Below are 113,910 nucleotides of genomic sequence, written 5' to 3'. Positions count from 1 at the left end.
TGTGTCACAATGAAGGGATTAATTCAAACCTGACTTAAGTCCAGGTTGCTAAACTCTATAACCGTTGTCATGAGAGAGGCCCTAATACTGAAAATACTGATCTGAGAGATTCTCTGTAGGAAAAAAAATAATAATAATAAATGTGAGCAGGGTAAAAAGACCCCCACTACCCCGGGACTTCCCCGATGATCCAGTGGTTAGGACTCTGCCCTCCAGCATGGCTTCAATCCCTTGTTGGGAAACAGGTTCTGCATGCTGTGGGGTGTGGCCAAAAATTTTTCAAAACAGACCCTCCCCTGTCAAGCATATCCAGTGACAAAAAAAAAAAAAAAAAGAATGAATGAAAGAAACCTAGATACAGGGGGAGGTACCAAAAGATTCAATTAAACAAAAATTCACCATTTGACCCAAATGGAAAACCAAAATTTACTAAAAATACCTTTTATGGCAAAAACATAAAGGGAGCTGATTGGCTTTTGTGCATCTGCAATATATAGCTTTGGGACTAATTTTAACATCTGCCAAAAATGCAACAGTTGGCAAACTTTCACAGACTTTATACTAAAGCATCAAATTACAGTTATACCTAGTATAATAATCATGCTTTCTAGTTCCTGTATTTAATGCTTTGACATCTGAGGCCTTGCTCCTTTTGGAGAAACTGCCCTGCCAGGGTTAGCTAATCCCTAGAGATAGCAAACAACTCACCTGTGAGTGTACCTTTCACATATAAACTGGCCAATGGGAGCCCACACGCACAACCACCTCCTCTATGGGGCTCTTATAATCTAGACCACTATCCGTCTGCTCTAATTACCCCAGAGACGGGCACCAGACAACTAGGGACACCACTGTGTCCCAGAGCCCACTGAGATTATTCAAACTAGCCAATCCTAAACCTACTTGCCCTGCCTCACCTTCTCCTTCCCATGGAAACCATGAGAAAGACTCTTGCCCTCGTCTGCTCCTTGCTCCCTCTGCCTCCTGATGGACCCTTGTGCTTCCCCGAGTGGCCCTCCATGGTGAGCCTGGCCTCCTGTTTATCAGGATCTGTAGGCATAAAAAGCTTTTTTCATTTCTATATCTCTGTGTCTTACCATACCTGATTAAAATGAATCTCAGATACCCTTAAAACACCTGCTGCTGCTAAGTCACTTCAGTTGTGTCTTACTCTTTGTGACACTATGGACTGTAGCCTGCCAGGCCCCTCTGTCCACGGGATTCTCCAAGGAAGAATACTGGAGTGAATTGCCATGCCCTCCCCCAGGGAATCTTCCCAACCCAGGGATTGAACCAGCATCACTTATGTCTTCTGCATTAGGAGGTAGGTTCTTTACCACTAGCACCACCTGGGAAGCCCTAAAACACCTAAATTTAAATGTACTAGATATTTTGCTAATTATAGATGTGGCTGCTAGGTTTCATTCAATGCCGATTTCAACATCCTTTCAGCCAGTTTGTCGTCATCTCCAAAGGAGCACAGTACATTTTCACCCTGTTACCCACAGGGTCCCGAAACAGCTCTGCTAAGACTCACAGTCTTTGCAGACAGTCTTAATGCACCCACCTTTCTCCAGGAGTACAGGTGTGATATTGCCTGTATTTTATTTTATTAGTTTTTATTGCAGTATAGTTACTTTACAATATTGTGTTAGTTTCTACTGTGCAGCAAAATGAACCAGCCATCCACATACATAATCCCTTTAGGATTTCCCTCCCATTCAGGTCCCCACAGTACCTGAAGTATGTCCCCATCAGTTGTCTATTTTATACACAGTATCAATAGTGTGGGCTTCTTAGGTGGCACTTGTGGTTTAAAAAAAAAAAAAACCACCACCAGCCAGTGCAGAAGACAAGAGAATTGGGTTCAGTCCTTGAATCTGGAAGATCCCCTGGGGGAGGAAATGGCAACTCACTCAGGTATTCTTGCCTGGAGAATTCCACGGACAGAGGAGCCTGGTGGGCTACAGTCCATAGGGTCACAGCACACACGCATGTCAATAGTGTATATGTGAGGGATGACATTACCTTTATGACGTCCTCCTTTGCACACATTTGTTTGACACACTTGTTAAGGACACACGAGTCCATCTTTTAGTCCTTTTTGGATTCTTGGGAAAACATATCTCTTGTTTACAAATTTTACTTAAGCCTGTTTATGCTGTTACTTTTAAATGAGCCCACCTTGAGTGGAGACCCCTCCAACAACAGGCTCTAGAACCTAAAGTCAACAGGCACTCCCCTTAGTGCCCTCAGAGACTCCTTCAGTGAAGAGGCTTTAGCAACTTCCCCTCCTGCCTCATGGAGTCTCTGGACTGCCCATGTTGTCTATAAGTCATCCTTGGGCTTCTGATGCAAGAAATTGCCCTCTTTGGCCCTATGTCACATACCATCAGAGCAGGAATCACTGGCCACACATTGAAAACTGTGTCTCCCCCAGACCCCGAGTTTCCATACCCAGCTGCCCATGATTCCTTGACATAGGAGCAAAGGTATGGGTCCCCAAGCTCAACATGGGTAGCAGGCCTCCTTGCTACAGGATGGAGCCAGACCTGGGCCGTCTGGCACATCTTACTTGTAGGTGGGCGTGGCCTCCAGTCATCAGTCCATTGCCAGATGCCACGGAGCTGGAAGATGTCACCTCTCCCTCAGGCCCTTTGGGATCAACTGAGTGAATATCAGTGAGTTCAGACACTTTATGTTGTAGAGGACCATCTCTTCCTCTTGATCAAGCACCAACTTCGCTCCCTGGGAAAGGGCTTCACCTACTACCTAAAAGTTTCATCGTCAGCAAGGTTTAGACTGACATCAAGGGACTTCCCTAGTGGTCCAGCGGTTAAGACTTCACCTTCTAATGCAGGGAGTATGGGGTCAATGCCTGGCTGGGAAACTAAGATCCCACATGACTCACGGCCAAAACACCAAACAAACCGAAGCGATATTCCAACAAATTCAATAAGAACTTTAAAAACAGTCTATATTAAAAAAAAAAATCTTGAAAAAGCAAACAAACTGATGCCAAGGTATCAAACCGTCAATTGTGGTATGAAGCCATGAAATCAAGTGTTAAGGGTTTTGCCCTGACATCTGATCAAATCAGAGGTCTTCAAACGACCTGACTTCAAACTCCCCTTCCTTTCTGCTCCCACAGGTAAGGTCCCCTAGCCAAGCCACTCTCCTTATCACAGGGACTAGGCACAGTTTATCCCCAAGAGCAGCCTCCAGGTCCCTGCCAGCCTGTGAAGTCATTCGAACAACCCTCCAGAGGGGGAATTAAAGATATCTCCAATCTCTTGTTCCCCCAAAGTCCTCCCTCTAAAGCCCCTGCTTGTTCACTCTTTTCCCAAGTGCAGACTCTCTGGCCATACACGGTGTTGGAATGTCCTTCCCTGGGCTACAAGTATAAGTATAGTAAAGTGCTGGAGGGCTTATCTGTTCAGTGTTGGGCCCTCGCCATAACTCTAGAGTGGGAATGCCCTTCCCCACAATGGGTGGAAAGGAAGTAAATGAGACACTTCTTTGATCTGCACTCTTTGGGAAGCGTTATCCTGCTATGATCAAGCTCGTGGGCTTGAAGTTATCCGGGTAATAGTCTGTCTGGGTTTGCAAGAAGTCACATATAGCTGGAGGGTGGCCTGTGGGTGGTTGAGGAGTAGGAAGTAAGGTTACTTTGGTAACCTTTGCTTTGGTTACTTTGTTAAAGTTTGGCTCCAGGCAGTGGGGACACCTAAGGTAATTTAAAGCTGGGAAGTATCATCAGATCTTTATGTTAGAAAGTTCAGCTTTACCGATGTCTGCAAAATGGACTCAAGGAGACCCAGGAGTGGCACCAGCAAGACCTGTGAGGAGCCTACTGTACTAGTTCATGGAAGAGACAGGAAAGGAAGGAATTGAGGGCCATTTGGTAGTTGGTTGGATATGGAGCAGGGGAGACAAAAAGCTCAATCATGACTCTGATGCTTCTTGCTTGGGTGACAAGATGGACACGGGTTTTAGGAGATGATAAAGGAACGGAGGAGGATTCTGAAGGAAGATCCTGAGTTCCCCTTTGGACACGTTGATTTTGAGAAGCCCACGGACATCCTGACAGAGGTGTCCAGCAGACAATCAGATAAGTCAGTATGGAGTCAGGAGAAAGGGGAGGTCAAATATAGGCATTCAGAAGTCATCATCAGCGTCCAGGTGAAAGTAGAGGGGATGAGCTTGCCCTGAGACCATAGGGAGGTGCAATTAGCTGAAGGTGGTACCTTAGAGAACAAATCTATCAAGAAGTTGTCCAAAGAACCTGCTGTAGAGCACGGGGAACTCTGCTCACTGTTAGGTGGCAGCCTGGATGGGAGGAGAGTTTGCGGAAGACTGAATACGTGTATGTGTATGGCTGAGTCCCTTTGCTCTTCACCTGAAACTATAACATTGTTAATCAGCTATACCCCAATACAATATAAAAAGTTCAAAAAAAAAAAAAAAGGTGATCCAAAGAAGAAGTCACAGAGAAGAAGCAGAGAAAGAAGAGTCTGATGTTAGGAAAGGAACTTAAGGAGAGTAGCATCTCCAAAAGAAAGAAGGTGGAGAGAACTTTTAAGAATGAAGATGGGGCTAACATTTACCAGATACCACCGAGAGTTTAGGGAAATAAGAAGACTGCTTTCTAATGCATTAGAAGGAAATGGCAAACCACTCCAGTATTCTTGCCTGGAAAATCCCATGGCCAGAGGAGCCTGGCCGGCTATATAGTCCATGTGATCATGAGAGTCGGACAAAACTTAGTGACTAAATCACCACCACCACTGAGAGTTTAGGGAAATAAGAAGACTACTTTCTAATGCATTAGAAAATACCTGGGACATTGAGACAAGATTTTGTGGTGCTTTCAAAAAGAAGTCCGTGAGGACTTCCCTGGCAGCAGAGTGAATAAGAATCCACCGGCCAACGCAAGGGCCGCAGGTTCGATCCCTGGTCTGGGAAGATGCTTCATGCTGCAGAGCAACTAAACCCATGTGCTGCAACTACTGAAACCCGCATGTCCTGGAGCCCTGCTCTGCAACAAGAGAAGCCACCACAGTGAGAAGCTGGAGCACCGCAACTAGAGAAAGCCTGCACAGCCACAAAGACCAAGCACGGCCACAAATAAAATAATTTTTTAAAAAGTCAGTGAGAAATGAGATGGTGGGGAGGAGCAGATAATTTTTTTCAGAACCTTTGTTGTGAAAGATAAAGAGAGATGGTGGTAGCTGAAAGAGCAGAAAGGTAAGGATTGCTTGCTGGAGTGACTTGGACAGGCGCTGAAGCTTAGGGGAAAGAGACAGGCACAAGATAAGGCCAGAAGGAAAATCAACGGAGTGAAGTCTTTGAAAAAGTCTGAGTGGATAGTTTCTGGGGCACAATGGAGCGATTAGACTTTAACTGCAAAGCTGGATCCCTTGTCTTCTACAAGAAAAGTGGGGAAGTAGAAGTGGAGGGAAGTGAGTAATGGTTAAATATAGGAAGGGGGTGTGGGAAATTGGGAGTTCCTGACTGCTGGCCTCTAGTGTCTGCAAGAGGGCATAAGACATACTTCAGGAAAGCGATGACAGTTTGGGGTGGTTCTTAAGGAAATGGGCAAGAGAGTTGGTTATGGCCATGATCGTTTTGGGGATACAAACTGCTTAAATGATGATTAATAGGAGCTAGTTAAAAGAATTAGGGTACATCTACACAGCAAACTAACTGCTGCTTTTGAAAAAGGGTAAGAGGGAATTCATTCACACCTGGAAAGATCTCTAAACATACACAAATATGCAAATATTTCTAAAAAGCCTGAGAGAATACAGTTTACTAATAGGGTAGTTTCCCAGGCAATGAAGGGTTTTCCAGGTGGCGCTAATGGTAAAGAACCCACAAGCTAATGCAGGAGATATAAGGGATGCAGGTTTGATTACTAAGCCAGGAAGATCCTCTGGAGGGGGTCAAGGCAACCCATTCCAGTGCTCTTGCGCAGAGAATCCCAGGGACAGAGGAGCCTGGCAGGCTGCAGTCCATAGGGTTGCACAGAGTCAGACACGACTGAAGTAACTTAGCACAATAGCAACAGGAAATGAAAAGAGGAGTGGGACTTAGCCAGGAAAAGTAACCTTTCATTCTTAAAAATGTTACGCATCTTGTACTTTTGGGCTGTCCACCTTTTTTCTTATACAAAGACTGTGCACTTGTGTATTCTATCATTTTGAACATTCTCTGTGTATGCGCTTAGTCATGTCGGACTCTTTGCGACCCCATGGACTGTAGCCTGCCAGGTTCCTCTGTCCATGGGATTTCCCAGGTAAGAATACTGGAGTACATTGCCATTTCCTCCTCCAAGGGATCTTCCCAACCCAGGGATTGAAACTGTGCTTCTTGGGTCTCCTGCATTGGCAGGCAGGCTCTTTACCACTAGCGCCACATGAGAAGTCCCATTTTGAACGTTAACAAAAGGTAATATTTTAATTTCCCAAAGTCTACATAAGTACCTGCTTCTTATTTTAAAAAGTGAAAGCAGAACAAACACTATTTGAAGCATCCCTTGGCCACAGCCTCCAATCCCATCCAGGCCCTTTCTCATAAAAAGTTACTGTTGAAGTCTCATAAAAAGTAATTATCTTTGAAGTCTGTAAAATATACCCTTTTATTTAAAAAGTATTGATACTTTTATTAAACAAAGTGACTCTGAAAAGTCATGCTCTGGTAAGGCACATAAACACAGTGACTTTGGTTTTTTAAAGTAGCTTAGTTTCTCGTCTCTGAAGAATCATCTATGGCTTTGAAAAGTCTTTTGACACATCTCCAGCCCTCTTGCCAGGTGACAGAACCAAAGGTGGGTATGTAGGCAAAACATCAGTAATAGCATTTAAAAGAAGATGCCCAGACTCAGCGCTTTTAGGTCTGGGTGGGTTAGTCAGAGAGATAGCTGTGAATGTTGATTCACATCTGGTTTGGGGGATGTGAATTCTGAGATAGTTTTAAGACTTGGTGGTACATTTTTAGGTAATTTTTTATTTCCTGGTGAACCCAAAGACTTTGGTTTGAGTGGCAGAAGAGTGAGATGAGATTCTGTTTCGAGAAATTTAACAGAGTTCCAAGAAAGAATTCTTCGTCTTTGGTTGCTGATTTGGTCTCAGAGGTGTGCTGGGGACACTTTTTGTTCCAAGTCAGCCAGTCATCGATAGAGTACCACTGCCTTGCTCTTCATTCACAATCACATCGATTTCTTCCTTTGTGATACCCAGGGTGTTACCCATTATCCGCAACACTTCGTGATGTTGTTTTTGGTGTTTGAAAATACCCTACGAAGAGGTTTCTCATGAGGCTCTTGTCAACTTCTTCTGCATTACTTAGTAACTTCATCAACTTCTTCTGCACCTCATCCAGCACTTCCTGTTGGACCTCATTTTGTTTTTTTCAGATCTTTAATTTGTCCTTCCTTTAGATTCCAGGCAGCATTCACTTTCTCCTGATGTCCTTGCGCCAATGTTAATTTCCCTTCTAGGTTTATCTACCTTTGCCATCCATTCTGCGGCTACCACCTTCAGGTTAGCTAGTGCTTGGGCATCCTCCTTTACTTGCTCTCACGACACAGAAAGCTGTCTCAAAGCGTCATCTCTCTGTGTTGGGATGATATTCACTTGTTCCTTCAATGACTCTGTCTGCAAACTGTCTTGTTGATTTGCACTTTCCATTGCATTAGAAGACAGAAGGAACTTTTCCTCCAATGCGGTGACTTTCGTTCATAGTTTAGCCGCTCCGTCTTCTGCAGCCAAAGCCTCACAGTTAGAAGACACTTCTGCTTCTACAGCCCATTATGCACTCTCTCCTGTTCCTGCTTTAAGCGTAGATCTTTGCTGTGTCAATGTTGAACCTCTGTCTGGAAGGCATGGTTTTCCATTTATTTCTGTTTTAGTACCAGTATGGCTTCATTTCTCTCCTGTCGAAATGTGTCTTTTCTTGCATCGATGTCACTACATTTAAAAATGACTTATTTCCTGTTTTGCCTTGTTCTGTTCCTTTGAACCGATGCTCAAAAGCAAGCGCCTTCTCCTCCATTGTAAAATATTCCAATTTTTTCTCTCTCCACATCATAGACAGCTGCATATTTGTCTCTTGCAATGCTTGATTTTCTGTTTCCTTTTCCCTAGATGTCTCTACTATTTTTCCCTTTTCCTCTTCTAGTTGACACATCTCTGATTCAACGCCAACTGCTATCTCCTTCAGGCTGATTACTGCCTGCTTCAAAAGGTCGTTTTTCACTCACTTTATTAGTGAAATTTTCACTTAAGCAAAGTAATTCGTCACTTTTGGATTGGATTAAAAGTTCCTTTTCCTTAAGTTTTGTGAGTTACCCTGTTTCTCCTGTAGCTGCTACATTTCTGAATCCACTTGTTCAAGTCGCTTTCTTTCTAGTTCTGAACCGTCTGCGATGGAATTGAACAAACTCTGATTATCTTCCTGGAGGGTTCTAATGGTTGCATCTTTTTCCTCCATTAATTTTCTTAACTCTCCAATCTCTTCTTTGAGCATTTTGGAAGAGTCACTCAATTCATCAGCTTTAACTGCCTTAAGAGAGGCTGCTGACGTGGAGCTAAGTGGTTCTTCAGAAGGCTGTGGTAAAATCAGGTCAGACACTCCAAAGAGAAAGCCTTTGGCACTGCAAAGCTGCTCTAGGCTGAGATTAATTTGTGCCACCTGCTGCTCCAAGTTTTTGAGTTGGATTTTATTCCTTTCGTCATTTTGATCAGGTCAGTACAGTTCATCTGTAGTTTAGAATTATTAACCTTGTCAACTGAAACCGGTGCCTGAAATTGTTGAAGTTCTTTCTGAAGACTGGTTGACCCACACTGCATATTCTGTACCAGGCCATCATGGGCTCTTTCCATTCTTCTAGCATCTTCACCTGCTGTCTCAATTTATCACGTTCCCATAGAAGCTCCTCAAATGGATCCATATGAACGTCTCTCACCTACCACCATTGCTGGACGTTTGCACTGTTGTCAGTAAAGTCTGACATTTCTGAGTCAAAGCATCAGTTTCAGTGTCTTTTTCTCGAACCATGTGGGATGAATTCTGGATCGTTTCTCTAAACATATCCTGGTCGTTTCTCTAAACAAATATTCTCTAAACATATTTCAGGATATGTTTGTATATGTTCAGGATATGTTAGAGAAATCTGGTGGAGAGTTCTGTGGTGGCATCTTTGAATTTCAGGAGGTCAGCTTCTTTGGCCACAATAATATGTATCATTCTGAAAGTTTCTCTTGTAAGACGATTATTTTCCCTAGTTTTCTCATCTAAAACAGCTAACATTTGTTCTCTTTCCAAAGCATATGCTTGCAACTGATGAATCTCTTCATTACCTTGGCCACTGGAAGAAGCTGAAGATACTTTCATACAAAGAAACCGTATCTCCAAATCTTTTTGCCAGATGAGCTGAGTTAGCTTACCATTCTCACCATGGGACAGCTGATCAATCTGTTCAGTTAAAAGAGTATTTTTTTCAGTTAGAAGTTTTATCTCCAATTTTTGTTATTTCTTGTGATAATCTTTCAGTTTCAGCTTTAGATCAGTCATGCTTTTCACTTCCGTTTTCTATGTGAAGACTCTGAATTTCTGTTACTCGAAAAATGTCACAGCTTTCTACTGGCATATACTGAGATTCTTCAGGCAACTGGGTTTTGATTTGTTCTGTTGCATCTTGCAAATTTCCAATTTCCTCCCCTTGGGCGGAAAAGAGCTGATTGTGTTTAATATTCATTTGCTCACGTTGTTATCTGAGATCTTTCTATTTCTTTTGATGAGATTTAATTTCAAGATTATCTTCAACTGTGCTCCATGGAGAGTCCTCAGATTCTATTTCTGGAACAGTTTTAGGGTTAATCATTGTTGTGGTTTGACTGTGTTCTCCCCTCGGTCGATCCAATTCTTCTTTCAGATGATTAATTTCTTCTCTCATGGATTCAAGACTTTTGGCTTTCTCCACTATGGTTTACTGTAAATTTTCCATTTTTCTTAAGGCTTGAGTATACTGATTTAACTCCTCCTGAAGCTGTGGACCTCCTTGAAGTTTTTCAATAAAAATGTCTTTCTCCCTTATGTTGTTTCAACTGCTTCCACTCTTCTAAACTAGATGACAAAATTTCTTTGGTTTCTTTGTGGTCAGCAATCATCTGATCAACAGTATTTCTCTTCACCGAGTTTAACCAAACCCTCACACTCCAGCTATTAGGCCGAGCTGTCTGGGTCCTCTGTACTTGACGGTTTTTTAATAGCTTGCTCAGACTTCCTCCTTTCTTCCAGTAGCCTCTGTGCTGCCTGACACAATTCTGCTTCTAACTGTCCTTTTTGCATTTTTTAATGAATTAACTTTTCTTTTTGCCCATCCAACTCTTTAGTAATGTTCATTTTATCATCTTCAAGTTGACGAACGCTCTTTTTTTCCACATTCCAGATCTTGTTTTAGTTTACTGATGATGCTATCTCCTTCTTTTTTTTTTTTTTGGATTTCTGATCTTTCATCAAAACCACGCACATTGTCGTTTTTTGTTTCTGCCTGTCCAACTCTCCTAACTCAGGGATCAGTAATTTCTTTTCAGCAGTGACAATGAGTTTTCCTTCCTTGATTTCCAAGTCCTATCTTAAATGAGGTACTTCTGGATCCAAGCTCACGTGTCTGATAGTTGAGCTTTTAATGGGTTCATATTCATTGCTCAATCTGACAAGTGAGGGTTGAAGTTGTTCCGTTTCTCCATTTAATAATGAATTTTCTTTTTCTAAAACTTGGGCTCGTTTTTGAAACTTCAGGTTCTCTTCAATGAGATTTTCATTCTGCTTCAAACTACTTAATCTCATCATTTCATTTTCAGCATCAGACAGTGGCTGTTGTTGTCTGGATGCTTCTTCCAGGGATGTTCTCTGTGGAAGAACTTTTTCCTTTTCTGTCACAGCATCACTATGCTTCCTAGTAGAAGGCCTCAACTCACCTTTTTTAAGTCTTTTATTCGTTTCATTTATCTGGTCTTGTTCTCTAACTGAAGACAATTCCTTTTCTACAGAAGACAATTTTTTTTTAAGGTATTTTACCCTAATCTCAAGTCCTTTGGTTTTCTTGGTAGATGCTACTTTTTCAGTGGCTAGGACTTGAATGGCTTTTTGCATATCATGAATCATCTCCTCGTAATCTTTTAATTGTTTTCGATGCCTGCCACTTATTTCTGCCAGTTTCTGCTGATGAATTTCCTGCAGTACTGCCATTTCAAGTTGATGGTCATCAATTTCCTTATTTCGAGTCTGTTCAAGTTCCTTGATAGTATTTTGCAGTTTATAGATTTCCTTTAGATTAGAACTAGCTGCTCCATGTGCTGTAGAAGTTTGAGCAAAATGTCTCCAATGGCTGACATCAGCCTCAAGTCTTAAAACTTCATTTGACAATCTATTTATTTCTTGTTGTGACCAAATTAGATCAGCGAAGTCCATATCATCATTCTGGAAAGCTAAAGCATGCTGATAGACATCATAACCCAGTGAAGAGGGTGCAGGAGTTGAGGGCTGAAAGCTATCCTGGAGATTTACTGAGTGGATGACTGACTGCAGCTTTAGCAACTGATCCTTCATTGCTACCTGTCTTGCTGTCAGAAGTCTGATTTCTACGTCTTTCTGGTGTAACTGATGTCTGTAGCTAGCAGTTTGCTGCTTCAGCTGAAGCTCTGAGGCTTCATACTTCTCTTCTAGATCGCTACAAAGAATTCGAAGCCTCTCAATCTCTGATTTTAAGACTGATTGAAAGTCGACAACCTCCTCTCTTGCAGAGTCAGGGAGTTCTTCTACCTTTTCAGCTCCCTTCCTCAGCACATCTTTTGTGAAACTAGAAACACAGTCTGTTAAAAAGGCCATAGTATCACCCACTTGCCCCAGGGAATGGCCTAAGCTGGAACCAAGGCCACCAAACCAGGACATTGTCACAGGTCGTAAAACTGACCTGATCTGTCCTGCGAAAAAGATCCAGCGGAGTCGGACAGCCTCACTGCTGACCAGCTCGAGGTTAAGAAAAAAATGAGAAGTTTCTAGGCAACGTGGGCTGCTGAAGGCCCCTCTATAGAACCCTCGGAGCCCCAGGCATGGCCTGTGACCTGACAAAGAACCTATCTCCTGTGACGTGTCCCGGCTCGGGCGTCTGCTCATCCTCACAACTTCCCAGCGCTAGGGTCGGGCACTTCTCTGCTTGCGTGATTTTCCCAGGGCCGGTAACACCCCGGTCCCCTGGACCGGCGACCATCACCGCAGCTCTGACGGCACCATCGGTGAGCGCATGTTCATAGAAAGCACACCTGTCTCTTTCTCTTTTTCTCTTCTTTATGATATGGAGTGACATTCAAGGTAGATTTAAATCAATAAAAGAGAAGCGGCACTACAGTAATAGTATTCAAATGGGAATAAAATATATTTAATTGCCTCTGACTTTTTTACTAAATGGCATCTCACATACACACAGTCCTGCAGCTTGTTTCATGCAACTATTTTTTTTTCTTAAAAAAAAAAATCGAGGTAACATGTACATAGGGACACACGTCCGTCTTAAGAATCCAAGTTGCTGTATTTTGACAAACGTCTACACCTGCGCATAAGCACGGCCCTGATAAAGACTTGGACCGTTTCCATCGTCCCAAAGCTTCTATCCCGTTTCACTTCGCGCAACAATCCCCCCGCCCCCACCTCCGAGAGCCCTGCCCGGGGGTCTAGTCCCGAGGGTGACTTTTTCTGTCCGCTCTTTGTGTCTGCTTTGCCCACCGCGTGTTTGCGATCTAGTCTGGGAAGTGAGTTAAATATTAATATTTAATATTAATATTCGCTGAGCGGAAGCACAAGCACGTCGAGGTCCGGGTGGACCGCGGGGCCCCGGGCGGCCGCGCGTCGCCGGGCCCAGGGAACCACCTGGAGGCGTGGGGACCACGCGGCCCCCGGGCAGGCGGGCGGCGGAGGCCTGGCCGCGCGCCGCCTGGGGCCTGGAGCTCCCCGCCCGCCCCGACCCGGCCGAGCCGGCGGGCGGCGCCGCTGGAAGTGACGCGGAGAGGGCGGGGCCGCAGGCCTGGGGAGCCGTGCCGCCGCCGCCGCGCCTCGGCCGGGAAGCGATGTAGGAGCCGCCAGGCCGTCCCCCGTCCTGCCCGGCCGGAGCCCCGCGGGCCGCCGCCGCCGCCGCCGCCGCCATGAAGAAGCAGTTCAACCGCATGAAGCAGCTGGCCAACCAGACCGTGGGCAGGCGAGTGCGCCGCGCCGGGCCGCCGGGGGTCGCGCGGGCCGGGGGTCGCGGTCGCGGGGGCGGACCGGCTTCTTCCGCGCGCCCCGCCGCTACGGGCCAGGCTGAGGCTCCGCCCGAGGCCGGCGGGGCCCAGGGTCGGGGTCTGCGCCACGCCGCGGCCTGGAGGCCCGCTCTGGGCCGCCGCCTGGCCCCCGGAGACCGGCGGGGCGGGCCGCGCCTCCCACTCCTACCCCTCGGGTCCCCACTGCCCCGCGGAGCATCGCCCTCCTGGGACTGCAACTGCCCCTAGTCTTTCCCTACCCCGGGATCTGGCAGCCCGGGCCGCCGCCTGGGGCTGCAACTCCGATCAGTGGTGTGTCCGAGGCTGCCGGGCTTGGGGGCGGCATTCCCAGCCTTTCCGAGTGGCCCCCCTGCTGCAAAACCTCACTTGCAAGTGCCTGGGGGCGGGGGATGGGGGGTGGCGAGCAGTCAAGAAGCAAGGGTCATAAGCCCAGCGGATCTGCCTAGTGAGTTTCAGAACGCCCTTTGAGGGAGCTACGAGGTGGTGCTGTCTCTAGACCAGAGGCGAATATGAACTGCACAGCTTACATTTAAAAAAGCTTGGGGCGGGGGGCGGATTAGGAGAAAAGGATTCTGGAAACGCCTAGCCCCAGTTTAAAAATAAGTATCATTTTAAAAGTCTTTCTCACTTTGGGTTTGGAAGCAGCTCCTGCTCCCTTGCTTCTTTGGGATTCCTTGACTGCTTGACAAGCCTTGATTCTGAAATGACAGGAGAGAACGGAGTTAGTAGAGGATCCGGCCATTGGGACAGGACTGGTCTGTGGTCTTGAGAGCTTCTGAAGATGACTGTCATGTGCTGTGTTACCTGGGGCAGATTTTTCAAGGTCTGTCCAGGGCAAATTAGCTGTATGGTAGCGATTTTGCTGTTTATTCTGGGAAGAGAGATGAATGCGGGAATCTTTTTTCACCGCGTTGACTTCTTTTTTTTCAGCAGTTGAGTCAAAGGGGGAGTTTGGTTTGGCCAAAGCACGTGGCACACTTCTTTTTTGCGTGTGTGTATGAAAATACTTTTACTTCCTCTTGAGTTTTCTAAATGTGCTCTTGACTGTTTCGTTTCCCTCAACTTTTTTTGCTTAGTTTTGTTGTTTGGGTCTTTTTGGTTCCCCACCCTGTTAGCTTGGGGTGCATTTATCCTTTTTCCAGAGTTAATTCCTGTCTAGGCTAAAGCCTAGATGTGCCTTGTTTTCTGTTATTTGTGGGGAAATGATAGAAATAACGTGGAGAGGAAGGTTGACAATGTATTGTGGTGGTGGCGGTTGAGTCGCTATGTCGTGTCGGGTTTGCGACGGTGGACTGTAGCCTGCCAGGCTCCTCTGTCCATGGGATTTCCCAGGCCAGAATACTGGAAAGTGAACTGGCTCATTCGTGTCCAACTCTTTGCAACCCCATGGACTGTAGCCTACCACGCTTCTCCGTCCATGGGATTTTCGAGGCAAGAGTACTGGAGTGGGGTGCCATTTCCTTCTCTGGGGGAGTCTTCCACGTCTCCTGCATTGCAGGCAGTCTCCTGCATTACAGGTGAATTCTTCATGGCTAAGCTACCAGGAGAGAGTATTGGTGATGGCTCATGTTTCAGTCAAGAATCTGGGAATGAATTACAAGATAATTCTGTGAATTTTCTACCCCTCTTAGTGTTCTCAGGAACATGCATCAGGGAATCAATATTTAGTGAGTGTCAAGATGCGTTTGTCCCAGAGTCATTTTGGCCTGTTTATACATTGTATCAGGCAAGTGATTTTTTTTTTTTTAAACAAAGTTCTGAGGCTTTAAAAGCTGCAAAGTTGGTTCAGGGAAACTGTTCAGGGTGTCTTTGGCCCCTGCTTCCTCTGTCGCAGCTTCTCTTTTTATACTTTTAAATTCTAACCGTCTTGTCTACTTTCAGTTTTCAGTGGAGGCTATACTTTTCTTACATATTAGCCTCTGCTTGGAACTATCACAAAGAAATCTCTTTTACCACACCTGCCCTAGGTCACCTCCCACTTGTTCCTCAGGTCTCCTTGGAAAGGTCTCTGCCTCTAAAAGGCCTTCTCTGGGACAAAGTTTGGATGTCTCTCCTTGGCTCTTTCCTAATCCCATACAGCACCTGTTTCGCCATCATGTAATTGCTTCTTTACTTGCCCGCATTCTTCATCACGCTAAACATTTAAGAATGTTTACCCTTTCTTCTTTGATTCCCAGGATCTTCTGTGGTTCCTATCACTTGGCAGATCCTCAATAAACATTGTCAAATGAATGTAAATCCAGTTCTCACTAGATTGTTCAAGTGGTATGGGAAAATGAGAACTGGATAGAATGAGTGGAGTGATGTGACTCACCCTAGGACTGTAATTCTGGCTCTGACCTTTGACTCTGAAAATCTTTATTGCTTGATGCAGTGTAGGCTGCAGCTATACAGTAGTATTAAGGGTGTGGAAATTATGCACCTAAAGTCAAAACAGTTTTTACTGGGGAACCTGTTGCTTTACTGTTGTTGATTTCCTATATATGTTTGTCTCCCCCCCGCCCCCAACTTAAGTAATTTTAAAGGACTAGGGAGGAAAGATGGAGGAGGCAGGAGAGAGCCTGAAATTGTTATTGGGCAGAAGCAGCTAGTTGGTGGATATCAGAACCAGGCTTCTGGATGTATTGGGGTCAAAACAAAGGCTAAAACACACACACTCACTAATGAATGAAGTTGTATGTATGAATGACTTGCCCACAGTGTGTACCGTCAGTTTGTAGTTCTAGGTGGTGTCATGCGATGAAGTATTCTCTTTGCAGAATGAGGACCTTGTGAGTAACCCCATAGTGAGGTTCCATGGGACCGACATGTGGGAGAATTAGTAATGGCTGGAAGGAGTGAGTTCTCATGATGCAATTTGTTTGTAATGGGTGGATGAGTCTGTTTCAGAAGGTGGTTCAAATGAGGTGGTCTCCTGAGGTGGGTGTCCCAAAGGAGACAATGAGGATGGTTCTTTTGTGCCCTCTGCCTTTTGTTCATTCATCTATTTAACAATTGTTAGGCCCAAACTGTGTGTGAATATGTGAGGTATTGGAGTCTACTTCTGCCTCCCTGTTTCTGCCCTGAAGGAGCTCAATACATTTGTGGAAGAGATAGGCAAGCAAAGAAATAATTGTTACCCTGAGATACGTGCTTTCAGAGGGCTGGCTAATGCTCGTTCTTATTGGATGGGGGAAGGTAACAAAAAACAGAAGAAAGCTTGGGCAAAGCCTTTTGGCTTTGTTTTCATCTTCAAGCACTTTCAGATTTCTTTTGTATTAATGAAGAGCCTGGTGGGCTGCAGTCCATGGGGTCGCTAGGAGTGGGACACAACTGAGCAACTTCACTTTCACTTTTCACTTTCATGCATTGGAGAAGGCAGTGGCAACCCACTCCTTCTTGCCTGGAGAATCTCAGGGACAGGGGAGTCTGGTGGGCTGCCATCTCTGGGGTAGCACAGAGTCGGACACAACTGAAGCTACTTAGCAGCAGCAGCAGCCCTTGGTAGTATGAAAACCCATTTCAAGCTGCCATAAGTGAAGATGGGAATTAATTGGCTTATATGTGACCAAAAAATATCCAAAAGGAGTCTGGCTTCAGGCTGGGCTGGATCACTCTCCGGACTAGCTGGGTCCACAGAAGGACCCCTCCCCGCCCCCACCCTCCATCGTCCTCAGTTCCAGTCCCAGAAGGACAGAAAAACCTTTCTCCCAGTCACTGTCTCCAAGGCCCACAATTGACTCAGTGCTTCTGACTGTGTCCCCTGCTTCTCCCTGGAAATGCGTGTGGAGTAAATGCCCATCTAAACCTTAGGGACTGAGAGTGGGGGAGCACTGGCTCCCCAAGGGAAACCGGGAAACAAGAAACATCATGTCAGGTCTTTTGTAGTCTGATTCCCTGGGCAGAGGAGCCTGGACAGCCCACAGGGTCGCAAAGAGTCGGACATGACTGAGCACAGCCCAGCACAGCAGCAGCAAGAAGCAGGCATTTTATTCTTTGAAAATCCTTGGTGCAGATAATCCAGTGGACACAGGTGGCGATTTGGAGGAGGTGATGCCCTGCCAGGAGGAAAGTGTACACGGGATGAGGACCTCGAGGAACGTTTAGTTATGAGGTCTGAGTGTCCAGGAGAAAAGGAATCTGAAGGACTAACCAGGAGAGTTATGACCTAGGTGAGGCTCTGGGAGGGAGTGTCTCATTGGGTGTGGGTTCCTGCCCTGACTGAAGTACTCCCTGGAGGTTCAAAGCTTTTGCAATAAGCCAAGGTTACAAACTCAAATACCTAGAGGGGCCAGACGAGTAAAATAAATGAGTGACTGAAGACAGGTAAGGGTTGGGGGCGTGCCCCTCCCCGCCCCCCAAAAGGGCAAATGAGGATATGGGCCCAGAGTGACTCAACCTTTGCGACTTTCCAGAAAAGCCTGAAATCTGGATTTTAATGAAAGTTTAGGTGGTATTTAATGCAGATGAGACAATCACTGTGATACTGGGGCAAACAAAATCCATCATTGGCCAGATTTGGCCTGTGGGTCACCAGCTGCCAATTGCTTGTCTAGAAGGACCCGGGAGTTCAGGATCCCTATTATTATTTTTCTTATTTTTCCTGTACCTTACCCTGATATAATTGGAGAAGGAAATGGCAACCCACTCCAGTATTCTTGCCTGGAGAATCCATGGACAGAGGAGCCTGGTGGGCTATAGTCCATGGGGTCGCAAAGAGTTGGACATGACTGAACAACTAACCCACACCCTGATATTATTACATTCTCGGTTCTTTGGATTTGTTGAAGAGCTCATTCTTTCCTTTATGCGGGTGGTTTAGTCATTTAAGTCATACCTGACTCCTGCAACCTCATGGACTGTAGCCTGCCAGGCTCCTCTGTCCGTGAGATTTTCCAGGCAAGCAACTGCAGTGGGTCGCTGTTTCCTTCTCCAGGGGTTCTTCCTGGCCCAGGAATAGAACACACATCTCCTGCATTGCAGGTGGTTTCCCTCATTGCAGGCAAATTCTTTACGCCAAGCCACCAGGATGGAAATCTTTAAAAGATTTGATAGTATTATTCGTCAGCTTGTCTCTAGTTGCTTTACCAAGTGCTGTACCAAACCAGGGCTTCCCTGGTGGCTCAAATGATAAAAGAATCCGCCTGCTATGCATGAGACCTGGGTTTGATCCTTGGGTTAGGAAGATCCCCTGGAGGAGGGCATGGCAACTCACTCCAGTATTCTTGCCTGGAGAATCGCCATGGACAGAGGAGCCTGACAGACGGCAGTCAGTTGGGTCGCAAAGAGTCAGACACGACTGAGCACCTAAGCACACAGCATAGCACCCAACCACCTGGCTTGGTTCTTGCTACTGGCAATGATCATTTCTATTTTAGAAAGAGGGAAATGACTTGCCAGGTTCATACAGCTACTAAGAGGCTGAGGCATGACTTGAGTCCTGGGCTTCTGACTCTGGATCCCATGTGCTTCCCACTACACAATCTGGGCTGCCTTTTCACCAGGGAAGGATTAATGTTTATTAAATGTCCTTGGTGCTTATTAAGCTGCTGGGCTCAGTGCTTTGCATAAATTATCCTGTCGCCCTCTTTCAGTAACTCAAAGAGGTGATGTTATTTGTTCCTGATATAATGATAAGGAAGCCAGAACTCAGAGAGGTCATCAAGCTAGTAAATGACAGATTTAAACTCTGGATTCTAGTTCCAAAGCAGCTGTAAATTCATACTTCATGGGGGAACTCTTAGGTAAGAAACTTGTTTGAGTCGTGAGTGATGCTTTTGTTAAAATCCTTGAGGCTGAAAGGTAGATATTGCTGTAGTTTAGTGGCTCTTACCAGGTATGGTTTTACCCCCTGGGGAACATTTGGCGACATTTGGAGACTGTTTTTTGATTGTCCTGACTTGATTGGGGGAGTGGTAGGTGGAGTCCTAGGAGGCTGCTACATATGCTATGATGCACCTGACCTGAAAGCCTCACAGCCCAGACTTATCTGATCCCAAATTCAAGACTGCTGAGACTGACAAAGCCTGTTCTAGTCCTTCCAGGGTCCGGACATGTGAATTATCCAAATCAAGGTGCCAATGTGTTCTCTTTGGCCTATCTAGTGCTTTTTTTTTTTTTTAAGCAATCATTGGCTCATATTTTTATCTATTTTTAAAAATATATTTCATTTGTTTATTTGGCTGCACCGGGTCTTAGTTGTGGCACTCTGGATCTTAGCTGCAGCGTGCGGGATCTGTTTTCCCGACCAGGGATTGAGCACAGGCCCCCTGCGTTGGGAGCTCGGAGGCTTTGTTGTGCTATGCTTAGTTGCTGGGTCGTGTCCGACTCTTTCTGAGGCCATGGACTGTAGCAGGCCAGGCTCCTCTGTCCATGGGGATTCTCCAGGCAAAGAATACTGGAGTCTTCACTGGCTCCTACTTAAAAATGAGAAGCTTTCATATGAAAACCTGGATTTCCAGCGGCTTGTAAAATCTCAGAAGACCTGGCAGTGCCTGCCGCCCCTCCCGAGTACAGGAGGCAGGAGCTGGGCTCCTGTTCCGCCCAGTCCCGCCCAGTCCCTACCTGGCTTGTTTTAGTCTGTTATTGGGTTGGCCCAAAAGTTCGTTCTGGGTTTTCCTGAAGATGTCACGGAAAAATCCGAATGAACTTTTTGGTCACCCCAATACAGTCTTTGCCGACCCTCCCTGAAGGTCACAGATATCTACGGACCTCCTCCCCCGCCCAGGTGGGCAGCGCTAAACTCTAAAGGTGAGTCAACAATACTCCTCTACCCACGCACCCAGAATAGCCCTCTGGAGCCACGCAGACGCCATCTTGTCCCTCTTCTACGAGACAGCCCTTCCTTGCTCTTGTCAGCATCGCACACTACATCCCTCACCTGCTCTGGGCTTCCCAGGTGGTCCTGCTGGGAAAGAATCTGCCTGCAAATGCAGGAGACATGGGAGACTTGGGTTTGAACCCTGGGTTGGCAAGATCCCCTGGAGGAGAGCATGGCAATGCCCTTGGGATTGCCTGGAGAATCCCGTGGACAGGAGAGCCTGCTGGACTATCATCCATGGTGTCTCAAAGAGTCAGACACAGCTGAATCGACTGAGGATGCATGTTGACTTTCTCTGAACAGTAATTCTGAGACAGAGAAGGCAGCTGTGCTCTGCTCCAATCTGAGTGGATTCCATCCAGCCTCTGCTTAGAGCATGGGTGGCAAGGAATCTGGTACTTTTGCAGCTTCTTCTGAATCTGATCTGGCCTTGTGATGTACTTTACCTATTGTGAAATCCTAGAATAGCAAACAGGGTATTTATAGGTGAGTGAAAACCCATTATTCACCATGAGAGGGGGAAAAAAAACCCCGAAGGATGTGGTCACGTAGCATCATTTTCTCGTATCATATAGTGTATGTAATGCAGGAGACCCCAGTTTGATTCCTGGGTTGGGAAGATCCGCTAGAGAATGGGTATGCTACCCACTCCAGTATTCTTGAGCTTCGCTTGTGGCTCAGCTGGTAAAGAATCCACCTGCAACGCAGGAGACCTGGGTTCGATCCCTGGGTTGGGAAGATCCCCTGGAGAAGGGAAGGGCTACCCTACTCCAGTATTCTGGCCTGGAGAATTCCATGGACTCTGTAGTCCATGGGGTCGCAAAAGAGTCAGACACGAAGTGAGCGACTTTCACTTTCAGTTTGTGCCTGATTCCCAGTGTGTCCATGGCCGACCTCACCAGGGTCAGGTGTAGGGTCCCACACTCTGGCATAAGGTCCTAGAGCCAGCCTGTGCTCTGTGCATTCTTCTCAGACTGTGGATGGTTTTGCATATTGTTCTATTTCTGTTTCTCACATATAGATAAATGCCATTACAATTAATCACGTATAAATCCATGTAAAAATATTACTATTGCACTCCCATCTGCTTTGTATGTGCGAATGTGTTCTTAGATGTGGATAGCAAAAGTATAATAGGCCCGCAGTCCTTTATCCAAAACCTCTGGGGTCAGACGGGCTTCAGAATTCAGAATTTTTCAGATTTTAAAGAAATCTGTACATATGCGGTTATTATTAAATATAATATCGCCAGTACTGTCTGGGGCAGTAGCCCATAATCATACATGTTAATATTTCTGTAGCAAAATATATGAATGTATTTCATGCTAAATGGAATCCTTAAGATTATAAATAGCTTCGTGTTAGCTTAGGTCAAGTTATGTTGTTAAATGAGTTGCAAAAAAAAAAAGGGTTTGGTTTTTTTTTTTTTTTTTTTTTTTAATTTTAGAGTTTAGATAAGGGACTGTGGACCTGTAACGTTCCTGGTGAGAGAGTCTGAAATTTTGCTTTATATAATGTCTACTATTTTCCAAAAAGTTGGGAACCACAATTAATACTCTGTAAGGAGGGAGTCACAAACTCAAATGCCGGGCAAGCAAAATTAGTAAGTGAAGTGGTAGACAAGTGTAAGGCGTAGGGCATGGTGAGGACTAGGAACCTAGCGAGGCATGTTTATTTAAAGGGGACAGTTGGGACCTCCCTGGCAGTCCAGTGGTTAAGACTTGGCTTTCCAGTGCAGGGGGCTGCGGGTTTGATCCCTGGTCGGGGAGCTAAGAACCCACATGCCTGGCATTCAGAAAACTAAAACATGAAACTGAAGCAATATTGTGACAGATTCAGTAAAGACTTTAAAAATGGTCCATAGCAAAAAAAGAATCTTAAAAAAAGGGATATCTGCTCTCAGCTCCTGCACTTGTTGCCGTAGTGAAATGTGCATACATTGTAGTCACATCTCCCCCTTTTAAAATAATATTTATATTCCAGAATGCCATTTCTTGGTATTTAAATGCTCACAAACGAAAAGAAAAAATTAGTGTAGGCCCAAGAAAATAAAACTTCAGGCTTTCTCTGGTCTTGGGCTGCCTGCTTTGACCTCTGGTTTTCAAGATTAACTCTTATGGTATGGACTTTGGACAGTAGTGTTTTGATAATGAACTTAATTCGCTGCTTCTTAAGATGGGGGACCAAACATTTGTTCTATCATCATTCATTATACTTAACACACATGTGATAGATGTTTTGAGTATAAAATTCATAATAAAAATGAAACATTAAAAAGTTGGCAGGCATTTTATTTTAGAATTGCCTTATTTTCCAGCCAGTGGGAAGTTTTCTTTTTCATCTTTGACATTGAAACTTAATCTTGAAAGTCATCAACCTTGGAAAAGGGAATGAAAGTCCTGTGTTAAAATAGGAGCTTCTTTTTAGGATAAAGGAATTAAGGGAGGTTACGTTATAATGCGTCTATCTTTTTCATCGCCATAGTGAGCTGAGGTGACATTGCCCACCTGCCCTGGATTGGGACAGGGAAGCGCCCTTCATCCCTTCTCTTCTGAGGCCATTTCTCCCAGGTGATCCCAGCCCCATCACTGCCACCACACGACTGACGACTCTCGATTTTATGCGTCTGGCCCTAGCGTCTCTTTGTCTCTAGACTGAACATCTCCACTTTAAGTGTCCTGCTAACACTGAACTCCTGAACTTCATCCCCAGATTGGTCTCCTTTCCTTGGATTCCCTAGTCTCCAGGTCAACAAACTTTGGCCCGCAGGCCAAATCCTGCCCACCACCTGCTTTGTAAAAAAAACAAAAAACGAAGCCATGCGCTGGTGCAGCAGAGCTAAGCAGTTTTAACGGTGATTGCCTGGCCCACAGAGCCTAGGCCGTTTACCATCTGTTCCCTTTACAGAAGCGCTTGCTGACTCTTGCCCTAGTGTGTGGAATGCCGCCACACCTACTCAGTCGCCTGTCAGGCCCGCCCTCCCCCTCCAACTCCTCCTTGTTCATATCCAGGCTGTCACCACCATCTGTCAGCCTCCTGAGTGTCTTTTGACTTGGTCTCTGCCCCTTGATGACCATTCTTCCAATGACCTTAGTTCAAGCTTTCATTTTTTTTTCCCACCTGGACCTACAGTGTCCTTCCAGCTGGCTCTGCTGGCTTGAGCTGGTCCTTATCCCTTCTGAGGAACATCTAGCTCTCCTCTTACTTTTGACATGGCCTGTTGCTCTTTTAATGATTTTAGCCGTTCCCCTCTAAATTATTATTATTTTTTTCCTGATGAATTTTCTGGAGTTTTGAATCCATACATTTATAGGAAATCAGTATTTTTGTGGTCACTGTACTGCAAATTGGGGGTTCCCTGGTGGCTCAGTGGTAAAGAATCCGCCTGTCAAGCGGGAAACGCAGGTTTGATCCCTTTGTCGGGAAGATCCCCTAGAGAAGGGCATGGGAACCCACTCCAGTATTCTTGCCCGGGAAATCCCATGGACAGAGGAGCCTGGCGGGCTGCACTCCATGGGGTCGCAAGAGCTGGACATAGCTGAGCAACGGAGCAGGCAGGCATGTGCTATAAATTGCCTGCTGGCATGACAGCAAGGTCATTTCGTTTGCAGGACATTTACAGCAGGTATGTCCCCCAGAATGCACATCACCATGCAAGACACGATGAGCGCCATGTCTCATCATCACCCTCGTAGCCCCAGACATCTTTTTTTTTTAAGTAATTATTTTTGGTTGTGCTGGGTCTTTGTTGCTGCATGCAGGCTTTCTCTAGTTGTGGTGAGTAGGAGCTACTCTTCATTGAGGTGTGTGGGCTTCTCACAGCCATAGCTTCTTTAACTGCAGGGCACAGGCTTTAGGTGCATGGGCTTCAGTACTTGGGGCACACTGGCTTAGTTGCTCCTTGGCATGTGGAACTTTCCCAGTCCAGGGATCAAAGCCATGTCCCCTGCATTGGCAGGTGGACTGCTGACCACCGGATCACTAGGGAAGTCCAGATGTTGTCTTTTTTTTAAATTCACTACTTATTTTAATTTTTTCCACTTAAGTTGAAATGACCATTGTCGCTATATTTGTGTTTCCTTGTATGTTCAAGTTTTCTGTATGTCATTTGTGTATTTAATTGCCATGGAATTAATGTTCAGTTACCAATTCAGCTCAACCAACTTGTATTGTGCGTGTGTGGTAAGTTGCTTCAGTCATGTCCGACTCTTTGCGACTCTATGGACTGAAGCCTGCGAGGCTCCTCTGTCTGTAGGATTCTCCAGGCAAGAGTACTAGAGTGGGTTGCCATGTCCTCCTCCAGATGATCTTCCCATCCCAGGGCTCGAACTTATGTCTCCTGCAGTGGAAGACGGATTCTTTACCACTGTGCCACCTGGAAATATCCAATGTATATTGAGAACCTGTCAAATGCTAGGGGCTAGGGTTAAAAATTGGAGAAGGCAATGGCACCCCACTCCAGTACTCTTTTGCCTAGAAAATCCCATGGACAGAGGAGCCTGATGGGCTGCAGTCCATGGGGTCGCTAAGAGTCTAGCACGGCTGAGCGACTTCACTTTCACTTTTCACTTTCAGTGCATTGGAGAAGGAAATGGCAACCCACTCCAGTACTCTTGCCTGAAGAATCCCAGGGACAGGGGAGCCTGGTGGGCTGCCATCTCTGGGGTCGCACAGAGTCGCACACGACTGAAGCAACTTAGCAGCAGCAGCAGTAGGGTTAAAAATATAACCTACGCCTAGGAACTTGAGTGGGAAGACAGACACGCAGATAATTCAAATACACCCAAATGTATCTATTCTAGTGGCTTTTAGGTGTTAGTAAGTAAATATTAATGCCATATCTTGATTTTGAATAGGTAGAGCCTATTTGTAGCAGATGAAATGAAAAGATATTCAGTTCACCCCAGCGCTCTGGGTTGTAAAATTTGCTTCCTGTGTCTTGATATTTCACAGCTTGTTATTTGCATAGGCCTCTTCCTTTTAATTAGTCTTAAGATGTTTCTCTTCCTCTCCTTTCCCTCAATTCTTTTTTAGGTATCTTCCTTATCAATAGTCTAATCTAGTAGTCCATTTGATCTCTCTTTTAATGTTTCATCAGCATTTCTTCTATGGTTTCTCAGTGTTCTTCCACATGGATTAGCCAAGTTTTTGCTTCTTAGAGTTTAAATCATAAATTGTAGACTAAGTAAACAAAAGCTAAAATAAATACAAATATTTAAATATATGAATGTTCAGAACTACACGGAAATTCTTGTAGGCAACTACCTGTTACCTGTCAGCGTGGACATTTACGCATCTACCAGCTTGGATTTCACATGGTCATTGGATACTTTCAGATGCATTGCCTGGAGTGGCTACTTGAACCCATGCCCAGCTGCACCTTGGGAAAATATACCAGAGTATTTCTGCTTCACTAGCTGTGGTGAGTGCTAGGCTAGATGGAGCAGAGGCTCAGGCTTGTGGTCTCTGAGATGTGCTGGGGGCTCAATGAAGCTTTTCTGACATGTGATACTTTAGCAGTGTTGGTAACAGGCAGGAGGAGATGATAGGTGATTAAGGATTCCAAGAGAGAAGAAAAGAACCTAAAACCCTGAAAAGTATATTCTTTACTTAATTTTTTTTTTGTCTATAAGTTGAAAAAAGACAACTATATCTGACTCTTAACAGGGGTAAAACTCCACCCAGCTCTTATTTTCAAATTCCCTAGTGAAACGTTGTGTGTAGATACATATGATCTCAAGTCCAGAATGATTGTCTGTGGTCTTTCAATGCACAAGTCCCTGGATGCATTTCCATCCAGTAGAAGAAGTAAATGGGTTTTTCAAAGTTTAAGAAGCCTTAAAGCCAGTATACTCAGGTTTCTTCACTTCGTGTAAATGAATGTCCATCTATGCCTGAATAGACAGTTGTGCTGTACATGGAAAGTCTATTGAGGCATTATTTCCGCAGTGCAGCTTTTGGTTTCTTTACTTTCCATTATACTTGTTTGTCCTCTCTCATAACCTTTTCAGTACTCTCACTGCTTTTGCATTTCTGGACATGTTAGGATTAATCATAATTCCCAAACCCCAATATGGCAGAACTCAAACACATGATCACCCGTGACCACTAACACCCAACTTTTTGAGTCAGGTAGCATTGACTGGCTTTTGGTCTCCTCCGTGGAAGACCGTCATTAGAAAGACTTCTCTTCCAGCTTTGCAGACCATTGCAGTGGATCTGGGGAGCCCTTACATGCAGAAGGTCGAGAAAATTAAGTCGGTTTTCTTTAGGAAGACAATTCTGGCAGCAGGTGGAGGAAGGGAAAGAGGAGAAGGTGAAAGGAGGCTAGCTAGGAAGCTCTGGAACAGACTGAGGGAAGTGGTGGTGGCCAGAGCTAAGACAAGGGCCCTGGTAATTGACTTGAAAACACATTTAACAGTATGATGTTTGAGGTGAAGGGAAGAGGTGTATGGTTAGATGTTACTTACAGAAGTAGATAACACCACGATACGTGGCTTTTCCAGTGTTTTATAATGCTTCTCTCTTTTTTAAAACATACAATTCATAGGTCTACTTTTTTTTTTTTCTTTTATATGTCTACTTTTTTGACTGCACTTTCTCTTCCACTGATTTATGGCTTTAGTGTGCCTGTTGATCTGTAGCCTGTTTTGAATCTGGTACATAAGGTTTCCATGAGCCCTTCTTTTTCAGGTATTCTCTCCTGTTTCTGTCTAAAAGTGAATTTCGGTCTCACTTTTCTAGTTCCTAGAAAAATTCATTTAGGATTTTAGCTGATACGGAGCTCCCTCACTTATCCAAACAATATTCATTGGGTGCCTGCTATGGGCTAGGTCCTGAGGAGACAGAAATAGCTAAAGCCCAGGAATTATGGCCTAGGAAGCCTGTGAGCTAGACCTGGGGAGAATTGATATCTCTGCAGCGTGAGCATGACACATCTCTTTAAGGACCCAAAGCTTGTATGTGCTGCCTAAATATTTTGTTGCAATAGTTCTTGTTGACAGTAGTGCCTAATTAGTGTAACTGGTAAGCATGGGTCATATTGATGTTTGCATATACTTAACAACTTCTCTAGCTACAATTGATAATTTTGTTACTTCTTTGGCTTTTCTGTATATATAATTTTATCTGCGTTTGTTTCTATTTCTTTTGATATTATCTTAATGATTTCGTTTTCTTTCCTTATTTAATTAGTTAGACTCCCCCAAATAATGTTTAAGCTGTGTAATTATTTATAGCAATATTGTATAAAGGGCATGTGATTGCACCTCTAATGGGCGTTCCAGAAACATGATAGGGAATGCTTAAATCTTGCTAAAATGCAGATGTCCTAACCTGAATGCTTTCCAGTGGAAATCAGCAAGCATTTCCCTCTACCCTTCTCTCTCTTTTCTGGCCATGCCACTTGGCATGTAGGATCTTAGCTCCCCAACCAAGGATCAAACTTGTGCCCCCTGCCTTGGAAGTGTGCAGTCTTAATCACTGGACCACCAGGGAAGTCCTTCCGCTCTTTTCTTTTAGCCTCACACCTTTTAATATGTATGATGAGCCTTTATTCTGTGTCTTAGTCATAAGATTGACAGGTCATCTTATGGGAAGAATGCTGAACTTGTAGATGTTCACCTGTATGGAGAAAGCAATTGCAATGCACTTAGGCTAAGGAAGGACTTGGAAGAGAAAGTTGAGAAATAGAGGAGGTTTAATTTTTTAACTTATTTCTTTTAATTGGAAGATAATTGCTTTACAGCGTTGTGTTGGTTTCTGCCATACATCAGCATGAATCAGTCACAGGTATACGTGTTTCTCTCCCTCTGGAAGCTCCCTCCCAGCCCCCACCCCGTCCCATCCCTCTAGGTTGTCTCAGAGCACCAGGCTGAGCTCCCTGTGTTACACAGCAACATCCTACTAGCTGTCTGTTTTACATATGGTAATGCATATATTTCAATGCTACTCTCTCAATTTGTCCCATCCTCTCCTGCCCCTGCTGTGCCCATAAGTCTGTTCTCTATGTCTGTGTCTCTATTCCTTCCCTGCAAATAGATTCATCAGTATGATTTTTCTAGATTCCATATATTTGCATCAATATTTGATGTTTTTCTCTTTCTAACTTATTTCACTCAGTAAAACAGGCTCTAGCTTCATCTACCTCACTAGAATTGACTCAAATTCTTTCTTTTTTGTGGCTGAGTAATATTCCATTGCACATATGTACCCCGACTTCTTTATCCATCCATCTGTTGACATCTAGGTTGCTTCCATGTCCTGGCTCTTGTAAATAGTGCCGCAGTGAACATAAGGGGACATGTGACTTTTCAATTATGGTTTTCTCAGTATATGCCCAGTAGTGGAATGGCTGGGTCATCTGGTAGTTTTTTATTCCTAGTTTTTAAAGAAATCTCCATTCTTCTGTTCTTCATAGTGGCTGTATCAGTTTACATTCCCATCAACAGTGCAAAAGCGTTCCCTTTGCTGCTGCTGCTGCTAAGTCGCTTCAGTCGTGTCTGACTCTGTGTGACCCCATAGACGGCAGCCCACCAGGCTCCCCCATCCCTGGGATTCTCCAGGCAAGAACCCTGGAGTGGGTTGCCATTTCCTTCTCCAGTGCATGAAAGTGAGAAGTGAAAGGGAAGTCGCTCAGTCGTGTCTGACTCTGTGTGACCCCATGGACTGTAGCCTGCCAGACTTCCTCCATCCGTGGTATTTTCCAGGCAAGAGTGCTGGAGTGGGTGCCATTGCTTCTCCCTTTGATGAGAGGAGTTTAAATGGAGCATATGTGACAGTCTGTTCACAGACCTTGTCAAGCGGTCAATAGGTCACAGGTCAATGGACTTAATTGTAGTCTTTGAGTCTTAGAATAGTGTTTAGGAACAGATTTGCTAACCCACAAATTTTGATGATTGTTCTAACAATCCTCTCCCCAGAAAAGAAATCTCCACAAATACACACTTTGTGTATAATTTCATGGACTTCCCAGACATCTTCAAGCCTATGGACAAGAACCCCAGGATTAAAGGAAACCCATCTATATGGTCTGCAGCTCAGGAAGCCTGCTAGTGATCAGAGAGATGCAGTTTCCAGGCTGTGAACTGGTCTTAATGTACAGATGGGTCCCGCACACATCTGTCTATGTGTATTGTTCTGCTGGCCTCCAAAATACACACTTGAGGTCTCTCTGAGAGCCTTCCCCTGCCAAAGGCAGAAATCTGGTTCTCTAATTGATGAGATTTGATGAGCACGTCAAATTACTGCCCCTTAATCTAAATCAGCTTGTTGGGCAGTTTGTTAATTTCGTTGTTTTTTAAACTTGTTAGATGAGGGCATGAGAAAGCTGACATTACTTTAGGGCAGCAGGGGTATGGGAAGAGGTGAATGCGAGATCCTCACTGCGCTGCTCACTGGCCAGCTCGCTGTCTCTGACCTTGGCCGCATCAGCCTCCCTGCTGTGTTTCTGCAGTTGTCCGCCAGAGAACAAGCCCGGGTATGATTAGGAAGTTGGCAGGTTATAAGGAGACATTATAAGACAGTAAGGAAACAGTCTGAGACAGCAAGTTAGTATTGGGGAAAAGAGTCAGGTGAGATTCCACCTCACCACTACATGCCAAGATAAATTCCAAATGGATTAAGAGTTTCGTGTAAAAAAATAAAACCATAAAATAAATAGAAGGAAATATGAAAAGAACTTCATGCTCTGCCTTGCAAATGCAGAGAATGAACAATAAAAGATAGCCTTTAGATTTAGCCGCATAACTAAAATTCTATCATAGATCATAATTAAAGTTATGGTGAATGAGTAACTGTAAAAAATCGAGAGCAGCCACCACAGAGGGTTAATATCCTTAACGTATAAAGCCTTCTTACCAATCGTTTTAGAGAACTCTACTGGGGCTTCTTTGGTGTCTCAGGCAGTAAAGAATCCCCCTGCAATGCAGGAGACTAGTGTTTGAGTCCTGGGTTGGGAAGTTCCTCTAGAGAAGGGAATGGCAACCCACTCCAGTATTCTTGCCTGGAGAATCCCATGGACAGAGGAGCCTGGGAGGCCATAGCCCATGGGGTCGCAAGGAGTCGGACACGACTGAGCAACTAACACTTTCACTGCCATAAGCAAATACCGTGAGCAGAAGGTCACAGAGGAAGTACAGATAAGCAGCAAATGTGTGAGACTCTCCAAAATTCAAGGAACTGAAGCAGCAGAACGCTTTGAGACTCCACTCTTCATTGACCAAATTGGCAGAGTTGAAACTCAGGTTGTATTGCTGCCTCGGGAGAGGGGAGGGAGGCTGTGTCATGCACTGCTGGTAGAAGTGCAAAGTGGCTTTCTTTTCCAGAGAGAAATTTGCCACTGTGTTTAAGAACCACTTCCATGTAGGGGAGGAGGGGTAAATTGAGACTCTGGAATTGACATATACACACTACTGTATTTAAAATTGATAACCATGAGTCTTTCCTGGTGGCCCAGTGGCTAAGATTCAATGCTCCCAATGCAGGAGCCCCAGTTCCTTCTCTGGTCAGGAAACTAGATCCCATATGCCACAACTAAAGATCTCCTGTGCCACAACTAAGACTTTGTGTGGCCAAATGAATGAAGATAAATAAGATATTTTTTTAAACAAGAAAATACATTCATTAAAAAAGTAACATAGGTCTAACCAGCAAGGACCTACTATATAGCACAGGGAACTCTGCTTAATAGTCTGTAATCACCTAAATAGGGAAAGAATTTGAAAAGGAGTAGATATATAAATACGTATAACGGAATCACTTTGCTGTACACCCGAACCTATCTCAACATTGTAAATCAACCATAGTCCAATATAAAATAAAATTTTTTTTAAAAAGAGAAAGATCTACTTCAAAAGTCTTAGCCCCAGATTCTCCATCTGCCACCTGACTGCAGTCTTGCACTCTCAGATTTCTCTGTAATCCGGTTCCTCCTGCCCTTGATGAAGCCCCCTTCCTCCTCCAACAGTCCACCCTGGCGGCCTCCCTTCGACACCGCTTTCAGAACTCTGTTCAGCCGGCCTTTTCCCTTGGCCTGTTCTGGAGCCCAGCAGCCTGACGCCTTTATCTTCTTGGCAGCTTCACTCCAATACCTGGGATGCAGGGCACGGTCCAGAAAAATCATCCAATTGTGCAGGTTAGGGCTGCCAAAAGTTTATGGCCTCCAAGCTCCGCCAGGCTTTTCATACTGCTTTCCTATCCTTGGCTGAGTCTCCCATCCCATTTTCCTAAGTGTCTTCGCCAGACTTTTTACTTTCCTCAAACCTACTCCACCCGGCTCCAGACACACCCACTCTCCTCAGATGACCTGCCTCCTAACTGCCGAGAAGACGGGCTGCTGCCCCCCGTTCTCGGTCCCTGATGCTCAGGGGTACCATCTTCACACTCATCCTTGCTTCTCCTCTGCCCACCTCGCAGGGGGCCTTTCTTCATTAGTCTTCCCCAGTCTTTTCTGCCTCTTCAGGTCTCCCTCCCTTCGCTGGCTCTTTCTTCTTGACTGCTAGCTGTGTTCAGGTTTCTCGCCGCTTTCTGAGAAAGCTTTGCCTCTCCCCCCTCCACCCTGCGTCTTGGCTTCCAGGAACCATTCTCCTCATACTTGCCTGTCCTCTCTGCCACCGTTTGCATTTTTCACCAGTCTCTCGGCCTCGCTTCCCTCCCCGCCCCTTCCCTCCCCTCCCAGGGGACTCGTCTTCTGCTCCCTGCCTTGGCTCCTCTTGTGTTGTGTTCACAAGCCTCCTGTCCTCAGCCTCCATCTTCCCAGCTTCTCTGTAGGATTCGATGTTTGCTGCTCGCCCGAACAGCACAGTGTGATCTGAACTCCCCCATCCAGACCCCTCTTCTGTGCTTCAGAACCATACATCAAAAAACCATACATGCATCAAACCATCCATCCATCCATCAGAAAGCATACAGGACGGCTCCACCTGAGCGTTCAACAGAACCCTGAAACTCAGCATTTCTGGAGCTGCCCTCATCGAGCTGACCTGCAGATCCTTCCAAATCTCCTCTCTAGGTGAAGAGCCTTGTTATCCAGTCAGCCACTCAAGACAGAAACTTGGTGATCACCCTAGGCCCTTCCTTCTCGCTTCCCACCCACATCGCATCACCAGGACCTGAACACTGTACCTCTGTAAAAACTCCCGTCCCCTCCTCTGCCTGCCTACTGCTTTCCCTTTTTTGCCCCCCTTGTTTAAACATTTGCTTTTGGCTGCGCTGGGTCTTCGTTGCTGCGTGTGGGTGCTCTCTAACTGTGGGCACAGGCTTCCACTGCAGGGGCTTTGCCTGTAGCTGAGCACAGACTCAGGCTCACGGGCTTCAGTAGTTGCAGCACGCAGCCTCAGTTGTCCCACAGCGTGTGGGAGCTTCCTGGCCAGGGATTGAACTGGTGTCCCCTTCATTGCAAGGCAGTTTCTTAACCACTGGACCATCAGGGAAGCCCCGCCCACTTGCTTTCTTACTTGGGGTCTGGACCCTCGTCTTCCCTTACTTGGATCTCATATGTGTGGGTCTCTTGACGTCCTCCTCACTCTCCAGTGTGTCTTCCCCTCAGTCATTTTCCACGTGGTTGCCAGAAACATCCTTCCAAAGAAAAATCATTGTAATAACGATAGCTTACGTTTATTTGGCTGCTTACTGTATACCAGGCACAATGCCAAGTGCTAGTTATGTACCGACTCACTTAATACCCAGCACAATTGTATCGGATTATCCCCTTTTACAGGTGAGAAAACAGAGATTCAGTAACTTGTCTGAGGCCACAGAGCTTGTAAGTCTGTCTCTGGAGTCTATACTCTTAACATCCTGTGATGAAACAATAACCGAAGCTGTTTGAGGGGCATTCTAGGAATTAGCACCTCACATGTATAATCTTTTTCAATCCTTTCAGGTCTCTAACTTCGAAACTCCGTATCTCCATTTGGGGGCTTCCCGGGTGGCTCAGTGATGAAGAATCCGCCTGCCAGTGCAGGAGAAGTGGGTTCGATCCCTGGGTCGGGAAGGTCCTCTGGAGAAGGAAATGGCAACCCACTCTAGTATTCTTGCTGGGAAATCCCATGGACCGGGCTGCAGTTCATGAGATTGCCAAGGACTTGGACGTGACTGAGCAACTAAATAACAATTTCCATTTTTCCACATGTGGAAATAGAGGCCCAGAAATGTGAAGTGACCTCATACTTACACAACTTTTAGGTGGTGGATGGGGCTTTGAGCCCTTGCAAACTTAGCCCCCTCATCTACCCACAAGGAGCTGGGGGTGTGCGAGGGGGTACCTTCTGAAATCAACACTTTTATGAGTGTTTTTCTATTCTACCTTCAAAGTTATAGGTGGCAAAGGAGGTATGCATGTATAAGGTGTTCTCACTTAAAAGAGCATTTGTAGTGGTAAGGAAAGATTAGCTTCCTGTTTGAACGATATCCAGATGTGATAAAATACTAGATTTGCCCTGTGATGCCATAGAAATTCCTCTGCTTGCTTAATGTGCTCCATTCGGATTGCTCTCTCTCTGCCTTTTGATCTGCTGATTTTTTAATCAGGAATTTTTATAAATTCTTAGGGACATAGCTATCATAATAACATATTATAGCACAGCGATTTGGACTGTCATCTCCACTAGTAGCTTCCTGAAATTATCCATGGTAGGAAAATTCTCTGCTGAGGAGAGGAACTTAAGACATTATTAGAGGTGGTTTCATTTAAGATGGTTGGCTAAATACATATTTATTTCTTCTCTCCCATTAAGATCTTTTGAAATGTTGCTGCTGCTGCTGCTGCTGCTGCTAAGTCACTTCAGTCGTGTCCGACTGCTAGCGACCCCATGGACTGCAGCCTACCAGGCTCCTCCGTTCATGGGATTTTCCAGGCAAGAGTACCAGAGGGGGTTGCCAGTGCCTTCTCCATTGAAATGTTAGAAGAGATATTAAAAAGTATTTTTAATTAAAAATAAATTACTGTAAGCCATTCAGAAAAAGTCCCAAGTGACTTTTTGAGTAGCAGGTAGCTCTACAGATGACTAAAGCAGGTGCAGTTTTATTTGCTCATTCGTTGTCCAAGGCAGAACCATGGTTTGTAAGAAAAGTCCCCAGAAAAGATATTACCTCCACTTAAAAAAAAAAAAGGGGGGGGGGTGGCTACAAAAAGATACAGAGTTCTTGGAAGTAAAAAAAAAAAAAAATACAATGCTGTCACCATTTCATAAAATGTTTCTCAAGGGACTAAAGAAGTAGTCTTCAGAGAAGAAGTAAAGGAAGTTTCTATGTTCTTTTATTTTCCAGAGTACAGGACTCCCCCAGATGTACATCATCAGGGATAATACTAATAATACTAATAAAACAAAAACCGAGTTATTTACTAGGTCATTACAAAATTAGAGGAGTATGCTCTGTCTTCCTTCAACCTCCCATCCCATTCATGTGGATAAATTACACTGATCTTCACACTGAGAGAATGCCACGTTTCTGCCTTTCTGACAGCCATCAAGGTGCTTTCTATTAACCAAAACTGAGGGCAGTTTTGCCCCCCACCCCAACATTTGGCAATACACCTAGATGATTTTGGTTTTCATCTCTGGGGTAAAGGGGATACACTGACACCAGCTTCTAAGCTGAAGGATCCAGGGCCACTATTAACATTCTGCAGTGCCCAGGACAGCACCCCCAGCAAGAAGGAATTATCTAGACCAAAACGCCAGTGGTGCCAAGGTTGAGAAGTCAACTCTAAATTGCCTAGCACACTTGGAGCCCAAAGTTTTACTCTATCTCCTAAGACTTCATGGATGTAAGCAGTTAAAATCTGAAAGCTAAAAACTGGCAGTCTTCTTTGTGTTAAACTGTCCTCTAATACTTTACTAGAAAGTAGATGAAATCTCTTAACATTTCACTGGGCCTAATCTGCTCAAAAGCAGAGACATTACTTTGCCGACTAAGGTCCATCTAGTCAAGGCTATGGTTTTTCCTGTGGTCATGTATAGATGTGAGAGTTGGACTGTGAAGAAGGCTGAGCGCCGAAGAACTGATGCTTTTGAACTGTGGTGTTGGAGAAGACTCTTGAGAGTCCCTTGGACTGCAAGGAGATCCAAGCAGTCCATTCTCAAGGAGATTAGCCCTGGGATTTCTTTGGAAGGAATGATGATAAAGCTGAAACTCCAGTACTTTGGCCACCTCATGGGAAGAGTTGACTCATTGGAAAAGACTCTGATGCTGGGAGGGATTGGGGGCAGGAGGAGAGGGGGACGACAGAGGATGAGATGGCCGGATGGCATCACTGGCTCAATGGACACGAGTCTGAGTGCACTCCAGGAGTTGGTGATGGACAGGGAGGCCTGGCGTGCTGCGATTCATGGGGTCGCAAAGAGTCGGACACGACTGAGCGACTGAACTGAACTGAACTGAATCTGCCTGCATGGTGAAGCTAGGGAGTGACATTAAGTTTGACACTGAATGCCTGGGGCAAACATATCCATGGTTAGAATGACTGGCCCATCCCTCTGCCACTCTGGCATTGTCAGTCTGTCTGGCTCTCTTTCCCAGGGAGTTTGAGTCCAGGCTCATAGTGCCTCTCTGACCCAGGCTACAGGCAGCCATGACTAATGGGACTTGACATGGGAAGGAAGAGCTCAGAGCTTTCCGCAGTCCAGACTGGATCAGCAGGGATGTCTTATGCCTACACTCTCTCCCTCTCCCCGGTCCTCCCCACTGCAGTGTTGTAGTGAGGTCTTCAGAAGATGAACTCTTTTTAACCTTTGTCTCTCTAAAAATGTCTTTATTTCGCCTTCATCTCTGAGGGAAACTTTCATTTGATGTGGAATCACTGGTTGACTTTTTCACTCTCACCCCTTAAGAGATGGTGTTCCATTGGCATCTGGTCCTAGTGTTTCTGATGGCAAGTCAGCCGTCATTCTTGTGCCCTTGTCTGTGAAGTGCCCTTCTGTTTTCTTCTTCTTCCTCTCTGCTTTTTAAGATTTTCTCTTTATCTCTGAGTTTTAATGATTTGACCTTGACTTTTGTTTTTTAGGTTTTTTTGTTTTTAGTTTGGCCACACCGTGCAGCATGGGGGGAATCTTAGTTCTCAGACCAAGGATCAAACAAACCTGTGCCCCCTGCCTTGGAAGTGCAGGTTCTTAACCCCCGGACCACAAAGGAAGTCCCTGACCTTAATCTTTTTTTATTGAAAAAAAAATATTTATTTTTATTTATTCATTTATTTCTGGTTGCACTGGGTCTTCATGGCTGTGTTCAGACTTTCTCTAGCTGCAGCAACCCGGATCTACTGCTCACTGCAGTGCTTGGACTTCTCACTGGGGTGGCTTCTGTTGTTGTGGAGTACTGGCTCTAGGTTGCACGGGCTTCAGCAGTGGTGGCATGAGGGCCCAGAATGGCTACTCTCGGGCTCTAGAGCACAGTCCAGTGGTTACAGTGCGTGAGCTTAGTCTCCACAGCATGTGCAGTCTTCCCAGATCACAGTTCAAACCTGTGTCCCCTGCATGGACAAGTGGATTCCTATCCACTCTACCACCAGAGAATTTCTGACCTTGTTTTTTTTCAGGTGTGTTTTCCTTTGTGTTTATCCCACTAAAAGTTCTCTGAGCTTGGGTCGCTGGTTTGATATTGTTCATTAAATTGGGAACTTTTCAGCCACTGTTTGTTCAACCACTTCTTCTGCCTTACGTGCTTTCTTTTTTCCCTTGAGCACTGCATAGCTACATATGTGAGACTGATATTGTCCCATAGGTTTTAGATACTGTACATCTTAGCTTGGATAATTAGTTTCATTTTCCAAATCTCCTCTAAAATCCCTCATCTATGCATGCCTTTTCCATTAGCTCCTTTAGTATTTCTATCATAGTTGTTCTAAAGTCCCTGCAAGGTAATTCCAACATCTTGGCTCTCTTCGGATCTAGTTCTGTTGACTCTATCCCATCTTAGTAACGCATGTCTTCTGTTTCTTTCCTGTGGTTAAGTTTTGATTGAATTCCAGATGTGTGTAGAAACTGAGAGCATGTGCCTCTTCTGTCAGGCCATCATTGTGAGGACTCAGATCAGTCTAGTCTGTGTGTGACTCCAGGCACAGGCTTCAACTTCTTCAAAGGCAGGTTGAAAATTTTCCCTCTGTCAGGGCTCTGTTAGCTCAGTTTTCTTGCTTATCCTGTTTAGTAGGACTTGTGTGGCACAGAGTTGGACACGACTGAAGTGACTTAGCAGCAGCAGCAGGACTTGTGTGCCTGCATCAAGAGAGCTTTTCTCAGCTCTCCTGTCCCTCCCTGTGGTTGAGGACCACTGCCCGACACTCATGTTATGGCCCCAAATCCTGCAGGTTCTCTGCCCTCCTCTGCCCTTAAGCAGGCTCTGCATACTTGTGCCTTGGGCAGGCTGGGGTGGGAGATGCCAGCTCTCCCACCCCTTCCCTCAGTGGTGGGCTGCCTCTACCGCTCGCTCTGTGTGAGGCCCAGAGTCCTGGAAGGTTCTCTAGTTCTCCTGCTTTGCCCTCAGACTCCAGCAGGTCTGTGCATCTGAGCTAAAGGGGATTCTCTCCTACCGGTCTCACCATGTGTCTGTTCCCTCTCATGCTGTCTCTCTTCCTCTGTCCCTCACTGTCCCCTTGTTCTTTCTCCAACACCCATGCTTCAAACTCCAGTTCACCCAGTGACAGCCTCAAAAGCCATCACTAGTTTCAGAAAACCTTTCTGGTGTCTTTGGTCTGCATTAGATGCCCTCTCTTTGGTCTGTAACTATTGGCAAGTTAATTAACTTCTCTGTGCCTAGCTCTCTCACCTGTAAGATGTATGTAATAGTAGTATTGGTCTCATCATTACATTGAGGATCAAATGAGTTACTATATGTAAAGCACCTGGAACACAGACATTAAGAACAGGATCTCTAGAATAACATTGCCCAGATTCAGAGCTTAGCTGTGAAAACCCTGAGCAAGTCACCTCTCTGTTCCTCAGTTTCCTCATCTGAAACATGAAGGTGATATTAATGCTAATCACCCCATGACGTTATTGTTGTGCCTTAAGGGATTAATTCTTTAAAAAAAAATTTTATTTATTTGACTGTGCCAAAGCTTGGTTGCGGCATCCAGACTCTGAGTTGCAGCATGTGGGATCTTAGTTCCCCAACCAGGGATCAAACTTGGGTCCCCTGCATTGGGAGCTTGGAATCTTAGCCCTTGGACCACTGGGGAAATCCCAGGAATTAATTCTTAGAAGCACCTGGAACAGTGCTAAGCACACGGTATGAGTTCAGTAAATGTTAACTATGGTGATAATAACAGACAACTACCCCTCTTAGAGGGTCCTGGGCCCCCACTGGAGCACGCACTGCACAGGAGGTAATCATGTATTTTCCTTGATAGTCCTCCAGCTTGTCAGGGCAGGGGCTGTATCTCTTACTCGTGATGGCCCAGGGAAGGGAACCCAGCAAATATTTGTTCTGTGACTAACCACTTGGGAAGGTTCGTGGCAAAATATGCATGACAGCAACTCAGTGTTGGTGCAAGCTCCCCTCAGTTAACATTTCATTTGAGTAAAAGCCTCTTTTGAAAATATCCGTTTTCTGTTTCGAGTCATCCACAGCATCCATTCATCCATCAAGCTGTGGTGTTGGAACACTCTTCCCTTTGACCTTTAGAAAAGGGCAAGTGAAGATTGATGGTGTTCTCCACCCAGAATCTATCCGTCATCCCTCAAAAGCAGCCTCACCCCGTTTTTCCAGGTGAATGTTTTTTCCCCTTCATCTTGTGCACCACAGTAATCATGGAACTTTCTGTGTTACATCTGTGATGTGTATTCCTTGTAGAAACCTAGAGGGTCCACACTTACCCAGATTCTCAGTATTACCTGCTTTTAAAAAAATACTGATTGTTGTTTACAGAGATGCAATCCTCAATTTGCAAAGCACGGTTTTGCAGGTTTCAAAATATCCTCTCATTTGCTGCTTTATTGTGGCTTTTAAAAATTGTGTGAGATCGTTGATGCAAATATAAATAAAGTGAGATACAGGAAGGTAAAGAATGTGTTTTTAGATCATACGGTTACTTGGTGGTAAAGCTAGGACCAGCACCTAGCATGAAAAGTAATTCAGAGAGACTCAACTTTGGTTAATGATCTTGAAATTGCTCTCTTCCTGAGGGTCCAAAGAGTTTTTTGTTTCATTCTGTAATTTATTTAATGGATGTTTGCCTCAGTTTGCACATTCATGAAACAGTACGTGTAATATAAGAAACTGAAATAATACATGTGAAAGTGCTTTCATTTTTTCAGTTAGATGCCAAGTCTTAATTTAATATTGGAAATATGGTGGTTTAAACCGGTTATAACTCATGAATTTAATTTTATTTATTTTGGGGGGGTTTGCACTGGGTCTTCGTTGCTATGCAGGCTTTTCTTTAGTTACAGAGAGCAGAGGCTGCACACTCTGTGGTGCACAGGCTTCTCATTGTGGTGCGCTGGGCTTCAGTATTTGCAGCACGCAGGTTCAGGAGTTGTGGCTTGTAGGCTTTAGCCTGGGCTCCAGTAGTTGTGGTGCACAGGCTTAGTGGCTCCATGGCACGTAGAATCTTCCTGGACCAGGGATCGAACCCATGTCCCTGATTGGCAGGCCTATTCTTATCCACTGTACCTCCAGGGAAGTCCAATCCATGAATTTTAGTGTCTGCATTTGATTTATTTCTTGAGCAGGGAGAGCTCCATCCTTTATACATTTTTCTGGAACTTTTCAAACGTGTTTTTGAAGCCATGAGTTTATAGTTTATAAATTCTGCCCTCTTATTTCTGTTAAAATAGCAGCGGGTCTTTGGCTGAGACTGTGAGGGGTGGATCTCTCTTCTTATCCCGCCTCCTGGATGCTGCCCTGGGTCCTCCAGGTGTTCTTCCTACCTGCATCCTGCTGTCAGAGTTGTCATTCTAAAATTCGGACCTGGGCTTCGCCTTGCTACTCCATTGCCGAGACGCCATCAGTGGCTCCGCTTTGCCCTCTGCTTCCTCAGCAGGCAGAGCCTCTGTTTCAGCCAGGTCCCCGCCCCCAGCGCTCTGCGCCCCAGTGCAGCGCCCTCTCCAGATCCCCTCCCCCAGGCCGTTCAGATGTTCTGTCTTATCTGAGAACTTCTTGGATGGCTTCCCTGTGAAACCTCTCCTGGCCACGCAGTCCATTACCCTTCTCTCTGTGCTCCTGCAGCTCCACGTGAACCTGTTTACTTTCCCATCAGTTCCCCAAGGGTGGAGACTGCGGTGCGTCTCTCTCTTGTCTTCCCTGCCCAGTTCTTGACATTTAGAGAGAGCTCCGTGAATACAGGCTGAATGAATCAAGATCAGAAACACCTTGTGGCAGGTCCTTCCTCGGGTGGTTTCTATCTGCAGAGTTCCTTGGCCCCTCCATGAGCTCGCACTTGAGAGCCACCGATGCTGGCATTTTTACAGCCTCATTACCGTCCCCATGAGGCTCAGCCACTTAAGATGTTGATCCTTTGATGAAGGGTTTTGCTAACTCACCACATATTTGATCTCTAAGTTTCTGTGTATTCTGTGCCTGTGCTTCTCTTTGGTGGCCTGCAGCCCACACAGCATTATCACAACCAAGCCTTTGTTGCAACTGACCAGCCTGCCCTGCTCCCGCTGAGTAAGTGTGACATAGCTTTTTGTCTTTGTGTGGTCTGGGCTCAGCTGTGACTTCTCCCAGGAAGAGCTACAACAGCTTGATGACTACGGAAAGCTTTTTTTTAGATGGACTGTCTTGGTTTTATCTGCTGGTGGTTGTTGTTTGCTGTAATTCTCAGAACGACTAAACATTCCATGGACTCAGTGCCAGAGACCCAGTTTATGAGAGATAAGTCAAATGAGATAAATGGCATTTCTAAATAACCACTAAAGTGACGGTAAAATGGCTATTCCTATTTGAAGCTTTTAGGATTATTCCCATTTTACAGTGGAGGAAGTGGAGCCTCCTGTCTGCAGCTTGTGTGTGTTAATTGCTCAGTTGTGGCTGACCCTTTGCGATTCCATGGACTGTAGCCCTCCAGGCTCCTCTGTCCATGGAATTCTCCAGGCAAGAATACTGGAGTGGGTGGCCGTTCCCTCCTCCAGGGGGTTTTCCCAACCCAGCACTGCAAGCAGATTCTTTACCTTCTGAGCCACCAGGGAAGCCCTGCAGCTTAGCCAACCACAACACTGGGATTCAAAGTCAGGTCTGTCTGACTCCAGAGCCCTGACTCACAGCTCTTGTCATGCTGTGTCTCCTGATCCTTGAAACTTAAAATGAAACTTCGAATCTGCCATCCATTAGCTTCTTGTCCCTCAGCGAACTCTGCCTGAGAAAGAAGAGCCTGGACCCAGCTGTGAGTCATTCCTATCAGACCACATCCAGAATGGTCTTGACCTCGAAGGAGGATGTCTCTGGCCTGTTATCCAGGAACGCTGCAGGCTCTCCCCTCTGTCTACAGTTACTGCGGGTCCCTCTCTCCACCGTGTCCCAATACTTCCTTTGCTACCGCCTCAGACTGTCTAATGTAGGGGTTCTCAGCCCTGGCTACGCTTTGGGGTGGGCTGAGAGCTTTAAAAAAAAAAAACCGGGCCCCACCCTTCAAAGTTCTGATTCAACCTTTCTGGTTTGGGGTCCAGCTATTATTCTTTTTTTAAAAACAACTTCATTGAGATAAGCTCTTTTCTTTTCTTTTTTTTTTTTTTTGCTTCTCTGGGTCTTTGTTGCTGCAAAAAGGCTTTGTCTAGTTGCGGTGCTCAGGGTTCATTGTGGCGACTTCTCTTGTTGAGGAACCTGGGTTCTAGGGCTTCAGCTGTTGTGGCATTTGCCCTGAGGCATCTAGGATCTTCCTGGACCAGGGATTGAACCCATGTCCCCTGCATTGATTGGCAAGTGAATTCTTAACCAATGGACCACCAGGGAAATCTGAGATACACTTTGTATGTCATAAAATTCACCTATCACCCATCTTAAGTATCCAATTTGATGATTTTTAGCAAATCTGCAAAGTCGGGTAACCATCACCACCATCTGATTTTAGAATAGTGGCATCACCCAGGAAGATTCCCTCGTTCCCCTCTCTGGCTAACCCACATTTCCACCCTTAACTTCAGGTGGCACTAGGCGTCTTTCTGCCTGTCTAGATTTGCTTTTTCTGGTCATTTTATATAGACAGAATTGCTTGCATTATTTCAAAAGCCCCCTGCATTATTCTGAAAGAATTGTAATGTGTAGCCATGGTTGAGAAGTAGTTATCTCCTGGTTTTTCTTTTTTTACTGCTGTTCCCTGGGTTGGCCAACGCCCGCCCACGAGGGCTGTCGTTCAGATAAGCTGTAAGTGAAGTAGGTCCCTCTAAGCTGGGCTGAGAACGTAACGATCATTTATAACCTGCTTTCTATGGGAACGTGCTTTCCAAAGTCCAAATGTGCTGACTTAGGAAGAAGCCTTCGGAAGGGAGCCAGAACAACCTGTCTTCAGACGCAGAGTGCCTCCACTGGCGGCCCCGGCCCTGAGTCAGAGCCGAGCCCTTGACTTTGTGTGGCTTTGCCTTTGGCACTTTCGGTTTAGATTTTTTGCGTGGCTTCGCAGTTGCTGCTGGCCTCTTGCCTTGCTGGCGGTGAACAAGACCCGACCCCCCTTCCTGGTCCTCCTCCTCGCTTCCCACCAGAGGTTTCAGCTCCGCGTGCACTGTTTGCAGTGCTTTGCAAAATATTCCTCACGTATTTTTTACCTGTTTGAGGAAGCTTTGAGAGGAAGTTTTGAGATGGCAAACTCAGCTGCCCCCAGGCACGAGCAGGTACTGTAAGAGACTCGAGCAGGCCTAGGAGAGAGGCACTTGGACGCCCGACCACTGAAAGGAGTCAAACAGTGTGCTGATGGCCATGAGCTTTCTTTCTCATTTTGCCATAAGCAGAAGTCCTCGGTGGAGCTTTTAGGCTGATCTCATGTGATGGACCAGAGGAGGCAGTGGCACCCGACTCCAGTACTCTTGCCTGGAAAATCCCATGGCTGGAGGAGCCTGGTAGGCTGCAGTCCATGAGGTCTCTACGACCTCACTTTCACTTTTCACTTTCATGCACTGGAGAAGGAAATGGCAACCCACTCCAGTGTTCTTGCCTGGAGAATCCCAGGGACGGGGGAGCCTGGTGGGCTGCTGCCTATGGGGTCGCACAGAGTCGGACACGACTGAAGCGACTTAGCAGCAGCAGCAGCATATGACGGACAGGGAGGCCTGGCGTGCTGCCAGGGGTCAGGGGTCGCAAAGAGTCAGACACAACTGAGCGACTGAACTGATGGTTACAGCAGGGATGGCAAATAGATTCCATTCCAAGTGCCAGAGGGGGGAAAACCCAACTGACCAAACAAAAAGCTGCAGGACAAGCTTATGTATGTAGGAAAATGATAAAACTCAATTCAACTTATTTTAAAATGTAACAATTCACCTCAGTCATTGATTCAAATTCAAATAATAATACAGAGATTCAGTTACGATTTATAGGGTTTGTTGTTGTTATTTAAAGTAAAAAATATATATATTACTTAGAGCAGCTGTAAATATGTGGGTAAAATCCCGTCATTTGGAGAAATAAATCAAAGTAGAGAGCTATGAGATGTTTATCACCCATACTGTTACCGAAACAGTTTCTCCTTAATCATTTTCCCTCTGATTTCTTTAAACTTTTTAGTTTGTATTGGGGTATAGCCGATTAGCACCCAGTTTCTTTTCAGCATTATGTATGGAGATTTTTTTCCCTCATACTATCCCTTTAGAGTTCTATAAACGCTCCTTTAAGGGCTTTAAAATTACTTTGTGGAATGTGTTGCAAATTGATTCATTTATAAAGTGTCAGAGGGGCCTTTATTTTTGAAATCCAATTAAGTAGATTTGCAATTCCTTCCCAGGAACTTAAGAAGACAGCTAATCTAATGAGATAAAACAGGAAAAACTCACTCAGTAGTCCCCTGACTCACTGTGAAATCAGATGAGTGAGCCCAAACTCAGAGCCCAGGCTCAAGGGGATTTTGTAAACACTTGTAACAGGAGATGACAGCGTTGCACAAAATCGGGTTCCCAGCAGAATGAAATAGACCACTTAGCCGTGGGTCTGGCTGCTGTAATTCATCTGAGAATATAAATTCCAGTGCGTGCAGTGACCATGCAGTGCTGTTGGCCCATGGATGATACTGAGAATCTGCAAAAGATTGATCAGAGTTTATCTTGTTCATCAAAGATGCATTTAGGTATTTGCAGATAATCAGAATTTAAAATCAGTTTATTAAAAATTCTCTCCATGTCCCATTTCTCCCCCCCCCACTTTAATTGGCATATCAAAGTGAAAGTATAAGTGAAAAGCCTACAGAACTCTGATCTCTTGTGAATTTCTAAACCAAAAAATGGCAGCACTGTGATCTTGGAGGCAGTGGAAGCCCTCGATGTTAGACGATAGTTCTGGCTCCTGTACCACTGATTTGCATCCCTGGGTAGAGAGGGTATTGGGTGGTTAGAAAGATGAGCCCCCATAGTGGCTGAAGGGACTGAAGAGGAGTAATCTAATGGTGTCCTGAAAAGCCAGTGTCTGAAATGCAAGTTGGGAAAGTGCAGAAATCCCCCTTCAAAGTCAGAAGAATTTGGAAGCAATTAAAAAGGATTGGAGTTTCATGGGAAACCATATTTCACTTGTACATGGATCAGGAGTCAGCAAACTGTGGCCTGTGGACCAAATCCAGCTGCAGTAGGCTCACGATGGTTTTTGCATTTTTAAATGGTTGGGAAAAAAATCAAAAGAAGGATAATATTTCCTGACTTATGAAGATTGTGTGAATTCAAATTTCAGTGTCCATAAATAAAGTTTATTGGAACCCAGCCGGGTCCATTCATTTTTATATTGTCCCTGGCTGCTTTTGTTACATGGCAGTGCTGAGTAATTGCAGCAGAGACGATGTGGCCTGCAAGCCTAAAATATTTATTACCTAGTCTCTCCAAAAAAGTGCGATGCCTGACTAGACAATTGTATTTATTTATTTCTCATCCTGCAGTCTGTTTACAAGCAGAAATCGAGGAGAAAATCATCGTTATAATACATGTTTTTGGGGGGACATGGGTGGGTGGAAGTGGGTAGGCGGAGCGGAAGCTTAATTTCTGATTTTTCACTGTCACCAGCATGACCAGCCCTGGGCTGTGCCTCCACCTTTGAACGATACTGTCAGAGCCAGCAACCCACATTCATTTTAGCAGCCGCTTCTTGAACATGAGGCGGAGAAAATACACCTCCAGACCAGCCTCCCATACCAGCCCGCAAAGTGATTCTCAAAAGCCTGTGGGGGTGGTTTGCACCACACACTGTAACCATCACTGCTGCAGCCCCCGGGTCAGCAGACTTTTCCTGTGAACCAGCTGGTGTTCTGACCTCTGCAGACCACACGGTCTCTGTTGCAGCAGTTCAGTTCTGTTGCTGTAGTGAATGCAGCCATAGATAATTCATCAACGGCTCAGCCAGGCCGCGCCCTAAGAAACCTTGACTTGTGCACACCGAAACCTGAATTTCATAATTTTCACATGCGATAAAATATTGTTTATCGCTCTTTTGAGTTCTTTCAACCATTGAAAAATAACTCTTCTTAGCTTGCTGTCCATACAAAAATATTCGGTGAACTGGATTTGACCTATAAGCCATAGTTTGCTGACCCCTGGTCATAGGGATGGTTTACGTTTTGTTTTGTTTCGTTTTTCACGAAATGAAATTTCAGAAGAGAATATCACATTTTAATTGTAGTCATTGTGGATTTACGGTGGAAGGCAAATCTGTATTTATGTGTGGCTGTTTTTCTGCCTTAGTGTGACTGAGTGTTTTCCTCGCTATCTCTTTTGAAATCTAGAATATTCTTTATTGCAAATCTTTCTCTGTCATTGTGATAGTCACTTTGTCATTCATTCAGTCAGTATATATTTGCTAAGGCTTTGGGGTTCCCCGATGGCTTAGCGGTAAAGAATCCACCTGCAGTATGTTTGATCCCTGGGTCAGAAAGATCCCCTGGAGGAAGAAATGGCAACCCAATCCAGTATTCTTGCCTGGCACAGAGGAGCCTGGCAGACTACAGTTCATTGGGTCATAAAGAGTCACAACACGGTTAGTACACACACACATTCAAGTGCTTTCTGTGTGGCAGGCAGGGGCTAAGCGAGGTGCTGGGGAAGGGTTGATGCTAAGATAGAACTGTCCCCTGCCCCCAGCAAGTGTTCTGTCGTGCTGGGATGAGGTCAGTAACGCTCAATAAGCGCTTGGAAGATCACAGTGTGCATTGAAGGTGTGGACTTGAGAATTTATGTCCACGGCTCCCCTGGTATGTGCTTAAAGCTGATGTCTGTGCCCCAGGAAGTAGAATGGCAGTTCATGATATGATAGCAGCATCTGGCATTGAGTGCTGTGATGGCAGACACTCCTCCAGAAATCAGTCCATGGTTAGAGGTGGAACTTGTCAAGGCCAATTGGAAATCTTCCTTTGGCCCTTTTCCTCACTTGAGCTTTTCTGGAAAAGGAGACTACGTTATGGCCCACACAGCGTGGCTGCTTTTAGACTTTGGGAATTATAAGAGGGAAATCTTATGCTTTATCAGAAAGTGATAAGTAAATTAAAAATCGTGCCTGATGGAAGCCTTGTCTGAATGACTAGTGAAATTGTGCAGCAGCTTGCATAGGAAAAAACAACCCCCAGAGTAAAATGGCGAGTGGGAGGGACCTTCCTGCTCTGTATTGTTTTTCCAGTTACAGACAGGAAACATCAAGTGTGTTTTCAAGCATGGAACATTGGACGCAAGGAAGGCTCAGACAAAGCAGGAGAAAAAAAAAAAAAACCTCATATGCAAAGAGTTTCGGTCTGTGTAGCAAACTGCTTGATTGAAAACAATCCGATTTAGCAAGTATTATTTTTATAATTGGATCACTTTGTCTTGATAAATTCAGTCCCAGTAAAACTAAGTTTCTTTGGCTTAGGTAAATGGCTTTTAAATGGGGACCCCGGCCAGTACTTTGAATGCTAATCGCCAAACTTTCCTTAGGGTAAAAATTCCACATCTGTGGTAAAGATGAATGTTCCAAAGCACTTCAGCATAGAAAGGGCTGAGTCTTGGACTGGTCACAGTGATGAGGGAGGTCAGGTCATTTGGACCACATATGGGGGGAGGTAGAAACATTGGTGGTTCTCTAAAATTAGGTTGGGGATAGCACAGTCCATTGGGGAGTTTCTGTGAGAGGGAGCCATCCTAGTTTGTATATTACATTCAATAGTTGTGATTTAGAAGTAATCTTTCGGGGGGTTCAGGATGGGGAACATGTGTGCACCCGTGGCGGATTCATGTTGATGTATGGCAAAACCAATACAATATCGTAAAGTAATTAGCCTCCAATTAAAATAAATAAATTTATATTAAAAAAAATTTTTTTAAATAGAAGTAATTTTTCCTAGATAACCCATATTCATGGATTGGAAGAATTAGTATTGTTAAAATTCTATACTACTCAAAGCAATCCGAAGATTCAGTATAGTCCCATCAAAATTCCAACGGCATTTTTCACAGAAATAGAAAATTCATATGGAACCACAAAAGACCTTGAAATAGCTGAAGTATTACTGAGCAAGAACAAAGCTAGAGGCATCACATTTCCTGATTTCAAACTATATTATGAAGCTACAGTAATCAAAGCAGTATGATATTGGGATAAGAGCAGACACAGAGACCAATAGACCAAAATAAAGAGCCCCAAAATAAACCCACACATATACAGTTAACTAATCTTTGGCAAGGACACCAGGAATGCACAGTAAGGAAATGAGAGTCTGTTTGAAATGCTGTTGGGAAATACACATATCCATATGCAAAAAAATTAAACTGGGCTCCTACCTTATACCACTCACAAAAGTTAACTTGAAATGGATTAAAGACTTAAATATAAGACCTAAAACCATAGAGGTCCTAGGAGAAAATAAAGGGAAATCCACTTGATATTGGTCTTGGCAATAATTTCATATATGTAACACTCAAAACACTGGCAACAAAACTGAAAATAAACAAGTGGGACTACATCAAATTTAAAAACTTCAGCACAGCTAAGGAAACAATCTATAAAATGGAAAGGCAACTTTTGGAATGAGAGAAAATATTTGCAAACCATCTACCTGATAAGGAGTTCAGTTCAGTTCAATCGCTCAGTCGTGTCCGTCTCTTTGCAACCCCATGAATCGCAGCATGCCAGGCCTCCCTGTCCATCACCAACTCCTGGAGCTCACTCAGACTCACGTCCATCGAGTCAGTGATGCTATCCAGCCATCTCATCCTCTGTCGTCCGCTTCTCCTCCTGCCTTCAATCCCTCCCAGCATCAGTCTTTTCCAATGAGTCAACTCTTTGCATGAGGTGGCCAAAGTACTGGAGTTTCAGCTTCAGCATCATTCCTTCCAGAGAAATCCCAGGACTGATCTCCTTCAGAATGGACTGGTTGGATCTCCTTGCAGTCCAAGGGACTCTCAAGAGTCTTCTCCAACACCACAGTTCAAAAGCATGAATTCTAGTATCATATATATATCATATATTATATGAGTTTGCCAATTGCATTGATGCAATAGCAAAAAAAAACAAACAAAAACCAACAACTAACCTGATTAAAAAATGGTCTAAACAGACATTTATCCAGTGAAGACATTTTTCCATATGGCCAAAATGTAACTGAAACCCTTTTACACTGTCTGTGGTGTAAATTGGTACAGTCATTAAAGAAAACAGTATGGAGGTTCCTCTAAAAAAGAAGTACCATATGATCCAGGAATCCTGTTTCTGGGTGTGTATCCGAAGGAAGTGAAATCAGTATTTCTAAGAGATATTTACATGTCCATAGTCATTGTAGCATAGTTACAATAACTAAGGTGTAAAAACAAAGTGTCCATCAATGACGGATGCGTAGATAAAGAGGTTGCATACACACAGGCACACAGGAGCATTATTCAGCCATGAGAAAGAAGGCAATTGGGAGATCCTGCCATTCGCAACACGTGGATGAACCAGAAGGACCATATGCTAAGTGAAATAAAGACCAATACTGTATGATCTCAATTATATGTGAAGTCTTAAATAAAATGGAGTTGAACTCAAAGAAACAGAGTGGTGGTTACCAGGGAATGGGGCATCAGGGAAATGGTGGGGATACTAGTCAGAAGGTAAAAGCCCTCAGTTATAAAGATGAATAAATTCTGGGGCTCTCACTCAGTTGGTAAAGAATCTGCCTGCAATGCGGGAGACTTGGGTTTGATCCCTGGGTTGGGAAGATCCCCTGGAGAAGGGAAAGGCTACCCACTCCAGTATTCTGGCCTGCAGAATTCCATGGACTGTGTAGTCCATGGGGTCGCAAAGAGTCAGACACGAGTGAGCGACTTTCACTTCCACTACAGCATGGTGACTGTAGTTAATAATACATACTTGACATCTGCTGAGAGTGGATCTCAAACATTCTCACAACTAATAACAAAAAAAGGTAACAGGATGTGTTCATTAACCTGATTGTGGTAATCACTTCACAATGTGTGTGTAAATCAAATCATCACATTGTATACTTTAAATATATGGAGTTTTGTCAGTTATATAAAGCTAGGGGGGAAGTAATCTTTCCTGATTATAGGTAATTTTAATTAATTTCATTGAACCCAAAAATCTGATTAAGAAGATGCACTGGATCTCTTTCTAAAGTTAGCTTCATCAGTGTGGTATACCGAGTGTCCACAAAGGAGAAAAACAGAGGATAAACTCATCTTTAAGCTGTCTGTTAACATTTTCACATAGTATGTACCGTGTGTTTTTCAGTCTGCATATAGCTTGGCAAGTAAAGTGCCTCTAAATGTAAAGGAAAGGATCACAGTTGTCAGTTTGAAGAAAGGACAACGAATATACCGATTTGCCTTGTATTTCAGATGCTCTAATGTCTGTGTTCTGTTGTTCTTTTGTACAGATGGACAGTTGGACCCATCACTTTAAAGTTATGCTTCACTTAAGTTTATGCATCGCTTGAAACCATATCAAGCATGTTGCTGCAAAAAGTAACGAACTATTGTTACTTTTTAACTATCTTAAAAAGTGCTGTTTTTTAAAATTTGTTGTAATTTTAAAAGTCAAATAACAGGAAAAGGCTTATGCACAAATTACAGTGGATTCTCTCCTCACTCACTGCACTTTCCCAGTTGAGATTCCCTCACTGAAGAGGCAACTGCTTTCAAATTTGAGCTGTTTATTTTGGCATTAACTCCAATCTATATTTATAGATAATATATATATAAACCACTGTCTTTTGAGTTATCAAGTCTAGGTATTATTTATTGACTTCCTGTTATGATAAATGAGGGTTAGGGCTCTCTACTTCTGCTTTCCCCTCCTTCCAATACAGTTACATTACAACTTTGGCATATATTGCTATTTGATATATATATTACTATGTTCAATCAGTTATTTGCATCAAAGCATAGTAGTAAACTAGGACTGTCTTGCCAATAGACTTTAATTTTTCTGAAGTTAATTCTTGCTTTCTTTTTACATTAGCTTTATTTTCTTTATGGCTATAGCAGTGCTATGCTCATATAGCTGACTCTCAAAAAAAAAAAACCTGATTTGTATTATGTGTATTTGTTTGTATTGTATTTGATTTTCTTTTTTATTCATTTCAAGTTACCAATGTGAGGTCACTGAACAAGCAGCAGGGACAAGATGCGTGGTTTATTCTCGTAAACCACTGAGCTGTTACTAACTCTCTCATACCTACTAAACACCTGCATTGGGATTTTATCTTATTAATTATTTTTTAAATTGAAGTATAGTTGCTTTACAATGTTGTGTTAATTTCTGGTGTACAGCAAAGTTACACATGCATACATATATATTTTTCATGTTCTTTTCCATTATGGTTTATTATGAGATATTGAGTATCATTCCCCGTGCCATGCAGTATGACCTTATTGTTTATCTGTTTTATTTATAGTAGTTTTTATCTGTTAATCCCAAACTCCTACTAACTTATCCCTCATCTCTCCTTCCCTTTCTGTAACCATAAGCTTGTTTTCTATGTCTGTGAGTCTGTTTCTGTTTTGTAAATAGGTTCATTTGTATCATATTCTAGATTCCATATACACTGATATCATATGATATTTGTCTTTCTCTGACTTACTTCACTTGCTATGATAACCTTCAGGTACATCTGTTTTGCTGCAAGTGACATTTCATTCTTTTTTATGGCTGAGTAATATTCCAGTGTGTGTGTGTGTGTGTGTGTGCGCGCGCGCGTGCACATACCACATCATCTTTATCTGTTCATTTGTCAACACTTACGTTGCTTCTGTATCTTGCCTATTGTAAATAGTGCTGCAGTGAATATTGGAGTCCATATATCTTTTTGAGTTGTAATTTGGTTCGGAATATATGCCGAAGAATGGAGTTGCTGGGTCATACAATAATTCTATGTTTAGTTTTTTTAAGGAGGAAACCCCATACTGTTTTCCATGGTGACTGCACCAACGTACATTCCTACCAACAGTATAATTAACCTGTGTGGCTCAGCTGGTAAAGAATCCTCCTGCAATGCAGGAGACCGGGGTTCCATCCAGGTTTGATCCCTTAGAGAAGGGAATGGCTACCCACTCCAGTATTCAGGCCTGGAGAATTCCATGGACAGTCCATGGGGTCACAAAGAGTCAGACACGACTGAGCAACTTTAACTTCACTTCACCAACAGTATAGGAGGGTTCCCTTTTTCCCATAACCTCTCCAACATAAATTATTTATAGACTTTTTAATGATGGCCATTCTGACCAATGACGTGTACTATACTGTAGTTTTGGTTTGTATTTCTCTAATAATGAGCAATGTTGAACATCTTTTCGTGTGCCCATTGGCCATCTGTACCACAATGGGAGTTTTAAAATTAAGTTTTCCTCTTCTATTTTTAAAATTTCACTTCATAAGTAGACACATATGCTCTGAATCTTCTCTTTTGAACTTGTGAATATTTTAATAGGCCTTGGGACTTTTCTCTGCACACACTTATACTTAACAGGAGATATCAGCATGCTGTCAGAGTCGTCCAGGGCCCTATCCAGAACTCTGGGTTCTGGCCGGTGAAGACAGATGAAAGTTATGTCGTCTTGAGGTGGTATTTTGCTCGAGGAGTGGCAAGGCTGGGATGAATGGTGAAGCTATGGTGGTCTCATGCCAGGCTTGTCCCTGCCAGGCCGACTCACAGGCTTCTCTCCGAGGCCGCTTGCTTGAGATCATAGTCAGCTGGGGTCCTGCTCCACTTCCCTAACTGGCATGACTACCTATGTTTGGCGCTTCAGCAATGCCTGGCACCGTGCGTGCCAAGCGAGGGCTAGGATGACGTATTTTGGCCGGCTGCTTCCAGAACCGTTCATAGAGTTGAGTTGGCCTCTTTGGGAACCTGGGGCCTTGGCCTGATCTCCAGGCTCTGCTCCTCTGGACCTGGGAGGATTGAATCAGGTCAGAGTTCTAGTTTCTTGCAGAAACCACAAGTGAGCCACTCCTGTAGGCATCTCCAGGTTAACTGGGGCACTGCTGTTAACAGCTGGGTTTCACTTGATGTGCCATCTCCCAAGCATGGGGTTGGGGGTGTGGGCCACCGTCCTTCTTGCATCTAGTGCTCTTCTGAGCCTAGCAGTGTTTTGCCGTCATTCTTGGGGGTCCCACTGGTTTTTCTGGCCAGATGCCTTCTCCTTCTCTTGTGTTGGTTCATGGGCAAGACCAAGGTCATGCAGCCTTCCGTTCTGCAGCGTATCTTATAAAAAGGCTTCAAATTTTCTGATTCATCAATGGTCTTACCTCCTCCCTCCTATAGTGTGATCAGAGCTGAATTTTTCTTTTTCATTTTCCTTTAAAAATGTCCCAGTTTGTTTCAATGGGAATTTGGTAGGGATGTTAAATGACTGGGCTTAAATCACTGTTTGAACCAAAAGTTCAGAATGGCTCTTTTGTAGTGATTCTGGGTATACCAACAATGCTGCTGTTTTGGACTGCAGAGAAAAATCTTCTTGGAAAAAGATAGCGATCTGGCACGTGAGGTTCCAGCAGCTCACAGTCTCTGCTGATTGTCGGCTGCTGTATCAGTCCTCTAGACAGGTCAGCAGGAGTTCTGAAGCGTAGATAAGGGTGAAAGTATTTTGTCTCTTTTGAAAGTAAAGATGAGATAGCTGAAGGAAGGAAGACTTAAGTGTTGTTACCGTGTGTGTATGATTGCATAACCTTTCTGAATCTGTGGCACACTTGTTTGCTGTGAAACTCAGAAGTGATCATTTTAAGAACTGAAGTTTAATTTTCTCCAGAGCAGTCTTTTCTACAGGCCTCCTGCCAGGGAATTCTGGGCAGGGAGGGGCTTGTTACAAATTCAGGATCTCACTAAGGTGGTAGCAATTCTGGAATATGGCATTTTAAGGCCACACCTCCTCCCCCACCCCCTTGTTGGGTCTGTGCATGCCCAAGTTTGAGAACCCCTGATCTCAATCATTTGGTTTTTAGGGTTGCTAGTTTCTGCAAACTTCATTTATTTGTTTCTTTGTGTCTTTGCTAAAGTCGCCCTCTAATATAAAAACTGGTAAAAATTCCCCCCTTGTGATCATTCATTTCTACCTGTTGTGTTTTAAACTCCAGGATACTAATTACTCAGTTTCATGGGTTGCTTTTTATTTCCAGACCGTCTAACTCTGAACTTTGCATTTTTCCCACAGGGCCGAGAAAACAGAAGTCCTCAGTGAAGATCTGTTACAGGTAACAAAAGAAAGACTTTTTAAAGTGCTCCATTTAAATAAGAACAACAATAAACCCATAGGTAGAAAAAACCAAACAACTCAAAAAACCCATAGGGGAGAACTGAACCTTATGGTTCTTTGTTTTGGGGGGATTTTTCCCGAAACAGAATTAGCATGATTAGCATGGTTTTGAGCAGGAAAAGAAAAGCAGTTCAGTTGCACGGTGATAAAGCGGATCTGAAACTTTGGTGTCGTGTTCTGAAGTTCAGATGGGGCTAGTCCCGCGTTCAAGTGCCAGGTGTTGGGGGGGATGGCGGCAGAGCCTGGCTGGGCCGTCTGGGCGGTTGGCACCGTGGCCTGGTCACGGGTCCCTGCAGGCCGCTGCATGGTGCCCTTGATGCAACAGGCTCCACCAGCTGCAGCAGTGACCCCACTAGCTCCAGCAGAGTTTGGAGTTTTTGCTCCATTTTATGCTTCTTTTCCCCCAAACTGAGCTAAGTTGGGTCCTGCAGGACTCAGAGTTTCAGTGACAGTGAACAGATCTCTCAGAACCACCTAGAGGCCCTAGGGTGGCCTCACATGGCTAGGCCAGATTTTCCTCTCTGTACAGGGAGGGGTGTTTCCTGCTGGGGACCTTAATTACGGCTACTCCATGCCATCTCTCAGAAGGCTTCTGTAACTGTGGGGCTGGCCGTTTCTCCCAGGAGGGCTGGGACCCTTATATACACATCACTTCACCCAATCCCACTCCATCCCCACCCACACCGAATACTTCTAGAAAGACAGGACCCCTTCCGCAGGCAGGTTTTGTTAAGACTTTTCCACCTGTCTCCTAGCCTTTTATTTTCATACACTGCCTCAGGTGTGCTCCAAGGAGTCCCTGGAGACCAGAGATCTGCTCCCAGATGGCTTTCTGTCTCTTCCCGTGGAGAGAAGGAGCTGCATAATTTAGAAAAACACCTGTGCTCTGCTCCCACCCCATGCCAAAACAGCCTCCTAAATTATGACAGTCTTCTGCAGGTAGAAGATTTTAAGAGCACTTTTTTTTTTCTTTTTTTAAGGACTAGAAATGTTTATCAAGGACTAGGTTTTTTAAAAAAGATTTATTAAGGAATCATAATCTTAAAAATAATTTTTTTTGAAGTATAGTTAATGTACAATATTATAGTTTAGGGCTTCCTGGGTAGCTCAGATGGTAAATAATCTGGAAACCCGGGTTTGATCCCTGGGTCAGGAAACTCCCCTGGAGAAGAGAATGGCTACCTACTACAGTATTTTTGCCTGGAGAATACCATGGACAGAGGAGCCTGGTTGGCTACAGTCCACAGGGTCACAAAGAGTCGGACACAACTGAGCGACGAACACACATATTGTAACTTAAGAATCAGATTTTTAACACTATTTCCCCACTAACTTTTATCAGATATTTCAAATCCGTTTTCAGACTTTTAGAAATATTGTTTGTTCCAGTTCCACTAGGTTTTCCTGTGAGCATTCTCATTCCCACATCTCATGTCAGTAATTTCATCCCAAAGCCCTGAGAAGAGACCAGAGCTCTTGCTGGCAGGTGAAGGATTGCAGATATCGTACGGGACTCAGACAGTGACTGTCTGTTCTTGTCTCTCTGCTCAAACATCCACTAGGGCCTGAGGAGTTTGCTAGTTTCTAGAAATCCTTATTTTTTAAAAAATTTATTTTACTAAAGTATAGTTGATTTGCAGGGTTGTGTTAATTTCTGCTGTACAGCACAACGATTCAGTTATGTATATCTGTATATCCTTTCTCGTATTCTTGTCCATTTCAGTTTGTCACAGGATATAGGAGCTCCTGATAATGCAGATACTCCATGTCTGTAGCAGTTGTTTCCCTGCTCTGATTTCTGTGGGCTCTAGCCATAAAGAAAGTTTGTTGTGGTTCAAAGCTCTGAGTCTGGTGACCAGCCACCTGTATTCCATGCCAGGTCTGCCCCTAACTAGTTCGGTGGCCTCAAGAATTCTCTGCACCTCCCTCTGCCTCAGTTTCCACTTCCACATCTTTTGACTCTTCTCTAGAAGGAAGGTAATCGACATATCACCCCATAGGGTGGTTAGGAGGGGCTCATGGGTTAAGCGTGGTCAGCCCTGGGAGCAGAGCCTGGCCCGTAGTAAGGGGTAAATATTAGTGACTTGTCGATAAGATCGCCACTGTTTCAGCTGCAGAGGCTGTCTTGTTTCTGGTGTGAGACTTCCCTTAGTTTGCTTTTCCTCCTTCCCCTTTTCTTAGATCTCAGTTAGAGCAGTTCAAGAAGCCACCCTTTTATCTTGTTTGTATAGAGTTTCCCCAAGAGGCTGTCAACCCCAGGAGGGCAAGAACCACAGATTATTTACTCTTGTTTTTCTAACACCGTGTACAGGGATTCAGTATATACTTGTTCCTTCAACACATACTACCTTCCATTCATGGGCCAGGCAGTGATCAAAGCACTTGGGATAAATCAGTGACCATAACAGACCAAGGCCCTGTCCTTGTGGATTTTATAAAAGTGAAGTTGCTCAGTCATGTCTGACTCTTTGTGACCCCATGGACTGTAGCCTGCCAGGCTCCTATGTTCGTGGAATTCTCCAGACAAGAATACTGGAGTGGGTAGCCATTCCCTTCTCCAGGGGATATTCCCGACTCACAGATCCAACCTGGGTCTCCTGCATTGCAGGCAAATTCTTTACTGTCTGAGTCATCAAGGAATTCTAGAGGAAATTGGGGCTTCCTTCGCAGCTCAATCAGTAAAGAATCTGCCTCCAACGCAGGAGACCTGGATTCTATTCCTGGGTTGGGAAGAACCCCTGGAGACGGAAATGGCAACCCACCCTGTTATTCTTGCCTGGAGAATCCCATGGACAGAGGAGCCTGGCAAGCTACAGTCCATGGGGTTGCAAAAATCAGACACAACTTAGCGATTAAACCACCACCAGTGGAAAATGGAATCACGTAAAAATGGAGTTTTCTGGGTTTCTCCCCCAACCCTGCTTTTATGGCCAATGGAGAATGTGTATTAATTTTCCAATGCCTTACAATCAGGTCATTATAATATTTGGGACAAGTGATGTGGCATCTGGTCCTAAATAAATGAGGCTGCAGATTGGGGTCCTGGTAGGGGCCCCAGGTCTGAAGAAGGGCTGCTTGAGAAGGAGGCCCCAAACCATCTCCTTGGGTAAAATGTTTTGGGGTAAAAATATATTCTGCTTGAAATCTGTTGATTTTTCTTTAAAATAGAAAGCATCCCTAAGGGCCTGCCCTCATTCTTAATGAGTCATCAGAATACACATTTTTGGCATTCCTTCCTGTAAAAAGCAGCTCTCTTTGCCATAAACAGCCATATCCCAGCAATAATATTTTGGGAAGCTAATGATGATGAGTGGGCCCCCGGAGTCAGAGTGTCTTACTGTTGGCTGTCCATTTTGCTTTAGAGGTTTGTTCTGAAACAATACATAAATAAAGGCAAAAACACCCCCACCCCCCGCCATCCCAAGCCCAATAAGGAACAGTAAGGAATAATTTTGAAAACGCTGATCTCAAGTGTCAGTTGCGGAGCACATCTTTTGACTTTTCTGTCTGATGTACTGCGTGTGGAGGACTACATTGCCACAGTCTGGAGAAAGCTGAATGTCCCCATGGCTTTCCCACTTGGCAATGGGCCTGGGGCTGGCCTCAGCCTGTTCATCTGCAGTGCTGCTGGTTGGACCTGGGGCTTTGCTGGTGCTGTAGTGTGTGACTTGGCCACCGCTCATCAAAGAGCAAGCTCTAGTCAGGACTGTCCCCTCCTCCTGCACATGGAGTCAGCCTTTGAAGGATCTGAAGCTTCACTATAAAGCCAGGGGCCGTTTTGGCCTCTGGGAGGGTATTTGACAATATCCGGGGACAGTTTTGATTGTCAGAAAGGGGCAGTTGGGTGCTACCAGCATCTAGCGGTGGAAGCCAGAGATGATGCTGAATGTACCAATAGTGCACAGGACAGCTGCCCCTAGCCCAGAATTATCCAGCCCAGTTGTCAGTAGCGAGAAACCCTGGTGTAGGTGCATGGGAACCTTTTCCATTTACACCCGAGAGCTGAAAAACTCGATGGCAGGACACTTTTCCCTGCCTACATGCAAACACTGCAGGAGAGGAGGCTGAGCTGGTTCCTGAGCCCCGCCAACCACTCATCTGTCTGTGTTTTCAGATTGAGCGGCGCCTGGACACAGTGCGCTCCATGTGCCACCATTCCCACAAGCGTCTCATGGCCTGCTTCCAGGGCCAGCATGGCACCGACGCGGAGAGGAGACATGTGAGTACCGGCTGGGACTCGGAGCCTGGCTCTCATGTCCCTGAGAAGCTCCTTGCCCTTTATCAGTTAATTTTTCCCAAGCAGCATCAGAAGGTTTGGCTGCAGGCATGAACCTTGTATGGCCACTCACACTCACGACTCGTGCCTGACCATAGCGTTCTTTCATGCTTCCCTGAGCTGAAGGCCCTGCTCACACTGAATTCTCTGCAGGTGCTTTTAAAGAGTGAAAGTGAAAGTGAAAGTCGCTCACTCGTGTCCGACTCTTTGCGACCCCCTGGACTATACAGTCCATGGAATTCTCCAGGCCACAATACTGAAGTGGGTAGCCTTTCCCTTCTCCAGGGGATCTTCCCAACCCAGGGATTGAACCCAGGTCTCACATTGCAGGCAGATTCTTTACCAGCTGAGCCACAAGGGAAGCCCTTTAGAGATTGTACTGTCAGTTAGAAATCCTTTGACAGCAGAAAGCTGAAAGCCTGTCTTGAATTATCTACTGCTGCTAAGTCACTTCAGTTGTGTCCGACTCTGTGCAACCCCATAGATGGCAGCCCACCAGGCTCCCCCATCCCTGGGATACTCTAGGCAAGAACACTGGAGTGGGTTGCCATTTCCTTCTCCAATGCATGAAAGTGAAAGTGAAGTCGCTCAGTCGTGTCTGACTCTTCGTGACCCCATGGACTGCAGCCTACCAGGCTCCTCCATCCATGGGATCTTCCAGGCTAGAATACTGGAATAGGTTGCCATTGCCTTCTCCATGAATTATCTGAGAAAGTAGAATTAACTGACTTACTAATTGAAAAGTTCAGTAGTTGGGATGACTGCAGGTAAGCCTTGGTCTTGACTTTCAGTGATGTATCTAGGACCTCAGTTTCTTTCCTTCTCTCCTCCTAGCTGCTTCAGTGTCTGCTTTATCCCTCATGGTGCAGGCTGGCTGCCAGCAGCCTCCACGGGCCACCTGCTTCTTTGTGCACATCCAACTGGAGTAGAGAGCATGTCTTGTAGTGTCCTTAATGGAGTGAGGAAGCTTCTTTTTTCCCATACCATTGGCAGGTAGAAGTCCCTTCCCATTGCACCGATGTGCGTTGGGTCACATTCTCCATTCCTGAACAACCTCCTCCCAACCCCCACCAGTTACCGTGGGTGGGGGTGAGTTTGGGTGAGGAGATGAGACTTGCTGGTTAGCTGAAGTTAATCACGGCTCACCCCAGTTTGGACTGTTGTCTTACCTCCAGCTTGTAGGCTCCATCAAAACCAGAATAGATCCTCAGCAGGCCTCAGGATGCTGTTATAAGCAGGAGGAAGGATGGGCTCTAGGAAATAATCCGATGTCTACTCCAGGGTACATTTGTTCAAAGCATCCCAGTCCCCATGTCCCTTGAGCAGAGCACAGCAGCCTCATTCATCAGGCAGTTCCCTCCTTAGCGTTACAAGTTCCCAGCCTATGAGCGTACTCTGACCCTTAGAAGCCCGTGTAACTTTAAAGTGGAAGTTTCGATGGCTTTCAGGGAAGCTATGATTTCCCATATTGTTTTATTTGTCACTAGATGTCTCATAAGAACTGGTGGCAGATGATCTGTGTCATCTCCTTTGATATTTCCTACACATGTTTCTGGCCAGCTTGCCATCAGAACCAGGCCCAACCCACTGGTCCTGCCACCACTATGCCTTCACATTTTCCTGCCACGGCCTCTGCTCTGCTCCCCTGTTAATACCATCCCCTAAGGGTCTTCCATTCATCTCCTTATTCTCGCCTTCATACTCCTTGGGGCCCCTCCTCTCCTCATGGCTCCTAACTAATGTGTTTATTCAGGCACCTGTAAACCATGTTGTCTTTTTTTTTTTTTTAATTAAACTTTTGATTTTGCATTGGAGTATAGCTGATTAACAATGTTGTGATAGATTCAGGTGAACAGCGAAGGGACTCGGCCATACCTATACAGGTATCCATTCTCCCCCAGACTCACCTCCCATCCAGGCTCCTGTATAACACTGAGCAGAGTTCCCTGTGCTCTACAAGTAGGACCTTGTTGGCACTTGTAAGCCATTTTCGATCAGCAAAATACTGCCTCCCCTGGTTGTCTATTTCAGCATGCATAACCTATTCTTCCTTCTGTGTTGACCTGTGAATTCCACGCCCCCTATTATGCAGTCCAGGGTATCTTATATTTCCTGCTTGTCTTATCCTCTCCCTCCCATAGCTGCTTGATTTGCAAGTCCTGTGATTCTGTCTGTGACTGTGTCTTGAATTCCTCACCTCCACTCCATCTTTACCACCTTCGCCTAAATGCAAGGCCCAATTACCTCTCATGTGGACTGTTCAGTCACTTCTTGAGCTACATTGTCTGCCTTTAATTTCCTTCTTTTTCTAGCCTTTCTTCAGTGTGATCACCAGAGTTGGTTTCCTCAAGTACAAATTGATCCTGGACTTCCCTAGGGGTCCAGGGGTTAAGACTCTGCACTTCCAGTGCAGAGGGCACAGGTTCGATCCCTGGTCAGGAAACTAAGAGCCCACATTCCATGCAGAGAGGCCAAAAACCAAACACAAACAACAGAAAAGTTGATCCTGTTATCCTTCTGCATGATTTAATATTTTATAGATTACACTCCATTTAAAACTGTTATAAAATATTGGCCATTTTCTCTGTGCTGTACAAAATATCCTAAAGTCCAAGCTCTGTAGAGGACTTGTGTGTGTTCACTCACTCAGTTGTGTCTAACTCTTTGAGACCCTATGAAGTGTAGCCCACCAGGCTTCTCTGCCCCTGGGATTATCCAAACAAGAATACTGGAGTGCGTTGCCATTTCCTTCTCTAGGGGATCTTCCTGACCTAGGGATTAGACCTGCATCTCCTGTATTGCAGGAAGATTCTTTACCACTGAGCCACCCGGGGAAGATGACTTGAGCCCATCATAATCTGATCAAATTTTCCTTATCAGTCTCACTATTTCCTGCTTCCTCCCATTCATGCCACAGGTCATTGCCCTTCACACAGAGCTGTCTTCTTGTTCCTTTGGTCTACTTTGAGACACAGCCCAGGACCAAGAATGGACACCAGAGGAGGGAGGGGTAGTTACAGGAGGCTTCCTGGAAGAGGCAGTAGCCTAGCTGTAAAGGAGAAAGAGTGTCAGGTGATGGCCCTCTTCAGGCAGCAGGGGCAAAGGTGTATCACCCTCATTTCTGAAACCTAATGCCTTAGCCTTCGTTTTCCAACCTCAAATCAAAGTGCCCAAGACAGGCTCTGAGAATGTCCATAGTCTGCACGTGGGAAGAGGAGTCACTATGGAAATGACAGGTGATAGGTGGCCATCAGATGTCAATCATGTTGAGAAAATCACAGCAGTCTCTCAGGCTCGAGGAAATACCAGAGGAGCCTCCCCTAGTCCCCGTCGAAAGCTTACACGCTTGGAGAGAGGCGAGAATTGGAGGGAAGAGAGCTGTAGCAGGCGGCCTTCTCAACCCAAACTTCTCAGCTTATATTGTGGGTCATACATGTTAGATCTGAAATTATTTTTGAGCAACTGGCGTGCCTTTTGTAAATTAGGACACCCTCAGCCGTCTCTGTGGAGGCGTCTGATGTGAGTAGACAGCATCTTCATTAATCAGCTCAAGCGTCAAATGAGCGGAATGTCTGTAATCTGGACATTAGGAAACGGGATTGTAGTGCTTGGGAGTCAGGGCATGGAAACCACAGCTTAGTTACAGCTGGGTACTTGAATGATACGTGTCAAAATAAACTCTTCTCTTTATGATTTGTTTCCCCATAGACCTCCATCTAGAGTTGCACAAAGTATATTTCTCTTCCTTATTGCGTTGAGCATACATTAAGTTCCCTTAGAAAGGCAGCATCACTAGAAGGTATGAATTCTCCTCTGTTGTGATCAAGCGTACTGCCTGTTTTCTTATAGCTTCCTAGTCTAGAAAGGTGGAAGCCAGAAGCGTCCCCTTGTGGGACAGATAAAGCCTGTTGTTCGTTTATTTGAAAATAACCTGATGGGGAAGGGAGATGGATAAACATATTTGTTGTTATTTATTTTAATTTATTTTTTATGTTATTTTGTTTCATTTTTGCTGCACCATGCTGCATGTGGGAACTTAGTTCCCTGACCAGGGATTGAACCCATGACCCCTGCATGGAAGTGCACTGGACGGCCAGGAAAGTCCCCATTGTTATTTATTTTTAAATTTAAATGTACTGTTTTGAATGGGCTGTCCATTTACATGGTCAAAATCCATAATATTCAAGTGAACGTAACATGATGTCTCTCCCAGCTCTGTTCCCTGGGCACCCAGTCCCCATCTCCAGGACCACCAGTAGTAGGAGTTTCTTGTATAGCCTTCCAGAGAAATTCTATAAGTATGTTGAGTGGACCCCTTTGAAAGCAGGAAAGGCAGGTGCTGTGCATGAGGTCGAGGCAGAGCTATGCTACAACAAGGTGAACCCTGGATTTTAAACGTGAGTGCTCTTCCTACTTGGAAGGCAAAATGACATGAGGTACTGCAGCATTGAAAGCATTTTTTATTAGCAGTTTATGGTGTTATAACCAACACCATATGTGCAGCTGTCCTGGCATCTTCTGCCCGTATTCTGAGATAAACCACCAGCCAGGTATGGACAGACTCTGAACCGGGGCTCGGGCCATCAGCACCAAGGTCTGGCTCCATGCCCTCACTGGGGTGCCTGGTCAGGCTTCGTAAGCGCCCTGGGCTTCCCATTTCCCAGCCACACTATGCGAACATTAATCAAATGACCCTTACGGTCATTTCCAGCTGAAAAACCAATCTCTGATAGGAACAGAAATGGTTTTATGCTTAAAAATCTTTTTTGGATATTTAGCTTGATATTTTCAAATTTTTAACTGAAGCAAAATCTTTATGATTACAGCCAATGTAAGAGCCAGTTTAAGAATGAGTATTCTAGCAGTTTTTGAAATTTGAGCAGTTCATGGCATTTATTTGCCATGATAATCAGAGGGCATGATCTGAGTCTTATGTCCCATGTCCCTAGTGCGTGGGACATAGTTTGCTCTTGATTAATCAGTAATTATAGTAATAGCAACAACAACAGTTATAATAGCAGCTTACATCTACTAAGTACTTACCATGTGGGGGGTTTCTTGACCTTGATATATCTCCTTCAGTCAACAGACAGCCCTAGGACCCTTGTACTGTTAGCCCTAATTTCCAGGCATGAGGAAATGAACACAGAGGTTAAGTCAGACAGTTGATACCTTTGAGACCAGAGTCTAACCCTAAACAGGTTTCTCTTATCTGCGCAGTGTACCTGGAGAAGAAAGCAATGATTGATGATCTGACGCCGGTAATTAAGAATGGGTGTCAACTCTAATGAAAAAAAGTAAAACCCCATTGTCTTCTGCCTTCCAGAAAAAACTCCCTCTGACAGCTCTCGCTCAGAATATGCAGGAAGCATCAACTCAGCTGGAAGACTCTCTCCTGGGGTAAGAATTGACTGCTATCAGAAAGAGAGCCGAGCGCCCTGTGGGTTGGTGGGAGTGGGTGGCTGGGGGGCGGCCTCCTGTGTGACCAGAGGGACCATGAGCGTGATGGCACGGCCCATCTGCCAGGGGATCAGCTCAGGCGCCAGGGGAGGCCCCTGGGATGCTAGAGAATCTTTCTTTTAATAGAAGCAGGGATTGATGCTACAGAGGGCCGATAATGAAGTAATTGATAGGTCAGTGTTTATTCTGCTGAGCCTGTCAGCTCTCTCCTGCTGTAACATGGGCCCTCCTTTCTCAGCGGGGTATGACCTTTGGACTTTTCAGCCCATTTCCAGGGTCTGCCATGCTCTGCGCCCTGTAGTTCTCTGTCGTTCTTTGAAGGGCACTGCCTAGGCCGTGAAGACAGAAAACAGATACAGTGTAATGAACTTCACTATTATTTTCTAGCAGACACAAACCAAAATAGAATAATGAACTTGATGTATGTTTTAAATGATTTTCAGAGTGCTTTTGAGAATACTTGGTTGTCCCCTGATCCAAGGGCCTAACCTTTCAGTGAGTCGCCACCTCACTGTTTACGCACATCCCACCCCTGCATACACACAGTGTACCTGAGATAGTCTTGTTCATTTTAAAGAACAAGCCTGTGGACTCATGCCCTAATAAATTTATAGCATTTTTAAGGCTCTATCGTGGAGCGCCCTAAGGTGTTCCCATCGTGGGGAGTGTGGAGCTGGCTCTGTGGGCTTTGGGGGCCAGATTTAATGGATGTACTTGTGTTGTCGGGGCATCTTGTTTTTTAAAGGAAGATGCTGGAGACGTGTGGAGATGCTGAGAATCAGCTGGCTCTGGAACTCTCTCAGCACGAAGTTTTTGTGGAGAAGGAGATTGTGGACCCTCTGTACGGCATCGCAGAGGTGGGGGCTTCAGTGGGGGCTGGGCAGGGAAGGTTCGCTTGTACCTGAAATTTTAATAATCAGTGCTTTTGATGTGTTTGCTTCTTTTTGGATATAAGGGGAGTAAGCGGAGGGTACAAAATCCTTTGCCTAAAGAGAAAAAAACATTTGTAAATAAAGATTACAGTTTCAAATGTTAAACTGAAAATCCTGGAGCTCATCCCACATGGTGTGTTGGTGTGTTCTTCTTTGCAGGTTGAGATTCCCAACATCCAGAAGCAGAGGAAGCAGCTCGCCAAACTGGTGTTAGACTGGGACTCGGTCAGAGCCAGGTAAGATAAAGCCGAAAAATAACCCATAATGCGGTCTTCCATGACATCCCCGGTAACCATCCCCCTCCTCAACACAGATAAAGACCACTGGGTGGACAAAGCAGAAGTCTCCGCAGACTCACACACCTGACTGACTGAGTCACAACCCACTTACACCTGCTTTCCGGCCCCATTCTCCCAGTGGGATGGTGTTAGAACACCCTGCTGTTAATCAACCAACAGTGAAAGGAGACAGGAAAAAGAAAAAAAACCTAAATGTATTCAGGGAAGAAGAGACAGTTCTAAGAAAAACTAAGAGCCTTGCTCTTGGAGTAGTGGAGTGTAGGAATAAATAGATCTGTGACCTTAGCAACTGCGAAGGGTCCCACTGTGTCAAGATACACTCGTGTGCTTTTGATTATTTTTCGCAGTCAAGGGATTCTGTGCTCCACTCCATCCTAGAACAGGCATTCCTTCACGTTGCACGTGCTTGTGGAGAACAGACAGGACTCAAGGAAGGGAGTAAATGGTCCTTGCTTCCCAGAGCATAGTTTCATTTGTTAATTGTCACATTTTATCGAACGTCTCTTCCCCTCTGACCTTCCTCTCATCTGCACTTTCCTGTGGTCTCTTTTCCACAAGATGAAAGCACTGCGGAAAGGGGAACTCGGTTTCCTTCCAGATAAAGGGAAAGAGCCTGACTGTAAATTCTAAAAACATGTAAGAAACTGCTTACGTTCTGCCAACAACCAGAAACAGGAAGAACTATATCTGAAGCTGTGTCTGCAAACAGATTAAAAAGCACTTTTATCTCTAACTCATCAATGCAGACCTTGTAATCTATTGTATACTCAAATGTTTTACTGTATCAGAGAAAACATCATGCAATACATTCAGAAAAGCTGGGAAAATAACTCAAAATTCAGTATAATTAACTCAAAAATAAAAAGAAAGAAATGCTGTGCTCAACAGGGAGGAACTAAGTAAAACCAAGTAACCATCCCAGAGGGCTGGTGTCAAGTGACCTGTCTGTCAGTGCTCCGGGCTCCAGCCTCAGCTCCATCCGTGAGGGCATTTGTATTGATGATTCATATGAGAAGCATGGGGATAAGGGAGATGGCCCTTGTAGGCCCAATCCTTTCTTATACCTTATACGGGGATTGACAAGCTTTTTCTGTTAAGGGCCAGATAATAAATATTTTCAGCTTTGCCACCCAGATGCTCCCTGTTCCGGCTACTCAGCTCTGCAGTTGTAGCGTAAAAGTAGCCCTGGGCAATGTGTAAATGCATGAGCAAGGCTGTGTTTGAATAAAACTTTATTTGCAAAACAGGTGGTTTTGCCGAGCCCTACTTTGTTAATAGTCGTCATTGCACTCTTGTGAACTAGATGTGGTTATTTCTGTTTGGCAAATAAATGGAGACACAGCCACCATTTACTGACTTTCTGTGTGTCAGATGCTTTTACCGCAGATTGAGAGAGTCTGTAACAGGGCTGCATTTCCTTGTTTCTAAGATGCCATGGAGTGTCAGATGCACCACTGATTTAATACCCATCTTCAAGAGGGAAATGAAATAGAAACACCACTGTATTAAATGTACAAATCAATTGGTAAGACACATCCTGATATAACAAATGTTGAGGTGATAAAAGAGACATCTAGGAATTAACACGTGGTGAAAATGGTGATTGCCACCACCCACCAGGTGCTTGCCACATGCCAGTTACACATACGTGATATGTCAGTTCTTCGATTCTCGCACCAGTCCCTATCAGTTTGCCTGTTCATGTTTTCAGCAGACATGAAGTAGATCTTTACTGTGAATCAGACTCTGTCGGATACTAAATGCAGAGACCCTTCAGTGAGGGTTGTTGGGGGAAGGGGGTTAGGAGGTTATGTGATGTCTCCTACTTTGAGAGGAGACTTGTATTGCGGAGACAGGAGGGATGTGCACATGGCATGTCTGTGACTCGCTTTGGCCCTGAGACATACTAAACAGCAGAGCTAGGATTCTGAACGCAAAGTCCATCATCATCTTGCCATCTGTGTACGTGTGATTAGAATCTTGTGGCCAGAACCAGTATCAGGGAGTGCAGGCTGCCCAGTGGTAGATTTTTGCTGAAGAAAAGGAAGACTCTTTTTATGGTTAATTGAACAAAGCTGTGAGTCACTCTTGCTGGAGTTGGTTGAGCAATATTATAGATGCCTACCTGCCCGCAATTTACATCTGCAACACACATATCCTGTAGGAGATTTCAACACTGATTCTTCGTCCTGCGTTTGTGGCCCCATTCATTTAATGATGAGAAGCTGAAATAGATGAATATTTCCTTGTTAGTTTTACTTATTCTTGTTGTTTTTCCCTAGAGGAAAATGGTAACAGCTAACATCAAGTGGGACTCCATCACATGCACACGCATATACACATATGTTTGTTCTCTCCTTTGTTGCTTAGGACATTTCTGGCATGCAAATGGTATTTGTTTTCTTAGTTTTGCAGATGAGACAACCTGAGGCACAGACAGGTTAGACCATTGCCCAAGGTCACACAGCTCATGAAGGCAGAGCCGAGCTTTAGACTTGAGCCTATCAGACTTCAAAGTCAATGCTTTTTCCATCGCTAGCTTTGCTTTAGCAGATTTGCTGAAGCCTCGTTGTGGAGGAGGGCACCATATCAGGAGCATGAAAGAGTGGGGCAGAGCCTTTTGAGGGCAATGCAGTCATCTGGGAAGCTGGATAAGTTGCTAACATGGGTTCTCATCTGCATCCTTATAACATCCATGTTTAAATTTGAAGTGCTAGAACCTTCCACAATAGCAGATATGTTCATATTTAAAAAGAAGTCAAAACACACTTGAAAACCGAAGAGAAGTTTTTTAGAGTGTTATTTCCCATGCATCGGCCCCCCCACCGCCATGACTATTGCTGTATAATTTGGGGGAGGGGAGTCCTTTTGACTTACTATGAAAGGAATGTAAACATTCCGCATTATGTTTCAGATTTGCTGTAGCTGTTGTCTTTGGAATATTAATCCTTACAGGTGATTTTAATTCTTAAAGTGCTTTCACTGCTATCAATTACTAGTTCCATGACTGAAGTTCTGGCTTTCACTTGCTGAAAGTAGTCACAGGTCAGGACAGTTGTTGGCAGTGTTATAAGGGGTCCTGAAGAGCAGCAACGGACCCCCAGTGGCACAGGGAACGTTCCAGATCAAAGAAAGAGAACAAGGGGGTATTTCATGGCGACCATCCCGAGACTGGACGCTAGAGGAAGAAGTTCCATGGACTGATTTCCAGCAGTGGGGCTCTCAAGAGACAAGGTGTGTCAGTTCTGCTCGGAGTGGACAGCTCCTCCCGGCACTGCGAGGGTCCGGTCCCGGCGGGAAGCCTGCGTCACTTCCACCAGTTTCCTCTCTTAGAGGATAAGCTCCTGAGAAGTTGGCATCCTAGGTACTGACACGCCAGGTAGAATCAGTTTTGGGAAAGGAATCTGTCTCTGCTAGATCCTCGACTCCATAAGATTGCGTATATACAGTGGCTTCTCAGATAATACCTACCCCTGTGTTTTTGTAGGTGGAACCAGGCTCACAAATCTTCAGGAACCAACTTTCAGGGGCTTCCATCAAAAATAGATACCCTAAAGGAAGAGATGGATGAAGCTGGAAATAAAGTAGAACAGTGCAAGGTAGGAAAATTCCCTAAGGAATGTGTACTTAAATCAGTCTTTTGGTTTCTGCAAGTGATGGATGAAAGGTCAAATATTGCAAATTATTTAATGTCTTATATAATTCCTGTTAGAATTCCCTGAATGATATTCAAGGTGGTTTCTATTTTCTTCTTCCTTCTTTATTTTCTAAGACTCTACATTGCTTTATAATCAGAATAAAACATTATTTTTTAAATTCAAGTAGGATATTTTTTAAAAACTTGATTAAAATGTCTAAGCTTATTTAAAACAAAGATTTTAATAGACATACCTATGACTGATTCATGTTGATGTATGGCAGAAACTAATACAATATTGTAAAGCAATTGTCCTCCAACTAAAAATAAATAAAAGAAAGAATGGGGGGAGATAAAGGGAGAAAACTATAGAAAAACATATCATAAAAATTATGGGCATTAAAATAATGCAGAGTAAGCACAAAAACAGAATCATATAGGTTTTCTAGAATGAATGCTATTATGTTTAAGGGTTGAATATATAGTCATAATATGTCCATAAGAAAGGGAAGGATTATTTTTAAGATGTTGCTAGGACAATTGGTTTCTCACTTGGGAGAAATATAAAATTTGTATCTCATAAATTAAATTCCAGGCTAGGTGGTTAAGTGATCTTATTCTCTATGCATTTATCTACGAAAATAGATGTTTATTCCAAATGTTATTTGAAGTGGTAAAGAAACAAGTCTTTGGTGAGTCTTAGAATCATGGCCTGAAACTTTTCTTCCTCTCATTATTCACCATTTTCCAAAACTGGCATTAGGACTGGATATTTTGGTTTATTCAGGTTATGCTATAATTCACTTTTCAAGATAGGAAACCTTGGACAATTTGCAATAAAACGACTTGTTGAAAATAGTATAGTGGGTAAGAATTAATACTGAAGTCATGCCATACCCTTTGCATTTAAAAAGCTGGGAACCACACAAGTGCTTCTGATAAAAGCCTCACATTGGCTTTTTCTTGTTTAGAGAGTTGTAGCTTTGCCATTGTCGTTCATATCTGGTCTAACCTAGCTCTCGGCTGCTGGTTCCTTATTGGAAATAAATTTGGCTGGCAGTTTGGGTGTCTGAACTGGTGCATTATGGGCTGATGTCTCTTCTCTGAACTTCCACACCATGGCTTGTCAGAAAGTCAAATGGTGAAAACTTAGGAAAATATTTTCTGTCTCCTCCTCTCTTTATGTTAACTTCCAGTTCCCTAAGATAGTTAGGAAACTATTTTACCTACTATGAAACTACCTACCATAAGGTAGTTTCCTAAGACATACGTTCTGCTTCACTGATTCTCTTGCTATGTATGATCTGATGTTTAATTAACATCGAGTTTTGAATTCCACTGACTATATTTTTCATTTTAAAGTTCTAATTCTTCAAGTCTGCCTTTTTTGATAGTGCATTATTCTTTTTTAATGTTTTCAGTCACTTATGTATGCTTAAGTCTTTGTTCATTTTGTTTTCTTAAATTTTCTGGGAGAGTTTCCTTTATGGTGGACTGTTTCTCCTTTATGGGGGACTGTTCTTCAGTTTTGTATCATGAGCTTATTTTAAGAGGGACTTTATCTGTGGGCCTTCTTGGGATTAGGAGTCAGTCTCTCAGAGAGTATTGCCAGCCCAGGGCAATTTTAAACTAAACTTTCTCATTTTAAGGATTTCTAGACCATACATATAATCAACTCAAACTTCAAACCCTCATGAAAGTAGATCTGTATTTGAGAACTCTCAGGGAAATGTTTTACTCTCCTAGATCCAGAACCCTATCCAAAACAGAAAGTATTACACTAAATATATATATATATATATATATATATATGAAATTCTATATGTATATATATGAAATTTTGAAATATGGATATATCCAATTGCCCAACTTATCAGTTTTAAGCGAATTTTTATGTAAGTAATTCATTTTGTTGTTGTTCAGTCACTAAGTTGTGTCCAGCTCTTTGTGACCCCATGGACTGCAGCACACCAGGCTTCCCTGTCCTTCACTATCTCCCAGAGTTTGCCTCAAACTCATATCCATTGAGTCAATGATGCCATCCAACCATGTCATCTTCTGTCACCCGCTTCTCTTGTCTTTTCTTCCAGTGAGTTGGCTCTTTGCATCAGGTGGCCAAAGTATTGGAGCTTCAGCTTCAGCATCAGTTCTTCCAATGAATATTCAGGGTTGATTTCCTTTAGTATTGACTGATTTGATCTCCTTGCTGTCCAAGGGACTCTCAAGAGTCTTGTCCAGCACCACAGTTCAAAAATCAATTCTTTGGTGCTCAGCCTTCTTTATGGTCCAACTCTCACATCTGTACATGACTAATGGAAAAACCACAGCTTTGACTATGCAGACCTTTGTTGGCAAAGTAATGTCTCTGCTTTTTAATATGCTGTCTGGGTTTGTCATAGCTTTTCTTTCAAGATTTCCACGAATTCTTTTAATTTCATGGCTGTAGTCACCATCTGCAGTGATTTTAGAGCCCAAGAAAATAAAATTTGTCACAGTTTCCACTTTTGCCATGAAATGATGGGATCAGATGCCATGATCTTAATTTTTTAAATGTTGAGTTTTAGGCCAGCTTTTTCATTCTCTTTCACCCTCATCGAGAGACTCTAGTTTCTCTTCACTTTCTGCCATTAAGGTGGTATCATCTGCATATCTGAGGTTATTGATATTTCTCCCAGCAATCTTGATTCCAGCTTGTGAGTCATCCACCTCAACATTTCACATGATGTACTCTTCATATAAATTAAATAAACAGATTGACAATATACAGCCTTGACGAATTCCTTTCCCAATTTTGAACCAGTCCTTTGTATGTTAGTTCACATATCAAAAGTATAAAACAGTATAAAGTCTTTCTTCCGCCCTTGTCCTTCTCCTCCTAATTCCCGCTGCTCCCAACAGGTAACCCCTGTTATTAAGCAAACCCTCTTGCTTTTTTTCCTAGAGGTATTTTTCTACAAACATGGTGGTAAAAATCTTTCCTCTCCCTCTTTTACACTTTTACTATACCAGAAGTAATGTTCTATGTTTCATGTCTTAATAAACCTTAGAGGTTTGTTATCAGGCCATACCTAATAAGATCAGGCCATAATAAGCGTACTTATTCTTTTCATCATCCCTGTGTATGAGCATACCAATCAGTTGATGGACATTTAGTCTGTGGCTGTGTCATCACGTTTTGCTCTCGGAGTTCATGGATATCAATTCTCAGATGCTGTTTGCTTTCACTTCTCTTTTCCTCAATGACGCATCTCTTCTTCCACTTACTCAGGATCAACTTGCAGCGGACATGTACAACTTTATGGCCAAAGAAGGGGAGTACGGCAAATTCTTTATTACGGTAAGCACTTTGCCCTGGCGAGACATGAAAGCACTGTAAAAGTTGAGTCATTCTAGCTTTTTTTTTGCAAAAGATGTCATTTTTGGTTTTGCTCAGCCATTGTGTGTATGTCCATCCAATGCTAACGTTACTTTTGTTTTTGAATGTGGGTCTGTTCTCAGTTATTAGAAGCTCAAGCAGATTACCATAGAAAAGCATTAGCAGTCTTAGAAAAGGCCCTTCCCGAGTTGCGAGCCCATCAAGGTAACGTAACCTGCGTGCTGGCCTGACGCCTCCTTCTTGCCGCTGCCACTTCCGCCTCTGTTCTTCTTCACCCAGCTCCTTTGCATGCGTGGCCTCTGGACAAACCTGCTCTGCCTAGGCGGGCACTGCTCCCCAGCACACTTTCATCTTCCCTTGCTGCATTCTCTAATTTCTTCCAAGCCCAAATTAACATACTAATGGAACATTCGCAGTTCTTCTGAAACCTTCAGTTGAAGAGAAAGCTGCACCCTTTGGGGGAGCGCCTCTTTTTCTGTCTTCTAAATAGGCTCAAAACCTTCTAGCCTCTAATTACCTTCTCCCAAACCCGTTATTTGTTCCATAGGACGTTATTCTGGCTCTGGGATTCCAGGAGCATACATTCTAGGAAAAAAGTTGGGGGCTTCCCAAAAGAAATTTTAGAAGCCGGTACCTGATACCACAGCATCAGGCATGTAATCAGTGTGATTGGGTCATGAGAACGTGACCACCTCATTCAGATCTTGTTCTCATCAGCACTCACTTTGCCCACTGTGTTCAGGCACATTGCTGATCCTACCCTTGAGTTATGAGCAGTCCGAGCTTTCCCTTGATGCTTAGTTTTGATTCTGATTCTCTCTGATTTGCTATCAGAGCGTCTCCCAGCAGAGATCAGTAAATGATTAGACACTGCTGTCCGCTTCAGACATGTTACATGCTTTGCCTTATGGTATGGTCCTGACATTTGGAACTTAAATGCCCCCAACAGAAGCCTTGGTCTTGAGCTTAAAGAGGATTAAGCCAGGCGCTGAGTGTGACAACTCTGTGATTGTGAAACATACACGTGTGTGCATGGGTGTGGCTGTGCTTACACACTGGCCCCTCAAGAATACCTCTCTCCTAAATATCAATAGTAGGCAATCCCAAAAGATAGTCTTTGTGCCTGAGAGTTGTTAGATTTCAGAATTAGAAAATTCTGTGCCTTGCCTGACCCTTTAGCCCATCTCCCATCTGATCCCATCGCCTCACTCTTGGGTAATGGGGTTGAGTCACAGTGCAGAGGAACGAAGCAGCCAGCGAACACTCAGCCTTGCAAGGGGCCGGCTCTTGCTGGTGAGAGCGCCAAGAGCCTGTAGTTACGGGATACCTCCTTCGCACAGTGCTCTACACAGGACAAAATAGTAAAGCTCACCATCTTAGCCTTTGAAGCCTAGTCTGGAAGGGTTGGCTAAAGGACACAAAAAAAGAAATTCCTTTAGCAGCTCCACTCCCCCCTTTTGAAAAGCTCCCATTCTATTTTTACCCAAGGCTATTTTCCCTGGAGAAGCATGTCAGAAAGTCAGGGGAACGGGCAGGGGCAGGCAGGCGTTTTAGAAGGGACGAGAGAAGCCGGTGTGTGGCGGGAGCAGCCATCGAAAGAAATGAGATTCTCTCTCTCTGAGGCTGCTGCCTTCGCCCAAGTCTTGCAGTTCAGCCCCTTCCACCTCTGCCTCCAATCTGCCTTTATCTTAGTTCTGTCTTCCTCTTCCTTCTTCTCTGTTTCTAGAAAGACTCAGAGTATCCTTACGGTAGGAAAAAGCTCAGCCTCCCACCCAGCGCCCTGGTCTTCCACTCTGGTCGTCTGACCTTTGTTCAGTACCTGCTTGGCCTCAGCATGGAGCCTCCTTTCATCACATTTTCCTTTGTTTTTCTGGGAGGCTGAAGAGCCTCCAAATGACTCCTTTCTATCGACCACCTCAATTTTCTAACCAGCTTCCCACCCATGTGCTATGTGGTCTAATTTCCACTTCGAATCACTTTGCTGTTAAAACCAAAAATGGAAAACAAAAAGCACTGCAAATCCCAATGGGCCAGTGATTCTGGATTGTCAGATTCTGGCGTGTGACGTGGCTTGAATGGGCTCTTCCTTGCCAGTTCCCCCACTCATTTTGTGTTTTCCACCATTGTTGGGGCTGTGTTTTCTCCACAGCAGAAACTGAGCCTTTTGTGCGATCCAGTCCTTGCTCCTGTGTCCTTCTGCCTCTCCCCTTCCCCACCTTCTTTCTCCAGGCCTCCACTCTCACCTGCATCTTCATCCACACAGCCTCAGTCTCAGGCGATGACTGGCTGTCGTCTTAAACTCAGCATATCTCAAGCAGCAAACCGATGCTCCCCCACACCAGCTGACCTTTTCCTCCACCTAGGCTCCTCGGGACCTCCTTTCCCTCAGACAATCCAGGTTTCAAACCTCAGAGCCCTCTTTCCCTTCCTTTCTGATGCCTCCTCTCCATTCCCACTCATGCCCCATCACCTGGAGCAAGAGTGTGGACGAAAGTGTCCGTTCCCAGACTCAGGATCCCTGCTCTCTTCTCAGCCCAAGTCCTCCTGGTCTACTTAATTCCTATCCAACTTCTAAGACTTTCACCACGCTCCCCTCCTTGAGAAGCCTTCTCTGACAACTGAAGCCAACAGTGAACACTTGCATCTCCCAAATCGCTCTAGCATTTATGGTCTACACCAGAAGTCGCAAACAGCTGTTTCTCATTTAAAAAAAAAAAATTTTTTTTTTTAAACTAATTGCCATCATTTAAAAACCCTAACAGTCCTAATCTCTGGCTTCTCTTGGAAGTTCAGAGGGTCTGATGATGCTGGATCTGCTTTCCCGCATGGTGACATGGGGCCAGCTCCCAGGAGCGGCTGCCGCCTTGGGGCAGATCACGTACGTGCTCCCCACCGGATCAAGCTCCTACGGCACCCCTGCACACAGTTATGTTTGCGACCCTTGTCTATACCATTTTTCTGCAGTGACTTAGCAAACACATCCTGTCTTGTTAATTTCTGTTGCCCGTTTACATGTGTGTTTTGTGTTCTCACACTCTGATCGCTCTCGTCCCGGGGAGTGGGGCTGGGGGGGTGTTCTCTGTGAACTCTGACCCAGCACTGCAGGTCTGTCACTTGAAGGGTCTGTCGTTGAAGGGGCAGTCCCAGTGGTAAAGTCTGCCTCTGGAGTGGTCTCTAAGCCAACGGCTCTCACAGCCATCCTCTGCCAACGTTACACCAAGGTGGGGATGGGACACCCTGTCCAGTTTTGACCTGAAAGTTCCGGCGGGGTCTGGAGTGTGCCCGCCCCTCAGCATCGCAGGGTCACGCACAGGGAGGTGATGGTAGCAATCATTTTCAGCAGTCCCTGGGTGATTCTGATGTCCTCCCCTCAACAACCCCACCCCCACCCCCCCACCCCCGCAGGGGAAGGTCAGCTGGCCCTCTTCTGCCTGTGTTGAGAATCATTGCTTTAAATAAAGGGACGAAGTATTTGAAGTAAGATCTGGCCTTTGAGTGGACTGTCCCAGAGCTCTGTCTTCTGAGAAGGGCCAGGCCCCCTGGCTGCTGGTTTTGTTCAGAGTTCCACGGACCAGGGCTGGGGCCCTCACCAGGGACAAGGGGCCTCCTGACAGTTCTGAGAGCGGCCACTGCCCTCCGCCCCCTCACCCCTTCCTTTAAGGTCCTAGGGTAGGAATTTATGTTGGCCCTTTCCAGTCCTGTATGATAATGCCCGGCTTGTGTTTACATTTTTAAGAAATTATTTCCTTTTTCAACTGAAGGAGTCGATTTCTTGTACCCTACTTGCTCTTTCCACCAAAGAAAAGCAGCCTTTGACCTCTGAGTTCCCAGGAGCGCCCAGGTCTCCGGGTTCTTGGGCTTTCCCTTTCCTTTCTGCAGTGGGCCCCTCCCCCCATCACGTGCAGAGCGGTGTCAGAGCCATGCTGGGGTAACACTGCCCACCTGGCATTCAGCATTTGAACAGCAGAGTGGCTGAAGGACACGTGTCCACATGCCGAGAGGAACCCTTCCTGAGCCACGTGTCCCGGTGGGGTCCCTTCCACCAGGCGGTCTGCTCTCTCTGGCTTCTGCCTGCATCTGCATCAGTGCTGGGCCTCCGCGGGCCCCCAGGCAGCCCGGGCACCACCACCAGTTCTTAGTTTCCCTGTGCATCTGCGTCGTAAATGCCTGTTTCTGTCCCCCCATTTTCTCGCTTGTCTTTCTGCCAAGCCGCCTCACCTCTTCCGTGCAATGAAGCAGCGCACGTGACCGGAAAATAATACACAGCATTGCTTTGCTGCTGTTGGCACAGACTCCAGCCTAAGCTGCCTTGTGGGGGCTGCGTTCTCTCCACTCAGAATCCTGGGCAGTCTGGGGGTCTGGCACCAAGAGGTGCTGCAGGTCCGGGTATAGGAGTTTACGGTGGCCCTCTCCAGTCCTGTTTAATAATACTTGGCTGATGTTTACAATTTTAAGAAATTACTTCCTTTTTCAATGGAAGGAGTCGATTTCTTGTCCTCTGGATAGAAAACCAGTGCTGCTTTGCATGGCTAGGTCAATTTCTTTTCAGTGAAAACTCTGTGTTCAGATAGGCTATTGGTTTTGGCCCAAGGCAGCCCACCCATCTTGGGTGCATGTTGGGCCAGAAGCCCCATTGCAGCTTCCACTGGGCATCTCACATCGGGCACCATGTGGGCGTGTCGGGCTCTGTTCCACAGGTCACCTTCCCAGCCTGGCACATACGTAAACAGGAAAGGACACGAGCAAGGAGGACACGTTTCCCCCTTTCTCAAAGCCTCAGCTACAGGCTGCTAAAGAAAAAAAGAAAAATCCCTTCTGGTAGTCTGGGGGAGGAAGTAACTTGGTGACGCCCGCAAGGCGGTCGAGTGTCTCACTGGACAGCTTGCTGCTCTAGATAAGTGGGCGGAGAAGCCCGCCTTTGGGACGCCTTTGGAAGAACACCTGAAGCGGAGCGGCCGTGAGATCGCACTGCCCATCGAGGCCTGCGTGATGCTCCTGCTGGAGACGGGCATGAAGGAGGAGGTGAGGGGCCCCGCCATCCCGGGCCAGTCTCCCCGGACCAGTGATTCTTGAACTGCATTCACTGTGACCACATTTCACGCTGAAACCCTGTCCATGTAGCCTTCTGTAGACATGGAATGAAAGAGAGCTTTCACAGAAAAATATTTACCTTGCCTACCTGCAGTACACTCTGCCTTTTTTTTTCTTTTGGTCCCATTTGATTATTTCATTTTACACTGTGGTCATGATTTGTGAAAGTGAATTTCATGATGTACTACTGAACCAGAGCTTATGTGAGCTTTAGTTTCCAATAGCAAGATTCTTACATTTGTGTAGTACTCCGTGAGGTGGGGGAGCATGGTATTTACATACTTTTATTTTATGAAATCCTTACCCCAGGTGGCGCTAGTGGTAAAAAAACAAACAAACAAAAAAACCCACCTGCCAATGCAGGAGACGTAGCGTTCCATCCCTTGGTCAGGAAGATCCCCTGGAGGAGGGGATGACAGCCCACCCCAGTATCCTTGCCGGGGAAATTCCATGGACAGGGAAACCTAGCAGGCTAGAGTCCATGGGGTCGCAAAGAATTGGACACAACTTAGCAACTTAACAACAAAAGCAAATAGCTGATTAACAATGTTGTGATAGTTTCAGGTGAACAGTGAGGGGACTCATCCGTACAGATACATGTATCCGTTCTCCCCCAAACTCCCTTCTCATCCAGGCTGCTGCATAACATTGAGCAGAGTTCCAGGTGCTGTATATACAGTAGGTGATACTAATGGCTTTTTGTTGTCTTTAGGGCCTTTTCCGAATTGGGGCTGGGGCCTCCAAGTTAAAGAAGCTGAAAGCTGCTCTAGACTGTTCTACTTCTCACCTGGATGAGTTCTACTCTGACCCCCACGCTGTAGCAGGTGAGCTCCATGGAAGAAGGCGCCTCGAGGTGGTGGCACAGCATCAGCTGAACGTTCAAGATTAAGTTTAAGTAACAGATAAAACGGAAATGGTCTCCTTAATAGATTGAAATGACAAAACTCAAAAGTGTGCGTGCTTTCACTTACACATACATATCTTTTCTGTTCCTGTTTTGGGGGTTTTGTTTTATTTTCCTGATTATTAAGTAAAGGTGAAAGCAGCTTATAATCCAAATGTTTGGAGGCATGCTTGTATTCTCTTCCCTCCTTTTACCCCCAAATCTCTGTCTATGCTGAGAAATGATGCCTGTTAAGATGACTTTGAAGCTGATTTTACTTTCTATTAATCTCTCAATATATTTTACAAGGGACAGAAATTGTCTTGTGAATATTTCATCCTCTAACCACTCCTGCCAATTCATGATTTGTTCTATGTATCATGAGTGGTTATAATTGAGGTCATTTAAATTTGCAAAATAATGTATCCTGAGAGTCCCAGCCTTGCCCCTTGCCATACTCAAAGAGGGTGTTACTAATTTCAGGTGCTTTGAAGTCCTATTTACGGGAGCTGCCTGAACCTTTGATGACTTTTAATCTGTATGAAGAATGGACACAAGTTGCGAGGTAAGTGTAAAGAACACCAAGTTGTTTTTTTTCCTAATTGATTTACTTTTAACTGAAGGATAATTGCTTTACAAAATTGTGTTGGCTTCCGCCATACATCAACAGGAATCAGCTGTAGGTGTACATGTCCGCTCCCTCTTGACCCTCCCTCCCACCTCCTGCCCCATCTCACCCCACTAGGTTGTCACAGAGCGCCAGTTTGAGCTCCCTGAGTCATATAGCAAATTCCCACTGGCTATCTATTTTACATATGGTGCTGCTGCTGCTAAGTCACGTCAGTCGTGTCCAACTCCGTGCAACCCCATAGACGGCAGCCCACCAGGCTCCCCCATCCCTGGGATTCTCCAGGCAAGAACACTGGAGTGGGTTGCCATTTCCTTCTCCAATGCATGAAAGTGAAAAGTGAAAGCGAAGTCGCTCAGTCATGTCCGACTCTTAGCATCCCCACGGACTGCGGCCTACCAGGCTCCTCCATCCATGGGATTCTCTAGGCATGAGTAATGTAAAGAACAGTGAATTTTAAAAGTTAAAGAAAACAATGTAATACTCTGTCCTGCTTGTAAATCATCTTACTCTTGGGGACCACAAAACAACATTAAAATAAGGTATTTTGAGCTGTGTGGGAACTCAGCTGTGCAATAATATAATGTTGACATGATCAGTAACAATAGTTGATGCTTACTGAGCATTTACTGCATGCTAAGTACTGCACTAATCTTTATGCCCATGAATTCCTGCAGCCGATAATTAATAACATGAAAGGCAGAAATGGTTGTTATCCTCACTATTCACATGAGGAAATGGAGGCTTATGGAAGATCGGTGTCACTTAACTGACAGAGCTTGGAATCCATACCCAGAACTCTGCCCCGACACCTGAGTCCCTGTTGTTTATCTCTTCTCCTCCTACCCCGGCTTCTGTCTGTCCAGAAGTAGTTGGTTTTAGGCACGGCAGAACTCATTGCAAAAGTTCTAGAGGCTTCTCCCTGGCCGCCTCCTGGTCAACTTGTCCCTCCCAATTGACTCGGTTCCTCTCAGAATGCCCAATTCCTCACCTGTAAGGGGAGGGGAATATACCTCCCCTCCCCTCCCCTCCCCGCATCTTCAAATGCTCACCTGTTCCCATCAAACAAGCCGTGATTAGAAATAAGCCATGTATTCTGATGAGTCATTCATCATCAGTTGAACCAGGCATTTGGGCTTTTTTTTTAAGGTATTGACTTTTTTTTTTCTTTAAATATTTAGTTATTTTTTGTTACATCAGGTCTTAGTTGCAGTATGTGGGGTCTTAGTGCCCTGACTAGGGATCAAATCCATATCCCCTGCATTGGAAGGCAAATTATTAACCACTGGACCACCAGGGAAGTCCCTGAGCTTCTCTCTACAGCTATGGAGCAAGACGTTATTCCTGGTAGATAGTGAGGATTTTAAAGTAAGAGTGACCTCTTAGTCCAGTTGTGTCCTTGGAACCAGCAAGGGGCACTGCCTGCTCTGGGTACCCACATTTGTGGGGCTGGAGGAACCCACCGAGCAGTGTCAGGTCAGGGGTTCTGGAGTCTCGTGTTGGGTGGGCTCCTTCCCTCCTCCTAGGCCTTGAGTTTTCTCTCTGTCTGAGATTCCCAGACTCGTCCCTGTGAGGAAATAAGTGGTAAAAGAAGGAATCTATCTACTGGTGTGTGGACTCTGTACTTGAGAAATGTCATCCCCTCGCAGTGACACGTTCACTGGCCTCCAGGTGTCATTGTGTTTAACCCCTACCCACAGCTCTCCAGGCTGGTTCAGCTGTCCAGGAAGTTTTAAGTCTGAAGGTGTGTTGTGTGAGCAACTTCTAACGCCCTCTCCTGCTGGTGGGCAGAGTTGATTCTTGCCCTGCAGGCTCTGATCTAACCCTTTTTGGGTCTGTGAAAGCTCGCACGTTGAAACGCTGCAGCAGAAGAATTCCTGTAATTGCTTCAAAACAGAAAGGGCTTCTTGGCCCGGAGCCTTTGGGCAGTACTGAGCGCAGGGAGAGCCCCGGGGATTGGGGTGCTAGGAGCTTGGCCCGCTCATCTGCTGCTGGGCCACCCTTGGGACAAGAAACCTGAGCCCCGGACGCTGTACAGGAATATACACGTTGTCTAGACAGAATTTCCAGAATGCCTCCTGTGTGCCAAACATTGATCTAGGTGGTTTCTTATTGTTCTGTCTCTGAAAGCTCACAGTCACTTGGCAGAATTAACATTCTTATCCCCAGTTGGGCACTTCAGGAGATTGAGTCTTAATGAGGTTGACTAACTGCTCAGCGTATGTCAGTTAGTATTTGACTCCACATTTGTTTCTTTCCAAAATCTGTGCTAATTAAAAATTTTTTAAATTTAATTTCTTATTTTTTGGCTACACCACCTAGCATGTTTGATCCTAGTTCCCCAACCAAGAATCGATCTTGCACCACCACCCCCACCCCCACCCCATGCATTGGAAGCTCAGAGTCTTAACCACTGGACCACCAAGGAAGCCCCTTTAATTTTTTTTTTTAATCTTGGCTGTGCCACACAGCCTGCAGGATCTCAGTTCCCTGACCAGGGATTGAACCTGGGCCACGGCAGTGAAAAGTGCCGAATCCTAACCACTAGAAATTGCTGTGCTGTTTTCCAGCTGTGCTTTCTCTGTCAGTGGGGGCATCGCTGCTAATAGAGCAGATGAACACAGGTATTCCTAAAATGAGCATTCAGTTCAGTTCAGTCGCTCAGTCGTGTCCGACTCTCTGCGACCCCATGAATCACAGCACATCAGGCCTCCCTGTCCATCACCAACTCCCGGAGTTCACTCAGAGTCATGTCCATCGAGTCCGTGATGCCATCCAGCCATCTCATCCTCGGTCGTCCCCTTCTCCTCCTGCCCCCAATCCCTCCCAGCATCAGAGTCTTTTCCAGTGAGTCAACTCTTCGCATGAGGTGGCCAAAGTACTGGAGCTTCAGCTTTAGCATCATTCCTTCCAAAGAAATCCCAGGGCTGATCTCCTTCAGAATGGACTGGTTGAGTATTAATAAAGGTTATAAATAATTTTTTTTTCTCAGTGTACAGGATCAAGACAAAAAACTTCAGGATTTATGGAGAACATGTCAGAAGTTGCCACCACAAAATTTTGTTAACTTTAGGTATGTATGATCGGCATTCTGCAAATTAAGCCACCGAGCTGCAGTGAAGAGAGGTTTACTCCGCAGTGGAGAGGCCATTGGATTCAAGCATGTTTGGCACATCAAAAAAATGCTCTGGAGGGTAACTTGGGGTTGCTGGGAGTGGGGCTTGAGGTGTATTACTGTGATGCGTCTGTAGCACGGGTATCACGTCTGCCATCGATAGATACGTCTCCTGACCATTTCATCATTGCAACTGTTGGGAAAAACATTCTTGTGAAAAGTTTGATTGACAGTATGTTGGATTTGGAGTCCAAATTGTCCAATATCTAAAAGGCAAAAATTCAACAATAATTGTCCTTTCTGTAATGTGTTTCACATATGCTACATAATTTATTTTAAGCAGAGTACAAATCATCCTTCTCAATAAACCTTCAAGAAATGGAGATTATATATTAGTTTGTGGAATGGCTGTGTTTGTAGGAAAATTTGCCATGGAATAAATTTCTAGTATTTAACTTCAGTTTTCTCTTTGACTTAAAATGTAACTTTGAAGAAGCACAGAGAGAAGGGTAAAAAAGGTAGCCTGAAGTAATAAAGTCATTTAAAACCAAAGAAAACTTTGTAAGAAGATATGATCTGAAATGACAGATACTTTATTGGTGAAATTTCTGGTATGTCGCCTGACCTTTCATTTCAGTCTTAGATCCTGTCACTAAGCTAAAGCTAAATATTCTAATATTTAGCTAATATTTTAAAATCTAAATGTTTTAATATCTTAGCTATCAACTTTGCCTTATGAATGTGTTAAATTTATAATCCCTTATTTGATTCATGTAACACACCCAGCTTGTAATTGCAGGTACTCTTTGTTCAGTGTCTTATGGTGGAAACTAAATCACAGAGCTTGGTACTTTGGAATTTGAGCTTTTATTTTGTTTAACTTACTCATTTTAATTTTTACCAATTGTTTTTTGACTACGGAGGACATTTCCATGGTTCAAAATTCAAAGGTGTACAGTGGAAAAAATCTCTTTCCTCTTCTGTCTCTCAGCCACCTACTTCCTCTCCTGAGAAACAACCCGTGTTTTCAGTTTCTTGTATATCCTCTCAGCAAGAGTTGATAGATGTAGAATCAAATATATATACATATGTATATGTCTGCATACATATCTACAAACATTTCTGTCACACCTTTCACTTTTTTTTTAAACTAAAGGCAATGTATATTATGTACATCACTCTCCTCCTTGCCTTCTTTGCTATAATACACGTCCTGGAGGTTTGTCCATATCAGTGTGTAATAAATTTTTATGGCTACATAGTACTCTACTGTATGGATATGCTGTAATTTATTTAATCAGCCCCCTCTTGGTAAATAGTTGGGTTTGTTCTTAATTTTTTGCTTTTATAGTGCTATTCTTGTACCTGAGAGTATATGATAAATTGGATCCTTTCATAATTAGGGCCTAAAGTGTTCTCAGTTTCTTCTAAGCAATAAACCTATACTTGTATTTTTAAAATCATGTTTGTAAAAAAGAAACTATGTTCATATCAAGAATATATTGACCCCACTGTTAATCATACTGTAATCTATTTCAGGGTAGAGAGATAGGGCATAAAGGAAAAACAGATTAGAAATATATTGCACATAGAGATTGGATCATTGAGGTTTGCATTTGAGCTGTTTTCCCATTCCAAGCTCTGAACTATCTGTTCCCTGGAACAAAGAACATGTACTTATGGAGAATGAAATGGCAACCCACTCCAGTATTCTTGCCTAGAGAATTACGTGGACAGAGGAGCTTGGCGGGCTAGTCCATGGGGTCACAAAGAGTGGAACAATAAAGGTTACTTCAATAACCAAAAAAAAAAAAAAAACACTTAACCCAAGGCAGCTTCGGGTTAAGTCACACCCTGCAGTTAGCATCTGTGGGATCTGGGGCTGAGCAACCCCTGGGCAGGAAGGTACTGCTCCTCCAAGTATTTCAGAGGAGATGCTTTTCTTCTCTCGTTTGTTCCGTAGGTATTTAATCAAGTTCCTTGCGAAGCTTGCTCAGACCAGCGACATTAATAAAATGACCCCCAGCAACATTGCAATCGTGTTAGGCCCTAACTTGTTATGGGCCAAAAATGAAGGGTGAGTAACCGTTCCCTGTATCCTATTATCTAAGTTCTGCTTTCCACCTGATGGGAAGGGTAGGCATGAAATTCACTTCTGAAGTCGATCTTTCCCTTATAGCTGACTTTCTCAGACTTAACTGTGCGCTGGGTCCTGTCCCACACACTGGTCACACAAAGGTGTAAGAGACTTTGTCCCTGCCCTCCAAGGACCCCAGTTCTGGGCAGCCAGGCAGGTGAACGGCGATCGTGCAGTGATAAACTCCACACACACATCTGTGCATCATAGATGTTATGAAGGAGGAACACAGCTCGGGCTGAGTCATTCAGGAGGGGACGGCACTTGACTGATGATGGATGAGTGGTTTCCCATGGGTAGGACCTGAATGAGCTGTGCCACAGAGGGCACAAAAAGGCCCTGGTCTCTGTGTTTGGGGTTGGGGGGGTGGGGTGTGTCATGTGGTCTCATGTAACTTGAGCACAGGGGTCATGAGGCTATGGCTGAAATTTATAGAGCCACTTTATGAAGGGCCTCGTGCATCTTGCTGAGATGTTAGGAACTTATTTATGGGTCATGCTGGGAAGAGGGCATCAAGATTTCTCAGCAGAAGAATCACTTGAGCAAACTGCATTTAGAAAGATTATTTGTAGGCTCTGAGAATTTTAGATTGACTGGAAGAGAGGAATCTAAGAGGTCAGCTAGAAAGCGTCCAGGAAACCACTCCTGTTGACGTCTGCCACATAACCTTTTGAAGTCGGTGATCTGTCCTCATTTTTACAGATGAGGATGCTAAGGCTTAGAGAGGGCAAATAATTTGCTTATTGCACAGCAGGGAAGTGGTGGGGCCCACAGGATCTGTCCTTAGCTTTCAGTGCTTTTCCCTGCCTCCCCTCACTGCTCTTCAGCTTTGTAAAATCATGAATGGTTCAAGTTACCATTCAAAAAATATAAGGACTGTCTGAATCAAAATTCTTCTATCTTTAATTCATCCATTTCCTTGTGTTATGCCCACTCTTGTTTTGGAAAGTATTTATAAAATTATTTACAAAGATCCAATGTTACAAAGCAAAAGATAGGTGAATATAAAGGCTAACTACATAGTGTATCGTATCCTATAGCAAATAAATTCCAAGGTAGACCAAAGAGCTAAATATAAACAGTGATGCTGTAAACATAGCAAGTTTAAAAAAATTAAGTAACTAGACATAAATGCATCAGGTAAATATTTATTAGCTTTGAGCATATAATGTAAGAGTATTTTATAAGCATAAAAGCAGTTTAGGAAACAAATAGATAAAGTCAAAAAGCTCCTTAAATAAATGGCAATTCACAAATGGGGAAGGAGTTCCTCTAAAAATATCCAGATATATAAAAAGGTCTTGAAATCAATAGGTAAACAATACCTCCTCAAAAAGAAAAATTGGCCAAGAATACCAGTGAATCGTTCCTCCCCACTGCTAAGGTTCTAAGGCAGGAGAATCAGAATCCAGGTGAGTGGAAGGGAATATGAACGGGAGGGGAGGGTGATTTTCAGGCAGAATTTGGATTCAGATTCTAACTAATCTGGAATTTGAAAGGAGCTAGAACTTTCACGTGGCTGGAAATCAGAGCAAAAGTATTCTTCCCAGTGGAAAGACAGGTTCTAGTGATAAAAGGAGGGAGGAAGTAGGTTTGGGACTGTCGGATGTGGCATCCAGTCTGTCAGAGATCCAGTGTCCTTGTTTATATGAAAAACCTCAGAACAGTCCTGACGCTGTAAACATTAAGTACAGTGAAGAATCTGAGGCTCTGAGCATGGTTGGTGCCCAGTAAATGTCAGGCCATTGCATCCCGTCGGCTGTCCTGTGTTCTGACTCTGGGCTGGATGTGAGCTCCTTAATGGCAGGAACAACAATTCTTTATTTTCTTTCTTGTGAGCCCTGGCATTCAGTCACTGTCAACTTCTGAACACGCACCTTGGGACCAGTCCCCATCCGTATGTGACAACCTTAGTTAATATGTGTAAACGCAGAGCCCAGGTCTTCTGTGTGATAAGAGACACCCCGAAACACCGCATACGCTTGGCTGCATCATAGCCATGATCACCACTGTATATGTGATCCGGGGTCTTAGTGTGACTCCCGCAGGCAAGAGTACGGAGTGGGAAAATGCAGGCCTGTCCCCAGACAACTGAAAACCAGCATTCTGAGACATCACTGGTCACTGACTTACATCATACTTGTCAGCACAGACTAAGGAGTGACAGCCGAGTTAGGGTAATTTTTCTTCCTGGGTGATCACTGCCACACTCCTCGGCCAGAGCCTGGTGGATCTCATTTTTGCCTTTGTACTTAAATGTCTTATCCTTTCAATATAATTGAATTGCCCTGACTCAACCTGCAGAAATTGGAGGCTGCTCTGGGGAGATGGTTTAACTTTGTCAACTTCTTTTGCAGAACGCTTGCTGAGATGGCAGCTGCCACTTCCGTCCACGTGGTTGCAGTCATCGAACCCATCATCCAGCACGCCAACTGGTTCTTCCCTGAAGGTGACTGCCGCTCCGATTTCATTGACACACTGATACACAGCAGTAGTATAAACAATCTTTCTTTGTTGTTTATCTTTGAAGTTTTCATTGTGGTAAAATACACATAACATGAAATTACCGTTTAAAGTATACAATTCAGAGGGATTAACTGCATTCCCAGTGTTGTGCAACCATCATCATCTATTTCCAAAGCTTCTTCATCATTCCAAACTGAAACTGTCTGCCCACTGAACGATAAGTAGACATTATCTCTGCCCCTCAATCCCTGGTAACTGTTAATACTATCCTACTTTCTGTCTCTGGGAGCTGGTGATGGATAGGGAAGCCTGGCGTGCTACCGTCCTTGGGGTCACAAAGAGTCGGACATAGCTGAGCAACTGAACTTTCTGTCTCTGTGAATTTGCCTGTTCTGTGCATGTCCTATAAGTAGAATCATAGAGTGTTTAACCCTTTGTGTCTGGTCTATTTCATTTAGCATAACAGTTTCAAGGGTCATTCATCCATGTTGTAGCATGTGTCAGAATTTCATTCCGTTTAAAAAATCTGAATAATATTCCTTCTGTGTATAAACAGCATTTTGTTTATCTGTTAGCCGATTGGTGGGCATTTAGGCTGTTTGCACCTTTTTGACTATTAGTAATTGGCCGCTCTAAACATTGGTATACGAGTATCTGTTTAATTCCCAGATTTCAGTTATTTTGGGTACATATCCAGGAGGGGAATTGCTGAGCTATATGAGAATTCTATGTATAAACAATCTTTTTAAGGAAGCAAATGCATAAGTAATCCCATCACATTGCCTTTGCTTTTTCACGCTTCTTTTTTGTCCCTTGGCGTTCCTGTTTTCATGCAATGGTAACCGCACTGTTGGGTATTTCACTTTGTTTCACGGCACCCGGAGTCACCCACTCAGCCAGTGTATGTTGAGTACTCGCTAGGTGCATGTGTTTGCTCGTAAGACGTGCTGTCTTCCCTGGAGAAGGAGACCTGATCATCAGAGAAACTCTGACACACAACACATTTGAAGGAAGGTGGAGGGAGGATTTGACAGACTCAGGTGTTGAGCACGAAGGGCCAGGAATGGCTCGGTAGATGAGGTGGCGCTGACATGCAGGGATCCTCAGGGGTGCGGGGCCCCGTTTCGGGTACTGGCTGGGAGTCCAGCCCTCCTGCCCCAGCTTTGACCGGAGCGGCCCAGCTGGCACCCTCCGGAGTGTAAGCTCCTTGAAGCCTGGTCAAGCGCATCTCTTCTCCTCTGTCTTTGTTCTTCATGGGCATCTTTCTTCTCATCTGTCTCTTCCCCTGAGTTCCCGCCATCCAGAATCACACCCCGCTCACGTAAGCATGCATAGTGAATGTGTGATAGATGGGTGATAATTGGCATTCTGCCCAGGGTTTCCTTTTTTTTTTTTTTTGGAGGGGGTCAGTGTTTATTGAGGTATAATTTGCATAAATTAACAACTTATGCAAGACTGTACAATGTAATGATTTTTAACAAATATATCCAGTGTGTACCTACCACAACAATTATATAGACTATTTCCATCATTCCCGAGAGTTCTTTCGTGACCCTTTTCAGTCATTCCCTTCATTCAGCCTGTGGCCATCACTCATCTGCTTTCCATGTCTACACTCTGCCTTTTAAAATTTTTAAATAAGTTAGAGTATGGAGTGTAGTCTTTTGTATCTGGCTTCTTTCATTTAGCATCGTGCTTTTCAATAAATTCATTCGCTCAGTCATGTCTGACTCTTTGCGACCCCACGGACTGCAGCACCCCAGGCTCCCTGATCATGCTTTTGAGAGCCAAGATTTCTTTTGAGAAAACGAGTCTTCAGAACCTGCTATAGACAGTATGAAGTTGATGCCACTCTTTTTATCTACTTACTATCAAGCTGTACATATCTTAGTTTTTTCTACTTCCAATAAGTAGTCATCCATGCTCAGTATCCTCTTCCATATTCCATGATTTTTTTTTTTTTAAGAAAAGAAAAAGCAGGGGAATTGTGTAACTTGGATTCTGAATCATACCCCTCCCCTAGCTCTAGTTTTCTTAACTTACCCTCCGCCTTGGTTTGGTAAACTCTGCTTAAGAAGATGAGATGCCTGGGGCTTTCACTTGTGAAATAGTGAGGGCTCGCGGATGAAAGAAGGAGTCTCCTAGCCCAGTGGGGTGTCCCTCCAGCTCCCTTGACCTCTGTGCACTGTGTCTCATGCACACGTTTCTTTTTCTTCCGGCAGAGGTGGAATTTAATGTGTCAGAAGCGTTTGTACCTCTCACCACCCCAAATTCCAATCACTCATCCCACACTGGAAATGACCCGGTCGACTCGGGGACCCTGGAGAGGAAGCGGCCTGCCAGCATGGCGGTGATGGAGGGGGACCTGGTGAAGAAGGAGAGGTGCGTTCAGAGCTGTGGATCTTCACGGTAGTGGGAGCTGGCACAGGGGAGAGGTGGTGGACCCGTGGTCCCTGGTCCTGCCTCAGTGGACCAGCGACTCAGTGTGCACCCAGGCCTGTTAGAGTCTAGACAGTTTCAGGAGCTCGGCTCTAGTTCATTGCAAACATTAATCTGCCTCCAGAGTAGGTGTGTAGCCGCCAGTTAACATTCATATCTGATGCATCCAAGCTTTGCTTGGTGGTCTGTGATGAGCCCTACACAGTAGCATCGCACACATGTTACGAATTCACCTAAATGTACTTGATTGGAGAAAAAGAAAAAAAAAGAGTTAAATATTGAGGATGTCTGTCCAGGAGTGAATGTGAGAACAACCCACCTCTCCTGGTGATCTGTGTGAGTTGGTGTCTAAAGACACACGTTTTTAGTATAACTTGGTTCCTCGTTGGATGCCAACCATAGCAGCCTCAGTTTTTGCCAGTTCTGGAAGAAAAAAAAACTGTGTTGGACTTCTCCTTGGGTGATCTGTGGGGTTTTCAAAGTTATTAAGACTATTTGTGATTTCTGCCTTCAGATGCCAATCTGTCCAACATGTATGCTGAAATGCTACTGTGTTTACTAGTAACGCTGAGTTAGGAGTCGCATGCTTTTCTCATGTACATGCAAAAATCTTACTAGAAATAGTTTTACATTAAAACTAAACAACAAGCTCTTATTCTAACTGCCCGCTCTTAAAGTGAGGTCTGTTTTTTTGTTTTGCCTTTTTGTTGTTTGTTTGTTTTTAAAACCCATGGCAAAGGGAAAGGCTTTACTTTTCTGTTCTGTCACTCTGGAGGCCACATTTATTATGTGCAGAAGCTTCACTCCTCTGAACCCACATTCACACATGCAGAAGAGCTTCCTGATGACAAACTGTCCATCACAGAATTAGCCTTTGTGTATCTGAAGTTACCGAATGCAGTGTTAGGGTCTAGTTAGTACATGATAAACAGTTCCCAGCCATCTTCCTGGATGGATCCTCCCCACCGGCTGACCCAGTAACCACAGGCTCAGGCAGCCATGTACCTTTTTAATCTTTTGAACTGGCCAAAAGGGTTAAAATTCACACACCAGTGGCTTCAGTAAAAAGTGAATCTTCCTTCTAACCTGTCCTCCAACCACCATCTCCTTTCCCAGAGCAACTGTTTTTCCAGTTCTACACATCCTTTCAGACACATTCTTTGCATATTTACCATTATTTCTGGGCTTCCCTGGTGGCTTAGACATAAAGAATCTGCCTGCCAACGCAAAAGACGCAGGAGATGTGGTTTGATCCCTGCGTCAGAAAGATCCCTTGGAGTAGGAAATGGCAACCCACTCCAGTGTGGAGAATCCCGGGCACAGACGAACCTGGTGGGCTACAGTCCATGGGGTTGCAAAAGAGTCGGACATGACTTAGCAACTAACCAACAAGCAACACGTCCTTTTGGATGTATTCTTTGCATACGCATAGACCAAAGTTTCTACATCTCAGCTTAAGAGGTGACGTAAGGCTGTCTTACTTTGCTGCTGGTGGCACTTCTGCACTCAGCTTCCACCTTGATGCCGAAACACACAGATTCCAGGTGATGGCCTTGTGGAAATCAACTATGGAAATAAACACGCTGTCATGATGGCACTCACTCAGGATGAGGCCTGCGTGTTTGCTTTCAACTGCTCACACCCACTTTAAGAAAGGGCGCTGGTCAGTACCAGGTCCAGATTTAAAGCCCTGTTACTCCGTGCCTGGGTAACAGGAGTGACCATCTGTCTGGTCCTTGCCGCTCCATTGCATGCTGGGCGACTCGGGTGGCTGTCTCCGCGTGTGGGGTGTAACGCGCGGGGACCGATGGGCTTCCGTGTCAGTGGTCGGCTCGCATGGTGTGTTGTTCACTGTTTCTTCTCTCTGTGTAGCTTTGGTGTGAAGCTTATGGACTTCCAGGCCCACCGGCGGGGTGGCACCCTAAATAGAAAGCACGTATCCCCTGCTTTCCAGCCGCCACTCCCGCCCACAGATGGCAGCACCTTGGCTCCAGCGGGCCCAGAGCCCCCTCCCCAGAGCTCTAGGGCCGAGAGCAGCACAGGGGGTGGGACTGGCCCCTCCTCTGCGGGCATTCTGGAGCAGGGGCCCAGCCCGGGCGACAGCAGGTAAGGAGGCCAGCTTCTGCTGGCAGTGGGTGCCAGACACCCCAGCCTTCTTGCAGGTGCTGGCCTGTGGGCATGGCCTCCATGCCCCAAGGATCACTTGGCACGGCATGAACCATCTTTGCCTTCCCTCCTCCTCTTGGCAAAGGATGGAAAAATCAGACTGCAAACTGCTTGCTTCCTTTCCTGTTTTCAAAAGAAAGCAACATTTGTTTGCATTCTTTACCAAACTGCTTTAGGGTTGGGAAGCTAGACGCCAATAAGTGTCTCACAGTCATAAGCCTCTCTTACCTGTTTGACGTGTACTCGTTCACGTGGCATTTGCTTGTTGTCATCCAGAATGCTGACTAGTAAATGTTGGAATGTAACAAGTTAGTAAGATAATTATATTCCTCGCATTCCTTCACTCATCCATTCATCCATCCGTCCAATGTACTGCATAACTGAGTACTGAGTAATATGTGCTGGCCACTATACTGAGCATCCCCCAGCCCCCTGACTTTAAGTCTTGTAGAGGAAGTGATATACTCCTCTGAGTATAAAGTAGAAAATGATGGTAGATTTTCTTTGGAGGCTCTTTTGTTACTTCACCTTTTGATTAGCCACCTGGAGCGGAGTGTGAATTTATAGCAGCTTTAAGGAAAAATACCTTTGACCTGGAGACCTTTATTGAATTGGCGTGAATTCAGTTCTCCACTCTGACCTGGGCAGATGACCACAAGAGGCCACTTGAGGTGGTATGTTGGGTGGTTCAGAGCTGGCGGCTGCTATAAAAGATGAGCCCCTCTTGTACATGCTAACATTTTTATTGCATTTGGTCTACCTCGGCCACCTATAAAGCACTGAACAGTCATATATCAAGTAAAACAAAACAAGGATGGCCTGTGGATCGTGCACTTTTTTCCTGCCCAGAGGTGACTTTACCTTGGGGGAGCTCCCTCAGGTCTTCTCCTTTGGCGGGGAGAGACTGTTTGTCATGTGCAAAGCGTAACGAGATGAGAATTTCATTAAATACTCATATCTGAACTCTGAGGGCTCTGTGCATTCCGACATTCCTTTCTACCACCATAATTGAAGGAAATGTACTTTCTAGTTAAACATAACTAAGGCTTCAAACACACATTGTAAGCTCCACCTTGGCCTGTCCGTAACTGCTGCCACACAGGTATTCATTTGGGCCTAAATCTTTTGCTTGGAGAAAAAGTCTTAGCAGACTCACACATTTTCCTTTACCTGAAGCATTCAATTTGTTTTAATCAGGCAAAATATTTTATTTAAGACAGAAATTAGTCTTCACCGCAGAAGGACAAATCGGATCTCCATCATCAATTTGCTGTTTGTTTTTTGTGCTCTGTGGGTATCTTGGGGTACATCTCATCAGTGGCATTTACCTTGACAAAAAGGTTCAGTATACAAAGTTCTGAGCCAGGGATTAGTGGAACCTCAGGTCTGATCTCTACGCCACTGTTAACCCACCCTGGACCTTGAGTAATCATTTAGCCTCTCAGAGTTTCTCTTCCCTGCAGGCCAAATTGTTGATAATATTTGAGCACTTGATCATTTAGTGTAGCATTAGCGTTTTGCTACTGCATTTGCTTAGTTTTGTCCAAAGTGTATGTCAAAATGGCATTATTTTGAAGTCCAAAAACCCTTTCATGTCTTTAAATGTTGCCCAATTTAAGTACAGGCTCATTAGAACTTGAAATTTCTTATCGATTGCTGCAAAATGGCCTCTCGTGATTTTTAAGTGACAGAGTAGTTGGAAGACCATCTGGTGTCATGAATCTCAAAATCTGTGGTCCTGGCTGGCACCAAATAGATACCAGCTTCAGAGACCCCAAGTGAGCTATTTAAAAATTCAGACCACCTCCTTGCCTGCTATGGGGAAAACTAGTGGGAATCCCATACTTTACAGCATGTTTAGCTTTTCTAGCTGGGAATGCTTGACATCTAACGTGGCTTCTGCTCCCCGTAGTCCTCCAAAGCCCAAGGACTCTGCGGCTGCCCCCGCGCCCGGGAGGAACAGCAGTCAGGCGGCCCCCGGCCCAAGCCAGGCCCAGGCAGCTGCCGGCTCCCATCAGCTCTCTGTGGGCCCCGCGCACAATTCCGCCGGCCCGAGCCCTCACACCGTGCGCCGAGGTGAGTCCCCGCCGCCTTCACTCGTGCCCTTGGGGAGGGACACGCACACCTCCCTGGGTCAGCGTAGTGGTCAGACTGAGAAGCTCTCCGGCTGATGGTTCCACATCTGTTGTAAAGTGGCAAGCAGAAATATCAGTCGTTAAGGGGAAGAATCCTTAAGGGAAGTGGAAAAATGGGGAGCAGGCGAGCAGACCTTTCAGAATATGTTTGAGCTACCAAGCCTGAGAGACAGTCGTTTCTCCAGAAATGCTCCCCGTTTCCCAGGAACCTGGTATTCCAAGCCCTCGCTCTGTTTTCAGAACCACAGCCTCTGCCCTAGTCAGGCTTCCTGGGCCTGGAGCCCCCAGGCTCTCTGGACTGGGCTCTGGGCCTCTGGGTCCCCATTCCCGTGTAATCTGACCTGCTCCCGCCTGTGCCGCTGTGGTCCTCACCCCCGCAGGCAGGGACATGGCTTTTTTTTTTTTTTTTTTTAATGAAAAGTTCTTTAAATTATGTAGTGCTTTACTGTTTTTCAAAAGTTTTGCACACGTGATTTCATATAATCCCATAATAACGCCCCCTTTTCTCCGTACCCCTTTCTTGCCCCTGCCCGCATCCCTCTCCCTAGTGGTAACCACTGGTTTGTTCTGTGTATCTTTGAGTCTGCTGCTTTTTGTTCTATTCACCACTCCGTTGCATCTTAGATTCCATGTAGAAGAGATACCATACAGGATTTGTCTTTCTGACCTGTTTTGCTCAGCATAATGCCCGTCAGGACGGGGATGGCTTTAAGCCATAAAGCTGAGTGCGTCATCCTGGCTGGAACTCTCCATACCTTCCATGCAGACCTCCCACCAGGCACCCTGCATGGCCTGGCCATGTGGTCTAGGTTGGCCCCTCTGAGCCCAGCTCTTCCCCTGTCCCCTTACTGACTTCAGCCTCACTGGTCCACTCTCCGTTCCTCAGATGCACTAAGCTTATTCCCTCTTTAGAGCTTCTGCACATGTGTTCTCTTCCAGAACATTCTGCCCCACATCTTCACATGGTTCCTTCTTTTTTATTTTATTGGGGTAGGAGCACATGAGATCTACCCTCTTAAATATTTGTGTATAATAGATAGTACTGCACTCTTCAGTGCATAATATAATCCTGTACTGTAGGCACAGTGATATACAAGAGATCTCCAGAAGCTACCTAACATGATTGATATCTTATGCCTGTTGAATACCAGCTCTCCATCACTCCCCATCTTTACTCCTGCCCCCAGACCCTGGCAAATCCCATCGCACTCCTGGTTCCAAGAGTTTGACTATTCTTTTTTTTTTTTTTACTTTACAATACTGTATTGGTTTTGCCATACATTGACATGAATCCACCACGGGTGTATACGAGCTCCCAATCCTGAATCCCCCTCCCACCTCCCACCCCATATCATCTCTCTGGATCATCCCCATGCACCAGCCCCAAGCATCCTGTATCCTGTATTGAACATAGACTGGCACTTCATTTCTTACATGATAGTATACCTGTTTCAATGCCATTCTCCCAAATCATCCCACCCTCTCCCTCTCCCTCAGAGTCCAAAAGTCCGTTCTATACATCTGTGTCTCTTTTGCTGTCTCGCATACAGGGTCATCATTACCATCATTCTAAATTCCGTATATATGTGTCAGTATACCTTATTGGTGTTTTTCTTTCTGGCTTACTTCACTCTGTATAATCGGCTCGAGTTTCATCCATCTCATTAGAACTGATTCAAATGTATTCTTTTTAATGGCTGAGTAATACTCCATTGTGTATATGTACCACAGCTTTCTTATTCTTGATACCTCATGTAAGTGGAATCAGAATCTGTCCTGTGATTAGCTTGTTTCACTTCACATCATGTCTTTAAGGCTCATCTGTGTTGTTATATGTGACAGAATTTCCTACTTTTTGAGGCTAAATAATATTCCGTTTTATGTATATACCAACTTTTAAAAATCCAGTCATCCCTTCTCAGTGTAGTAGGAAAAAAATTTGGAAGTAAGTTTTGATGCATAGAAGTATAGAAGATGCAGTGAAGTATGGAAGATCCATATCCAATATACTGAGTACTAAATTTAAAAAATCAGGAGCCTCTTAAAGGGCTGATATCCTGTTCATCATAAAATTGAGATAAAAATTAATTGTGCTAAGAAATACCTTTTCACCTACTCAGTAAAAATGACCTTTTTTCTTTAAAGAAAAAAAGAATCCAGTTATCCATCAATGGGCAATAGATTGTTTCCACATCCTGGCTATTGTGAATCATGCTTCAGTGGACATGGATGTACAAACAGTCTCTTCAAAATCCTGATTTCAGTTCTCTCAGAAGTGAGATTCTTGAATCAATGTGGTAGTTTTATTATTAATTTTTTTAGGAGACTCCATTCTGTTTTCCATAATGGCTATACCTATCTACATTCCCACCAATAATGTATAAGAGTTCCAGTTTTTCCATATTCTCACCAATGCTTGCTGTCTCTTGTTTTTTGATATCAGCCATTCTAACAGGTGTGAGGTAATATGTCGTTTTGGTATTGATTTGCATTTTCCTGATTGTTACAATGTCGAGCACCTTTTCATATGTCTTTTGGCCATTTTTATGTCATCTTTAGAGAAATGCCTATTCAAGTCTTGAGTCTATTTTAAAATCAGGTTATTACTTATATTGCTGTTGAGTTGTAGGAGTTCTTTGTATATCTGGGGAATTAACACCTTTGCAGATGCATGATTTTGAAATTTTTCTCCCATTCTGTAAGTCGCCTTTTCATTCTGTCAGCTGTTTCTTTGGTTGCTTTACCAAAGCTTAGTAGTTTGATATAATCCCACACATCTACTTTTGCTTTTGTTGCCTATGCATTTGATGTCATATCCATGAAACCACTGCCGACACCAGTGTTATGAAGCTTTCCCCTTGTGTTTTCTTCAAAGAGTTTTACAGTTTCAGGTCTTGCATTTAAGTCTTCGATCCATTTTGAGTTGACCTCTGTGTTTCGTGTAAGATAAGGGTGCCATTTTGTTCTTTCACCTGTGAATCTCCAGTTTTGCCAGCATCGTCTGTTGAAAAAACTATCCTTTTTGCACTGTGTATTCTTGGTACCCTGTTGAAGATCAGTTGGCGGTACAGATACAGAGTTACTTCTGTGCTGTCTGTTCCCTCCATGCTTCAGGCCTCAGCTCAAAGACCTCCCCAGTGACCCCTCGCTAGCCAGCCAGTCTGAGCTGAGGACCACCGCTCACACAAGCCATTCTCTTATCACACCACTCTGTTTCTTTCAGAGCCTTTTTCTCCGTCTGGAATTCTTTAATTTGTCTTTTAACGTATTGCTAGTCTCCCCTCGTAACTCACAGAACTGGGATCTGGCCTGTCTCACGCACTCCTATATTCCTAGTCCTGGTCCCGTGCCTGTTACAGAGAGGATACTGAAATATGTATGGTCTGGGAGTTAGAGAAGCTTGAACGATTCAGATCTTGGGATGATTTTGCTCTCCTCCCACCATCTGGGACATTTGGCAATGTCTGGAGACTTCTTGCTTGTCACAACCAGGGAGGGGAGCTGTATTGGCATCTAGTGTGTGGAGGACCAAGATGCTGATAAACATCCTACCATGTGCGAGACAGCCCCCCGCAACACAGAACCATTTAGCTCCACATGTCGGTAATGCTGAGGCTGAGAAACTCTGGTCTACAAAGAGACACGGTTCACTGAAAATGTTTCTAAAGTCAATTAAATTCCATGTGAACCAGGGCGCTCTATGTCTTAATTCCAAACTGCATTTACTGGAGTATGGATGATCTTCAATATAAAATGACATATATATTTTTTAATATTAAATTTGATATAACTTTAGACTTAAAGGAGAGTTCCAGAGATAGTGTAGAACATGTGCACATAGTCGTCACTGAACCTCTCTTAAATTTTTATATTTTTATAGAACAACTATAGGCATCAGGAAATAACACTGAAACGGTCTTATTAGCTAAACTTCAGGCTTTGACCACATTTCCCCAGTTTTTCCAGTAAAGTTCTCTTTCTGTCCCAGTATCAATCCAGAATCCCACATTGCCGTTATTTTTTTAAGGTGTACAGTGTGATGATTTAATACATATATACGCTGTGAAGTTATTACCACAATCACAAGAGATTACTATCCAAGATATATAAGAAACTCATACAGTTCAATAGCAAAACGGAATATCCCATTTAAAAATGGGCAAAGAGTATATTTCTGGGTTCATTTTCTTGTATTATCATCTCTGTAACCAGGACTGGGGAAACAGAATAAATAACTGTTTTGCTATTAAAAAACCTTACAGAGGCTCTCCTGTAAGCCACCGTCATCTTTGTCTGCGTCCTAACTGATGCTCGAGGGAAGTTAGGTCTTTTCTTCCTGGATTCCAGGTATAGCCCTGGAATCGAGGTTGAGATTCCTTCATAGCCCCTTCAGGAGTTTTTCCTGCATCATAGATCTCAGGTTTCCTCACAAGAAGAGTCTGAGCCTTTGCGCACTGTCCACCTACCCTGTCTCAGCCTCCCAGCACCTGCATGGTGGGCTTAGACGAGGCCTGCCTTCCTCCCAGCCTGGCCTCCACGGTGGACTTGGACCTTGTCATGCTGCTGTCATGCTTTCTCTCCTGATTCCCTCTACACCCTTAAATGTCAGGAATGATCTTTTATTCAGCATGAATTTGTAGTTAATATTGTTTGGAACAGAATGCTGGAAATTTTTCTTTTTAAGTTGCTTATGATAACCAGAGTGCAGCTAATGTTCCAGATTCCTTTGTCAGTGGGTTGGTTGTTTCTTATGGGAAAAGGTCTTCCTATTTCCAAGGTCAAAAGTTCTATCAGGCCAGCAGAGCAGACTTTATTCCTTTTTTATTCCTGAATTCTGGACCTTATGAGCAGGGAGCCAAGCAGTGTAGGAAGGAAGAAGAGAGAGAAAAAGAGTCCAAGGAGGCCACAGGACATGGTGTGAGCCTCTGCTCTGCTCTGCTCTGCTCTGTACTGGCTGTGTGAACTTTTACAAACACTTGACCTCTCTGAGCCTCGGTTTTCTGCACATGAAATGGATATGATAATGCCTGTCTCACAGTGAGCTTATGAGACTTAAATGAGACAGTCTATGTAAAGGGCCTAACTTGGTGCCAGTCACGTATTAGGTGAATGATACACCTTCATTTCTTCCCTTTGTTTCCCTCTTCCTTTCTTGCAGGATTAGAAGGATCTCAGCAGAATTTGGAAAAAATGCTAAAGTTTCTCCTTTCCACCCATTTCTCCCAACACCACACCAGCTCCAGACTTGTTTTTTTCTCCTACCCTGCCATCCTCGGTACTAAATTCCCACCCCCAGTCATACTGATCTCTCAGCTGGTGTACAGAGTAGAGTGATGAAATTCAACTCTTGAAACTGAATCCAAGGCGATCATCCAGATTTATACTTTTATCTAGAATATATGTATTAGCACAGATGATTCTGGAATTTGTAGAATTTCTGTTAATAATAAAAAAAAAAATCATGCCCTTTAGGAGATGATATCTCAGGGCAAGGGGTCCATGATTACGTACAGGTGGCCCAGTCATGCTTAGAGACCCCCTTAGCTGTTCTTGGAGAAGGAAATGGCAACCCACTCCAGTATTCTTGCCTGGAAAATTCCGTGGATGGAGAAGCCTAGCAGGGTATAGTCCATGGGGTCGCAGAGAGTCAGTGCTTGACTTCGTATAAGTGGGTCAGCCTCTGTTAACTGAGTTTTCTAATCATTCAGCTTTTTAAATGACAGGTTTTTAAAGACCTGTATGTGTACAATGTACTTTTTAAAAAAAAATAGCCTTTTTATTTTGGAATAATTTTAGATCTACAGAAAAGTTACAAAGGTAGTCCCAGTTTTGGTGCACTTCTCACTCACTTTCCCCTATGGCTAACATCTCCCATCACCAGGGTACTTTATCACGGCTGTGAAACCAACTCTGGTACATTACTACTAACCAAACTCTGTATTTTGTTCAGATCTCACCAGTTTTTCCTCTACTGGCCCTTTTTCGACCCCAGCTTGTCCCCTCCCCCACCCCCCAGGACAGCATGCGGCATTTAGTCAACATCACCTCTCCTTACCGTTTTCTAGACTATGATAGTTTCTTAGTCTTCCCTGAGTTTTCCATGGCCTAGACAGTTCTGGGGAGTCCTGGCATTTTGAAGACAGCCTGTCAGTTTGCGTTTGTCAGATGCTTTTCTCATGGTTAGGCTGAGACTGTGGGGTTGGGCGAGGAGGGCCACGGAGGTGGGGTGCCCCTGGCTGACATGGGGTTGGGAGTGGGGGCAGGTCCGGATCTCAACCTGGTTTACATGGTGAGGTTAAGCTCCATACCCTGGTCCAGGGGGCGTTGGCCATCCCCAGCACTCCGCTTCCTGAGAGATGTTTTTCCTTTGCGCAGCTGTTAAAAAACCTGCTCCAGCACCCCCGAAACCAGGAAACCCGCCTCCTGGCCATCCGGGGGGCCAGAGTTCTCCAGGAACATCTCAGCACCCACCCAGCCTGTCGCCAAAGCCGTCCACCCGCAGCCCTTCTCCCCCGACCCAGCCCCCAGGCCAGGCCCCGGGCCAGCCCTGCGCCACCTCACAGCTCTCGGCACCACGGAGGTACTCCAGCAGCCTGCCTCCGATCCAAGCCCCCAACCACCCGCCGCCGCAGCCCCCGACGCAGGCCGCATCGCCATCGGCGCTCACCAAGCCCGGCAGCCAGGGCCCACCGGCGCCCGGGGCGCCCGGTGAGCCTGGACTCGAGCAGTCGTCCCACACCCCTCCCCAGACTCCGACGCCCCCCAGCACTCCGCCCCTCGGAAAACAGAACCCCGGCCAGGCGGTGAGTAACCCAGAGACCGCACAGCCACACGCTGGAACCTTACCGAGACCGAGACCAGTACCAAAGCCAAGGAACCGGCCCAACGTGCCCCCGCCCCCTCATCCTCCCGGCGCGCACGCCGGGGATGGCAACCTCAGCATCGCAGCTCCCACCGCCTCCAAAATAGTCACAGGTAAGTGGGAAAAGGATTCAGACCGTTCCCTTTGCCAACTCTGCCTTGCTTTTTTACTATTCTCCTTCATTTAGCCTTCGATTTTACATCAGGGGTTTGCAAACCAGGACTGCGGGCCAAATCTGGCCCCCCGCTTGTTTTTATAAATAAAGCCTTCCATTTGTTGACATGTTCTTTCTAGCCACTTCTGTGCTAAAACAGTAGAGTTGTGTCCTTTGGAAAGTCGTGTACTCCCAGAGCCTTCCGAGTTACTACCTGGCCCTCAGGTTTGCCAGCCCCTGATGTACAGGGTCACTATGTTTGAGAACCATCTCCGTTTACATTTTCTAGGTATAAACGACCTAGTCCAGGTGGAAGGTATTGTCCACCTCGAGCATGATATTCGTTTCTTAGTGAACTCCTCGTTAAAATGCTTGTTTTCTTTTTAATAGTAATTTAGAGTAAGTGAAGCATTTCAGGTATAATCTTTAAAAATATGTTTTGTGCTAACCTGGATCCTCTCAGCAGGGAGATTTGAGACGCATGAGAATCCCAGCCTTTAATGGCAAAGAACAGAAGAATCGAGGTTTCCTTTTAATTCTATGGAAACCTGTTTTAGGTGTCGATGATTGTACAGATTTTACCTCTCTCATGGGATATTTTTTATTGGCAGTCTGGAACATGACCGTTTATTTAGTTGTGATTTTTTAAAAATTTCCGTCCCAAGTGCTCTAATTTACTGTTTAAGGATGAGATGGATGGATTTTTTTTTAATGTTTTAAAAAATGGTAATTAGGAGCTTTGAATAATTTCTTAGAACAGCCTAGTTTTACATTTTCCTAAGTGGAACTGTTTTTAGAGAAGTAGCTGAAATATACCTCTGGGCCCTCCAGTCATGCTGAATGACATCTCTGCTAAAAAGGAGCAAAGGATACATCCCACCCTAAGTGATGAGGGTTAACCGACTAGTCTCTCTCTTGATAGCTTTTCCCCCCCCCGGAATATATTGCGTGATTTGCAAGTGTTATAAATTGTGAGCTTTTTTTTTTCTGATGACACCTCAGCTTTTATTTAAAAAACAAAAACAAAGCCACATTGGTTTGTTTGTTTGTTTGTTTCCCAATAGATGCCCTTCCTAGCGCCCTCACAGGTGGGGAAGGTTTCCAGGAGTAAGGTCTGTAACCCTCCCCAAGCAGCTTGCCCGCAGCCCCAAATGCTCCTGCTTAGCCATGTTTTGTATACGTGCTTTTGACTTTGTGCTCAAGAGCAGCCATCTGACCCCCGCCATCCATTCTCTAGTGGGTAGACATCACTCTTGTTTCTATCAGAAGCACTTTGAGCTGCAGTGCTCCAAATTCGAGATGTAGGTGTCGATAGATCTCAAGCCCAATTTCAAGCTGCTCAGATAAGAATACTAAGAAATGTTTCCTTTCTTTTTGGTAAGCTTTTCCCAAGCGTCTGCTCTGCTCAGCGTGATTTCCCTGTCATTGATTGGCTCCTCAGCATCCAACCAAAGAGGACTGGGGTGCAGTTAGCCCAGAAAATGGTGTCCCTTATGTCTTGAGCTTTAATTTTTAATTAACTGCATGGAGCTTCTTAATTTGGTGTTTGAAATTCTCAGGATCCCCCATCCCCTCCGAAAAAATTCTTTCTCCAAAGATCCCACACTAAATTTCTTTGCATTCTGGCATGCTTACATTTTGCTTTCTTAAACCACATGAGCTTTTTGAAAGGCACTGTGAGGCTCATCTGAATCTAGCCTTTAGGTCCACGCTTGGACGGCATAAGGCTCTCATTGTGTGTGCAACTCAGTTCTACTCAGCTGATCTGAGCCTTAAGCCTTCAGTGGGCTACTTAGAGTTTTCCCAGCTTTGGCCTGAGGAAGACTTTCTGTAAAAACCAGAATCGGAAAACAAGAACTCAATCTTTACAACCAGTGGAGGGCTCAGGTCTTATTCTACCTTCCTGACTCCTGGGTAATGAACCCAGAAGTCTGCAGTTACCCAGTTGGGTGTGGAAATCACAGAGTGAAAAGACTAAACCCTAATTAAGGCTGAGCCTTTTAGCACTTTAATTCTTGTGACACATCAGAATTTTATTTCCAGATCTTCCCTTTTCTTTGGAGGAAAGACTACCGTCAGAATTGTATCTGCTCTTCAATACCATTGTTATCCGGGTGTTTTTATTCCAGAAACTTATTTTATTGATGTGCTATGACACTGTAATGTTCTGTACTTTAACAACTGTCAGATAAGTGAAATTTGATATTATAAATACTTTTCCTAGGATATTAGGTAAATATTGTAAAATCAATCTGTACTTTGAATTCTCCTAACTCAAGAAATTCCAGGTCACCATATCTTTGTCTTAAAGAATTAATGTTTAGTTTCTTCAAATCCCCTGAATTGCCATTAGAAGTACATAAAAGGCCAGCATTTAGAATTTATGAATATGCTTGTGTTGATCATGCTGCTGTTAACCAATCTGGAGTACAGTCATTGGGTTTTTCAAGAAGAAGAAAATGTTGTAACTTCCCTAGACAGGCAGTCCTTTATTATGAAATCATGTTTTCACTTGAAAAACTCTAGACAGACGAATTCCTGAAAACAGGTTATTCGCTGAGAGCATTTAATCTTAAAACCTGATTTATGGCCTGGGGATTAAGATAAGCTCTCAGGGGAGATTACTGATACCAAACAGGTTTGGCAGTCAATTTCTTGCAGCTCAGTACCAGAGGAAGGAGGAATTCTGCTGTCATTCTGAATCTCTTCTTAACTGTTACTCTAGAAAGCACTAAGAAAAAAGAAGAGCGGTAGGATTTTAGCTTTGCAAGGAAGAGTTTACATCTTGCTGTTTTTAAAGTAATAGATTTTAGAGTGTTCTAATCTAAACATTTCATTAAATAATTTAGATGTATGACCTGCCATATTCAGTAAGAACTGAAATTGGAATATTTAATGGTAAGGAAAAGGCACCTGATTGGCCAAAGCATTGTCGCTCCTTGATGATCATGTTCGCGCACTAATGCCTGATGTTAACCGTTCACTCTAACCCTGCCTGCTCGCACCCCCACTAACAGTGCATGTACTAAGGGAGGCTGGCTTTGTTCATGCTTGCTGCCAAGTACTCTGAGTACTGTGTTCACACACCCGCGTCACCGGGCTGGCCTTGTCACCTCCTCAACTCCTAGTCTTTTCTGTACCGGGCAGGCTTGAGGGGTAGTGAAAAAACACACTAGAATCAGACCTGCCTGAATCTGAATTTCAGCTTTCTGTGTAACGACAGCCCCGCATCACCTGGATCTGTAAAATGGTGACATTTGCAAGAGTAACTATCCAAGGCGTTACAGCAGATACAAGAAGAAAAGGATCCTACAGTTCTTAATATACAGGGGGTCTGAGTCAGTGGTAGCTATTTATTATCACTTTTATCAAGAAAAAATAGATAATCAGAGTTAGGTATTAGATTCGTATGTCACCATTTTAAAGACTCACATGCCCAGATCCAGACAGGTCAGGTCTGGAGCCCAGGCGTCCGTATTTTGATCCCAATGTGCCACTTGGTAGTGGGTTGAAAAGACAGTGCTCTGGACTAGAAGATATATATATATATTTTTTTTTAATTGGAGTATAATTGCTTTACAATGTTGTGTTAGTTTCTGCTGTACAAGAGCATGAATCAATTATATGTATACATATATCCCCTCTGTCTTGAGCCTCCCTTCCACCACCCACCACCCCTGTAGGTCATCAGAGAGCCCTGAGCGGAGCTCCCTGTGCAGGAATGGAGTAGAAGATATTCTTAATTTAGTGAGCCTGAAAGTTAATTTAGTAAATCATTCATCCACTGCACAGTGGTAGAACGAGTCGCAATAGTAGTCATCCAACACTCGACATTTTGCTGGTTCTCATAGCTTTTGCTTTTTAAAATTAAGCATTTTTTTAATAGCACGTAAGTAACGTATTGGGACGTCCCTTGTGGTCCAGTGGTTGAGAATTCACCTTCCAATGTAGGGGGTGCAGGTTCGATCCCTGGCTGGGGAGCTAAGATGCCATAGGCCTTGTGGCCAAAAAACCAAAACACGAAACAGGAGCAATATTGTAACAAACCATAAAAATGGTCCACAGTAAAAAAAAATAAACTTTTCAAAAAAGTTATATATTTAAAAAATAAATAAATATGGATACTAAAGCAAATTGGGAAATTAGAAGCAATAAGAAATCACCCTTCCATAATTGAAGAAGTCCACTATTCATATTTTATTTTTTCCTTCTAGTTTTTTTTTCCTAAAAGGCAAAGGGATGCATGATCATAATTGTTTGGCATATACAGAGTTTGATTTTCCGTTTTTATTTTACTTTACATCATGTGCTCTTTCTTGTATTATGATATAATTTTTATAACTTTATATGATATGCTGTTTCCCATGTTATGATGTGGTTTTTCAATGACTGCATGATGTTTCATTAAGCAGAGGTTTTATTGCTCACAGTTGGACATGTAAGTGGCTTCTGCTTCTAGCTGCATTTTGTTTTTAATAAATGGATGTCAGGATCACGTCAAGATAAGCATCCAGTGAGGCTGGAACAGGCGCTCTCCTTTGACTGGAATAAGAGAGTTGACTCAAAGTCGCTTACAGAGGAGGAAGCCTCTCCCAGCCCTAGAAAACTGACGAGGATTGTAAGGAAGTCATTCCCTCAGACTCTAGCTTAGCGAAGGGTTTAATGATTGAGGGCTGATTCACCCTGCACTTGTGCCTGAAATGTTTAATTTCAGGTTTGTGTTCAGATCCCTTAACGTGTCAAAGTGGCTATCAGAATAACCTTGGCCTTTCTGAAGGGTAGGTTTACCACCTAAATCACGTACTAAATATTGCTGAAGTGACAAACTTTCTAGGGCCATACCCTAAACTGTAGAATGCTGGTTCCCACCCTCAGAAGGCCCACTCTTAGACGTGTGTGTGTGCACTCAGTATCTCAGTCGTGTCCGACTCTTTGAAACCCCATGGACTGTAGCCCACCGGGCTCCTCTGTTCGTGGAATTGGAGGATCCAGGGTATGTTAGTCAGAGCCCCAGAGCAATGGTGAACCACATGGCCTTCTGCCAGCAAGCAGAGGCTGTGACTTGGCCCTCTTGCTCAGCCTTCTTATACTTTTCATATGAACTTAACTCCAAGAAATATGCTCAATCTCAAACCAGCCCATCTTGGAGTGTGGGTATAATGAAAAATGATGCCTTGCGTAAATCCATAGCCAGAAAGTTTTGGAGATTTTTTTTTAAAAAACATTGAAGGGCTCCTATAGGCAAAAGACCCTTTATCTTCTTTGCAAATAATGAGCCAAAAGTCTTTAAGTCACTAAAGACACTAGTGACACTTTAAGTCACTAAAATGAGCCAAAGTCTAAGCCTCAAGCCGTTATCTGCTCAGGTGCTGTCTTCTCTCTCCAGGGGCATCCAGACTCCTCTGGGGAGGCAGAGAGGCCTTCTGAAAATTAAGAACCAGGCTCCAGGTCTGGCTTAGCCCCTCCTTCCGGTGCTGGCTGTGTCCCCTGGATCAGAGAACCCAGCCCCGGCCCAGACTCCCCCTTGCTTGTCTTATGGTGGCGCCAGTGCCACCTTGGGGTGATTTCACGAGGGTTCATTGCGAGTGTGTGGCGCACTCAGCACCACACCTGGAAAGTAGTAGCTGCTTAGTAGCTTCGGCCACTGGGATAGAGATCTGGCTCTTTCTGAAAGCTGGCTCTGCACACATGCCATGATTCTTACTGCTTTTTGTGTGTAAACAGATTTGTTGTTTTCTTTCAAGAAATGGTTCATATAAAAGGGTGACGGGGGAAATCCACCAACCTCAGGCAAACCAAGCAGGGTGAAGTAAAGGAATTTCCCCTATATCCCACCACACATTTTTCTTCTAAGTATGTAAGTAATGTGTGTTCATCATAAATAGCTAGAAAAACTCAGAAAAGTCAAGTCCAGAAATTATTTGTGATGTTAAAAAAAGAAAAAGAAGAAAAATAACAAGTTTGTACTCTGAAAAGGATCTGTTACTGATAGGTGTTACATTTACATGTAAATAGAGATACTTATCAGTAGAAATCTAACTCATATGCATACCCCCTCAGCATCATGCATGTCAGTTCCGTATTTCTATGTAAAGTCTATGAGCCAAGAAGCGGCACTGGCTGATTGTCCCATCTGTCTTGTTGGGTTAGGATAATGGTAAAGGGGTTGAATGTGCAATGAGTTTCTTGTATCAGTGTTGTCTTCAAGACATGCCTACTTCTTTACATGAGGCTGTCAGCAAAGAGGATTAGAAAGATGGCTGGACTAGATGACTTTTTGTCTATTCTTCTGTCTAGACAGACAGACAGACAAACAGCTACAACGTTTATTGAATGTCTGCTGTTAACTCATCACTGTTCTGGGCACTAAGGATGCACTGTAAGTCGGAGAGACATGGTCCCTGCCCTCGTCGACTTTCATTCTCCTGAGGACAAATCTGAGTCTGTATTCTGTGTACATAGACCACCCTCACCTGTTCCTTCAGACAGTGCAGTGCAGCACCACTCAGCTGACTTACGATTATCATAAGACCTGAGCTATCTGAAGTGACACGCAGCACCTCAACTCTTTGACACCTTGGCACCTCCGTAAATTCGGATATTTACCTGAGTTATGGTGCACAGCAAATCTCAAGGGATGGTCTGCCAACCCAGGAGTGACTGAGAGAAAAGGGACACCCCAGGAAATAAGTAGATCTCGCACCTCAGAGCTGTAGGGATGTGTCAGAGCAGGAGTCTCAAAGAAGTGAGCCTCCCAGGATACAACTGCTTTTGCCAGTTCTGCCTATGTGGATCAGGAGCGGCTAAAACGGAAGTACTGTTCAGTACTGTTGAAGTACTGTTTAGTACTGTTTTAGTACTGTTGAAAGCAGCTTCCAGCAAGGGTAGACTGTACCGCAGCCAGTACAGAAAAGCAGCTCTAAGCATAACAGGAAAACCCCAGCACAGCCCCCCACCACCACTCTGGTTCCCTCCCTGCTCCCTACATGACTAGCTCTAACCTGGCAAAAGGAAACTACAGCACATCTGAACATCTCCCGCCTCTCTTCCACTGCCCTAAAATCCCTAACAAGGCTCATCATTTGCTAGAATTCACATCTGCTAGAGAAACAAAGTTTTCAAGACCGGAAGGCCTGTCTCCCCAACTTAGCCATGGGCTTCAGCTAAAGCTGTGTCTGACTTGTTCACTATTGGATCCTCACAGCTAGAATGTGGTAGGTGCTGAACAAGTATTTGGTCATGATGAAGGAGTCTGAGACTCACCATCTCACTAGGAAGAGGGCTGTGATTGGTTCAGGTGTCTTGTGAGCAATCATGGCTTGAGGACCATGTGTTTGCCATCTCGCTGAAGGAGTTCCAGCCAACTTAATAAGACACGAAAAAGGAATTGGAGGTATATAAGTATTAGAAATGGGCTTCCCAGGTGCTGCTAATGGTAAAGAACCCACCTGCAGATGCAGGTGATGTAAGAGACACGGGTTTAATCCCTGGGTCAGGAAATCCCCTGAAGGAGAGCATGGCAACCCACTCCAGGATTCTTGCCTGGAGAGTCCCACGGACAGAGGAGCCTGGTGAGCTACAATCCACAGGGTTGCACAGAGTCGGACATGACTGAAGCAATTTAGCACACTTGTACAAGTATTAGAAATAGATGTGAAAATTAATATTTGTAGGAGATTTGGTGCTCTGCCTCAGTGATTGTTAGCCAGGGGTGATTGTGTGCTCCCACCCCCTTCCCAGGGACATTTGGCAGTGACTAGAGAAGGCACTGGCACCCCACTCCAGTACTCTTGCCTGGAGAATCCCATGGACGGAGGAGCCTGGTAGGCTGCAGACCATGGGGTCGTGAAGAGTCGGAAACGACTGAGCGACTTCACTTTCCCTTTTCACTTTCATGCATTGGAAAAGGAAATGGCAATCTGCTCCAGTGTTCTTGCCTGGAGAATCCCAGGGACGGAGGAGCCTGGTGGGCTGCCATCTATGGGGTCGCACAGAGTCGGACATGACTGAAGCGACTTAGCACCAGCAGAGATATCTTTGGTTGTCAGGTGTGGAAGGAGAGCTGTGTGCCATTAGTGTCTCACGGGTTAAGGGCAGAGATGCCGCTGCTCAGCATCCTACAGTGCATAAGACAGCCCCACACCCAGGGTGATCTGGCCCCACATGTCACTAATGCTGAGGTTGAGGGCACAGCATTCATTAGTAACAGGAGGAAACTCACCAGCCTCAGAAGAGGGAACCCTTTCCGGTGAAGCTCAGCCCTTCCCACAGCCCAGATGTTGTCAGCAGATTTCAGTTAATGCCTTAGAGATATTGGTAGGAATAAGGTCTCTCTTCCTCAGTCACAGCAAGCAGATCCTTCCAGGGTTGCATCTCTGAGGATTGCCGTGGGCTCCCAGAAAGGACCAGAGCCAGGTGGTCTGTGCCACGTGGCTATCCCTGGGGTCTCCAAGGCTTGACTCAACTTCTTAGGGCTAATGGTGCCTGTAGTAGGGGAGTGTGCGTGCATGGGCTGACTCTCAAACTCTCCAGCTTCCCTTCTTCTCAGAGAACCTCGGTGGCCTCTTGGGCATTTCCACACCACTGATACCATGTCTCCTCATGTTTTGTCCAGACACCAATTCTAGGGTTTCAGAACCGCTTCGCAGCATCTTTCCTGAAATGCAATCAGACTCAGCCAGCAAAGACCTGCCTGGCCGCATTCTGTTGGATATGGACAATGATACAGAAAGCACTGCCCTGTGAAGAAAGCCATGCCCCACCCTTGACCCCTTCCACCCTGGCGAGTGGAGCAGGGGCAGGCAGATGTTAATCTTCATAGACCAAACAGTGAGAAGCTTTCAGTGAAGGGGAAAAAAGAAAGGCCTCACCATGCTGGACTTGGCCTTCTCACAGCCCCAGGAGAGAGCAGAGGCTGACACTTAAAGCTGGATGACCTGTGTCTTGAAGAAGTTGGCTTTTTTTACATGGGAAAGAATCATGCCAAAAAAAAAAATTTTTTTTTTTTTAAGAGAGATACCAACAGTGGAAGTGTATCATTGCTGAGACACGTGTTGGAAGCTTTTGTCCCTGTTGTTCACACAGGCAGCACCACCGGCAACTTGGAATGAGCAAAGAGCCTTGCATTAACACTCTATTTAATGACGTACATCCATTATGCTCACCTACTTCCTGCTGCTTGGACTTTCCTTCTCATCTATCACAAGGGAGTTTCCTCTCCTTCAGACATGCTGCAGAATCATTTTGTATGAAGTATGGTCTGTGTCTCCCCGACCCCTCAGAACCACGAGCATTGGGGGTGACTGCTGGATCCGTCACCTCAGCAAACTGGATCGCCTTGTGCCTTGTTGGATTGCCAGAATGTAGACAGAAATGTACTGTTCTTTTTTTTTTTTTTTTTAAACAATGTAATTGCTACTTGATAAGGACCGAACGTTATTCTAGTTTCATGTTTAATTTGAATTAAATATATTCTGTGGTTTATATGAAAACTATCATTCTTGCAGGCAAAACTGTGGATTGTGTGTGTGCATGTTGTCATTTGTCACTTAACTACAGAGAACTGTGGATGGGGGACTTCCCTGACAGTCCGGTGGTTCGGCGTCTGCGCTTCTACTGTAGGAGGCGTGGGTTCCGTCCCTGGTCAGGGAAACTGAGATCTCACACGTCAAAAAAATTTTTTTAATTGAAAAAAAAAAGACTTGTGGATGTGACAGCTGAAAGTCTTAACTGTGAACGTAGAAGTTTGAAAGGGTCAAGAGCAAGGTCTCAGCAGTGAGACCCGCCCCCAGGGGACCCAGAGACCTCCCAGACTGGTTCTCTCTCATCGAATGTTCCAGGGGCTGGGCTCTTCCTTTGCTCTTACCAGTCCTGATTCATTTTCTTGTCTGGAGACACTTGTCCAGCAACACTTAGACACTTGGAGGCCAACTCTCAGTATCTCAGCCCCACAGGCTCAGTGCAGGAGGCAGAGCCATTCATTACCTTCCGGGGAAATCCCTCTTCTAGTGACTGGAAAGCACTTCTTACCCAGGATTGAAATAACCTGGGAAGAGTGGATGGGGGATTGGAGCAAAATGAGGCCGATTGGCTGGACACCTATTGTGTTGATAGTGCCTCCCTGTGGCCCAGATTTGGCATCAGCTCTTGGGACACACGCTGCCCTGCTGGCTGCCCCAAGTGGCTCCACTGATAGAATCGCTCGCCAGGCACATCCATGACCTGAACCCTGCTCAGAAGCCACTGGACCTCCTTCCCCTATTGTTGTTGTTGTTTTTCAGTTGCTCAGTCATGTCCGACTCTTTGCAACCCCATGGACTACAGCACACCAGGCTTCCCTGCCCTTCACTGTCTCCAGGAACTTGCTCAAACTCATGTCCATTGGATCAGTGATGGCCATCCAACCAGTCTCATCCTCTGTCACCCGCTTCTTCTCCTGCCTTCAGTCTTTCCCAGCATCAGGGTCTTTCCCAATAAGTCGGCTCTTCGAATGAGGTGGCTAAAAACTGGGGCTTCAGCTTCAGCGTCAGTTCTTCCAATGAATATTCAGGACTGATTTCCTTTAGGATGGACTGGTTTGATCTCCTTGCAGTCCAAGGGACTCTCAAGAGTCTTCTCCAGCACCACAGTTTTATGAATTGACTTAAATTTAACTTGCAGAAGACAATCATTTTTTCCTCTTAACTCAAAGTTTAACTCCCTGCACTTTTAAATTACATTGAAAATATGTACCTGTAAACCTGTTTACCCCCTATCTTAAATTTGTGTTTACTGAAGGCTCACTCTTTCCTTCCTCATATACCACCTCTGTTCTTTTTCTCTGCTCCCTCCCATCCCCGTTTAGCACTAAAGCAAACCCTCTAGAGAAAGCAAAAGTCTCCTTGTATTGATACATTGCTCCTAAGTATTGACCCCTTCTCCAAGGAGCTCAGCCATCCACAGTCAGGCATCTCTGCAGACCTTGGAGACGCTTCTTCTAGGATGCCTGAACTCACACTCCAGAGGGAGCTGGGATGTGGTGCTTGCCCAGGAGATGGTGTGGGTGCCTGGGGAGGAGGAAGGGCCATGGCAAACATTCTCCCCAGAATGTATGCTGAGGTTTGTTATTTGAACAAAATGGTTCTGAAACACAGCAAACCCTACCCTCTTTACTTTAGGAACAGTGTTCCTGTTTCACCCTCCTGTTGTCTGTAGCTATCACCCGACCACAGCAGCTCCCACCTAAAGAAGAATGAAGCTTGCTTACCCTGTATGTGCGTCAGCAGCCACTGTCCATCTTCCTGGATGGGCGAGGGAGGTGTGGGACCTGGTGGCTCAGCCCGTAGTCAAAGCTGTCATCGCATCACCACGGGAGCACCTGCAAGGTGCCGCAGAGACAGAATCACCCCTGCGTGGGGGGCAGGGGTCGCCACGTGGCTGTCACCTGCCCAGGGTACTACACATGACAAGAGTCTCTTCACCATACCCCCCATCAGAGACGGGGAGAGGTCTGTAATCCAAACTCACATTGCCTTCCCTGACCATCCAGGAAGGTGCTGGGATCTGCCCTTCAGACTGTTCCCTTCCCTTCTCCATACAACTACTCATGGCAGCGTCAGTCCTGGGTACTCAAGCCTTCTGTTCCTGCTTCCCTGCCCACAGCGACACCAGAGTCAAGGACCTGGGCCTCTCACCAAGCACCTTGCAGGCAGCACCCATCTGCCTGTTCTTGGTCTGGCCGTTTGGAGGCTACAGGGGGTCAGGGTGTCCTCTGGTTGCCTTGATTGTACTGGGTTCTACCCTGTGAATTCCCTACAGGTCAGATGCAGGTGGAATGACTGAATCCCTGAACCTCTTTAATACCCTGTTCCCTTGGGGGCTCCACGGAGCCCCTTTGTCCCCTTCTTGGGGCTTCAGCTTCCAGTACTGTCCTAAGCCCAGCGAATCCTTAGAGTGCCCATGCTTGCAGGACTTAAGACAGCCCCTTTCTCTAGTTTCTCCATCTGGGGTCTAGTCCCACCATTCTGCCACCTGCACCATGAGCCTGATGGTCTGAGTGCATTTCAGAGCCCTAAGTAGTCTCTGACTCACAGTATAGGGTCTGAGTGAGGCCGGGCGGCACATCACTGACAGATATTTCTAGACCAAAGACATCCACTTTGCTAATAGCCTAGTGATGGAGCTGAAGATAAAGAAAGTCCTGTGGACATGGTGAAGCCACTGGCTCTGATGCAACCAAAAGGCAAAAAGCGGTTCAAACTGCCTGAGCCGCCAGCTTAGGGAAAAGGCATGACGTGGTACAGAGTTGAGGTACCTTCTCTGGCATCACTTTTAGAGGTGTCTCTGCAGTTCACTCTCCCATTAACCCATCTCCATCACAGGCCATTCTGCATTTCTTGCCCTGGTACCCTCACCACAAATTCTCTCCCCCACCACCCCGCCTTTATTTTTTATTGTTTTTTGCCTAAACTTTGTAGGGTTTGTTACTTGCAAGCAAATGACTCCTACTTGATAACACTCTTCAAAAGAGAGTGTATCACTACATGCTATAATACAATCAGAGACGATATCTCATCACCCCAGCCAACAGAGGCTGTCCTTTTCTGCTCACTCTCCAGCACGTGGCTGTACAGACCCCTGGCACCCCCACAGGCAAACTCTCCCCACATCACCCCACCCTTCATATCCACACAGGTATCCATAAATGGTACACACTGTCAGTTATCGCTGAGCAACAAATGACCACAAACTTAAGCAGCTTAGAACAATGCACATTTATTATCTCATTGTTTCTGTGGGTCAGAAGTCCAGGCAGAACTTAGCTGGCCCCTCTGCCTGGGTCTCACAAGGCTGCAGTCAAGGGTCAAATGGGTCTGGGGTCTTATCTGGAGGTCCAACTGGGGAAGGACCCACTCCTAAGCTCCCTCGGGATATTGTCAGAAGTCATGTCCTTGTGCTTGTAGGACCGCAAGGTCTGGGAGCCTGTGCTGCTTTCTGACCGTGTTGTGAGTGCTGCCTGCAGTTCCCAATCATAGGGGCTTCCGCAGGGAGGCTGCTACTTCAAGTCAACAAGGAGACCCCTAGAGTGAGTCTGCTGGCAAGACAGTGTCTGCGTGCTGTAACGCAGTCACAGACGGCATCTCATCACCCCTGCCATATTGTGTTGGTTAGAAGCCAGTCACAGGCTCTGTCCACACTCAAGGGGAGGGGATTACACAAGAGCAAGACACCAGGAGGTGGGGATCACTGAGGGTCACCTTGGGGTCTACCCATCACCTATGTCAAAATGTCACCTATGACCCATCAGGATATACTTGAGCCAAATATATTTTGAGAAGAACAAAAACAAAAATTCATCAGAGTTCTGTTTTTACCTTCTATATTTGTATTTGAATGCAGTTTTCATACATATCAATAAATTATATTTGGATGACCCAAAGTGTTTTTCATGTTATTTCATGGTAGAAACAGCATTCTTGCTTTCACCTAAGGATGTTTAGAACTGAAGCTGTGTCTTACAATGATTTCTATGTCTTCTTTAGGTGAATACCATGGGCTTACTCTTCCATACACTGACCTAGACCCTGGGGAACCAAGCTGAGCCACACAAACATGGTCTTGGCCTGCAGGAAGCTTACAAACAGATACCTGGAAGCAGGGAGAGGCTGGGGGAGCGGGAGGGGTGGACCATGGAAACACGTGGGAGGAAGGTCCCTGTTGGTACAGAGAGGAGTGGAGAAGTGGGCTCTCCAGGTGCTAGGAATGTACAGAGAGGAGTGGAGAAGTGGGCTCTCCAGGTGCTAGGAATGGCCTGTGAGGTGAGAGATAGCACAGAAGTTGGTGGGGGGGGTGGGGCAGGGAGGTGGTGAGCCACAGGCAAGGAGTGAGCCTGGCGAGTGAAGCAGGAGCTGGAGTGTGAAGGGTG

The 113,910-nt window shown here is 44.9% G+C and overlaps 1 protein-coding gene and 1 pseudogene across 5 annotated transcripts; one reads left to right on the top strand and one right to left on the bottom strand.

The window, feature by feature from the left end:
- LOC102185238 lies at nt 7,164–13,207 on the bottom strand (annotated as a pseudogene).
- On the top strand, nt 13,087–109,524 carry ARHGAP17 (Rho GTPase activating protein 17). Of its 5 annotated transcripts, XR_001917259.1 has the most exons (22): nt 13,087–13,258; nt 53,850–53,889; nt 58,066–58,170; nt 63,554–63,627; nt 64,433–64,544; nt 64,779–64,855; nt 68,406–68,517; nt 71,824–71,892; nt 72,054–72,135; nt 76,826–76,953; nt 77,735–77,846; nt 78,389–78,470; nt 81,526–81,606; nt 83,612–83,725; nt 86,143–86,234; nt 88,474–88,633; nt 90,563–90,796; nt 92,769–92,932; nt 99,367–99,966; nt 101,072–101,119; nt 102,857–102,905; nt 108,622–109,524. XR_001917259.1 is itself a non-coding variant. In XM_018040526.1 (21 exons), the coding sequence occupies exons 1-20, from the start codon at nt 13,206–13,208 to the stop codon at nt 102,862–102,864; spliced, it is 2,499 nt and encodes an 832-aa protein (XP_017896015.1). In that variant the 5' UTR covers nt 13,087–13,205; the 3' UTR covers nt 102,865–102,905; nt 108,622–109,524. The 5 variants fall into 5 exon arrangements, 4 of the variants coding, with proteins under 4 accessions (XP_017896015.1, XP_017896014.1, XP_017896013.1 ...); XM_018040526.1 differs by lacking the exon at nt 101,072–101,119; XM_018040525.1 differs by lacking the exon at nt 102,857–102,905 and having other exon boundaries at nt 108,622–108,727.

Source organism: Capra hircus, chromosome 25, assembly GCF_001704415.2.
Source record: "Capra hircus breed San Clemente chromosome 25, ASM170441v1, whole genome shotgun sequence".
Taxonomy (NCBI): domain Eukaryota; kingdom Metazoa; phylum Chordata; class Mammalia; order Artiodactyla; family Bovidae; genus Capra; species Capra hircus.
Note: the sequence above shows the minus strand (reverse complement) of the source record. Positions and strands in the feature narration are given on the sequence as shown.

Coding starts and splice junctions, on each gene's coding strand:
- ARHGAP17 (XM_018040524.1), top strand. CDS start 13,206: ATGAAGAAGCAGTTCAACCGCATGAAGCAGCTGGCCAACCAGACCGTG. Junction 68,518..71,823: donor ATAAAGTAGAACAGTGCAAG/GTAGGAAAATTC, acceptor CCACTTACTCAG/GATCAACTTGCAGCGGACAT. Junction 81,607..83,611: donor CAAAATTTTGTTAACTTTAG/GTATGTATGATC, acceptor TTTGTTCCGTAG/GTATTTAATCAAGTTCCTTG.